The following is a 109,592-nucleotide window of genomic DNA, read 5'->3' as shown; positions in this document are numbered from 1 at the left end:
CTCGGCCTGGCCCCTCCCTGACCCATGGCCTCTCCTCACAGGTGCTGGCTGCGGGATTCAACCTCCCGGAGGAGGAGGAGGAGGAAAAGGAGGAGGAGGAGAGGAAGGGGCTGCTCCCAGGGGCACTGGGCAGCGCCTTACAGGGGCCGGCCCAGGTGTCCTGGCCCCAGCTCCTCTCCACCTACCGCCTGCTGCACTCCTTGGAGCTCGTCTTATCTCGGGCCGTGCGGGAGTTGCTGCTGCTGTCCAAGGCTGGGCACTCAGTCTGGCCCTTGGGGTTCCCAACATTGAGCCCCCAGCCCTGATCGGTGGCTTCTTAGCCCCCTGCCCCCCACCCTTTAGAACTTTAGGACTGGAGTCTTGGCATCAGAGCAGCCTTCGCATCATCAGCCTTGGACAAGGGAGGGCTCTTCCAGCCCCCTGCCCCAGGCCCTACCCAGTAACTGAAAGCCCCTCTGGTCCTCGCCAGCTATTTATTTCTTGGATATTTATTTATTGTTTAGGGAGATGATGGTTTATTTATTGTCTTGGGGCCTGATGGTCCTCCTCGGGCCAAGCCCCCATGCTGGGTGCCCAATAAAGCACTCTCATCCACCCCTGGCCTCCGCTTCTCTTCGGGTAAGGGCTGTCTGACACCCAGAGGGCAGGGCAGCCTGGAACGGGGTCAGCAACCTCTAGCCATCCTGAACCCCTCTCTGCTCCTACATTTTTGGGGTCTCTGGCCCACCTTCCCCTACTATGTCCTGCTCAGGCAGGCAGTTGCCATAGTAACCAGCAGCATCCTGAGGCCGAGCTACCGTTTTGGAAGCTCAAGGCAGCTCATCTTTGATTCTGAACAGTGCTCCTTAAGCCCTCCTAACCGCCTTCCTTTGGCCTGGATGCAACTCCAGAGGTTTGTGTTATCCCCGCCCAGTTCTGAGGGTCTTGGTGCAGGGAGTTGGGCTGGGAAGTGGGAGTTAGAGAGGAAGGCCTGTAAGGAAAATGGTCGCTGTTCCCTCAGTCTTCCTTGCAGTCTTTATTGTTTTATTTTGTTTTTAAAAGATGGGGGTCTTGCTATGCTGCCCAGGCTGGTCTCGAACTCCTGGTCTCAAGCGATCCTCCCACCTTGGCCTCCCAAAGCTCTGGGGTGACAGGCATGAGCCCCCGTGCCCAGCCTCCTTGCAGTCCAGACAGCTGACTCAGGCTGGGGAGGAACCAGGGCAGGCACCCTGAGAGGTGGTCTCAGTGGGGTAGGTGGTCCACCAGCCTGTGTTGGAGAATCAGACTCCTTAAGTTCACGGTCTTCCCAGACGTCTGGTTTTGCCTGCTCCATGAATGATACATCAAGACACTGAGGCCCAGAGGGTGGAGAGGATGTGTCCACAGTGGCAGAGGGAGCAGGGCTCAGTGGCATTGGAGCAAGCCTTCTGGCACCCACTCAGGGCCTGGCTCCCAGAGCACCGGGTCTCAGTCACTGGGGCTTAGGCCGGCCCAGATGGGCTTGCAGCTCCTGCATCATGCCAGGGTGCACGAGGCCAAACCTGGAGGCGGAAGTCAGGCCCGTGAGAACAGGTTCCCAGGTGCCCGCGGTCTCTTCCCCACCCCAGCTGAGTTGCCCTGTGCCTACCCGTGTCCCAGGGACCTTCTCCTGGCTGGCACCGGGGTCCCATCATGCCTCAGAGGGCTTGGCTCCAGGGGTTCCTCCAGCTGGAGGGGTCTCTGCTCAGGAGCTGACAGCTCCTCCTCAGGAGGGTTGGGGGCTGGGGGCTCCTCCTGCTGCTCCCAGGCCGGAGTCCGACGAAAAGAGGGCCGGGAGTGACGCTGTGAGGAGCTTCTCGAGAGGTGCACGCGACTCCTTGGGACAGAGACGTCTAGGAGGGACCCGGGGAGCGGGGCCTGCAGGAAAGGGGGCACAGAGGACCATGGGGCCAGCTTCGGGATTCCACTCGTTCCCCCCGAGACGCCACCAAGAGCCCTCACCTCGCTCCAGCTGTTGGCAGCACCTCCTCTGGCACTGCCCATGGCCTCAGCCGTCTCGGCTTCCCCGACTGACTCCGGTGCAGCTTCTGCAGGGGCCTGGTGTGTTGGCTGCTCCTCCTGGCCCCTGACGTGTTCCAGGCTTTCTGGCTCAGTCTCCTTGGCCTCTGCCCTCCGGCCCCCGGTCACCATGAGACCCTCTGCATCAAGGAGCCTTGGTGCCTCTCCCTCAGGGTGGTAGTCCCCACACTGCCCCTCACTGTCTTCCCTCTGTTCTCTCTCCTGCCATCCAACAGCCTCTTCTTCCAACAGCGTCCACTCTTCTAGAAGCCCCCCAGCCTCCACCATGGCTCCCATCCCCTCTGCCCTCGCTGTCTGGGAGCCCGCAGGATCCAGCCCACAGCTGTCCTCTGCGCCTGCAGATTCCTCGGCCTCTACCCGCCCTCCCCAAGGTCCTCCCTCCCTGGACTCAAAAGCCTCTACTTGGCTGCCTCTGCCAGTCACCTCTTCCTCTGCTGAGCCCTCCAGACCAAATTCTTGCCCACCTGCATGCTCTCCTGCTGCTGCCTCTTCCTTTTCTCTTGAGTCCCAGCCTTGCCCATGTGCCCCTTCCAAAGCTTCACCAGCGCCAGCAGCGCTGATGTCTGGGACCACCTCACCCCCCATAATCCCAGCAGCCACAGAGCCAGTCTGTGCATCCTCACGGTCCGGGAGGCCCACAGCCACCGCTTGCAGGCTCCAGCCTCTTCTGGATGTTCTGTCAGCCTCCGCCTCTTCATCCTCAGTTTCTCTGGCATAGGCCTCTCCCAGTGACGGGCAAGGCCCTGCGTCTGCCCCTGTGCTTCCGTCCAGCTCCTGGTTCTCTGAGACAGACGCCTCTCCCTCCTCAGTTCCACATCCCGCGTCCTGGGTTGTCAGCCCCTCCCCGCCTGCCTCTGGGACTTCTGATAGTTCAGACTCTCGGCCTCCTTCAGCCTCAGCCGCCAGGGTCTGGCCTCCCGCAGTCTCCTCCTCCTCCTGCTGCTCGCCATCGGCCGCATCCTCCTGAGTATTTCCTCTCTCCATGTCCTTTCTCGTGCGGTTTTCCCAGGCTCCTGGGAAGGCCTCAGAGGCCTCAGGCTTTACAGACCCCGCGTGCCTGGGACCTGCCTCCAGGCTCCTCTCCTGCTCCTCTTTGCTCAGGGCCAGAACTCCCATGAGCTCCACCTCCCCTGCCTCCCTTTCCTCGGGTTGCTTAGTTGGGGTCTGGGTGCCCCCCCCCATCAGCTCAGGTCCCTGGCCTTTGGTGACGCTGTGTGTGAGGCCACCCCATTCCACCCCCAGTGGGCCACAGCTAGTCTGGGCCACCTCACTCTCCTCCCCTGTGAGCTCCTCCTCAGGCCTGGCCTCTGGAGTTGCCTCCAAGTCGGCAGCGCCTTCAGCCTCTCCATCTGAGGGCAGCTCAGCCACTGGATCCCTGCTGCTCCCTCTGTCCTCCTGGGCCTCCTCTGCCCGTACCAGCTCTTCCATCCTGGCCCGGTCGGCCCTGATCTCCAAGTCCTGCCTCATCTCAGCCTCCTTACCACGCAGGTCTACCTGGCCCTCAAAGCTCTCCCCTGCCTCCTGGCCTCCCACAGCCTCCCTCCCTGCGGTCTGGCTCTCAGCAGCCTCTTCTGTTCTTTCAGTGCCCAGGACCTGGGCCTGTTTGGGGAAAGGCCTCACCTCAGCCTCTCTCTCCTCATCCCCCTCCTCCTCTAGGACCCAGACTTTTCCAGTAGCCTCTAGGAGCCTTTCTCCTGGGACTGCTCCATATTCTGTCTGTCTGACTCCCAGCAGGTCAGCCTCCTCTTTGCCTGAGGTCGTCCAGGCCTCGTCCCCTCCTGAGGCTGTCCCGGCCTCCTCCCCTCCTGAGGCTGTCCCAGCCTCCCCGCCTGAGGTCGTCCAGGCCTCATCCCCTCCTGAGGCTGTCCCGGCCTCCTCCCCTCCTGAGGCTGTCCCAGCCTCCCCACCTGAGGCTATCCCGGCCTCCTCCCCTCCTGAGGCTGTCCCGGCCTCCTCCCCTCCCGAGGCTGTCCCAGCCTCCTCCCCTCCGGAGGCTGTCCCGGCCTCCTCCCCGCCTGAGGCTGTTTCAGCCTCCTCCCCGCCTGAGGCTGTCTCAGCCTCCTCCCCACCTGAGATTGTCCTGGCTTCCTCCCTATCTAAAATTGCCCTGGCCTCTTCCCTACCTGGGGTTGTCCTGGCCTCCTCTCTGCCTAAGATTCCCCAGTCCTCAGGCTCTGCCCCTGGGCCCCACGTCCCCCATGCCCTAGTGCTTTCACAGGCCTTCTCCACCACTACCACCTCTTCTCCTTTCCCAGCCCCTTCGGCCCCAGGCTCCTCAGTTTCCCCTGGATCTGCCTCCCTGACCCCCTGCTCCATCTCCCGGTTGTCCCCTGCCGCCTTTGGCCCAACAGCACCAGCCTTCCCCTCCGTCTCCCCATGCCAGGTCCACTCTGACTCCGCCCCTCTGGCCATCCCTGGCTCTCTTGCCCTGACCTCTTCCTCCTCCTCCTGTTCCCAGCTTCTCAGCCTCTCCTCTCTGTTCACTTCCTGCTCATGGGACTCCTGCCTCTCCTGGGCTTGGCCGCTCCTGTCTTGGCAAGCCCCAGACCCTGCCTTGGATTTCTTTCTGGCCTCCAAGTGGGCGCTTGGCTCCTGGCACCTGGCAGCCTTGGCTATCTCCCCAGCCCCACTGTCCTGCCTCTCTGCTTGGGACCCATGGGAGCTGCCATCTCCCCAGCCCCAGGTCTGCTCTACAGCTGAGCTCCCCACTTCACGTCTTCTGTCATCTCCAGGCCCTCTCAGCCTTCCAGCCCCCTCATTTTGGCTGCCTCTAAGGCCCTCCAGGTCCTCCTGGGCTTCCTCCTCTACAATCTTCCCTGTCTTTCCCACCGCCACCGCCCCCAGTTCCTCAGCCGCCTGCGCCTCCCGCTCTACAGTGGGGACTGCATCTCCCAGGAGGTAGGAGACAAAGGTGCCGAGGGAATCCTAGGAAAAAAGAGAGAGGGGAGAGTCATTGAGGAGAGTCCCAGCCCTTTCCCTGGGGGCCCTGGCTGGAGGAGCCCAGGTTAAGGAAGAGGGTACTGGGATCTGAAAGGAGAAGAAGAGGATTTGCAGAAGGAGCCAGAAGGGGCATCGATTAGGGGTACGAGGATGCATGGTTGGAGGTGGGGACTGAAATTCAGAAAATATTAGGCCAGGAGTCTGCCTAAACCTGAGAAAGCAATCTCCAGTTTGAGGAGATCAGAAGGAGGAGGCGAAACGTGAGGCCCCAGGGGAGGTGCCCGGAAGTGAGGCCCCAGGGAATGGGGTGCAAGTATCTGGTAGCTGTCTGCCCTTCTCACCAGTGCCCCCCTCAAGGCCTGGTGCAGCCCAGGGAGGTATAGCCGGAGGAAGTCCATCCTGTCTGTCTCTGTCTGTGTGTCCAGAAAGCTGATAATGACCATCCCCACCCACCAAGACAAGCCAACCTTCCCCAGGACCAAAGGCGCTTCCTCTTCCCCTGTCTCCCTGATGCATCCCCACCCCAGGCCCTGCCCATGGCCCCTGATGCCCACAGTAGCCCCCACTGCAGCTCGGGAAATGGGTGTACATCACACAGGGGACTCAGGTGCACATTTGGAAATAAAGGACAAGCAAGAGGCCAGAAAGGACAAAGTGGGAGCAGGAGACCTTAGAACTGGGGAGGGGGAGAGGGAGGGGACATGTGGCAACAGCAGCTCAAGTGAGTCAGGTCTCATATCCGCACCTCAGCCATTTCCGCCTCCCCTAGAATCCACAGCCACTCTGCAAGAGGAAGCTGGGGTTTGTGGTTCCTGTTTTGCCTGGGAAGAAAGAGTAGCAGTGAAGAGGGGGCTGGTGGGAGCTCTGACACATTTCGGCATCATTAACGCTTCCCCCAGGGGCAGAAGGGGCCAGATTGGTGGCTCTGGGGTGCATCCCCTCACCTATGATTAGGCTTGCAAAAAAGAACTTGGCTAAACTTTATATTGTGGATATCTGTGTCTGCCTCCCACCTTCCTGTGACTTCCTTGATGGCAGATGCCATGTATGAAACGCTGCTGAATTTCTAGAGCCCTGCACGTTAGTAGGACTCCATTTTCCATCAGCTGAGTGACCTGGGAGGCACACTAGAGAGGGCACATTTCTTTTCTTTTCTTTTCTTTTTTTTTTTTTTTTGAGACAGTCTCACTCTGTCACCCAGGCTGGAGTGTAGTGGCGCAGTCTCAGCTCACTGCAACCTCTGCCTCCTGGGTTCAAGTGATTCTCCTGCCTCAGCCTCCCAAGTAGCTGGGATTACAGGTGCATGCCACCACACCTGGTTAATTTTTGTATCTTTAGTAGAGACAGGGTTTCACCATGTTAGCCAGGCTGGTTTCGAACTCCTGACCTCAGGTGATCTGCCCACCTTGGCCTCCCAAAGTGCTGGGATGACAGGCATGAGCCACCACGCCCAGATGAGAGGGCACATTTCCAACTGCATTCTGAAGGCCTGATGGTGAGAAAGAGCATATAGAGGTGGCACAGCCCATAGCAGAGATGAGGCCAAGGACAAGAAGAGAATGCAGGATGCCGCCTTCCACCTAGAAGAAGGTAAGGGTATGATTCCTTATTTGGAACTACATAAAGTGACCTTGCTCTACTTCTCTTCCCCATACCCTCCTTCTCCCCTCCCCAGCCCCACTTTCCTATTCCAATTAGGGCAATTCTATGAAATCACAGCATCAGAATCTTAGGCCTTAAAATCATTTAGTCTGGCCAGGTGCAGTGGCTCACGCCTGTAGTCCTAGCACTTTGGGAAGCCAAGGCAGGTGGATTGCTTGAGCTCAGGAGTTTGAGGCCACCCTGGGCAACGTGGCAAAATCCAGTCTCTACAAAAAATACAAAAATTAGCTGGGCACAGTGGTGCGCACCTGCTGTCCCAGCTACTCGGGAAGCTGAGGTGGGAGGATCACCTGAGCCTGGGAGGTCAAGGTTGCAGCAAACCAAGATCCTGCCACTGCACTCCAGCCTGGGGAACAGAGCAAAACCCTGTCAAAAAAAAAAAAAAAAAAAAAAAAAAATCTGGTCTAAGCACCACCTTTGATGGAGGCAGGAATCCTGCAGCAGCCTGGAGCCAACCCAATGGCTCCCTGCCTCTGGTGCTCTATTTCTTATCACCATACAGGTCTCTAAGTTCACCTTTAGGTCTAACATTGTATGAATGATTGTCAGCAACTTTCCAATTTTTTTCATATATATATATTTTTTTTATTTTATTTTTGACTTTTTCTTTTTTTGAGACAGGATCTCACTCTGTCACCCAGGCTGGAGTGCAGTGGCGTGATCATAGCTCACTGTAGCTTCAACCTCCTGGGCACAAGTGATCCTCCCACCTCAGCTTCCAAGGTACCTGTGACTACAGGAATGCGCCACCATGCCCGGCTAATTTTGTTTTATATATATATATTTGTACCTTGGTTTTCTCATCTGTAACACCAGGAGTTGAAGTGCTGTGATATTTTTTGGTTCTAGGATAATTTGGAAATAGGGATCTCTTAACATCTTGGATACTGCCAATAGATCATTCAGGAAATCCCTTTAGATGAGTGTTATGTTTACTTAGGTCTCTAAAACAATTTGTAAGGTCAACAGATGGGGATAAGAATGACCTGAAGCTGGTCGTCTTTGTTCGCAACCAGAAACAGTCCTGCCTCAAAAAAAAAAAAAAAAAAAAAAAAAAAAAAAGGGGAGTAGGCAGGTGGCCATATTTGTTTCTGGCAAGTGAGTGCTGAAGGAAAGGAGCTGAAGCCTCCCACAGCCATAACTGGTGCTGGCAGGCTACTGTCTCGGTCTTGGGCGCCACTGATCTAAGGTCACGGCTCTGCTTGCTGCTCCCACCTGCTCCAGTTTAAAACCTGCGGTTCCAGGGTTCTCCAGCCCCTCCCTTTCTCACGCTCCGAAGCCGAGAAGGCCCAAAGCGAAGACAGAGAGGACCCGGAAGTAGGGAAAACCTCTGAGCACGTGATGGGGGAACACGCGGGTGCTGTCACGTGATCCGACAAACGGCCTCTGCATAGTGCAGAACATTCTGCTGCTCTTAAAGGTACAGGCCTCAGGGTCCCTGCTGTAGACGGGGCGGGGGCAGAGTACGATGGGTGGGGCGTGGTGGGTCGTAGGGCGCTCGAGATGGAGCCCCCAGCTTTCTTGATGGATCGCGGGGCGCGAGTGCCCTAGACAAGGCGGAGCTGGGACCGGCAATCGGGCGTTGATCCTTGTCACCTGTCGCAGACCCTCATCCATCCCGTGGGAGCCCCCTTTGGACACTCTATGACCCTGGACCCTCGGGGGACCTGAACTTGATGCGATGGGAGGCTGTGCAGGCTCGCGGCGGCGCTTTTCGGATTCCGAGGGTGAGTATTCCCGCCCACCCTCATGGAACGACCACCTCTGGCTCGCAGCCCACCTGAGGGGAATGAGAGCTGACTCGGCCCCGGGAGGACACGCATGGAGCGGTCGTGCACCTGAGAGTAGGTGGGGGTCATGCCCTCTTCTCGCTCTCCCAGGGGAGGAGACCGTCCCGGAGCCCCGGCTCCCTCTGTTGGACCATCAGGGCGCGCATTGGAAGAACGCGGTGCGCTTCTGGTGAGTGGCCTGAGACTTCAGCAAGTGACAATGGCATGAGAAGAGGGAAGTGACCGGAGGAAAGGGGGAAGAAAGAGTTAAGCTGCGCAAAGGAGCTGAACCCAGAAATATTTACTGAATCCACCGGTTTGCCCCGGGGGCAGCATGTAAAATTTCCAAACTTCACTCCTTATCACCTTCCGGATTTAGCAAGATCCTCATACCTACCACCTGTAGGATTATTTACTTTTTTCTTCCAGCCAATTCAGCCTTAACGTTTTTTAATGCACATATTTTTAAAAAGAAAACTTTAAATCACGACTCCACTTGGAAAACCAGCGTTTTCCTAATGAACGTTTAAATAAATGCATCACTACTAAAACTTTTTATTTTTTTAATTTATTTTATTTTATCTTATTTTTTTTTCTTTTTGAGACAGGGTCTTGCTTTGTTGCCCAGGTTGGAATGCAGTAGTGCAATCACAGCTCCCTGCAGCCTGGAACTCCTGGGCTCAAGTGATTCTCCCACCTCAGCCTCCAAGTAGGTGTGGCTACAGGTGTGCACCACCGCATCTGCCTAATTTTTAAATTTTTTTATAGAGATGGGGGTCTCACTATGGGACCTGGGCTGGTCTCAAACTCGTAGCCTCAAGTGATCCTCCTACCTCAACCTTCCAAAGTGCTGAGATTACAAGCATGAGCCACCATGCCGGGCCTGAACCTTTTTTTTTTTTTTTTTTGAGACGGAGTCTCTCTCTGTCCTCCAGGCTGGAGTGCAGTGGCGCAATCTCGGCTCACTGCAAACTCCACCTCCCAGGTTCACACCACTCTTCTGCCTCAGCCTCCGGAGTAGCTGAGACTACAGGCGCCTGCCACCATGCCCGGCTATTTTTTTGTATTTTTAGTAGAGATGGGGGTTTCACCGCATTATCCAGGATGGTCTTGATCTCCTGACCTCGTGATCCGCCCGCCTCGGCCTCCCAAAGTGCTGGGATTACAGGTGTGAGCCACCGCGCCCAGCTTTTTTTTTTTTTTTTAATTTTATTTTATTTTTGAGACAGAGTCTCACTCTATCACCCAGGCTGGAGAGCAGTGGCACAATCTCGGCTCACCGAAACCTCCACCTCCAAGGTTCAAGCGATTCTCCTGTCTCAGCTCCCCGAGTAGCTGGGATTACAGGCGCGTGCCACCAGACACAGCTAATTTTTGTATTTTTAGTAAAGACAGGACTTCACCATGTTGGTCAGGCTGGTCTGGAACTCCTGACCTTAGGTGATCTGCTTGCCTCCACTTCCCAAAGTGCTGGGATTACAGGCGTGAGCCACCGTGCCCCGCCCTGACATAGGTGCTTTGGGATCACAGACTTGGATTCACTTCCAGCCTCCAAGGCCTCTCCCAGAAACTCTCTGTGACCACTCTCCTTTTTTTTTTTTTTTTTTTTTGAGATAGAGTCTCACTCTTGTAGCCCAGGCTGGAGTGCAATGGCACAATCTTGGCTTACTGCAACCTCCGCCTTTCGGGTTCAAGTGGTTCTCCTGCCTCAGCCTCCTGAGTAGCTAGGATTACAGGCATGTGCAACTTTGCCCAGCTAATTTTGTATTTTTTAGTAGAGACGGGGTTTCTCCATATTGGTCAGGCTGGTCTCGAACTCCTGACCTCAGGCGATCCGCCCACCTCGGCCCCTCAAAGTGCTGGAATTACAGGTGTGAGCCACTGCACTCGGCCTCTTCCTTTTTATTTTTTATTTTTGTGACAGGGTCTTGCTCTGTCACCCAGGCTAGAGTGCAGTGGCATGATCACAGTTCACTGCAGCCTCTGACTCCTGGACTCAAGCAATCCTCCCACCTCAGCCTCCCAAGTAGCTGGGACTATAGTGCAAGCCACCACACCTGGCTAATTTTTAAATTTTTTGTAGAGATGGGGGTCTCACTATCTTGCCCAAGCACCAAAGCCTGTATTTTTGACCCCAACATTGAATGAGGATGGGATCTGGTGATAGAGGGGAAAAAAAGAGGGGGCTGATTGAAGGGCACAGGTAAGGGAAGGTTTGGCACAAAGGCTACAGATGGCTGCAGGATGAGGAGGGAGTTGAGACCTGTCCTGCTCCTTCCAGGCTGCTGGGCCTTTGCAACAACTTCTCTTATGTGGTGATGCTGAGTGCTGCCCATGACATCCTTAGCCACAAGAGGACATCGGGAAACCAGAGCCATGTAAGTGACTCTCTACCACCACCACCATGGTTAGTCCCTGTGGGAAGATGAGGGGGTGGGACAAGGTGGGGTAAAGTTTCCAGTCTCTGGCTGGGCGCAGTGGCTCACACCTGTAATCCCAGCAGTTTGGGAGGCTGAGGCGGGCGGATCACTTGAAGTCAGGAGTTCGAGACCAGCCTGGCCAACATGGTGAAACTCCGACTCTACTAAAAATACAAAAACTAGCTGGGTGTGGTGGCACACACCTGTAGTCTGAGCTATTCAGGAGGCTGAGGCAGGAGAATTGCTTGAAGCCAGGAGGTGGAAGTTGCAATGAGCCAAGATCACACCACTGCACTCTAGCTTGGGCAACAGAGTGAGACTCCATCTCAAAAAAAAGAAAGCTCTTGAATGTGTTATCTAAACAAAGTCCATTTACAGGGCCATCTGTGGCCTGTGGTCTAGTAGTGTGAGACTCATATGGAAACCCCCTCTCTTCATTGTGCATGCAGAGACGCTGAGGTCCTGAGAAGTCAGTCACTGCTGACCCAAAGCCATCCTTCAAGTGAAGGCAGAGAGCCAGGCTCTGTGTGTCTATCCCTCTTCCTCCAGGGTGAAAGACATGCTTTTCTCCCATTAGGTGGACCCAGGCCCAAAGCCGATGCCCCACAACAGCTCATCACGATTTGACTGCAACTCTGTCTCTACGGCTGTGCGTACTCATCTCACCTGGTCCTTGCCTGACCCAGGGCCCCTGGGTCTATAGACCCCACTCCCAGCCCTTCACTACCCAGCTGGGACTGTCATGATTAAAACAGTTGAGACCTGGGCTGGGCGCACTGGCTCACACTTGTAATCCCAGCACTTTGGGAGACCAAGGTGGGAGGATCACTTGAGCCTAGGAGTTTGAGACCAGCCTGGGCAGTATAGTGAGACCCCCATCTTAAGGAAAAAAATTAAAAAATATATATATATATAATAATTGAGACCTTAATATAATTTCTGAGGCTGAGGCGGATGGATCACTTGAGACCAGGAGTTCAAGACCAGCCTGGCCAACATGGTGAAACCCCATCTGTACTAAAAATACAAAAATTAGCCAGGCATGGTGGTGCACGCCTGTAATCCCAGCTACTCGGGAGGCTGAGGCAGGAGAATCACTTGAACCCAGGAGGTGGAGGTTGTAGTGAGCCAAGATCGAGCCACTACACTCCAGCCTGGGTGGCAGAATGAGACTCACTCTCAAAATATATATATATATGTAGTTTCTGAGTCCTTTCTGTCTGTAGCATATATTAGCTCACTTAAGCCACACAGCAGTCCTGTGAGCTAGGCGCTATGATATTCCCATTTTCCAGATGAGGAAACTGAAGCTCAGAGAGTATAAACTCTTGACACACAACTAAGGAGTGGCAGAGCTGAGACTTGAACCCAGGCGTGCCTGACTCCAGAGCCTGTGTTTGTAGCAGGCCTGTTTGGCCAGCTCCTGCCTCTCCTTGGCCACGTGGTTGGGAGGGTTGTCCCCTGGAAGCTCTGCGGTCTCACTCTATTCTCCTGTCCCAGGCTGTGCTCCTGGCGGACATCCTCCCCACACTCGTCATCAAATTGTTGGCTCCTCTTGGCCTTCACCTGCTGCCCTACAGGTCTGGGTGAGGGTAGTGGGAGGCAGGGTGGGCAGGAGCTGAGAAAGGGGAGGCCGGGATGGCTGAGATGCTGAGAGTAGAGACCGACCTTCCCCCTCCCTTCCCTTCTCACCCCCTCAGCCCCCGGGTTCTCGTCAGTGGGATTTGTGCTGCTGGAAGCTTCGACCTGGTTGCCTTTTCTCATTCTGTGGGGACCAGCCTGTGTGGTGAGTGTGTGGTTCTGTGTCAGATGGGGAGCCCCGAGGAACCGCATCAGAGCATTTGTGGGAAGAGTCTCCCCAGCCTCCCAGAGGAAAGGGATTCATTCTGTCACCCTTAGAAGCCTGCTAGGGCTATCAGCAGTAGGAGATGGGAGACTGAGACAATTTGGAGGGGAAGGCAGTGGAGGAGATGGGAGAAAATGGATGAATTAGATGGAGATTGAGGTGAACAAAGTCAAGACTCTGTGATGGACCAGGCACAGTGACTCATGCCTATAATCCCAGCACTTTGGAAAGCCAAGGCAGGCAGATCACCTGAGGTCAGGAGTTCGAAACCAGCCTGGCCAACATGGAGAAACCCCGTCTCTACCAAAAATACAAAAATTAGCTGGGTGTGGTGGCAGGAGCCTGTAATCCCAGCTACTCGGGAGGCTGAGGCAGGAGAATCTCTTGAACCTGGGAGGCAGAGGTTGCAGTGAGCCGAGATCACGCCACTGTACTCCAGCCTGGGTGACAGGGCGAGACTCCGTCTCCAAAAAGAAAAGAAAAGAAAAAGACTGATGAAGGGGCAGAGACATCAAGGGTGCATGTCTGCCCCTGGTCTGATAACTGGGTGGATGGAGGTGCCACTCTCCATGAAGGGACACGCAAGGGAGTGGGGCTCTGCTTCAGACCTGGAACCTGGCCTATGCATGGGATCTATTGGAGCCTCTATGAGCTGATACTGAGGAGGCCATGGCCAGACACATTAGAGGCCTGGGCAGTGTGGCAAGGTGAGGTGTGACCATCCCAGTGCTTGTCCTCCCCCCAGGTGTGGTCTTCGCTAGCATCTCATCAGGCCTTGGGGAGGTCACCTTCCTCTCCCTCACTGCCTTCTACCCCAGGTAAGCAGGTGGAGCAGGGAGTGTGGGGAGAGGCTGTCCCATGGTCAGCCTAGGTCCTCCTGAATGTTCCTGTGTTCTCCTTCCCAGGGCCGTGATCTCCTGGTGGTCCTCAGGGACTGGGGGAGCTGGGCTGCTGGGGGCCCTGTCCTACCTGGGCCTCACCCAGGCCGGCCTCTCCCCTCAGCAGACCCTGCTGTCCATGCTGGGTATCCCTGCCCTGCTGCTGGCCAGGTGAGCTACCCTGAGCCGGGAGGGAGAGGGGTCCAAGGAGAGAAAACTTGGCCATGGCTGGGTGTGGTGGCTCACGCCTGTAATCCCAGCACTTTGGGAGGCCAAGGAGGGCGGATCGCCTAAGGTCAGGAAACCAGCCTGGCCAACATGGTGAAACCCCGTCTCTACTAAAAATACAACAATTAGCCAGGTGTGGTGGCGGGTGCCTGTAGTCCCAACTACTCAGGAGGCTGAGGCAGGAGAATCGCTTGAACCCCGGAGGCAGTGGTGGCAGTGAGCCGAGATCGTGCCATTGCACTCCAGCCCGGGTGACAGAGTGAGACTCTGTCTCAGGAAGAAAAAAAAAAAAAAAGAAAGAAAAGAAAACTTGATTATGATTGCAATCTTCAAGTCCCTACCTTGCTGTGAAGGGAGGTGGAATCTGGACTCTGATAGCCCCAGGTGTGAGTCCTGGAGCTGCCACTTTTTAGCTTTGTAGCGTTGAACAAGTTACTCCACCTCTCTGAACCCTCAGTTTCCCCATATCTCTAATGGCAGTTGTTCTTGCTTTCCTTGGAGGTGATGAGGGTAATGCATTCAGCACAGTGTGGTTCCCAAGGTGATTAGAAGTAGGATGAGAGTGGACTTTATTTGATTAGTTCCTTTTTTTTTTTTTTTTTTTTTTAATCAGTGTTGACCAGGTTGGCCTCGAATGTGTAGCCTTGCCTGCCTGCGTGCCAGGGCAACCGGCCTGAACCATGGTGACTCCCTTTTTTTTTTTTTTTTTTTTTTTGAGACGGAGTCTCATTGTGTCACTCAGGCTGGAGTGCAGTGACTGGTGTGATCTCAGCTCACTGCAGCCTCGGCCTCCCGGGCTCTAGTGATTCTCCTGCCTCAGCCTCCCGAGTAGCTGGGACTACAGGCCCATGCCACCATGCCTGGCTAATTTTTTATATTTTTAGTAGAGACGGGGTTTCACTGTGTTGGCCAGGCTGGTCTCAAACTCCTGACCTCAAGTGATCCACCTGCCTTGGCCTCCCATAATGCTAGGAATACAGGCGTGAGCCACCGTGCCCGGCCTGATTAGTTCTGTGTATTTTCATGCATATTACAAAACACTTTGGCCGGGCATGGTGGCTCACACCTGTAATCCCAGCACTTTGGGAGGCCGAGGCGGGCGCACCACGAGGTCAGGAGTTTGAGACCAGCCTGGCCAATATGGTGAAACCCCGTCTCTACTAAAAATACAAAAATTAGCCAGGCTTGGTGGCGATTGCCTGTAGTCCCAGCTACTTGGGAGGCTGAGGAGAAGAATCGCTTGAACCCAGGAGGCAGAGGTTGCAGTGAGCCGTGATTGTGCCACTGCACTCCGGGCTGGGCAACAGAGCGAGACTCCGTCTAAAAAAAAAAAAAACACACACTTTGAACTAGCCAGACACACCTGGCCCTTCACAAGATTAGTGCTTAGGACAAGTCTAAGTAGAAAAAGTGAGTCCATTTAAAGAAAAATATTAAGTAAAAATATATATATACAGGAGGAATATGGATATGGCAAATAACATGAAGCCAGAACCTAAGTGACTAAAATCGAGGAAGTTCTGGCCTAGCACAGAGTGAACGTATAATTAATGGGAGCTAGAGCAACCATTAGAATAATAATGGCCAGAAAACAGAACTGACTCGCTAGGTATGAGCCAGCAGTCCGAACAAGGGCCTGCTGAGCACAGTGGCTCACAGCTGTAACCCCAGTGCTTTAGGAGGCTGAGGCTGGAGGACCACTAGAGGCTAGAAATTTGAGACCAGCCTGGGCAACATAGCGAGAATCCATTTATACAAAAAAATGGAAAATATGAGGCGGGCTTGGTGGCACATGCCTGTAGTCCCCGCTACTTGGGAGGCTGAGGTGGGAGGATTGCTTGAGCCTGGGAGGTCGCGGCTGCAGTGAGCTATGATTGCACCACTGCATTCCAGCCTGGATGCTGGAGAAAGACCCTGTCTCTGAAAAAAATCAAAACAAAATGAAGGCCCATGAATAGGAACAAGGAGATAAATTCAGCTCCAAAGAAGGAAGCCTTTGTCCACAATTGGAGCTCTCCCGCACAGCGTAGAAGCCTTAGAGGCAGTGAGCTACCCATCTTTGGAAGTGTTCAAAGGTAGAGGTGTTCCCCGGGAAAAGTGGCCTAGATGGTCCCTGGGGACCTTCCCAGCCAGTAGGGTTTTCTGACCCTGCCTTCATCCTACTCCTAGCTATTTCTTGTTGCTCACATCTCCTGAGGCCCAGGACCCTGGAGGGGAAGAAGAGGCAGAGAGCGCAGCCCAGCAGCCCCTCATAAGAACTGAGGCCCCGGAGTCGAAGCCAGGTAGGAGACACAGACCCTCAGAGAGGTCACTTTCTTTCTCTCTGGGTTTGGCCTTTTCCTCTCTGCAATAGGCAAAGTTAAGAAGGGAAAGAGAGTGAGTGTACTGGTTATGGGGAAAGCCTTTGTCTATTTGAGAAATACTTGTTGAGGACGAGCACAGTGGCTCACGCCTGTAATATCCCAGCACTTTGGGAGGCTGAGGCAGGAGGACCGCTTGAGCTCAGAAGTCTGAGTCCAGCCTGGGCAACAGAGCAAGACCTTGTCGCAAAAAAAAAAAAAAGAAAAGAAAAGAAAAGAAAAGAAAGGAAGGAAGGGAGGGAGAGAAGGAGGGATATTAATTGAGTACTTACCATGTGCCAGGCATTCCAATCACAAGTGCTGAGGCCCTGCGGTGGGGATAAGCTGGGATGTTCTAGAACCAGAAAATGGCCAGTGAGACTGGGCAGGGTGGGCCAATGGCCATCTGTGGAGCTGTACAAGAGACATTGGCCGGGCGTGGTGGTTCACACCTGTAATCCCAGCACTTTGGGAGGCTGAGGCAGATGGATCATCTGAGATCAAGAGTTTGAGACCAGTCTGGCCAACATGGTAAAACCCCGTCTCTACTAAAAATAAAAAAATTAGCCAGGTGTGGTGGTGCATGCCTGTAGTCCCAGCCACTTGGGAAGCTGAGGCACGAGAATCACTTGAACCCAGGAGGCAGAGGCTGCAGTGAGCTGAGATTGTACCACTGCACTGCAGCCTGGGCAACTGAGTGAGACTCTGTCTCAAAAAATAAAAAAAAATTAAAAATCAAAGAGACGTGAAGAGGTCTCACCTGGTTAGCTTTTATTTTCATCATGATAAAGTATGTATATTACTTGAAGTTTACCATTTTATTATTTTTTATCTTACTTTATTTTTTTGAGGTGGAGTTTCGCTCTTGTTGCCTAGGCTGGAGTGCAATGGCGCAATCTCAGCTCACTACAACCTCTGCCTCCCGGGTTCAAGTGATTCTCCTGCCTCAGCCACCCGAGTAGCTGGGACTACAGGCACCTGCCACCACACATGGCTAATTTTTGTATTTTTAGTAGAGATGGGGTTTCTCCATGTTGGCCAGGGTGGTCTTGAACTCCTGACCTCAGGTGATCCGCCCACCTCAGTCTCCCAAGGTGCTGGGATTACAAGCATGAGCCACTGCGCCCAGCCATTTTAACCATTTTTAAGTGTCCAATCCAGTGGCATGTAAGTGAGTTCCCACTGTTGCGTGGTCTGGTTAATTCTGTCATACCGGTGCCTCTTTGCCGAGTCTTCAGTGTGAAAACTTCATCTGCCCTTCTCTCTCTGTTCCCCTGCAGGCTCCAGCTCCAGCCTCTCCCTTCGGGAAAGGTGGACAGTGTTCAAGGTTCGGATGATGGCTGGGGTATGTCCCTGTGGGGCTTGCTCACCTCCAGGCCCCCTGCTTATATCTTCTGCCTTTTCCAGGGTCTGCTGTGGTACATTGTTCCCTTGGTCGTAGTTTACTTTACCAAGTATTTCATTAACCAGGGACTTGTAAGTGAGGGGTGCTAGGAGGGGTGTGGAGGTGGCGATTGGGGCTGGGACCCACACGGCCCCGTCCATCTCCCCTGTCTGGTATTTGTTGCAGTTTGAACTCCTCTTTTTCCGGAACACTTCCCTGAGTCACGCTCAGCAATACCGCTGGTAAGAGGAGCGAGGGCAGTGGGCTGGGAGGGCGCCGTGGTGATGCAGCTGCCCTGCCCAGTAGGCACCGGGGGGAGTGGGATGGTCCCTGGAGGAGCCTCCTCTCCTACCCTCAACCCTAACCTCAGGTACCAGATGCTGTACCAGGCTGGCGTCTTTGCCTCCCGCTCTTCTCTCCGCTGCTGTCGCATCCATTTCACCTGGGCCCTGGCCCTGCTGCAGGTACCAAACCCCTGCCCCTCACTTCACTCCCACCTTGGCTCCCAGCTTGGCTCCCAGCTTGGCTCCCAGCTTCCCCAAACCCCCTGCTTCTCACTATCAGTGGGAAGTGTAAAATTTTTTTTTTTTTTTGAGACAGAGTCTCGCTCTGTCGTCCAGGCTGGAGTGCAGTAGCGCAATCTTGGCTTACTGCAACCTCTGCCTCCCGGGTTCAAGTGACTCTCCTGCCTCAGTCTCCTGAGTAGCTGGGATTACAGGTGCCCGCCACCATACCTGGCTAATTTTTGTATTTTTAGTAGAGATGGGATTTTGCCATATTGGCTGGTCTTGAACTCCTGACCTCAGGTGATCTGCCGGCCTCAGCCTCCCAAAGTGCTGGGATTACAGGGAAGTGTAAATTGTACACTATCATTTCTTAGCACAGGGAACCAAAGTCCAGCAGAGCTCCATGTAAAATGTATATCCTCAGGAGCCAAGCAAAACTGAGCTTCAGTAGTCAGCCACTGTGTGACTTAGGGCAGGTCTCAGAACTTCTCTGAGCCTCAATTTCCTCATGTATAAATTGGGTGTGGCCAATACCTATTTTTCAGGGTAGTTGTAAGAAATAGAGATGAGAGAAAGAATCGAAGAACAAGATTTTGTAGTGTGTGTGTGTGTGTGTGTGTGTGTGTGTGTGTGTGTGTGTGTGTTTTAAGCATTGGGATTGGGCCAGGCCAGGTGGCTCATGCCTGTAATCCCAGCACTATGGGAGGCTGAGGCAGGTGGATCATTTGAGCTTGGTAGTTCAAGTCCAGCCTGGGCAACATGGCACAATCACATCTCTACAAAAATTAGCCAGGTGCAGTGGCGCACACCTGTAGTCTTAGCTACTGGGAAGCTGAGGTGGGAGGATCACTTGAACCCATGAGGTCAAGGCTGCAGTAACCAAGGTCATGCCACTGCACTCCAGCCTAGGCAATAGAGCGAGACCCTGTCTCCCAGAAAAAGAAAAAAGAAAGGAAAAGTCGGAACCTTCCTCTGTCGCCTAGGCTGGAGTACAGTGGCATGATCATAGGTCATTTACCTCAGGCAAAGAGACAGGCTTTCAAATAATGTTTCTAACTATAAGAAAATGTACAGTTCTTTTATTCTAGATAGTTAATTATAATAGAATTGGTGACTTTGAAGTCAGTGGGTTATTTATCTTGAGGGTGGTGAGCAAATTCAACTGCCCTTGGCAAACAGTAGTTTACAGCTTTAAGGGCGCAAACACCCTTCCTTACAACAGTCTAATAAAAGGAGTTTCATATAACCAGCATTCATTGTTTCAAGGTTACAAATCCACAGCCCCTGCAGGTAACTGTTACAATAAACTGTCAACTGTGACAGGAAAGTCCTCTGCCTTTGAAATTTAGGAACTTGGCCAGTCCTGGTGGCTCACACCTGTAATCCCAGCACTTTGGGAGGCCAAGGCAGGTGAATCACCTGAGGTCAGGATCAGGAGTTTGAGACCAGTCTGGCCAATGCAGTGAAACCCCGTCTCTACTAAAAATACAAAAATTAGTTGGGCGTGGTGGCATCTGCCTGTCATCTCAGCTACTCGCTAGGCTGAGGCAGGAGAATTGCTTGAACCCCGGATATGGAGGTTGCAGTGAGCCGAGATTGCAGTACTGTACTCCAGCCTGGGCCACAGAGCGAGACTCCATCTCCAAAAAAAAAAAAGACTTAGGAACTCAATTCTGTGATAGCAAAATACAGAAATAGAGATTATACTTTAGGCTAGGTGTTGTGGCTCACACCTGTAATCCCAATGCTTTTGGAGGCTAGGGTGGGAGGATCACTTGAAGCCAGGAGCTTGAGAGCAGACTGGGCAACATCGTGAGGCCTCCCACCTCTACAAAAAATTAAAAAAAAAAAAAAAAAAGCCAGGTGGGAGAATTGCTTGAGCCCAGAAGTTTGAGAGAGCAGCCTGGGTAACATCACGAGACCTCATCTCTACAAAAAACAACAACAGGGTGTGGTGACATTCACCTGTAATCCCAGCTACTCGGGAGGCTGAGGCAGGAGGATCGCTTTAGCCCAGGAGTTCCAGGCTGCAGTGAGCCATAATCATGCCACTGTACCCCAGCCTGGGTGAGACCCTATCTCAAAAAAAAAAGATTACACTTTCATATTATGGCAAAGCATGTAAATATCCTCCAGCCTCCTTCCTTATTTATCTGAGCAGTGCTGCAAGCCCAGGGTTTGTACCCAGAAAACCCCAAATTTATAACTCAGGGTGCTTGTAGATACCACTGAAACATGTAGCTTATGGTTTTAAGCTACATGTTTTTAGCTATAATGTTTTTTGTTTTGTTTTGTTTTTTGAGATGGAGTCTCGCTCTGTTGCCCAGGCTGGAATGTAGCGGTGCAATCTTGGCTCACTGCAACCCCTGCCTCCCAGATTCAAGCGATTCTCAAGCCTCAGCCTTCCGAGTAGCTGGGATTACAGGTGCGCGCCACCACGCCCAGCAAATTTTTTGTTTTGTTTTGTTTTGTTTTTTAGAGACAGAGTTTCGCTCTTGTAGCTCAGGCTAGAGTACAATGGCGTGATCTTGGCTCACTGCAACCTCCGCCTCCCAGGTTCAGGCGATTCTTCTGCCTCAGCCTCCTGCGTAGCTGGGATTACAGGCACGTGCCACCACACCTGGCTAATTTTTGTATTTTTTAGTAGAGATGGGGTTTCGCCATGTTGGCCAGGCTGGTCTTGAACTCCTGACCTCAGGTGATCCACCCGCCTTGGCCTTCCAAAGTGCTGGGATTACAGGTGTGAGCCACCACACCTGGCTAGAGGTGTGTCCTTTTTAATGCTCAGCTTTAAGTCCACCTCAGATTTAATGAATTAGGACCTCTAGGGTAAGCCCTGCTTGGGGCATTTGTACCTAGATCCCCAGGCGATTCTTACATATACGAAAAGTATGAACCGCCAGGAGGAGGCCTACACACTGCACAAGAGGCAATGTGGTGTGGTCAGGGCTGGGAGGATGGCACCTCCTTGAGAGACTGGGGCACAGAGGTGGGACCTACACCCTGGGGTGGGGATCAAAGAGGCTTCCTGGCCAGGTGCGGTGGCTCCTGCCTATAATCCCAGCACTTTGGGAGGCTGAGGCAGGGGGGCAGCGACTGCTTGAGACCAGGAGTTCGAGCCCAGCTGAATAGGATGCCCGGCTACTCCCACCTTGTTTTACCATCGTGAACCAACAGTTTTTCAAACAGGGGCAATTTTGCTGCCCAGGGGATGTTTGGCAACGTCTGCAGGCATGCTTTGGTTGTCACAACTGAGGGATGCTATGGGCATCTAGCGGGCAGAGGCCAGGGATCCTGCTAAATGCGCTGCCATATACAGGACAGCCCTCACCATGCAGAACAACCAGCACCAAATGCCAAGAGTGCTGCAATTGAGAAATCCTGGTTTCGATGGTCCCACTTCCTTTAAGAAGCCTCCATTTTTTTTTTTTTTTTTTTATGAGACAGGATCTTGCTCTGTCACCCAGGCTGGAGTGCAGTGGCACAATCATAGCTTACTGCAGCCTCCACCTCCTGGGTTCAAGCAATCCTCCTGTCTCAGACTCCCGAGTAGCTGGGACTGCAGGTGCGTGCCACCATGCTCAACTAATTTTTAAATTTTTTGTAGAGACGGAGTTTTGTTATGTTGCCCAGGCTGGTCTCGAACTCCTGGCCTCAAGTGATCATCCCACCTTGGTCTCCCAATGTGCTGGTATTACCTGCATGAGCCACTGCACCAGGCTGAGGTTGAGAATTTTTTTTTTTTTTTTTTTGGGATGGAGTCTCTCTCTGTTGCCCAGGCTGGAGTGCAGTGCTACGATCTTGGCTCACTGCAGCCTCTGCCTCCCAGGTTCAAGTGATTTTCCTCCCTCAGCCTTCCAAGTAGCTGGGACTACAGGACCACTACACCCAGATAATTTTTGTATTTTTAGTTGAGATGGGGTTTTACCATGTTTAGTAGAGACCAGGCCAGGCTGGTCTTGAAATCCTGACCTCAGGTGATCCACCCACCTCAGCCTCCCAATGTGCTGGAATTACAGGCATGAGCCACCACACCCAGCCTATTATGAATACTTTTAAAAGGCAATCAGGCTGGGTGTGGTGGCTCGTGCCTTTAATCCCAGCACTTTGGGAAGCAAAGGCAGGCGGACCACTTGAGGTCAGGAGTTCAAGGCCAGCCTGGCCAACATGGTGAGATCTCATCTCTACTAAAAGTACAAAAATTAGATGTGGTGGCAGGCACCTGTGATCCCAGCTACTCAGGAGGCTGAGGCAGAAGTATCGCTTGAACCTAGGAGGTGGAGGTTGCAGTGAGCCAAGATTATGTCCAGCCTAGGCTACAGAGCAAGACTCTGTCTCAAAAACCAAACAAAAAAAGAGAATGAGACAGAGCCATATGCACTGATACAGAATGAGCTGCAAGATATATGAATAATGAAATAAGATGCAGGAAACAATGGTAGAGACAGATATGTTCCAGGTAGACGCACACACACACACACACATACCCTGATCTATATAATTCATATATATATATTGAATATATATATATACACACACATATATGTATACATACACACATACAATACATCTATCTATATCCTTTCTGTCTCTATCTAGTCATTTCTTGGTATCCTCAGGGGATTAGTTCTAGGATTCCTGGGAGATACCAAAACCTGTACATACTCAAGTCCCGCAGTTGCCCCTGTGGAACCTGTGGTTACAAAATGTGGGCCCTTGGTATACATGGGTTTCAAATCCAGTGAATACTGTTATTTTTGATTGACATTTCGTTCCAGATGTGGAACCCACCTGTATGGAGGATTGATTGTATTTATTGAATAAAATCCACATATATGTAGACCTACACATTGTTCAAGAGTCAACTCTGTGTGTGTGTGTGTGTGTGTGTGTGTGTGTGTGTGTGTGTGTACACAAAGAGAGATACGGAGAGAGAGGGCACAAAGGGACATCTGGAAGATAACGCTATAAACTGACAATTGTGTTTGCTTCTAGAGAGAAAAGCTGATGAACATGAGGTCAGGGCAGGAAGGAAACATTTTTTCCTGTCTATTTTTTCTTCCTGTGTATTCTGTTGTACCATTTTCATTTTGTAAAAATGTACACATATTATTTAAAAATAAAGAGAGCTGGGCGTGGTGGCTCACGCCTGTAATCCCAGCATTTTGGGAGGCCGAGGCGGGTGGATAACCTGAGGTCAGGAGTTCGAGACCAGCTTGGACAACATGATGAAACCCCTTCTCTATTACAAATACAAAAATTAGCTGGATGTGGTGGTGCACGTCTGTAAATCCCAGCTACTTGGGAGGCTGAGGCAGGAGAATTTCTTGAAACTGGGAGGCGGAGGTTGAAGTGAGCCAAGATCATACCATTGCACTCCAGCCTGGGCAACAAGAGCAAAACTCCATCTCAAAAAAAAAAAAAAAAGATATTTATGGATTTACAGATGTACAATGAACCTTGTTTTTTTTTTTTAACTTTTTTTTGGAGACAGAGTCTTGCTCTGTCGCTCAGGCTGGAGTGCAGTGGCACGATCTTGGCTCACTGCAACCTCCACCTTCAGGGTTCAAGCAATTCTCCTGCCTCAGCCTCCTGAGTAGCTGGAATTACAGGCATCTGCCACCATGCCAGGTGAATTTTTGTATTTTTAGTAGAGATGGGGTTTCACCATGTTGGCCAGGCTGGTCTCGAATTCCTGACCTCAAGTGATCTGCCCACCTCTGCCTCCCAAAGTGTTGGGATTACAGGCATGAACCACCATGCCCAGCCTCATATTAAGTTTTGACAGTGCTGGGTGGGTTGTGAGTACATAGATGTCCATTGGAATAGTCTTTATTCTTGTCTGTTGAAATATTTCACAATAAAAAATAAAACGGCCAGGTGTGGTAGCTCATGCCTATAATCCCAGCACTTTGGAAGAGCATGCTCTTCCCTTCCAGCACTTCCCTGTCCAGCTCCCATATCAAAACCACCTTGAAAAATGTAACAGTCCCTTGCACTAAAACCTCTGCCGATGGCGGCTCCAAACCACAGGCCTATAAAGACCTGCAAGATCTAGCATTGTATACTTTTTTTTTTTTTTTTTTTGATTCAGAGTCTTGCTCTGTCACCCAGGCTGGAATGCAGTCGTGTGATCTCTGCTCACTGCAATCTCTTCCTCCTGGGTTCAAGTGATTCTCCAGCCTCAGCCTCCCACGTAGCTGGGATTACAGGCAGGTGACACTGTGCCAGGCTAATTTTTGTATTTTTTAGTAGACATGGGGTTTTGCCATATTGGCCAGGCTGGTCTCGAACTCCTGACCTCAGGTGATCCACCCACCTCAGCCTCCCAGAGTGTTGGAATTACAGGAGTGAGCCACTGTGCCTGGCTAGCATTGTCTACTTTTTTTTTTTTTTTTTTTTTGAGATGGAGTTTCGCTTTTGTTGTCCAGGCTGGAGTCCAATGGCTCGATCTCGGCTCACCACAACCTCCGCCTCCCGGGTTCAAGCGATTCTCCTGCCTCAGCCTCCCGAGTAGCTTGGCTTACAGGCATGCACCACCACGCCTGGCTAATTTTGTATTTTTAGTAGAGATGGGGTTTCTCCATATTGGTCAGGCTGGTCTCGAACTCCCGACCTCGGGTAATCCGCCTGCCTCGGTCTCCCAAAGTGCTAGGATTACAGGCGTGAGTGAGCCACCGCACCCGGCAGGATTATCTACTTCTATACTATTAATGCCTATTAATGCTGTAATTACACGCGTGAGCCACTGCGCCCCGCCGATCTTCGTGTTTTAAATCCCGACACCAACGCGCGGTAGGATTCGCGACGCCTGCAGCCAAGGTCTCAGCGCCCGGTTCCCTCAGGCTTGTCCCCGCCCCCTTATGGCGCGAAGGCCACTGGGAGTTGTAGTCTCCCAGTGTAGTTAGTCGGCGCTTCCCGGAAGTGACGCGTGGACCCGCCTTCTCCCTCGGCGTTTCTGCTGTCAGGGCCCTGCGGTGTGACTCGCGGGCTCAGCTGGTTGGTATTTTTTGGGCCCCGTGCTTCGTGGTGGGAGACCCAGGTTGAGGTCCGGGTGGGGCCGGTGAGGGGTTGGGCGTCGGGAGGTGTTGGCTCGGGCCTCTTCGCGTGGCCGGTGACGCCTTGGCTCCCCCGCAGGTCCGGCCGTAGCACCTCCGCGCCGTCGCCATGTCGCGGTTTTTCACCACCGGTTCGGACAGCGAGTCCGAGTCGTCCCTGTCCGGGGAGGAGCTCGTCACCAAACCTGTCGGAGGCAACTATGGCAAACAGTGAGTTGCGGGGGCTGTGGCTGTGACCATTCTGGGAGTGCGGGGTTAGGCAGGCTGTGGAACGCAGTGCACATGGGAGGGATGGAGGTGAGGGCGGGGAGAGTGGGTTTGGACAATGACCAGAGTTTGCAGGATCGGAGCGGTGTTGGAGAGAGACAGCCTTAGAGGGCTGTGATAGCCGGTAGCCACCCACCAGGCACAAGGGATAGAATCACAGAGGTTTCCCAAGCCAGATCTGTTGCATCAGCTTCTTAACTGGCCTTAAGTCTACAGCCTCTACCTGTCTCCTCTCATTTTACCGCCGAGAAGTCCTTAGTGGCTTCTCACTGCTCACAGAAGGAAATGCAAAATGCTTGATTGGTATCTGGGAGCCCCCTGATGCGACTCTGAAGTCTGGTCACCTGCTGTGTACGCAGGTGCTTAAACATTTTATATGCCTGTTCACCTCTACGTAAATACCCGTCTGCCATTTCTGTACATTAATTTTTTTTTTTTTTACCCTTTGGAACAATAGAATGGTTTTTCTTTTTCCTTTTTTTTTTTCTTTTTTTGAGGGGTCATAGCTCACTGCTGTCTCGACCTTCAGATCTCAAGCGATCCTCCCACCTCAGCCTCTCAAGTAGATGGGACTACAGGTGCACGCCATCGCAGCAGGCTAATTGTTTTTAATTTTTTGTAGAGAAGGTGTCTCACTGTGTTGCTCAGACTGGTTCTGAACTCCTGGGCTCAAGTGAACCTCCCGCCCAGCATTCTAAAGTGTTGGGGTTACAGGAATGAGCCACTGTGCCCCACTGGAATGGTGTTTCTTAAACATCTGCCACGTTTGTGCTACTGTTTTAAAAGTATGTATTGCACATGTATATGCCAATATGCATATGGTTTCATATCACTTCCCCAGGTGGAAACCAGTGTCATTTGCCATAAAATACCAAATAATCCAGGCTGGGCAGGTGGCTCAAGCCTGTAATCCCAGCACTTTGGGAGGCTGATTATTTGAGGTCAAGAGTTTGAGACCAGCATGGCCAATAAGGTGAAACCCCGTCTCTACTAAAAATACAAAAATTAGCCGGTTGTGGTGGCACATGCCTGTAACCCCAGCGACTTAGGAGGCTGAGGCAGGAGAATCTCTTGAACCTTGGAGGCGGAGGTTGCAGTGAGCCGAGATTGCGCCATTGCACTCCAGCCTGGGCGATAAAAGCAAAACTCCACCTCAAAAAACACCGCTAAAATAATCCAAAAAATAATAAAAAGGGAAAAGAGGCAGGCAAGATGGTGCATGCCTGTAGTCCCAACTACTCTGGAGGCTGAGGTGGGAGGATCCCTTGAAACTCAGGAGTTGGAGGCTGCCTGGGCAACATAGTGAGACCTTATCTCTTAACAAACCAAAAGAGTAGAGATACTGTTGCTGACTGTGAGCCTGTGGTCTGGTCTTATTATCATAGAAAAATACTAGCAGTGGAGGTGTTAATACCATTGAGACTTTCTCCTTGCTGTTGGCCTCTCATACTTTGGGAAATGTTGCTAAGATCTAGTTTAGGTACCACCTCCCTAAAGCCTTTTCTGTTCATTATAGCTCAAGTATCATTTTTCTCTACCTCTTTTTTTATTCATTACTTCTGTGGTGACTTGCGTCTCTATGTCATTAGTTACACAGTAAATTAGCACTTTCATTTGTTTTTGAGAGGATAGTGAATGTCATCTTTGTGTTGCTACAACACTGAGCAAAAGGCCTTACTTAGTGTACACTTAAAAGATTGAGTTGTATATGAAGTGGCCCTGAGGAGGAGTCAAAAAGAGGATGGGTGTGGTGTGGATGGCCTGGATTACTTAGTTCTACCTGTCCTGAGTAGGGAAATACGGATCTCTTGGAAAGACTGGGAAAGGAGGTTAATGGCCTCTGTTCCTTCCAAACAGGCCATTGTTGCTGAGCGAGGATGAAGAAGATACCAAGAGAGTTGTCCGCAGTGCCAAGGACAAGAGGTAAAGCCATGGCGAGGCTGGGTGATGGGAGTCTCTGGGAGCAATGAAGCTGTGGGGAGGCTGGGTGATAGGAGTCTCTGGGAGCAGTGGTGAGTTTTCCCTCGGTGGGCACGTTCAATGTGGTATCGGGCTCCCAACCCAGGTTTGAGGAGCTGACCAACCTTATCCGGACCATCCGTAATGCCATGAAGATTCGTGATGTCACCAAGTGCCTGGAAGAGTTTGAGCTCCTGGGAAAAGCATATGGGAAGGCCAAAAGCATTGTGGACAAAGAAGGTGTCCCCCGGTTCTATATCCGCATCCTGGCTGACCTAGAGGACTATCTTAATGAGGTGTGATGCCTATATTTATTACCACCACTTATTCATGGTTTTGTACTTTTAGTGGTGGGATGTATGGGATCTTTTAAAAATAAGCTAACAGATGTAGTTAATAAGTAGTACCAGCGGTGTTCCAATAGCAAGACTCAAAAGTGGAGAAGAAGCCTGGAGTTTAGGAAATGTTACTTAGTTTCAAATCACTGTTCTCTGTTTCTTTCCTCTTCTTCCCTTTAGCTTTGGGAAGATAAGGAAGGGAAGAAGAAGATGAACAAGAACAATGCCAAGGCTCTGAGCACCTTGCGTCAGAAGATCCGAAAATACAACCGTGATTTCGAGTCCCATATCACAAGCTACAAGCAGGTGGGGAGGCTAGAGGCACACTTACTGAACTGGGAACAGTGACCCCGTGACTGAGGCCCAAAGATGGAATTGCTAGTGGGAGGTGTGACTGGAGCAGGAAGATGACAGAACTGTCTGGGGTGGCGGGGTGGGGTGGGCTGATGGCTGGAGAGCATCCATGATTGTTCTCTCACTTCCCTCTCTGTCCAGAACCCCGAGCAGTCTGCGGATGAAGATGCTGAGAAAAATGAGGAGGATTCAGAAGGTGAGCAAAAGAACCTTTGTTGCAAATAGGAAGTCCAGAGTTAGTGCTGCCCTTGGCCTGGTTTCTTGGCTGCCCTCCAGTCTGGCTTTTCAACATTCAGGATCTTTTTCTCCCTCCATTACCACTAGGCTCTTCAGATGAGGATGAGGATGAGGACGGAGTCAGTGCTGCAACTTTCTTGAAGAAGAAATCAGAAGCTCCTTCTGGGGAGAGTCGCAAGTTCCTCAAAAAGATGGATGTAAGAGCCAGGGTTAGATGGATGATTTCCTGCCAGAGGTAGTTCCTGAGTCCCTGGGGGAGAAAGACAAGACTCAAACCCCTAGGGTTGGGAGGGGTGGAATTTAGTGGAATTGAGAACAAGCTTCCTCTTACATCAGAGCAGTGGGCAAACAGGGATCTGGGCCCAGCTCTGCCGGGGGAAGCTGTGTGTGTTCCTGCGGCCAAATTGCAGCATCACTCTGGGACTTGATGGTGAGTCCCAGCCCTTGGTATCTTGATTCCATGAGTAGCTGCTCTTGTTCTACTCATGAAAATAAATCTCGAACATGCGTTAGTAAGGAGGAGACACCAGTCGATCTCCCTATCTTCTTGCTGATCCTCTTTTCTTCCCTCTAAGGATGAAGATGAGGACTCAGAAGATTCCGAAGATGATGAAGACTGGGACACAGGTTCCACATCTTCCGATTCCGACTCAGAGGAGGAAGAAGGGAAACAAACCGCGCTGGCCTCAAGATTTCTTAAAAAGTAAGGAAAGTAGTGGGACCTAGGGTTACACTGGAACTGGTGGAAAGCTCCTAATTGTCTGGAAGGTTATTGATTCTTCCATGGAGTCCTTTTAGGTTGGAGCAGCCAACTATTAGCATTTTACAGTAGGATCAGAGAGTCAAGTACATTAGTTGGCTAAAGTCACGAAGCTAATGTGTCCTAAAGATGAGAATTGAAGGCTCCAGAGTCCAAATATTTACCCACAGCCTTACTCACTGCGTGTGGATTGGGTGCAAATCTCACTTTGGCACCCGATACCTGTGTGACATTGGACAAACTACTTAGCCTGTCTAATCTTCAGTTTTCTCATCTGTAAAATAAGGCAGGGAACCCTCCCTTCCAGAATAGCTGCAGGAATACAGGGAGGTGTGATGTAAGAAAGTAGTTCATCTAGGACTGACGTGTGGTGAGCCCTCAGTGTGCGTTGCTACTGTGTTACCCTTCCTGATAACTTCTTAGTACACATACAGCATACAGACTGCCGCAAGTGTTGTTCATGACCTTTACTGGGACAGTCAGAATAGGGGAGGATCCCAGTGTGGATTCTGTCTCCCAGCCTTTATGAGCTGTACGACATTGTATAAGTTACTTGACCTTAAGTCTTAGTTTCTCCCTTTGAAATAAAAGTGATACCTGCTCTTTTGTATCCCATGGGAGTGAAATCTCAAGCTCACTAAAAATAGCGCTTTTATTTATTTTTTCTTAGCCAGTTTGCGCAAACTACAGATAAAAAGTGCTTTTTTTGAGACAGGGTCTCGCTCTTCCCAGGCTGGAGTGTAGTGATGCAATCTTGGCTCACTGCAACCACAACCTCTTGGGCTCAGGTGATCTTCCCACCTCAGGCTCCTGGGTAGCTGGGACTACAGGTACACTCCAGTACATCCGGCTAATTCTTGTGTTTTTAATACAGACAAGATTTCACCATGTTACCCATGCTGATCTTGAACTCCTGGGCTTAAGTGATCCTCCCGCCTCAGCCTCCCAAAGTGCTGGGGTTATAGGCGTGAGCCACTGCACCCAGACAAATAGTACCCCTTTAATGGGAAGATTATTGCTCTTGAGGTTGCTTTCCTGTGTTTAAAAGTTGTGGTCGTGCTGCTTTAGGGAGGTAGTGAGTTTCCAGCCCTCTAGAGGTCTAGAGAGGCTGAACAACTTACTTGGTGGGCATTTTGTTGAGAAGGCCTTTTTTGTCCAGTGCTTCAGGGAACACTGGTCAAGGTCTGGGCCACATTGTCTATCACACCCCTTCTTGGAGGGTTTACAACCACCTCTGGAAAGTTCCATGAGAATAAATATACCTAACTTTGTTTTATTAACCATCTCAAAAACTTGCTTGATCATGAAACTCGTTTTTTTAACCTGTTGACATCTTACAGAACTATCAGCGTTACTATTGGTTCAGGTCTTTTATATCTACTGTACTTTGTGTTTTTGTCTTTGAATAATTGTGTATTGAAGTCTCCCATTGTGTGGACTCTGGTGTGTGATGTGCACTGCACATGTGTGTTACACAAAGGCTCCTGTCTGAGGGAGCAAATGGGGCCTAAAATTAAACTTAAGACATCAAGGCTGGGCACGGTGGCTTACGCCTGTAATCCCAGCACTTTGGGAGGCCGAGGCGGGCGGATCACGAAGTCAGGAGATCGAGACCATCCTGGCTAACACAGTGAAACCCAGTCTCTACTGAAAATACAAAAAATTAGCCAGACATGGTGGCCGGCGCCTGTAGTCCCAGCTACTCGGAAAGCTGAGGCGGGAGAATCGCTTGAACTGGGAGGCAGAGGTTGCAGTGAGCCGAGATCGTGCCACTGCACTCCAGCCTGGGCGACAGAGCAAGACTCTGTCTCAGAAAATGAAACAAAACCAAAAAAACTGTAAGACTATAAAGCTATACTTTTATAAATACAGACTCAAAAGTTCTTAACAACATAGTAGAAAACCAAACACAGCAACATACAATAAGGATTATATGGGAGCACCCTCTCCTTGCCTGTAGGGGGATGGAGGATGGGTGGGCTCATCTCCCAAAAAAGTTTTTAAAAAAAATTTAATAACCAAGTAGGATTTATCCCAATAATAGAAGGATGTTTTAATATGAAAATCAACTAATATACTATATCAATAGAATAACAGACAAAAGCCGTAGAGTCATCTCAGCAGATGCAAAAAAAAGCATTTGAAAAAAATCCTAATATTCTTTCATGATAAAAGACTGAAGCTAGGAATAGAAGGGAGCTTCCCTCTACCTGATAAAGGATGTTTATGAAAAGGACGTTTCCTGTCCTTTTATTTTTAACTCTGCCATGCTGTATGATTAAGAGTGTTTTTTGGCTGGGCGTGGTGGCTCACGCCTGTAATCCCAGCACTTTGGGAGGCGGAGGCAGGCAAATCACAAGGTCAGGAGTTCGAGACCAGCCTGGCCAACATGGTGAAACCCCATCTCTACTGAAAATACAAAAAAATTAGCCCGGTGTGGTGGCCTGCGCCTGTAGTCCCAGCTACTCATGAGGCTAAGGCAGGAGAATTGCTTGAACCCGAGAGGCGGAGGTTGCAGTGTGCCGAGATCGCGCCATTGCACTTCAGCTCTGGGCAACAGAGCAAGACTCCGTCTCAGGAAAAAAAAAAAAAAAAAAAAAGAGTGTCTCTTAAGCACAGCTAGGTTTTTGGTTTGTTTTTTTTTAATCTCATAAAATCTCTGCTTTTTTTTTCTTTTATTGTGATACATAACATTTCCCATTTTAACCATTTTCAGGTATACAAATCAGTGGCATTTAGTACGTTCACATTGTGCAATGACCGCCAGAACTTGATCTCTGCTTCTCTGGCAATTTAGTTCATTTACGTTTATTATAGTTATTTACATATATATGATGGTTATTTATATATGTGTCTACATAATTAGTTTTTATCAAGATGGGGTCTTGCCCTGTTGCCCAGGATGGTCTCGAACTCCTGGGCTCGAGTAACCCTTCTGCCTGGGCCTCCTAAAGTGCTGGGATTACAGGCGTGAGCCACTGCGCCCAGCCTGTTGTGGTTATCAATGTATTTATTCTTACCATTTTATGATATCTTATACTTTCTGTTTATCCTCTTTATTTTAAATTTTGTAATAGCTTTATTGAGGTGTAAATGACATACAATAACTGCTCTTGTTTAAAGTTTTTTTTTTTTTTTTTTTTTTTTGAGACAGAGTCTTGCACTGTCGCCCAGGCTGGAGTGCAGTGGCGCAATCTTGGCTCACTGCAAGCTCCACCTCCCGGGTTCACACCATTCTCCTGCCTCAGCCTCCTGAGTAGCTGGGACTACAGCCACCCGCCACCACGCCTGGCTAATTTTTTGTACTTTTAGTAGAGACAGGGTTTCACCATGTTAGCCAGGATGGTCTCGATCTCCTGACCTCGTGATCCACCCGCCTTGGCCTTCCACTAAGTGCTGGGATTACAGGCATGAGCCACCGCACCCGGCCTTAAAGTTACATTTAATAAGTTGTGACGTATGTTTACACCCATAGAACTCACCACAATCAAAACATAATATCCTAAAAATTTCACACCTAAACATTTCCACCTTCCCCTTTGTAATACTTCTCCCTGCCTCAGTTTCCTCACCCTATCCCTGGGCAACCACTAATTTGCTTTCTGTCACTAGGTAAGTTAGCATTTTCTAGAATTTTATGTAAATGGAATCAACGGTATATAATTTGGAGGGGGTAGTTTCTTTCATCATAATTATTTTGAAATTCATTCTGTCTTCTAAAGATTGGGCATCTCTAATTCCAAAGTCTGAAACTTCTGGAGCACCATAAGTGGACAATTCCACATCTGACCTCATGCGACAGGTTGCAGTCAAAACTTTGTTTCATGCACAAAGTTATTTAAAATACTATGTAAAATTGCCATCAGGCTGTTTGTATAAGGTGTAGATGAAACACACAAATTTCATAGTTAGACTTGGAGCCCTTCCCAAGATACCTCATTATATATATGCAATTATTTGAAATTTGAAACACTTCTGGTTCTAAGCATTTCAGATAAGGGATATTCAGCCTGTATTTTATTTTTCTTTTATTTGTGTGTTTTTTGTTTTTGTTTTTGAGAAGGAGTCTCACTGTGTTGCCCCGGCTGGAATGCAGTGGTGCAATCCTGGCCCACTGCAACCTCTGCCTCCTGGTTTCAAGTGATTCTCAGGCCACAGCCTCCTGGGTAGCTGGGACTACACGTGAGCACCACTGTGCCCAGCTAATTTTTATATTTTTAGTAGAGATGAGGTTTCAGCATGTTGGCCAGGCTGGTCTTGAACTCCTGACCTGAGATGATTTGCTCGCCTCAGCCTCCCAGAGTACTGGGATTACAGGCATGAGCCCCCACACCTAGCCTACATGTATTTTCTCATCCTCTTTTTTTTTCCCCGTTTCTAGTTATATATATTTTCTTATTATTCATTTTGTTTTTCTCTGCTGGTTTGGGAGTTAGACATGCTATGCTTTTAGAGGTTATCCTTGAATTTTTTTTTTTTTTTTTTTTTTTTTTTGAGACAGTAGCCTGTTGCCGAGGCTAGAGTGCAGTGGCGCGATCTCGGCTCACTGCAAGCTCCGCCTCCCGGGTTCACGCCATTCTCCTGCCTCAGCCTCCTGAGTAGCTGGGACTACAGGCACCTGCCACCATGCCCAGCTAAATTTTTTTGTATTTTTAGTAGAGACGGGGTTTCACTGTGTTAGCCAGGATGGTCTCGATCTCCTGACCTCGTGATCTGCCCACCTCACCCTCCCAAAGTGCTGGAATTACAGGCGTGAACCACCGCACCCAGCCAAATTTTTTTTTGTTAACCTGTAAACTAACTTGTATACCTAATCAGAAAAATCTAAAATTAGTTGAATCAATGTTCTGAGGAAAACCCTTGAGAAAATAAAGTTAGAATTTCAAGTGTCAGAATCTTTTTGACATTGAGAGTTTGTGGCTTTGTAGTGTAGAAGAATAATTCACAGACACTATTTCACTCATATAACAAGGGAGACATTTTCAGATTAATTTCCAACCGAGCAAAGCAGGATTTATATAGGAGAAAGAGGAACAAGGAGAGAGGGCAAAACCACAGAACAGTGGATTCTGTTTGCCCGTTTTTCTGTGTAAACTCTGATATTAACTCTCCTTGAGTATGCCACCCAGGGTTGGTGGATGCTCTAGAAAACACGATAGGCCCTCTGCCAGTAAGGGTTTTCAGCAACTCCAGATTCAGCCAGTCTAAATATACCCTTTCCGTCATCAGCATTTCTCAGCCTTCATCTTTTGGTCAAAACAATCTTGTAAAGGAGTGGGTTTATTCTCATGAGCTTCAGCCTCTTTGATGTGGGATAAGGTCATCTGTTGTCTTATGGTGATCTGAAGGTATTAGGGGGAAGTTCATCTATACCTGATGTCATGATTGACCTGTGAACTCTTTTTCTTTTTTTCTTTTTTTTTTTTTTTTTTTAGATGGAGTCTTGCTCTGTTGCCCAGGCTGCAGTGCAGTGGTGCAATCTCAGCTCACTGCAACCTCCGCCTCCCTGGTTCAAGCAGTTCTCCTCAGCCTCCCAAGTAGCTGGGATTACAGGCACGTGCCACCACGCCTGGCTAATTTTTTGTATTTTTAGTAGAGACGGGGTTTCGCCATGTTAGCCAGGATGGTCTTGATCTCCTTATCTCGTGATTGCCTGCCTCGGCTTCCCAAAGTGCTGGGATTACAGGCATGAGCCACTGCGCCCAGCGACCTGTGAACTCTTACAGAGCTGCTGTCTACTTCTAAGAGTTACCTGATTCTGGAGGCGTTTTTTTGTTTTTGTTTTTGTTTTTTAAGTGAACCCCAGGATCTCTAGTGAGACTGAATGTCCGAGTTAGGATCCTAAGCAAGGGTATACATCTAGGGCTTTCCATCAGTAGTTGTGGTTGGGAAGGCATGGGAAAATGGTGTGGTCCTCTGCAGTGTAGTTAGGCCTGACTTCCGTTGGTGTCTCTCAATAATGAGTTTTTAGTCTCTTAACTATGTATTAAGTAGAGGTAATACTCGTTTAGAAATGTTGCTTTTATCTGTTGATTATATAGCTGAGGATATAAACATTTGTTATCTGATAATTTCTAACAAGATATGAATATACCAGAGTATAATCTGTCATAGGAGAGGTCAAGCCAAGTCTTAGGTCTTTCCGTTAGAATTTCATACAATAGTACATTTCCCTTTTGAGGTGTGTATCATACTATCTTTAGTGCTAGAAGTAATACTTTAGCCAAGGAAGTTTAAGTTCTTTTGAAGCATTCATTTTTAAAAATAGCTTTAGTTCTTCTGATCTCAGAGCTATACAGATGGTTTGGACCAAGAGGTTTTAGTTTAATGAACATGCTTTGCATATTTGCAAAGGATTTTACCTATAAAGTGAGTCATCATTAGAGTCTTGCAGTGGTACGGGGGAAAGATCCATAAGCTGTTGTTGTTGTTGTTGTTGTTGGGAAAGATCCATAAGCTGTTGTTGTTGTTGTTGTTGTTGTTGTTGTTTTTAATAGAGACGGGCTTTTTACCTTGTCACCCAGACTGGTCTCAAACTCCTGGGCTCAAGCAATACGCCCACCTCGGCCTCCCAAAGTGCTGGGATTACAGGCTTGAGCCACCGTGCTTGGCCAGTCCATACACTTCTGTTGAGAGTTATGGCATTGGTCTTCTGGCAAGGGAAGACTTAATTTAACTGGTAAACTTATAGACTATTCCAAAAACATATTCAAACCTTTTAAGCAGTGAAAATGAAATTTATTTATAAATGTTCAAATGGTAGATTATGGTAATTACATATGAGTTTTCAAAAATGTTGAGTCTTTCTGGAAAGATTTATTCTTCAGTATCTGTGCAAAGTTTGAAGTAATTTGTCTTTGCCATTTGGTTTGTATTTTGTTACATAAATACATACTCAAGTCTGGAGATGGTTTCAGGCAACATCCAGTAGCCTAAGACCGTTTCAAGGTAGCTGGTGATCTTTTTCTGTTTTGTGGGGACCTTTTTTGTAATGAACATTTTTTTTAAATTCAGAATTTAGATTAATCGGTTGTCAAGAGAGGAGAGAAAGGGATAAAACAGTTTAGGAATAGTAAAAAAGAAAAAATGTTTTTATATATTTGGGGGAACTGATTCATTGATTAGTTGGTCAGTCTGGAGAAAGCAGCTGGTATCAAAGAAAATAAGTTGTTTGTGGATTCTTTGGAAAACTGTAGATGTTAGCTTTGGAGCAAAATGACAGGTTGGTTTTTTTTTCTTTTGTTTTATTTTGTTTTGCTTTTTTGGAGACTGAGTCTTGCTCTGTCACCCCGGCTTAAGTGCAGTGGCATGATTGTGGCTCACTGCAGCCTTCTCTGCCTCCCAAGTTCAAGTGATTCTCGTGCCTCAGCCTCCTAAGTAGCTGGGACTACAGGCGTGCACCACCATGCCTGGCTAATTTTTGTACTTTTAGTAGAGACGGGGTTCCACCATGTGGCCCAGGCTGGTCTTGGATTCCTGACGTCAAGTGATCTACCACGCCTAGCTGACAGGTTGTTTCTATTAATATGTCTACAGTGGCCTGGTTAGTACTCTGTCTTATTAGGGATGGCTATGGTTATGGTTCACTGTGCCCTCTAGGTCATTGTTGTAGAGCATAACTTGGACCCAGGAGCTGCTGGAGGAAAAGAGGAAGTTGATGGGAGGAAGAAGCCTTAGAGGTGGGGAGGGGCTGATCTGTCATCTTCTCCCATGTCTGTCGGCAGGGCACCCACCACAGATGAGGACAAGAAGGCAGCCGAGAAGAAACGGGAGGACAAAGCTAAGAAGAAGCACGACAGGAAATCCAAGCGCCTGGATGAGGAGGAGGAGGACAATGAAGGCGGGGAGTGGGAAAGGGTCCGGGGCGGAGTGCCGTTGGTTAAGGTGAGGGTTTCAGAGGTAAAATGAATTGGGGAACAGTTTGGGAGGACATAAAGGTCCCCTTGTGGGGAAAAGGCAAGGACAGTTTCCCGCTGGCATGCACATGACAGGATATGTACTGATACAGGAGAAGCCAAAAATGTTTGCCAAGGGAACTGAGATCACCCATGCTGTTGTTATCAAGAAACTGAATGAGATCCTACAGGCACGAGGCAAGAAGGGAACTGATCGGTAAGATTCGTGGGCCTGGGCAGTGGGATTGCAGGGTGGCAGAGGGTGGAGGTTGGGGGAAGGGATTGTTGGGAGGGTCTGTGTGTGGCTGTAGTAGAGGGAATTGTATGCTTGGGGCATCCCCGTCCATTATCTGCTGTTTACTCTTCTTGTGACTTAAAACCAATCACTTAACGTTTTGGGTCTGTTTTCCCATCTATGCAATGCGATAATGTTCTCCTCTTTTTTTTTTTTTTTTGTTTGAGATGGAGTCTCGTTGTTGCCCAGGCTGGAGTGCACTGGCACGATCTCGGCTCACTGCAACCTTTTTGCCTTCTGGGTTTAACTGATTCTCCTGCCTCAGCCTCCTGAGTAGCTGGGATTACAGGAACCCGCCACCATCCCTGGCTGATTTTGTACTTTTAGTTGAGATGGGGTTTCACCATGTCTCGAACTCCTGACTTCAAGTGATCCGCCTGCCTCAGCCTCCCAAAGTGCTGGGATTACAGGCATGAGCTACCACACGTGGCTTTTTTTTTTTAAGATTAAAAAAGTAAGAGTGTTTACCTTCTTTAGTTATTAGGTAACAGAGGATGGTGGTAGGTGTGAAGCATTTCACAGCATTCCAGGATGGTTGGGATTATTGTTGCTTCTGTTTGGAATTTATAAAGGAGAAGCAGGGATATGAGTGATGAGGAGGGCGTGTTATCTGAAGAGGGCATGCTGGGAGAGACTTTGTGATTTGTCTCCAAAGCCTCACCCAGCTCTCTGGCCCTCTAGTGCTGCCCAGATTGAGCTGCTGCAACTGCTGGTTCAGATTGCAGCGGAAAACAACCTGGGAGAGGGCGTCATTGTCAAGATCAAGTTCAATATCATCGCCTCTCTCTATGACTACAACCCCAACCTGGCAACCTACATGAAGGTGAGAGCAGTGAAGAGGCTCATCTCAGGGCATCGCTGGTGGGTTGGGGGAAGAAGGTACCTAGCATCTTAAGACTCAGGGGCTATGGAGGCAGTCTTGGTGGTGGAAGGCCCCATGATTCCTGCTGAAGGGGGAGGCATCCGCTTACTCTACCTTCACACCTCTGACTCTGATGTGGCCTGAAATCTTGGCAGCCAGAGATGTGGGGGAAGTGCCTGGACTGCATCAATGAGCTGATGGATATCCTGTTTGCAAATCCCAACATTTTTGTTGGAGAGAATATTCTGGAAGAGAGTGAGAACCTGCACAACGCTGACCAGGTAAAGGGAGGAGTTGGCAGGATAACTGGAGGTGTGTATTTTATGCTTTGGGAAGGCTCAGTGGGACCCGAGGGTTGAGGTTTGAGACTGAGATCTGGGCTAATTTGTTGACTCCTCCTTCGCCTTCCTTTTCAGCCACTGCGTGTCCGTGGCTGCATCCTAACTCTGGTGGAACGAATGGATGAAGAATTTACCAAAATAATGCAAAATACTGACCCTCACTCCCAAGGTGAGCCTGAGCAAGCGTGGGCTTTGCTGAGAGGAAAATTGTGGGGAATATTACTAGGTTTAGAGCTTTGTGAGGATTATACTAAGTCAGAGTGCTTGAAAAGCCAGCCTTTCAACTTACCTAGCATTCACACGGAAGGGCCTGATGAGATGCTGGCTCCCAGTCCCATCGTTTCTGATTCCATAGGTCTGAGTGGGGCCTGAGAACCTGCACCTCTAGCCTGCTCCCAGGTTGCTGGTCTCAGGGCTATACTTTGAGAACCTTTGGGGTAAGGCATCTATTCACTTCTCTTGTTTAGCTTGGATGAGAGGCATTGGGGTGTGAAAGTGCAGCATAGTTTACTCAGTAAAAGTGTGAATGTGCCCATCAAGTCAAGGGTGTAGTGATTAACAAGGCAGCCAAAAGCTTACCTTTGGTGCTGGATGGAGAAAGGCAGTTTGAAAAATAATAGTAGTAAGATATGGCCGGGCGTGGTGGCTCACGTCTGTAATTCCAGCTCTTTGGGAGGCCGAAGCAGGCGGATCCCAAGGTCAGGAGATCGAGACCATCCTGGCTAACACGGTGAAACCCCATCTCTACTAAAAATACACACACACACACACACACAAAATTAGGCGTGGTGCTGGGCGCCTATAGTCCCAGCTACTCGGGAGGCTGAGGCAGGAGAATGGCATGAACCCAGGAGGCGGAACTTGCAGTGAGCCGAGATCACACCCCTGCACTCCAGCCTGGGCGACAGAGCAAGACTCCATCTCAAAAAAAAAAAAAAAAAATAGTATGATATTAAGATAATTCTGGGCCAGGTGCAGTGGCTCACGCCTGTAATCCTAGCACTTTGGGAGGCCGAGGTGGGTGAATCACGTGAGGTCAGGAGTTTGAGACCAGCCTGGCCAACGTGGCAAAACCCTGGCTCTACTCAAATACAAAAATTAGCCAGGCATGGTGGCAGGTGCCTGTAAATCCCAGCTATGTGGGAGGCTGAGGCAGGAGAATCCCTTGAGCCCAGCGGGCCAGAGGTTGCAATGAGCTGAGATCACACCACTGCACTCCAGCCTGGGCGAAAGAGTGAAACTCCATCTCAAAAAATAATAATAATAATCCTAGATGATATAAAGTTCAGAGTTAAACTAGGGCCCTGTGGTAAGAAGTGGCTGGAGGGGTGGCTGCTGTAGCTAACAGCTGGAGAAAGCACCCTTAAGTAGGGACCACCTGAGGTGAGATCCAATGAGGAGGAGTTAGGGGAAGAATCAGCTGAAGACAGCGCCTGACAGGAGGAGCAGAGAGCGAGCTTGATGTTCCAGGAGTAAAAAGGCCAGTGGGACTCCAGCACAGGAAGCCAGAGGGAGAATCGTGGGAGACCAGGCAAGGGCCAGGCCTGGCAGACCCTTATTGGCAGAGGTTGGCAGTTGGGATTTTTTTCCTAAGCTGTGGGACTGGAAGGTTCTGGGTCCTGGGAGTGGGAGATGGCCTTTCTGGGGCACACTGACTAGACTTTTCTGACGGGTGCAGAAGAGGGACGGGTTGATTGGAATGAGTGGGGACAGATGGGAAAGCCTGGCTGCCCAGCTGAGACAAGGGTGGGTGCTCTCCCTGCCAGAGTACGTGGAGCACTTGAAGGATGAGGCCCAGGTGTGTGCCATCATTGAGCGTGTGCAGCGCTACCTGGAGGAGAAGGGCACTACCGAGGAGGTCTGCCGCATCTACCTGCTGCGCATCCTGCACACCTACTACAAGTTTGATTACAAGGCCCATCAGCGGCAGCTGACCCCGCCTGAGGGCTCCTCAAAGGTGAGCACGTGGCAGTCATGGCAGAGGGGAATGGGTGTGTCCACCTGTCCTCCACTTCTGTCAGGACTTGACAGCAAATCTGTTACTCTCTAGACTTCCGCAGGTGGAGCAGGGAGGGAAACTGAGGTATTAGAATGAGACTGGATAGAGTCTCATCTTTAGTTGCTAGAGCCTGTGCCTTTTAAAGCTGGATCTCCTTTGCAAATAACCTCCCTTCCTCCCCAGTCTGAGCAAGACCAGGCAGAAAATGAGGGCGAGGACTCGGCTGTGTTGATGGAGAGACTGTGCAAGTACATCTACGCCAAGGACCGCACAGACCGGATCCGCACATGCGCCATCCTCTGCCACATCTACCACCATGCTCTGCACTCCCGCTGGTACCAGGCCCGCGACCTCATGCTCATGAGCCACTTGCAGGACAACATTCAGCATGCAGACCCGCCAGTGCAGGTAGGATGGGGAGGCCTTGGAGGTGAAGGAGTTGCCAGGCCCCTGGCCTCTTGGCAAACTGGCTTAACCAGAACAGCCACCTGTCTGGCCGGTGCAAATTTAAGTAGACACTTGGTCTTTCCCAGTTGCCAGCATCCTGCAGTCCTCCTGCATGTAAACACATAATTTCGTGTCAAAAAAAAAATTATCCAGGCTTGGTAGTGCTTGAGCCCAAGAGGCAGAGGTTCCAGTGAGCCGAGGTTGTGCCACTGCACTCCAGCCTGGGTAATGGAGCAAGACTGTTCAAAAAAAAAAAAAAAGCTGTGTCTGGAAGTGTAGATCACGTAAAAGTATATTTGAGGCAACTAGGAAATGTTTATGTGTAGAGCACCTGGTGAACCTGTCTGGGGGTAATGCTGGTTTTTAAACAGCCCTCCTGTTTGTGTTTTTATTCTATGGTATGAACATATCACTGTGTCTGTTTTCCTCTTGGCGGACACCCAGTTTATTTCCAGTTTTTGGCTCTAATGTATGAAGCTGCTGTGAACATTCTTGTAAGAAACTCAAAAGTGGTTATACCATTTTACACTCCTGCTAGTGTTTGGGAGTTCCTTGTCAACTTTTGGTGGTGTTGGTCTTTTTTTGAGAGGGAGTCTCGCTCTGTCGCCAAGGCTGGAGTGCAGTGGTGCAATCTTGGCTCACTGCAACTGCCACCTCCCAGGATCAAGCGATTCTACCTCAGCCTCCCGAGTAGCTGGGATTACAGGTGCCCGCCACCACTTCCGACTAATTTTTGTAATTTAGTAGAGACAGGGTTTAACCATGTTGGCCAGGCTGGTCTCAAACTCCTGACCTCAAGTGATCTGCCTGCCTCAGCCTCCCAAAGTGCTGAGATTACAGGAGTGAGCCATCATGCCGGCGGTGGTATTGGTCTTTTAAACTTTTTTTTGTTTTTGTTTTTTGAGGCAGGGTCTTGCACTGTCACCTAGACTGAGTGTAGTGGCATGATCATGGCCCGCAGTAGCCTCAAATTCCCAGGTTCAAGTGATTCTCCCACCTCAGCCTCCATAGTAGCTGGGACTACAGGCATGTGCCGCCACAGCTGGGACTACAGGCATGTGCCGCCACAGCTGGGACTACAGGCATGTGCCACCATGCCTGGCTAGTTTTTTATTTTTTGTAGAGACAGGGTCTCACTATGTTGCCCAGGCTGGTCTCAAACATCTTTTAGGGGTGTGTGTGTGTGTGTGTGTGTGTGTGTGTCTTTTAGGGGGTGTGTGTGTATCTTTTAGGGGGTGTGTGTGTGTGTATCTTTTAGGGGGTGTGTGTGTGTGTATCTTTTAGGGTGTGTGTGTGTGTGTGTATCTTTTAGGGTGTGTGTGTGTGTATCTTTTAGGGTGTGTGTGTGTGTGTGTGTGTGTGTGTGTGTTTTGAGACAGAGTCTCGCTCTGTTGCCCAGGCTGGAGTGCAGTGGTGCAATCTTGGCTCACTACAACCTCCATCTCCCAGGTTCAAGCCATTCTCCTCCCTCACCATCCCATGTAGCTGGGATTATAGGCACGTGCCACCACACCAGGCTAATTTTTGTATATTTAATAGAGACAAGATTTCACTATGTTGGCCAGGCTGGTCTTGAACCTCAGGTGACCCACCCACCTCAGTCTCCCAAAGTGCTGGGATTACAGGCGTGAGCCACCGCAACCGGCCACTCAAAGGTCTTTCAAATTTTAGTTGGCTGTCTAATGGTATCTCATTGTGGTGTTAGTTTGCATTTCCCTGGTGACTATTGATATTGGCTACTTTTTTACTTTTTTATGTTTATTGGCCATTTATCTTTCATGAAATAATAAATATCTAGTCAGTTCTTGCCCATTTAAAACAATTGGATTGTTCACTTTATTGAGTTGTAGGAGTGCCTTATCTATCCTGGATAGCTAGTCCTGTGTCAGAATTTTTTTTTTTTTTTTTTTTTTGGAGACGGAGTCTCGCTCTGTCGGCAGGCTGGAGTGCAGTGGCGCGATCTTGACGACTCACTACAACCTCTGCTTCCCAGGTTCAGGCAATTCTCCTGCCTCAGCCTCCCGAGTAGCTGGGACTACAGGCGCCCACCACCATGCCCAGCTAATTTTTTTTATTTTTTAGTATCCGTGTTGGCCAGGATGGTCTCGATCTCTTGACCTCATGATCCGCCCGCCTCACCCTCCCAAAGTGCAGGGATTACAGTCATGAGCCACTGCGCCCGGCCCAGTTTTTTCTTTTATAGTAATTATTTTCTGGATCCTGTCTGAAAAACCTTTGCCTAACTGAAATTCATGAAGACTTTTTAAATTTCTCTCTTTTTTTTTTTGTAAGTTGCTATGGGTGTTAGCTTTTACATTTAGTCTTATAGTTGGTCTTGGTTTGATTTTTGCATCTGGTGAGGTTGGGATCAGGGTTTCTTTTTCCTCCATATGGATACCTAGTTGTTCTAGCATCATTTGTAGAAAAGACTTCCTTTCCCCTATTGTATTGCTTTGGTGTCTTTGTGGAAAACAATATGAAAAACCACATTACCTATAAGAGTAGGTGTTTTTCAGGTCATTCCCTCTGTCCCATTCATTTACCTTTTTGTCTGTCCTTATGCAAGTCCCATACTATCTTCATTGCTGTGCAACATAGCAAAACCCTGTCTCTACAAAAAATACAGAAACTAGTCAGGTATAGTGGTGCACGCCTGTAGTCCCACCTATGCAGGAGGCTGAGGTAGGAGGATTGCTTGAGCTCAGGAGGTCGAGGCTGCAGGAGCCACGATCACGCCACTGCACTCTAGCCTGGGCAACAGAGCAAGACTGTCTCAAAAAGAAAAGAAATACCCGGTTACTTCTCTTTCATTCTATTCATATAATGAATAACTATGAGTTCATTATTGTGTGTTTTTTGTTTTTTGAAAAAGGGTGTCACTCTGTCACCCAAGCTGGAGTGCAGTGGCGCGATCTCGGCTCACTGCAATCTCTGCCTCCCAGGCTCAAGCAATTCTCCTGCCTCAGCCTCTCGAGTAGCTGGGATTACAGGTGCACATCACCACTACCCGGCTAACTTTTGTATTTTTAGTAGAGACGGGGTTTCACCATGTTGGGCAGGCTGCTCTTGAACTCCTGACCCCACGATCCACCCACCTCGGCCTCCCAAAGTGCTGGGATTACAGGCATGAGCCACCACGCCCAGCCGAGTTCATTACATTTTTATACCAACCTTTTATTCCTGAAGTATATCCAGTTTGGTCATGTATATTGTCTCTTTTATATTATATATTGCTGGATTCTGTCGCTAACATTTTTAAGGCTTTTTGCATGTAAGCTTATGACTGGTATTGATCTCCACATTTTTGTTGTTATGACTACACTTAGCCTTTTCCCCCAAGATTTGTACCACTTACCGTCTCCTCTGTCTTAATTAGTGCCAAGTCCCTCTTCCCAGTTGCTTAGACCAGAAACCTTGGAGTCATTCTTGATTCGAACTTTTCCCTCATATACTGTATCTGATTCCCCAGCCATTCCTGTTCAGTCCATTATGAGAACACTTCTGTCACTTCTGCTTGTACCCTCTGCTCTAAGCCACCATCATCTGCCTTTGTGTCCCTTCAGTCCCTTTGTTCTGTTCATAATACAGATTAACCCTGTTCAGTTATGTCAGATCATATTACCTGTTTGCTCAAAACCTTCCCATGGTTTCTTGTCTTAAAACTCATAACAAGGCCAGGCACGGTGGCTCACACTTGTAATCCCAGCACTTCGGGAGGCCGAGGCGGGTGGATCACGAGGTCAAGAGATCGAGACCATCCTGGCTAACACGGTGAAACCCTGTCTCTACTAAAAATACAAAAAATTAGCCGGGCGTGGTGGCGGGCGCCTGTAGTCCCAGCTACTCGGAGAGGCTGAGGCAGGAGAATGGCGTGATCCCGGGAGGCGGAGCTTGCAATGAGCCAAGATCACACCGCTGCACTCCAGCCTGGGTGACAGAGTGAGACTCCGTCTCCAAAAAAAACTCATAAATGGCTGGTGCTCGCCCATCCCCCAGCTTGTGGTGGCATCTTTTCCCAGCCCTAGCTGTGTCGCGCCCCTTGTTTCTTGAATATGCCTGGCCCGGTTCTTCCACAGGATCACTGCGTTTATTTTTCCTTTTTATAGGATATTCTTTCCCCAGATGCCTGCATGACTTGCTCTCTCTTTAGGTCTTTATTCAAACATTCTTTCCCAATGAGGCCTTCTGTAGTTATATGAACATTTGAGCCTCCACCACTGCGCAGACTGCCTTCCTGGCTCTGTCCTCTGCTTTATTTTTCTTCTCAGCATGAGTCACCATCCTCGTAGTGCAGCTCTCTTGCCCACCACACCCCACCCCTAGACATAAGCTCCATGCAGACTGGGGACTTGTCTATTTTGCTCTCCCTCCCCAGCCTAGTGCTCAGCACATAGTAGGCACTTGAAGTAGATTTGTTTAGTTTTGTTTTTGTTTTTTATCTTTAGCGATGGGGTATCTCCATGTTGCTCAGGCCCATCTTGAACCGCTGGGCTCAAGTGATCCTCCCACCTTAGCCTCCCAAAGTGCTGGGATTACAGGTGTGAGCCACTGCACCCGGCTTAGTTATGGAATAAATGAAGACTTGTCTTGAAGCTGTCATCTCTGAGTGCATTATGACCCTTTGCCCCCAGATCCTTTACAACCGCACCATGGTGCAGCTGGGCATCTGTGCCTTCCGCCAAGGCCTGACCAAGGATGCACACAACGCCCTGCTGGACATCCAGTCGAGTGGCCGAGCCAAGGAGCTTCTGGGCCAGGGCCTGCTGCTGCGCAGCCTGCAGGAGCGCAACCAGGAGCAGGAGAAGGTGGAGCGGCGCCGTCAGGTCCCCTTCCACCTGCACATCAACCTGGAGCTGCTGGAGTGTGTCTACCTGGTGTCTGCCATGCTCCTGGAGATCCCCTACATGGCCGCCCATGAGAGCGATGCCCGCCGACGCATGATCAGCAAGCAGTTCCACCACCAGCTGCGCGTGGGCGAGCGACAGCCCCTGCTGGGTGAGTGTGGAGCTCCAGGGTTCAGCAGGCTGCCTCGCTCCCTGATTACACATAAGGATTAAGAGAAGTGAAGGGAGTAACTCTCCCACCACTCGACTCCATCTGATTTAATGACACCTCCTCTGCCTGGCACTGTGCTAAGTGTTTTACAAATAATTATTTAATCTGCATTAGTAATAACCCTATGCCGGTAGGTACTAGTAATACCCTTTTTCCCAGTGGAGAAACTGAGGCACAGAGAAGTTAAGTGACTTGCCCGAGTTTAATGCAGCTCATGTGTACCTCTGATCTTTCTTTCCCTTTTCTTCCCTTCATGTACATTATATTCCAGCCAAACCAACTATCATAGAGCCTTATCGTTCAAGAGGCTAACGTTGATTCCTTTGGTCCCTTTTGAAAGACAGATCCTGCAGGGTTGCAGTGAGTGATGACTCACTGGAAAGGAATTGAGCTGCGCCCTTCCTGTGACATTGGCCCACAGGAGGGCTTGACGAGTGAGCTGAGCCCAGTGTCCACAGCCACATCCCCCTACAGATTTGTCCTCTCCTGGTCATGTATATGTTTGGGCTAAAGGGCAAGTTCCCTTAGGCACATTTTGTTTGGCTTATGTAGTGAGATTTACTTTGTGGGGAAATTTCCCATGAAAATCGGAATTTTCATGTCTTAGAATATTGGCAATCTGTCGCTCCTGGCCCTGCCTTCCTGCAGAGCTAGCCTTGGCTGGAGCTGAAGTAGCAGAGATGGGAAAGGGCTGTCTGCTTCTCCACAGTCCCTGCCTCTCAATTTCTCCCTACAGTGGTTCCAAAAGCCAGTTTCCATCAGCCCTGCACTGTTGTTCGGCCTATAGAGAAATATTCTTTGAGCCCCTAAACTTGCCTTTTTCTTTCTTTTTTTTTCCTTTTTTTTTTTTTTTTTTTTGAGACGGAGCCTCACTGTTGCCCAGACTGGAGTGCAGTGGCGCAGTCTCAGCTCACTGCAACCTCCACCTCCTGGGTCCAAGTGATTCTGCTGCCTCAGCCTCTCGAGTAGCTGAGACTACAGGCCCCCGCCACCATGTCCAGCTAATTTTTTGTATTTTTAGTAGAGATGGGGTTTCTTCATGTTGGCCAGGCTGGTCTCGAATTCCTGACCTCAGGTGGCCCACCCACCTCGGCTTCCCAAAGTGCTGGGATTACAGGTGTGAGCCACCGCACCCAGACCAACCTTGCCTTTTGCAAGTGTTAATATGGTTAAAATGGAGGTTCATTCAGGAGGGCTGTGTGCCTCTCCTTACACTCTTACACTTAGCCCTGCTCCTATGGTTCCATTTGGACCTGATCCCCGTTCGCATTGAGCTTGCCGTTCTTGCTGTGGAGTCTGCGTGTTTGTGTTTCACTGTCTGCCACCCATTTCTAGCCATAGAACGTTTGCACTTTGTCTACCCTGAATTCCAGTTACTATGGCGTAGCATGTCTTACCTTCCTGGCTTGTCTTAGGATTGTATTTGGGGGCCTGAGTTCATAATTAATATATAAACTTGTGATTTTAGAGATAATTTTGACCGGGGCTAAGTTTTTTAAGGAAAAGAAGTGAGCTGCTTGGAAGAATAAGCTGGCAACAGTGTAATTGATGCATGGGAATGGCACCATTCATGAAGGTGATGTGAGTGAGGAAGGGTTGGTAAATTCCACTCCAGTTGAGCTGGAAGAGGTGGTTTTGTTTTGTTTTTTGAGACAGAGTCTCGTTCTATAGCCCAGGCTGGAGTGCAGTGGCAAGATCTCAGCTCACTGCAAATTCTGCCTCCCGGGTTCAAGCAATTTTCCTGCCTCAGCCTCCCGAGTAGTTGGGATTACAGGCATGTGCCACTATGCCTGGCTAATTTTTGTATTTTTAGTAGAGACGAGGTTTTGCCATGCTGGCCAGGCTGGTCTCCAACTCCTGACCTCAGATGATCCGCCTCCCAAAGTGCTGGGATTATTACAGGTGTGAGCCACCACGCCTGGCTGGAAGAGGTGTTTTTAGGTCAAGGAAGCTGACGAGAATCTGATGAAAGCCATGGGCCTTTTTCCTAGGAAGAATGTACATGAGGACATGTGCACAATTTGTCAACATTTTTGAGGGTTTCGGCAGTCCCCTGAAGTGCATCTATGGACTGATTGAGTTCAAACATTTGTGCAGATGGAGTGGCTTGGGCGACTACGTGGCTGTTTGGTGGAGAGGCGGGGAGAGTCTCTAGTATGGTTTGCTCCTCCAGCCTCTGTTCCTCCTTAAAGAGTGCTAATGGAACTTGTCCCAAGTTCCCTAGGCCCTGCCTCATTCCCACCCTTTCAGGTCCCCCTGAGTCCATGCGGGAACATGTGGTCGCTGCCTCCAAGGCCATGAAGATGGGTGACTGGAAGACCTGTCACAGTTTTATCATCAATGAGAAGATGAATGGGAAAGTGTGGGACCTTTTCCCCGAGGCTGACAAAGTCCGCACCATGCTGGTTAGGTGAGCAGACAGAGAGGCCATGATGGGTCGGGGAAGAAGAGACTGGTTGGTCCCCTTCCCTGAGGCCCTGTTGTGTCTTCTGTCCCCTCTTCCCACAGGAAGATCCAGGAAGAGTCACTGAGGACCTACCTCTTCACCTACAGCAGTGTCTATGACTCCATCAGGTAGGCGGGGCCCTGGGGACACAGAAGGGCCCCAGCCTTGTGGGCAAGTGTCCTGACTGCCCCTGCCCTCTGCCTTCTTTCTTCCCAGCATGGAGACACTGTCAGACATGTTTGAGCTGGATCTGCCCACTGTGCACTCCATCATCAGCAAAATGATCATTAATGAGGAGCTGATGGTAGGGGCCGGGGTGGGAAGCGGGCAGGTGGAGCCATGGAGGGATTGGAGCAGCCGGGCATGATCTGTGTCGTGTCCCCTCCTCTGCTTTGGCGCCTGTCAGGCCTCCTTGGACCAGCCAACACAGACAGTGGTGATGCACCGCACTGAGCCCACTGCCCAGCAGAACCTGGCTCTGCAGCTGGCCGAGAAGCTGGGCAGCCTGGTGGAGAACAACGAACGGGTGTTTGACCACAAGCAGGGCACCTATGGGGGCTACTTCCGAGGTGAGTACTTCGGCTCCTCTCCTTGCCCAGCTCCTGGTGCCCTCACCGCCTCTCACCTGGCATTCCCTGCCCTTCCTTCCCATCTCTCTCCTACAGACCAGAAGGACGGCTACCGCAAAAATGAGGGCTACATGCGCCGCAGTGGCTACCGCCAGCAGCAGTCTCAGACAGCCTACTGAGCTCTCCACTCTGTTTCCCGCCTAGGCCATCCAACCTTGAAGTCCTAAACCACATCTCAGTCACTAAAGGTCTGTTTAAAGTTGTTCTGGTTGATTGCTTGTTGCCACAAAGGTGTGTTGAGCCCATTCATTTGCTGATTATATTTCTGAGCTGCTACCACATGACAGACACAAGGCTCAGATGAAGAGGTGAATTGAACACGTTCCTGACCTCAAAGAGCCTGCTGCTTTTTGACATTTAACAGAAAATTATAGTAACATAAGTTATAATGGGTGTTTTAAAAGGCCAGTCGCAGTGGCTCACGCCTGTAATCCCAGCACTTTAGGAGGCCCAGGTGGGCAGATCACAAGGTTGGGAGTTTCAGACCAGCCTGGCCAACATAGTGAAACCCCCTCTCTACTAAAAATACAAAAATTAGCCGGGCATGGAGGCACATGCCTGTAGTCCCAGCCGCTTGGGAGGCTGAGGCAGGAGAATCGCTTGAACCCATGAGGTGGAGGTTGCAGTGAGCCAAGATCACACCACTGCTCTCCAGCCTGGGCAACAAAGCGAGACGCCGTCTCAAAAAGAAAGTCACAGATGTATTGAGGATGTGACGGGGGGTGGAACGTCAGGAAGACATAGTGGACACAGTAGTGACTGTTGGACCCTGAGGGTTCACCAGGCAGGGAGAAGGGAGAGCTGGTCTAGACCAGCGTGGATGCACTGTTACCTGTTCATAACAAGACAGGTGCCATCAGTAAGAGGGTGCATTGAGAGACTGGGCCTTTGCTCTGATATCTAAGCATGTGGTTGTTTTCTGATCATTTAAGTTTATTGTGTTTTTTGTTTGCTTGTTTTTTGTTTGTTTGTTTTTGAGACAGAGTCTCACTCTGTCGCCCAGGCTGGAGTGCAGTGGCGCGATCTCAGCTCACTGCAAGCTCCGCCTCCCGGGTTCACACCGTTCTCCTGCCTCAGCCTCCCAAGTAGCTGGGACTACAGGCGCCCAACACCACGCCTGGCTAAATTTTTGTATTTTTTTTTTTTTTTTAGTAGAGACGGGGTTTTGCCATGTTAGCCAGGATGGTCTCCATCTCCTGACCTCGTGATCTACCCACCTCCACCTCCCAAAGTGCTGGGATTACAGGCGTGAGCCACCGCGCCCGGCCTTATTGTGTTTTACATAAGTATGGGTCCACAGCAGATTGGATTTTTTTTTTTAAGACATGGGATCTTGCTGTGTTGCCCAGGCTGGTCTTGAACTCCTGGACTCAAGCAATCCTCCCACCTCAGCCTTCTAAGTAACTGGGACTACAGGTATGCATCACCATGCCTGGTCTAGATTGGAAATTTTTTAAAAATGATCCTTTACCACATTTGAGAAGCACTGATGTAGGCAGAGGGAAAAAGTGCAAGCTCAAAGGGTTGGAGAAGTGAGATAGTGGCATGATTAGTGTAACGCACGTGTGGAGCATGTGCAGGAGATGCACTGGAGACTTATCCGGGCCGTCTCTTAAAACTTTCAATGCTCTGGGTTTTTATAAACAAATTCACAGCTGGGGCTGGGCGCAGTGGCTCACACCTGAAATCCGAGCACTGTGGGAGGCCGAGGCGGGACGATCACTTGAGGCCAGTAGCAGGGCACAAAAAAAAATTTTTTTTTTTTTAAGTATTTATTGATCATTCTTGGGTGTTTATCGGAGAGGGGGATTTGGCAGGGTCATAGGACAATAGTGGAGGGAAGGTCAGCAGATAAACGTGAACAAGGGTCTCTGGTTTTCCTAGGTAGAGGGCCCTGCGGCCTTCCGCAGTGTTTGTATCCCTGGGTACTTGAGATTAGGGAGTGGTGATGACTGTTAACGAGCACGCTGCCTTCAAGCATCTGTTTAACAAAGCACATCTTGCACCGCCCTTAATCCATTTAACCCTGAGTGGACACAGCATATGTTTCAGAGAGCACGGGGTTGGGGGTAAGGTTATAGATTAACAGCATCCCAAGGCAGAAGAATTTTTCTTAGTACAGAACAAAATGGAGTCTCCTATGTCTACTTCTTTCTACACACGCACAGTAACAATCTGATCTCTCTCTCTTTTCCCCACATTTCCCCCTTTTCTATTTGACAAAACCGCCATCGTCATCATGGCCCATTCCCAATGAGCTGTTGGGTACACCTCCCTGACGGGGTGGCGGCCGGGCAGAGGGGCTCCTCACCTCCCAGATGGGGCGGCCGGGCAGAGGTGCCCACCTCCCGGACAGGGTGGCGGCTGGGTGGGGGGCTGCCCCCCACCTCCCTCCCAGACGGGGCGGCTGGCCAGGCGGAGGCTGCCCCCACCTCTCTCCCGGACGGGGCGGCTGACCCCCCCACCTCCCTCTCGGACGGGGCGGCTGGCCTGGAGGGGGCTGACCCCCACCTCCCTCCCGGACGGGGTGGCTGCCGGGCGGAGGGGCTCCTCACTTCTCAGACGGGGCGGTCGCCAGGCAGATGGTCTCCTCACTTCTCAGACGGGGCGGCCGGGCAGAGACGCTCCTCACCTCCGAGACGGGGTCGCGGCCGGGCAGAGGCACTCCCCACATCTCAGACGATGGGTGGCCTGGCAGAGACGCTCCTCACCTCCCAGATGGGATGGCGGCCGGGCAGAGACGCTCCTCACTTTCCAGACTGGGCAGCCGGGCAGAGGGGCTCCTCACATTCCAGACGATGGGCGGCCAGGCAGAGACGCTCCTCACTTCCCATACGGGGTGGCGGCCGGGCAGAGGCTGCAATCTCGGCACTTTGGGAGGCCAAGGCAGGCGGTTGGGAGGTGGAGGTTGTAGCGAGCCAAGATCACGGCACTACACTCCAGCCTGGGCACCATTGAGCACTGAGTGAACGAGACTCCGTCTGCAATCCCAGCACCTCGGGAGGCCGAGGCTGGCGGATCACTAGCGGTTAGGAGGTGGAGACCGGCCCGGCCAACACAGCGAAACCCCGTCTCCACCAAAAAAATACGAAAACCAGTCAGGCGTGGCGGCGCGTGCCTGCAATCGCAGGCACTCAGCAGGCTGAGGCAGGAGAATGAGGCAGGGAGGTTGCAGTGAGCCGAGATGGCAGCAGTACAGTCCAGCTTCGGCTCAGCATCAGAGGGAGACTGTGGAAAGAGAGGGAGAGGGAGACTGTGGGGAGGGGGAGGGAGAGGGAGAGCCTGTTTCTAATAAATATACAAAATCAGCAAGGCATGGTGGCGCATGCCTGTAATCCCAGCTACTTGGGAGGGTGAAGCAGGAGAATCGCTTGAACCCAGGAGGCAGAGGTTGCAGTGAGCTGAGATCGTGCTATTGCACTCCAGCCTGGGCAACAAGAGTGAAACTCCATCTCAAAAAAAAAAAAAAAAAAGAGACACGAAAATAAAACGGCATTTAGAGTTGAAAGCTTCGCCTTCCTCTCTGGATGGTGAGTCCTCACTCTCCCAGCAGCCCACGCCTCTGCCTCAAACCTCCATGGCTCCCAAGAGTCTGGATAAAGCTAAGGAGTCTCAACGCACCCCAAGTCCTGGGGGTAGTCAGCCCCTCTCACCCCTCCCTCATCCTCTCACACAAGAGTTGTTTACTGTCCCTCCAGTTATGCCTGGTCACGCAGACACTCTGCTGCTCAAATGCCCTCACCCCATCCTCAGCCTGCTCCCAGGCCACCTCCCTCCAGAATCCACCCTGCCTGCCAGGTGGCCATAGGGACCCTCGCCATACTGTCTGCTTGTGGCAGTGCCCTCCGGCCTGGGGGGTCTTCCAGAGCAGATCTCTGGCCTAGCGCAGTGGCTCATACCTGTAATCTCAGCACTTTCAGAGGCCAAGGCAGGTGGATCACCTGAGGTCAGGAGTTCGAGACCAGCCTTGCTAACATGGTGAAACCCCGTCTCTACTAAAAATACAAAAATTAGCCAGGTGTGGTGGTGCACGCCTGTAGTCCCAGCTACTCAGGAGGCTGAGGCAGGAGAATCTCTTGGACCTGGGAGGTGGAGGTTGCAGTGAGCTGCAATGGTGCCACTGCACTCCAGCCTGGGCAACAGTGAGACTCTGTCTTTAAAAAAAAAAAAAAAATCTCTGATATAAGCTCCCCTGGCACACAGTGAGCTTCCAGAAATGGTCCCTCGACCTCTAAATCCACCAAGACCCAGGGAACACGCCCACTCTGAGCACCCTGACAATGTCCCAGTCCCAACACAGTACCCTGAAGCTGTCCCCAAAGTTTCCCCTGCCACACTCCCTGACCACTCTCTGGTATCTCAGAGCCCTAGCAACAGCCCTATAGAGGGAGGGTTCTAGGCATGGGGCAGGCATGAGCACTGTGCTTATAACCAAGCAAAACACTCCCTCTGTGCCAACATAGGTGGGGCAGGTCACGCTGGGGTCTGTTTGCCCTGTCTGCCCACTGCAGCCTCCTCGGGGAGGGCCAGGGTTGTCTGTGCATCCTGTGAGCCCCAGGGTCTATGTGCACATATGTGTGTCTGTGCTGCTCTGTGTGTGTGTGTGTGTGTGTGTGTGTGTGTGTACACGGCGCATCTGAATTGTCCTGAGTGCTGTCTCCGGTATCCTTGAGCTGTGTGTGCATGTGTCCCCCTAGCGGTATCTCAGTATTTTTGCCTGTGGGAGCTGCACACCGTGAGCTGCACACCTGAGGGCCAGGTGAGTCTGGGGCTGGTCCTGTGCCTGCGCATCTGTGTGCTGGCGGTGTCTGCATAGTATTCTGTGGCTACATGTATCTGTGCACTCCAGAAATGGGCAGTCACCCAGGAGACCTCTCTACAGTGACCCCAAATGATGGATAGTGAGATAGGGACAGTATGATCGATATTTTTTTTTTGGTCACAGGGGTTTGTTGTACAGGGGCACAATATATTCTTCTCCCACCCCCAAGCCGGGCCCTTTCTGCCCCTGCTCCTCCCACCCTCTGGTGTCTCACATCTCAGGGACAGGTGGAATGAAGGATAAGTTCGCGGACCCCAGATCAGGACAAGCGGGAAGCTTCCGGGCTGCTGGAGAGGGTCACAGCCGGTTAGGGGAGGGAGCCAGGAGAGGACTCTGTGGCCCCGGGGAAGGGCTGGGCTAGTTCTGGGTCCCTGGGAGGAGTGAGTGGGGGGCCCTGCAGAGGGCTGGGACCCAGAGTGTGGGTGAGCATTAGAAGAGCGAGCTGGGGGCTCTAGGGCAACTAGGAACTTGAAGAGGGATGGGAGGCAGGGCTGCTGGGTCCCTAGGAAGGGCTGGAGGAATCCCGGAACGCCTGAGTTCCGGGAAAGCCCCTTCCTCACTTACCCTCGCCAGACCCGAGGCCAGGTCCAAGCAGCAGCAGCAGCAGCAGCAGCTATGGGAGCCGCAGGAGCAGCATGATTGGCAGGCGCACAGGTAGCGGCCTCATCGGAGGGTGGCAGAGGTGGGACGGTGCTGCTGGGCCGTCGGAGGCAGCAAGCCCAGTGGACACACACCCTGGCTGCCACGCCTCGGCCCGGCCCTCAACCTCACCTTCCCTGGGGGCCCAGGCGGAACCAGCTAGGGGTGGGCACCTGGGGCGGCGCAAAGGCATCCTGATCTCTGCATCTTGGTCACTGAAGGGGCTCGAGAGGCCACGGGGCGCTGGGGACAGGACTGGGAGTCAGGCCCAGGAAAGTCTCCTCGGAATAAGGGAGGAAAAGGCGGTCTTTTGATGTTATTATTCCCCCAGCCCCTCCCCTGCTCACCTGGGCGCCCAAAGGGGACAGAAGAGTTGGAGGAGGGGTAGTCCTGAATTTACTTTAGCATTTTATTTCATTTGGCTGGGCGCGAGGTGGCTCACGCCTGTAATCCCAGCACTTTGGAAGGCCGAGGCTGGCGGATCACCTGATGTCAGGAGTTCAAAACCAGCCTGGCCAACATGGCGAAGCCGTCTCTACTAAAAACACAAAAATTAGCAGGGCGTGGTGGTGCGGACCTACAATCCCAGCTACTTGGGAGGCTGAGGCACAGGAATCGCTTGAACACGGAAGGTGGAGGTTGCAGTGAACCAAGATCACTCCACTGCACTCCAGCCTGGGTGAGAGCCAGACTCCGTCTCTTTCTCTCCCTCCCTCTCTCTGTCAGTCTAGAGAGAGTTGATTGTCCCCAGTCAGTCTTGAGAGAGAGAGAGAGAGAGAGAGAGAGAGAGAAGGTGGGGGGGGGACGGAGGCTGGGTACAGGGCTCACGCCTGTAATCCCAGCACTTTGGGACACTGAGGCGGGTGGATCACCTGAGGTCAGGAGTTTGAGACCAGCCTGGCCAACATGATGAAACCCTGTCTCTACTAAAAATACAAAAAATTCCCTGGGTATGGTGTTGGGCGCCTATAAACCCAACTACTCAGGAGGCTGAGGCAGGAGAATCACTTGAACCTAGGAGGCAGAAATTGCAGTGAGCCAAGATCGCACCACTGCACTCCAGCCTGGGCAACAAGAGTAAAACCCTGTCACACACACACAGACACACATACACACACACACACACACACACACACACACACACAAAATTAACCAGGCATGGTGGCATGTGCCTGTAGTCTCAGCGGCTCAGGAGGCTGAGGTACAAGAATCGCTTGAATTTGGGAGGTGAAGGTTGCAGTGATCCAAGATTGCACTATTCCACTCCAGCTGGAGCGAGAAGACCAAGACTCCATATCAAAAAAAAAAAAAAAAGTCTCTGTCTCAAAAAAAAAAAACAAAAAACAATGAAACAATAAAAACCAGAAGTCTTGATCTGTGATCTTGGGAAAAGCTGTTCACATCAAGGATGCCATCTTCTTCCAGCGAAAAACTTCCCTCTTGTGAGATTATGAACCCAAAGTTCAAGGTCCTGAAGTTTTGCTGTAGTGTGGATGGCAAGGACATTCTTTCTCTGATGTTCTCAGAAGATCCAATCTTCAGGTTCTAGATTGTGAAGGAATTGATTGTCCCCAGTCAGTGAGCCATAAAAAGCTTTCAGTATCTGGTGAAAATACACCGTACCATAGATCTACTGTTATAATGTCAGCCCTCTTGCATGGGAAAGCAACCAGAAAACATGCATTGAAATGACAATTGACAATTGAAATGTTCAAATTGCCCATGAGGTAGCCAAATGCACCTGAAGCTTTGATTGTCTTCCCAGGAACATGGATTTGACAAACGAAACATTGGTTATGAACTATTTTAGCAATTTATAAGTCAGCATAGAAATACATATTTAATTTGGATCATTTTATCTTTTCCATGATGAGTCATGGGATGCAGAGCCTTTTATTTTTTCTTTTTAGACAGAGTTTCATTCTTGTTGCCCAGGTTGGAGTGCAATGGTGCTATCTCGGCTTACCGCAACCTCTGCCTCCTGGGTTCAAGCGACTCTTCTGCCTCAGCCTCCCGAGTAGCTGGGATTACAGGCATGAGCCACCACGCCTGGCTAATTTTTTGTATTTTTAGTACAGATGGGGTTTCACCATGGTCTCGATCTCCTGACCTCGTGATCCACCCACCTTGGCCTCCCAAACTGCTGGGGTTACAGGCTTGAGCCACTGTGCCCGGCTTAATTTTTGTACTTTTAGTAGAGACACGGTTTCACCATGTTGGCCAGGATGCTCTCCATCTCTTGACCTCATGATCTGCCTGCATTGGCCTCCCAAAGTGTTGGGATTACAGGCATGAGCCACCACACCCGGCCCCCCTTTTTTTTGAAATGCAGTTTCGCTCTTGTTGCCCAGGCTGGAGTGCAATGGCGTGATCTCAGCTCACTGCAACCTCCGCCTCCTGGCTTCAAGCAATTCTCCTGCCTCAGCCTCCCAAGTAGCTAGGATTACAGGCATGCCCCACCACACCTGGCTAATTTTGTATTTTTTTTTTTTTTAACTAGAGATAGGGTTCCACCATGTTGGTCAGACTGGTCTTGACCTCTTGACCTCAAGTGATCCACTCACCTCGGCCTCCCAAAATGTTAGGATTACAGGCGTGAGCCACTGCACCCGGCCAGCATTTTCTTAAAGTAAAGAAAGTGAAACCATGGGTTGTTGAAAGAAGGAAGAAAGGTAGAGCGTGAATCTTGGTAGGAAAAAGAAGGAAAGCAAAAGGAAACAAAAACTTCCAGCTGTCTGGCTTGTATTGGCATTTACAATGTTTGCTGGTGTCCCACTTTGATCAGTGAAATGTGGCTGGGAGGAACCTGTGTCACTTTTTGTTTTTTCTTTTTGAGACTCACTCTGTAGCCCAGGCTGGAGTGCAGTGGCGCAATCTTGGCTCACTGCAAGCTCCGCCTCCTGGATTCTCACCATTCTCCTGCCTCAGCCTCCTGAGTAGCTGGGACTACAGGCGCCTGCCACAACGCCTGGCTAATTTTTGTGTTTTTAGTAGAGACGGGGTTTCACTGTGTTAGCCAGGATGATCTTGATCTCCTGACCTTGTGATCCGCCCGCCTCGGCCTCCCAAAGTGCTGGGATTACAGGCGTGAGCCACGACGCCCAGCCTGAACCCCTGTCATTTTTTAGCAGAAACTTTCAGAGTCAGTAAGTGGCCAGGCATGTCTCTTTTTTTTGTGCCGCAGGACTCTGGATGTTTCCAATGCAGACTAATCCAAGGCTGCTGTGGATGTGTCCTGTGGGAGAGAAATCGACTTTGTCGATTTCTCTATGGAGAATGGGGGGTGCACCAGGCAGGATGACTCATGCCTGTAATTCCAGCACTTTGGGAGCCCAAGGCTGGTGGATCAGTTCAGGCCAGGAGTTCAAGACCAGCCTGGCTAACACAGTGAAACCCCGTCTCTACTAAAAATACAAAAATTAGCCAGGTGTGGTGGGGCATGCCTGTAATCCCAGCTACTCAGGAGGCTGAGGCAGGAAAATTGCTTGAACCAGGAGGTGGAGGTTGTAGTGAGCCAAGGTCATGCCACTGCCCTCCTGCCTGGGCAACAGAGCGAGATTCTTATCTCCATAAAACGAAACAAAGCAAAACAAAGGGAGAGAGAATGGAGGTTGCCTGTGACTGCATCATAATCTTGTTTATGCTGACTGATGCATTAGAGGTACTAATGGCATGAGAGGAACAATTTCCTGAGACACAGTTTACTGACCATGAATTTCCTCAAAACCCCCGAGAGCAGGCTTCTCAGGAGGAGACTCAGTGTGGAATCCCTTGCCAAGGTAGACCCTGGTTCTGTAGCAGGACGAGCCGCAGACAAATCTCCTCAGACACCAGATTAAAGAAGGAAAAGGTTTATTTGGCCAGGAGCGTCAGCAGATTTGTGTCTTAAGACCTGAGCTCCCTGAAAAAGAAATTTTTGGCCTTTTTAAAGGCTTACAACTTTAAAGGGTCCACGTGAAAGTGTCGTGATAAATCGAGCAAGCATGGGGAAGGTGAGTGGGGGCTACATGCATCAGCTAACAGAACAGAAAGTTTTGCAATGCTTTTTCATACAATGTCTGGAATTTACAGATAACACAAGTAGTTTAGGTCAGGGGTTGATGTCATTATTATTATTATTTTTAACTCCTGTGGCAGGTGGTGGTGCCAAGGTGTCTGGCTACTTATCTTACTTTTGTTTCTAAATTTTTGCTTTCTCTCTTTCCTCCTGTCTTGTGAACTAGGCAAGATGGTGGGAGGAGGGCAGCCGGAGTAGTAGTGGTCTCCTTCCTTAGTTCAGGTTCCAGCTACAAACACTTACCACCTGTGAGACCTTGGGCAGTTCACATCCCCTCTCTGTGGCTCAGTCTGCTCAACTGTAAAATAGGTTAAATCCTGAAAGATCAAAATCCCTCACATCTAAAATCTCAAAAATCACAGTCCCAAAGTGATCGTTCTTGTTGCCCAGGCTGAAGTGCAATGGTGCGATCTCAGCTCACTGCAACCTCCACCTCCCAGGTTCAAGTGCTTCTCCTGCCTCAGCCTCACGAGTAGCTGGGATTACAGGTGTGCACCACCATGCCTGCCTTATTTTTTGTCTTTTTAGTAGAGACAGGCTTTCACCCTGTTGCTCAGGCTGGTCTCGAACTCCTGACCTCAGAAGATCCACCTACTTCAGCTTCCCAAATTGCTGGGATTATAGGCATGAGCCATGGTGCCCAGCCCCTTATTTTATTTATTTTTTTTGAGTTTTGCTCTGTCACCCAGGCTGGATTGTAGTGGCACGATCTCAGCTCACTGAAACCTTCGCCTCCTGGGTTCAAGCAGTTCTCTGTCTCGGCCTCCCGAATAGCTGGAATTACAGGCGTCCGCCACTACGCTGGCTAATTTTTGCATTTTTAGTAGAGACGGGGTTTCATCATCTTGGCCAGGCTGGTCTTGAACTCCTGACCTCGTAATCCACCCGCCTAGGCCTCTCAAAGTGCTGTGATTACAGGCATGAGCCATTGTGTCTGACCCCTTACGTTTTTTAAAAACAACTTTATTGAAATAGAATTCACGTAGCATACAACTTCCCCATTTAAGGCATACAATTCAATGGCTTTTAGTATATTCACAAATCCTTTCTTTTTGTGTATATGTACCACATTTTCTTTGTCCATTCATCTGTTGATGGATACTTAGGTTGATTTTGTATTTTGGCTGTTTTGAATAGTGCTGCAATAAACATAGGAGTGCAGATGTGTCTTTGAGATACTGAGTTTCTTTCTTGTGGACTTATACCCAGCAGTGTGATTGCCGAATTATACGGTAGTTCTATTTTTAGCTTATTGAGGACCCTCCATGCAGTTTTCCATAGTGGATAAGCTATTTTACATTCCCACCGGCCAGGCGTGGTGGCTCACGCTGGTAATCCCAGCTCTTTGGGAGGCTGAGGCGGGAGAATAACGAGGTCAAGATATCAAAAACATCCTGGCCAAAATGGTGAAACCCCATCTCTACTAAAAACACAAAAAACAGCTGGGCGTGGTGGCAAACGCCTGTAGTCCCAGCTACTCGGGAGGCTGAGGCAGGAGAATGCTGGAACCCGGGAGGCGGAGGTTGCAGTGAGCCGAGATCCGCGCCGTTGCACTACTCCAGCCTGGGCGACAGAGAGAGAGACTCTGTCTCAAAACAAACAAACAAACAAAAAACATTCCCACCAAGAGTGTTTGAGTGCTCCTGTTTCTCTGCGTCCTTGTCAGCATTTGTTGTTTTCTGACTTTTTGATAGTCGCCATTTTAGTTGAGGTTAGATGAAATTTTACTGGGTTTTGATGTGCACTTCTGTGATGATTAGTGATGTTAAGTTTGCATATACCCGTTGGCCACTTGTATGTCTTCTGTTGGAAAATAGCCATTGAGATCTTTTGCCTTTTTTTTTTTTTTTGCCAATGCTGTCGTTTATTGCGCGGAGTGGGGGCGTGGGGGTTAGTGGGGCGTGGGGGTCGTGATGGGGGCGCTGTTGCCTCGGTTCGTCAGTACATTAATCACGGCGGCGGGACTCCAGCCTTTGCAGCCTCGCCCACGCGCCCTGCGCAGCCAGGACGGCCCGCCCCTCAGCGCAGGTGCTGGAGGGAGCCGGGGCACTGCTCCGGGAGGTCACCGCGGGACGCGCATGGACGGCGGCTGGGCAGGTTATTGCGTGAGCGCGGTGGGAGCAGCGGGAAGCCGGAGGGCCAAGTATTGCACTTAGAATAACAATCCTCATCAGACGGCGGGCTACCTAGAGGGCAGGGGGCGGGCAGGGCTCCACAGCCGGCTCCTCTCCACCACTGGGTCGCCCTGTCCCTATCTTACAGCTGGGGAAACTGAGGCACCGAGGTGAAGGGAGCCCCCTCGCACGCGAGGCCGCCGCCGGGGGCAGGGGCGATGGGGGTGGGCACAGGGCGATGAGGGGGGATGGCTGGGGGCTCGGAGGGGACTGCTCCCCGGCCAGTGTAGTCAGTCCGACTACGGCTACCTACGTCTCGTCTATAGCTTCTTGAGGGGCTGGCAGCCGGGGCAGCGCAATGACAGGGCTTTGGTCTGGATGACGCCCCGCCCCGGGCCAGCCTGGGCCCCGCAGGGCGGTTGGTGAGGGTCACAAGTTGGACCAGAAGCGCGAGCGCGGAGAGTCCTGTGGGTCCAAGCCGCGGGCAGCACCAGGCGAGGCCGCGGGCGGCACCGGGCGAGGCCGAGTCCATGCGGTCCGGGCTGGGCGTCGCGCTCGGGGCAGCGGGCCTGGGCCCCAGGCGAGGCATGGACCTGCTGGCCCGGCCCGCCGTGGCTGTTGTCCATTTTTTAATGGGATTATTTGGGATTTTTGTTTTTGAGTTCTTATATGTTCTGGGTATTAATCTTTTGATGGATGAATAGTTTGCAAAAATTTTCTCCCATTCTGTGGGTTGTCTCTTCACTTTGTTTTTTTATTTATTTTAGACGGAGTCTCACTCTGTGGCCCAGGTTGGAGTGCAGTGGCACAATCTCGGCTCACTGCAACCTTCGCTTCCCGGGTTCAAGCAGTTCTCCTGCCTCAGCCTCCCTAGTAGCTGGGGATTACAGGCACCCACCACCATCCCCAGCTAATTATTTGTATTTTAGTAGAGACAGGGTTTCACTATGTTGGCCAGGCTGGTCTAGAACTCCTGACTTCAAGTGATCTGCCCGCCTTGGCCTCCCAAAGTGCTGGGATTACAGGCATGAGCTACCGTGCCTGGTCTACTTTGTTTATTTTTAATTTTCATTAAACAAATTTTTTTTCTGTGCAGAAGCTTTTTAGCTTGATGTAATTCTATTTATCAATTTTTGCTTTGGTTGTCTGTGTTTTTGAAGTCTTACTCAAGAAATCTTTGCCTAGACAAGTGTTATAAAGCATTTCCCCAATGTTTTCTACTAATATTTTCGTGGTTTCTTTTCTTTTCTTTTCTTTTCTTTTTTTCTTTTGAGATGGAGTCTCACTCTGTCACCCAGGCTGGAGTGCAGTGGCGCAATCCCAGCTCACTGCAACCTCCACCCCTTGGGTTCAAGCAATTCTTCCGCCTCCCTCCCTAGTAGCTGGGATTACAAGTGTGCGCTACCACGCCTGGCTAATTTTTGTATTTTTAGTAGAGACGGGGTTTCGCCATGTTGGCCAGGCTGGTCTTGAACGCCTGAGCTCGGGCAATCCTCCCGCCTCGGCCTGGGCTGGGATTACAGGTGTGAGCCACAGTGCCCAGCCTGTAGTTTCTTACATATAAGTTTTTAATTAATTTTGATTTGATTTTTATATGTGGTGAAGCACAGGGGTCTAGTTTTATTCTTCACACATAGATATATCTCATTTTCCCAGCACCACTTATTGAAGACACCATCTGTTTCCCCATGGTATGTTTTTGGTGCCTCGGTGCAGAATGAGCTGGCTGTAAATGCCTGGATTTATTTCTGGGTTCTCTGTTGTGTTCCACTGGGCCATGAAATCCTTCCTTTCCAATATTATAAAGTCACCATTTTCCCGTTTCCCTCCTGTCACCCTTGCTGTGTTTGGGCCAAGCAGGGCAGGCAGGACCCAGAACTTGATGTGGCCAGGTGAGGCCAGAGCCTCTCTATGCTGCTCAAGAAATCTGCGCTGAGGTCCTTGGTCTGCAGGGAGAACCAAATCCCCATCGATGACCCCACAAAACACTGTTAGGTAAACCACAGTGTGAAACAGCTTGAGAAATAGAATCTGTGTCATATCCAACATTTACTCACACTCATGATTGCGAGACTGGGATACCTAAGCAGGAGGAACCAGAAGAGCACCCTCTTCCCCTGCATGTCCAGGTCCCCTTTAGGTCACCTAGGGCATGTGGCTGGAAGCAGGGGCTTCTGGGATAGGGGCAGGCTATGGTCGGGGGCAGTGGGGGTGGTGGGCCCTGGGCAGTAGGGGTGGTGGTGTTAGTGAAAGGTCTGAGGCAGGGCAGACATCAGGAGGAATGGCATTCCAGCAGGATTCAGAGACAGGCCAGTAGGTCGGCAGACACAGGAGCAGGTGGCCTGGGACTCAGAGGAGCAGCTGGAGTTGGAGGAGAAGGGCCCTGCTTTCCTCCAGTCTTCTTCTGTTTGGGTGCTGCATTAGCACCCCACTGCACCCCCAACCCCTGTCCCTCCCCTTCCCTCACTCCCTGAGTCTTAGAACCCATTCCTTCATCCCCAGCATGCACCTTCTTCTTCTTTTTTTTTTTTTTTTTTTGAAACAGAATCTCATTCTTGTTGCCCAGGCTGCAATGGAGTGGCATGATCTCAGCTCACTGCAACTCCCACCTCCCAGGTTCAAGCAATTCTCCCTGCCTCAGCCTCCCAAGTAGCTGGGATTACGGGTGCACACCACCACTCCTGGCTAATTTTTGTATTTTTAGTAGAGATGGGGTTTCGCCATGTTGGCCAGGCTGGTCTCGAACTCCTGACCTCAGGTGATCTGCCCGCCTCGGCCTCCCAAGGTGCTGGGATTACAGGCGTGAGCCACAGTACCCAGCCGCAGCATGCACCTTCTTAAGGACAGTTCCTTTCTGGATCCTTCCTAAGGTTCTGATTTCTAATCCTTCCTAACCCAGCTCACTGCCCCCCACCACCACCCTCCATCCCCCCATTCTGCCTCAGTTTCTCCTTTCCTGATTCCCACAATTTCCAGCAATCAGTCTTGGCCTCAGATTCCTGTCCTTCAGGTTCCAGTGTTCCTCGGGTCCTCTCTCTCCCGTGATCCTCTCTGATTAGGGGTGGGAGGGTGTGAGTTGGAATTAAACGCAGCCTTTATTGGAGTCCTAGGGCTGGATTCTGCATTGTGCTCCGTTGTGTCATTGCACCTTCTCATTTCCGCTCTTTCTGCCTTGCTTCATCCTCTTCATACTCTAAGCTCAGCCAGCGCATGTTGACCCCACCGGTGGAGCGCCGCTCCTTCCCACCTGCTGCTTCTCCATCTCCATCTCCACCTCTCCATCTTCTGCTCCTGGCCATTCCTGGCACGGGGACCCGAGCTCTGAGCTCTTGCCTTTTTCTGGGGCACCGTCTTCTCCTTCTCGTCACCCCGGGCAGTGCCCCTGGGCTCCTCGGCTGCTGCGGGCCTGGGCCGCCCGGGTCAGCGCGGCCCTGCTGACAGCGCAGTTCACGGCCCGGGGCGGCCGCGGCAGGTGCAGTGCGAGGGGTGCCACCTGTAGGCTGGTGTGGGCACTGCCTAGAGGTTGCTGTGGCGCCGTCTGGAGGTTGCCGTGGCGCTCGTTGGCGCCCAGCGCCCCGCCCGGGGCTTCATGGCTGTGTCGCTGCTGCCCCCTCCCAGGGCCGCAGGGCCCGGGTTCCACTTGGCGGCGTCTTCTCGCGAGTCGCTTTCGCTGCTCCGAGAAGTCGGCGGTGCAGCAACTGACGCCGCTGCTGCTCCGGTCGCCGCAGGTCGCCATATTCCTCGCGGGGGCCGGCCGGGCTCTCGACTCAGGCCGCCCACCCTGCTCCGGCCGCCGCCGCCTCTCCTTTCCCGCAGCCAGAGGAGGCGAGGGAGCGACCTCCAGGCACTGGGCGCCCGCCGCTTCCCCAGCAGCCGGCGGGGCGGGGAAGAAAGACGCCAGGAAGCGGAAGGCCCCCGCCGGCCCGAGGGTCGCCCGGGGCTGTGCCCCATGGTTCCTGCCCGCGAGCAGCTGCTGGGACCCCCCCTTGCCAAGTTGCTCCCCGAAAAGCTCTAAGGTTCTCAGGCCTGCGGGGAGTGACAGTTTCCCCCTGACTGTAACGTAAGGCTGCAAACTCAAAGCCAGGAATTTTCTGCATGTTCTTAAATAGGATGTTTCAGTCGAAGCCTTGATAATATAACCAATCTTTCTGATTGTAGCCTGCTTATAAAGAGAACATATGTACATGAAAATAAGAGTATTTATGAATAGTTTCCAAACTTTAGAAGGATCAAATAGGGAGGAAAAACAAACGCTTCCACCCACCTTTGTTCACAAAAGCGTGCTTTACCAAATCGGTGTAAATTCTAGATAACTTCTGAGAAAAACCTTTCTTCAATCTAGAAAACAAAACAAGGGCCGGGCGCGGCGGCTCAAGCCTGTAATCCCAGCACTTTGGGAGGCCCAGGCAGGGGGTGATCACCTGAAATCGAGAGTTGGAGACCAGCCTGGCCAACATGGTGAAACCCCGGTCTCTGCTACAAATACAAAAACTAGCTGGGCGTGGTGGCGGGCGCCTGTAATCCCAGCTACTCGGGAGGGTGAGGCAGGAGAATCGCTTGAACTGAGCGGAGATCCTGCCACTGCACTCCAGCCTGGGTGACAGAGTGAGACTCCGTCTCGAAATAAAAATAAAAATAAAGAATGAATCAACAATGTTTTAAATACGAGTTATAAAAACATTATCTTAATAGATTTTTTTGTTTTGCTTGATCTCGCTTAGCAGTTTCTTGAACCATTTTTTCCTGATTAGAAACCACTAGAAATTGGTTTTTAGTTCATTGATTTTTGTTTATTTTTATTTTTATTTCTGAGACACAGTCTCAGTCTGTCGCCCAGGCTGGAGTGCAGTGGCACAATTTTGGCTCACTGCAACCTCTGCCTCCCAGGTTCAAGCGATTCTCATGCCTCAGCCTCCCGAGTAGCTGGGATTGTGTGCCAAATCATTCACCCCTCACCACAACTGAATGAGCTAAGGATTCTCATTATATATAGTTTATGGAGAGGGAAGTGCAGACATAAAGAGGTGAATTATCTTACCCAGATCACACAGCTGATAAGTGGTGGAGGCAGAATAGAATCTAAACAGTGTGGCTGCAGAGCCCACATGCATTGATTCGACAAGTGTTTATTGAGCACCTGCCACGGACAAGGCCTTGTGTGATTAAATAGGGTTATAATTAATAATAAAAAAATGAGAAATCACTAATGCTTTTTAGACTTAACATTTTCTTTTTTTGTAGGTTTCAGGCACAGAACTGTATATCCAATAATGGTGAAATGGATCCCACTAATTATGACAGAAATGATGATACATTTAAATGACTTGGATGTTTTATAGGTATGATCTCGTGAAACCTTGAGAGAAAGTGAATGACGAATGAAACTATTGTTCCTGTTTCACACAGAAGAAAACTGAGGTTAAAAGGGGTAAAGTAATTTTGCATGGCATGAAGTAGAAATTCAAAGTACAGGAATTTGAACTTGGTTCTGTCCTTTTCTGAAGCCCTTGACCACTATAGACTCAAACATCACCTTGTTTTTCCACTCATTCAACAATTTTTTTTAAATTATCTAATAGGTTGGCACTGATCATGAGCCCCTGTTCTCATTCTGCAAATGGTGAAGCTCTCTATTGTCCTGACCCCACAGTTCCTGTCCCATGAGCAGGGCCAGCTCACCAAGGAGCTGCAGCAGCACGTAAAGTCAGTGACATGCCCATGCGAGTACCTGAGGAAGGTGAGTGAGTGCAGACAGATGGGGCCTGGTGCCCTTGAGCAGTTCCCGGGTCTCAGCTGCCACACATCTCATAGCGGGTGATGCTGGGGGAAGCTTACACAGTCACAGTACTGGCTTCTTCCTCTTTTTCTTTCCATACAAGTGGCTTAGGGATGGGGTAGAGTAGTTGACTTATTTGGATGAAAACCACTATCTTCTGTCAGAAACTCAAAAGGAATCATTGCTGGCATGGTAACCTAAAGAAAAACAACCAGACAAGTGCCCAACGACACTTAAAAAGGTTATTTATTATCTTGCCAAGTTTAGGCTGGGCGTGGTGACTCATGCCTGTAATCCCAGCATTTTGGGAGGCTGAGGCTGGTGGATCACCTGAGGCCAGGACTTCAAGACCAGCCTGACCAATATGGCAAAACCTCGTCCCTACTAAAAATACAAAAATTAGCCGGGCATGGTGGTGTGAGCCTGTAGTCCCAGCTACTCAGGAGGCTGAGACAGGAGAATTGCTTAGATTCAGGAGGTGGAGGTTTTAGTGGGCCGAGATCACGCCATTGCACTCCAGACTGTGCGAAAGAGCGAGACTCTGTCAAAAAAAAAAAAAAAAATTATCCTGCAAAATTTGAAAAGGAAATTCAAATCAACAGCTTCTAAACTACTTTTTAACATGACTCATAATAAGAAATACATTCTATAGTACATATATATGTTCTATAATTTTGAATAAGAGAATTAACCACATCACATTTATTTTACAACATGTAATACATATTTTTTATTCTCCTTCATTTGTTTTGAATGCTCTGTGCAGTCTACAAAAAGTCCAATAGTAATAATTAAATTAGTCATTAAGTTGAACATTATCTTGTCTTTTAAAATGATAATCTCAAAAATGATCTTTTATTTTTGAGATTTATATAGATACACACACACACACACACACACACACACATATATATAGAGAGAGAGAGAGAGACAGAGTTTCACTCTGTCACCCAGGCTGGAGTGCAGTGGCACAATCTTGGCTCACTGCAACCTCCATCTTCCGGGTTCAAGCAATTCCTCTGCCTCAGCCTCTGAGTAGCTGGGACTACAGGTGTGCACCATCATGCCCAGCTAATTTTTGTATTCTTAGTAGAGATGGGGTTTCACCATATTGGCCAGGCTCGTGTCAACTCCTGACCTCGTAATCTGCCCACCGTGGCCTCCCAAAGTGCTGGGACTATAGGTGTGAGCCACTGCACCCGGTCCAAGATAAAATTATTTTAACAATATACTATGAAGAGAAAAACACTGGCTATGAAAGAATATGCATAGTTTTACCCTGTTTAAAAATAAAGATTGAAAGAATACATATGCAAATAAGTTTACTTTTATTTTTGGTAATACTTTACTGGATTGTCTGAATATTGACAATCAGTATGCATCATGAAGCTACATGGCTAACATTGAGTACTCACTGTGTGTGCCAGGCCCTGGGTTCAATGCTCTACATGCACTTATATTTCATTTAATTCTCTCTGCAACCTGAGATGGTATAGCCACCTCATTTTACAGAGTTGAAACTGAGGCTCAGAGACTGAAAGTTAAGCCTGAGGTTACAGTCAATAAGAGGCAGAGCTGGAACTGAAACCTACGTGTGTCTGACCACCAGTTCATGTTCTGACGGCAGGCTAGTCTGCATCACAGAGCGTGGGGTAGATGGTGCATGCCTGCTAGGATGGGCTAGGTATCACTGTAGGTAAGAAACAGCCCCAAACGATGGAAATGTACACCACTGAAGGCTCTTTTCCTGCCCATGCTGCACATCCTCCATGGCTCTCCTGTGCCCTGTGCCCCACATGCCCTCATCCTGCCACGAGAATAAAGGAGCAGCCTCCATATGGGAGCTGTCAGCTGCTCTAAGAGATGAAGGAGAGGGTGGCCAGTCTCAATGGCTCCCAACTCTTTTGCCTCGAGGTGACACGCTTCACTTCCACTCACATCTCTTGGGTCAAAGCAAATCCCATGGGTACATCCACTTTCAAGTGGCCCAGGAGAGAACCTGAAATACTCGGTGGACTCCATTAAGGCCGTCATATGGTGTCAGCCTGCATGGGAGACTGTGGAGGGGCAGAGGAGGAGAGTGGGGAACTGATGGGAAATGACAGGAGGACTAAGTCACCGCAGATTTGCTTTATCCTCAGCCAGGTGGAGTTTGTCCCAGAGCTGCACAAAATCATCACCAGCATGATGAAACGGAGTAGACTTCAGAAAAAGCAGTTTGGTCAGATGTAATCAGCAGTGAACTCAGAATCAACTGAGTGACATTGAGTCAGTAAATCTCTGACTGCCTCAGTTACCCCATATGATAGTTCTGAGGATGGGAACATTGAGAGAGTTGATTTGGAAGGATATCAAGAGTAAAAATTCCAACATTTTAGTTCCTTTAAGTTAAATCCAGGCACTCTTTTTCCTGCAAGTCTCCTGTTCCTTTCAGATTGCACAGGTGAGAGTGCTCAGATTAGGGCTGGAGGTTGCAAACTATTGCTCCCACACTGACAGTGCCCCCATGTCGTGCATGTATTCTGTGCATTTTCCTGTGCTAAACACTCTCCCAAAACATCGTGGGGCCTGATTCTTCCTCTTTGTTCCAATGGCCCTGGGTGACTCAAGTGCCCATTCAATGACCAGGACACAGAGGTCTTAGAGAGATGCTCCATGAGGCCCCAGGTGCGAGCCTGTACCCTGCCGGAGCATGAGGCAAGGGACAGGGCATCGTCTGTGGGGATAGTGGGGGTAGTGGTCAGCCAGGCTTGGTGACTCCACTTGCTCACCAGATGATCCTACACCTGCCACCTCCGATGGATCCACTGCGTCTGTGCCTGCCTGTACTGCTGATGCTCCAGTGGATAACTCAGCATCCCAGCCTAGGCCCAATGCCACTGAAGATGGACCTGCCCCCTGGGGACCCAGGAGTCCTACCACTCAGCTGTCCCCAGGAGTGCCCAGACCCTCATTCTTATCCAGGACCTAGGAGCCCTACCCCTGGCCTTCCCTCATCAGCCGTAAATGATGATTTACTGCTGTTACCATCATCACTGCCTTCAGTGACCAAGGGCCTTCCAAGGTGCCAGCTCTGGAACGAAGGATGCCCTTGGGAGGTGATGACACTCAGGTACACGGGTGCTCAACATATTGCTTCCTCCTATCCTCAGACGGTCTTTGCATACTTGCAGCCATTGGCACTCCCATTGTATGGAAGGAAACCAGCCCAGGGTCACACAGCTGGTCAGCAGCAACATAGCTGGTCTCAAATCTAAGGTGCCTGGCCATGCCTCCATGAGGGACCGCCTGCAAGGGAGGTTGATCCTGGCTTTGGGGAGCCTTTCCTGGGCTGCACGAATAACCTCCATTGTTCAAGACCCCAAACTCTGCTCACATCTTCCTTTCCCTGTCTCTGCTTGGGCTATGATCACGGTGACTCTAGCAGCCCTTCATGGACATTATACTACTCTCTGCCATTCACTTTTGCTCTAATCTGACTTCAACCCCCACTTACTTGGTCTCTCCTTTTACAACCAACACAACTGAAATCTAGGGCTTCTTTTTTTTTTTTTTTTTTTTTTTTTTTTGAGACAGTATCTCATTCCATTCTGTCACCCAGGCTGGAGTGCAATGGTACGATCTCGGCTCACTGCAACCTCCGCCTCCCGGGTCCAAGGGATTGTCCTGCCTCAGCCTCCTGAGTAGCTGGGATTACAGGCGTGTGCCACCATGCCTGGTTAATTTTTGTATTTTTAGTAGAGACGGGGTTTCACCATGTTGGTCAGGCTGGTCTCGAACTCCTAACCTTGTGATCCGCCTGCCTCAGCCTCCCAAAGTGCTGGGATTACAGGCGTGAGCCACCATGCCCAGCCAAATCTAGGGCCGGAACATGGCTGCAGCATATAAAAAGAATTGAATTCCATACTTTCGTTAACCCTGTTTTTTGTTTGTTTGTAGTTGTTGCTGTTTTTGAGACAGAGTCTCGCTCTGTCGCCTAGGCTGGAGTGCAGTGGTGCAATCTCGGCTCACTGCAGACTCTGCCTCCCGGGTTCAAACTATTCTCCTGCCTCAGCCTCCCAAGTAGGTGGGACTACAGGTGCCCACCACCACACCCGGCTAATTTTTGTATTTTATTAGAGACAGGGTTTCACCATATTGGCCAGGCTGGTCTGGAACTCCTGACCTTGTGATCCGCCCACCTCGGCCTCCCAAAGTGCTGGGATTACAGGCGTGAGCCACCACACCCAGCCCCTGTTTTGTTTTTGTTTTGCTTACTTCTTAGGGTTGTTTTTCTATTTATGGTAAAGGCATTGGCTTTCCATTTGTAGCATCAATAGAATATTTCCTGTTTACAATAACCTTATGTCATAGTAAATGGTAAAGGGATTTAAAGCAGTGGTTTTCAGCTGCCAGAGGCCTGAGAGAGTTTGGGCACACTCTGTGTGATCGGGCAGAAGGCCTTTGGGAAGTTTAGCAGAGGACAGGGCCAGGAAAGGTGATGGACAGTGGGGGTCTGTCCTGGTCACCAGGCCCCTGGGTCCTGCCCACCTGCTTGGAGCTCCCCACCCATCACACATGATGCTGCCAAGCCCTCTGGGTATTGTGGGCAAATACCTTAGGAGAGAAGCTGATGAACTTTGTTTCTTGAAATGCACAGATTCCTTGGACATCCCTGAGAGGTCAATCATGAAAGTCAACTTGGTTTTCTCCCCCTCATTTCGGTTCAGAATTTAAAGTCCACACACACAGGCAGTAAGATGATATAGATAAGGACATCATCACTCGGTTTCGGATGTTAAAATGTCTAGGTGGGTTAGGGGTGATTTGCGATCACACAACCTTGTGGCACAAAGAGGAATTCCCAGGCCAGAGGGAGACATTTTATTGCCATGTTACGATCTTATCATTGAGTTGAAAGGCAATCTTGTTTCATTTTGGATTCTTTCTTATGTTTATGTCTTCTAAGGGCACTTTGAATTTCCAAGCAAATAATAATTTTGAATTAGCTTTTAATCATTGACTTCTAGCACAGTTATATGATCAGAAACATGCTGTGTGATTTGATTGCTCTCAAATATATTGAGATTTGCTGGAACAAAATAAGTCAGGTTAATTTTTGTAAATGTACCATGCATGCTTAAAATGAATGTATCTACATTTGTTCCTGAGATACAGGTTGATGGACGGATGGCTACATGGATGTGATGGAGATGGTTTACTATCGGGACCTTCCGCATCCTGCTGATGTTTTGTTGCTTAGGATATGAATGGCTGAGCGGAGGCTGTAAAACCTGGCACCCTGCTTGGGTATGAGGTTCTTCCTGCCATCCTGCCATCATTTGTTTTTTATGTTTTGTCGCCAAAAGTGACCTTGAGGAACCCTGGGAGCTCAGGAAGGAAGGAGCGCCCAGAAGCAGGGACAGGGAGCTGGTTGGGGAGGACCAGAAATCAGGTTTGTGAAGGTTCCAGAGAGGACCTGTCCTTGCGAGGAGTGTGGGAGACTGAGATGGGGGAGGGGTCATTGGAATGATGCGGGCGCTACTTGGCGTTGTCCATTGTGAGGCACCACCGGGGTCATCAGGGATTGGTGGAGAGGGAGTATAAAGCCCCAGGGTTGCCAAGGGAGGGCCCAGACCGAAGAAGGTTTGGTGGATAGCAGAACCTTTTTGTCTCCCTCTAATTGCTCCTAAGCCTCACGCTCCCTTGCCCCGCGTGTCCTGTTGCTTCCCTGATCTTCTCCGTGACCTGTAGCTAAACCTTCCACCAGCGCTTGAGAACTTAATTTGAACCGGATCCTTTCCCAGACCCCTTTCTTCTTCTCCTCGTCCTCCTCCTCCACCTCCTCCAGGTGCCCAACAGCCCCCTTCTCCTCCTTTCCCTTCCCTTACTTCCCCCCTTCCCCTCCCCTTCCCCTCCCCCTCCCCTCCCCCTCCCCAACTCAGATCCGCCCCGGTCCCTGTCCCCTTCCCTCCCCCCTGCCCTAAGCCACCTCCACCTCTGTCCTGGCCGCCTCAGGGCGCCCTGAAAGGACCAGGACATGCGGCTGCGGCTGCGGTGGTGGCTCCTCTTTTGGCTCCTGCTGGGATTTATCAGCCATCATCCCACCCCTGTGAGTAGACGCTGGACCCGCGGGGTTTCTTCCTTTTTACTGGGCTGTGTCACGCGGCATGAAATTACACAGCTCAGGCCTGTAATCCCAGCACTTTAGGGGGCCGAGGTGGGCAGATCACTCGAGTCCAGGAGTTGAAGAGTAGCCAGGGCATCATAGCGAAACCCCATCTCTACAAAAAATTCCAAAAAAGATTAGTTGGGCCTGGTGGTGCGTACCTGTTATCCCTGTTACTGGAGAGGCTGAGGTGGGAGGATCGCTTGGGCCCAGGAGCTGGACGTTGCAGTGAGCCGAGATGGCCCCGCTGCACTCTTGTCTCTAACAAACAAAATGGACCGAAACAAAGTGAAATGTCATTTGATTTGTGTCATCTGGTTTGATGACTTTTTTTTTTTTTTTTTAGACAGAGTCTCACTCTGTCACCCAGGCTGGAGTGCAGTGGCAAGATCTCGGCTCACTGCAACCTCCGCTTCCGGGGTTCAAGCAATTGTCCTGCCTCAGCCTCCTGAGTAGCTCAGATTACAATGCCTGGCTAATGTTTGTATTTTTAGTAGAGATGGGGTTTCACCATGTTCGCCAGGATGGTCTCCATCTCTTGACCTCGTGATCTGCCTGCCTCGGCCTCCCAGTGCTGGGATTACAGGCGTGAGCCACCGCGCCTGGCCAAAATATATAACCTTAAGTGTAAGTTTACTAACTTTGGAAGGTACATACACCAGCATAAACCAACCCCCTTTCAAGATCTACATTATTTTATTTATTCATTTATTTTTTTGAGACAGTTCCTCCCTTGTTGCCCAGGCTGGAGTGCAATGGGGCAATATCAGCTCACCGCAACCTCTGCTTCCCAGGTTCGAGCGATTCTCCTGCCTCAGCCTCCCGAGTGGCTGGGATTACAGACATGTGCCACCACTCCCAGCTAATTTTGTATTTTTAGTAGAGATAGGGTTTCTCCATGTTGGTCAGGCTGGTTTTGAACTCCCGACCTCAGGTGATCCGCCCGCCTCGGCCTCCCAAAGCGTTGGGATTACAGGCGTGAACCACCGTGCCCAGCCAAGATCTACACTATTATGTCACCCCAGAAAGTGAACTCTCACTCTTCCCAGCCAGTGTCTTTCTTATCATAGGTTAGCTTGCTTATTCTGGAATTTCGCGTATACAGATGCATGCCATGCCATAGGTACTCTTTTGTGTCTGCTTTGTTCTGCTCAACACCATGTTTCTGAAATCATTACCATTGTTGTATGGTTCTCTAACTCCATCATTTCCATTTCAGACTCAGCATATGCTGAGTTCAACCTGATGAAGGGCTATCTCTGTTTAATTCACCATCTTGAAAGAAACATTTAAAATTGAGATGTTTTCAAGAATATATAGTTAAATCCTGAGGAATCGATGTAGAAATGTTATCACAAGCTGTCTGAACTTACTCAGGGGAAGTCTTCATCTTCACTCACATAAGAGTCTAATGGAATTAATATCAACAATCTTAGAGAAATCCCACACTATTCATGCCATTTTCATGATCTCCGCCTTGGTAATTTTTTTTTGAGACAGAGTCTCGCTCTGTCACCCAGGCTGAAGTGCAGTGGTGCGATCTCGGCTCACTGCAACCTCTGCCTCCCGGGTTCAAGTGATTCTTCTGCCTCAGCCTCCCAAGTAGCTGGAACTATAGGCGCGTGCCACCATGCCCTGCTAATTTTTTGTGATTTTAGTAGAGATGGGTTTCACCGTGTTAGCTAGGATGGTCTCAATCTCCTGATCTCATGGTCCACCCACCTCGGCTTCCCAAAGTGCTGGGATTGCAGGCGTGAGCCACCACGCCCGGCCCACCTTGTTAATTTTTAAGCAGTAAAATTTGATACTTATTTGTGAATGAAGTAATCTCTTTGTGTGTGTGTGTGGTTTTTTTTTACTTATGCTGAGCTTTAAATGACAAAGATTCATATAATCCAAGAGAGAAGTATTATTTAGAGGGATTCTTTTACCATGTGATATATAATAAATGCATCCAATGTTATACATCAATTTAAAAAACAAGTAAATAACTTTAAAGAAAAGATAACTACTGGCCAGGTGCAGTGGCTCACACCTGTATTCCCAGCACTTTGGGAGGCCGAGGCAGGTGGATCATGAGGTCAGGAGTTGGAGACCAGCCTGGCCAAGTTGGTGAAACCCTGTTTCTACTAAAAATACAAAAATTAGCCGAGTGCGGTGGCAGGCGCCTGTAATCCCAGTTACTCAGTAGCTGAGGCAGGAGAATCGCTTGAACCCGGGAGGCGGAGGTTGCAGTGAGCTGAGATCATGCCACTGCAATCTAGCCTGGGTGACAGAGCAAGACTTTGTCTCCAAACAAAAAGAAAAGATAATTACTTTATACTTAGCTTGTCTTAGCCATGAGTGACGGGCTGCATGTGGCCCAGGACAGTTTTGAATGCAATTCAACACAAATTTGTAAACTTTCTTAAAACTTTAGGAGATTTTGGCCAGGTACAGTGGCTCATGCCTGTAATCCCAGCACTTTGGGAGGCTGAGGCGGGCAGATTACCTGAGGTCAGGAGTTCGAGACCACCCTGGCCAACATGGCAAAACCCCATCTCCACAAAAAATACAAAAATTTGCTGAGTGCATTGTCAGGCACCTGTACTCCCAGCTACTCAGGAGGCTGAGGCAGGAGAATCACTTGAACCTGAGAGGCAGAGGTTGCAGTGAGCCGAGAGCACGCCACTGCACTCCAGCCTGGGTGACAGAGTGGGACCCCATCTCAAAAACAAAACACCAAACAAAAGCAAAAACAAAAAAAAAAATGGCTGGGCACGGTGGCTCACACCTGTAATCCTAGCACTTTGGGAGGCCGAGGCAGGCAGATCGCCTATCAGGAGTTCAAGGCCAGACTAGCCAACATGGTGAAACCTCATCTCTACTAAAAATACAAAAATTAGTCGGGCATGGTGGCAGAGACCTGTAATCTCAGCTACTCGGGAGGCTGAGGGAGGAGAATGGCTTGAGCCCAGGAGCTGGAGGTTGCAGTGAGCCGAGATTGCACCACTGCACTACAGCCTGGGCGACTGAGTGGAGCGGAACTCTGTCTCCAAAAAAAAAAAAAAAAAAAAGAGTTTTTTTTTAGATCATCAGCTATTGTTAGTGGTAGTGTATGTTATGTGTGGCTCAAGACAACTTTGCTTCTTTTAATATAGGCTGGGAAGTCAAAAGATTGGATATCCCTGTTTTATACCAAGAAAGACAGCACCCCACATTTGCAATGCCTAAAAACACTACCAGCCATCTGAAAAACATGAGACTTCTAACTTCTGTTCTTTTTTGTAGCAGTGGAATCCCACAGTGATATCTGAGGGATGTGGTTACCTTTTGGAGGAGGTTGACGGTTTCTAAGGATGATTCTTTCTGAGTGAAATATTGTCGGTGTCATTGACCTTTTCATTATTTCAACTATTATTATTCCAGGTTATCAATACTCTGGCTGTCTATCGTCATCGTGAGACTGACTTTTGTGGAGGAGTTCGAGACCACCCTGGCCAACATGGCAAAACCCCATCTCCACAAAAATTGGATAATTTGATAATTATCATTATTGAGTTTCTGAGACCTTACACATTTACCATTCTCTTCTGCACAAATTACCTTTGTGTGAGTATACTAACTTTCTGTAGAGGTATACTTGTAATCACAAATAAGAATAAATTATATAAAACAATTCACATTTCTGGACTTCATTATGAATATGTGGTTTTACCCAAACAATCAGGGAAATGATTTATTAGCATAAGAATTATGAAAATGTCTGCCATTTACATTATGAAAATTAAATAGGTCGGTGTTTGTTTAATAGAATGTCAACAGAGCTTTTGGTCAAAAATAAGTTTTTTTAACCTTTGTGCTATTTATCACAAATGGAGTATGAGGTGTCGTCACTTAAATAGGAAATTCTTTCTAAACTCTTCTGCTTTATAGTTCTATCGTATGGGTGGAAGGAAAGCTTCCAATCTCCTCTCTGAAGATTCACTGCAGAAATGAGCTGACGACAGACAGCTTAACAGGAAAAGAAAAACATAGAACAGGCATAAACATGGGAACCAGCTGAAAAATGAGACTGCTAGAAGGGCCGGATGGTTGATGCTTAAAGAGCACCCTCTTCTGAGGGGAGAGGGAGATAGATGGAGATGTAGGCCATTTAGAGGGGCAGCAAATGATTTTTAGGGGAAATGAAAGAGGCCAAGGAACAAACAATTGGCCTGAGACAAAGTTCCTCTGAGGTCATAGGGACGAGGTGACAAACTGCCGGAAGGTGAAGGGCAGAACTGCACTGCGTCTCATGATGCAGAGGAAGCCCCAGAGAATCTCTTAGAACTGCCCTCCAAGAGAATCAATGAAAAGTGTGTCTGGGCAGGGTAATTTTGAATGACATCATTCAAAGTGCATGTTCCCACTTGCAACTGGAGAGAGATCAGTATGTCAAAAGTCTGTACTTGGTAAGAATTTGGCTGCTAAGTTGTGCCATAATTTGTCTTTTGAGCCTTTTTTCCTTTGGGTAAGTTGAGCTCTACATTTTGTCTTGCCATTCATGACAGTAAAAATGTGGTCGTCTGGGGGCTGAACCTCCTTCTGAACAATGATCCAAGATGAAAGTACTAATACCACAATGCTTTTTTATATTCAAGGGAAGAGGAAGTATGTTTCAGTTTAACCACCTAGATAATTACACGTCATTTGGCACTGCCTTTCAAGATATGTAGAAAGCAGAAAATATATGAGTTATGAAGATATCTAGGCACATTTAACATTCTCTATGCCACTTAGTCCTGAACAGAGAATTTTCGGTATAAATTGGAGGAAGCTTTTTTTTTTTTTTCTTCTCACCCCCGAGACGAGTCTCCCTCTGTTGCCCAGGCTGGAGTATAATGGTGTGATCTCGGCTCACTGCAACCTCCACCTCCTGGCTTCAAGCGATTCCCCTGCCTCAGCCTCTCAAGTAGCTGGGATTACAGGTGCCCACCACCATGCCCAGCTAATTTTTGTATTTTTAGTAGAGTCGGGGTTTTACCATGTTGGCCAGGCTAGTCTCAAAACCCGACCTCAAATGATCCACCCGCCTCAGCCTCCCAAAGTGCTGGGATTACAAGCGTGAGCCACCACGTGAGCCAGGGGAAGTTGTTAAATTTACCACTTTTTAACAATTCCATTTAGGAAAGTTCAGTTGAGCTGTTGGACTTGGACAACTTCTCACCTCTCATCTTTGTCCTTGTCATCTAGTCATCTATACCATTACCTCCTAAGCAGGGACATCATGGGTGCCATGAAGCATTCATGCGTGATGGCATTTCTTTGCTTGTCATTTCTTCATGTGTTTGACATTTCTCCTAGCTCCAAACTGGGCCAGCTACCTTTCCTATGAAATGTAGCAGTAGTTGTGGGATTGACGTGGTTGCTCTTTTCATCTTTTTAGATTACCCATTGCTTCTCTCGAAATCCTAGTACATGATTTTTTTTTTTGATCCTATGTGCAGAAATCAGGAAAAAACAAATTCTACAAAGAATTTGAAAGATATTATTTCAGGCCAGGTGTGGTGGCTCATGCCTGTAATCCCAGCACTTTGGGAGGCTGAGGCAGGTGGATCACTTGAGGTCAGGAGTTCAAGACCAGATGGGCCAACATGGTGAAACCCCATCTCTACTGAAAAGACAAAAATTAGCCAGGCATGGTAGCAGGCACCTGTAATCCCAGCTACTTGGGAGGCCGAGGCACAAGAATCGCTTGAATCTGGGAGGTGGAGGTTGCCGTGAGCCAAGGTAGCGCCACTGCACTTCAGCATGGTTGAGAGTGACACTCCATCTCAAGAAAAAAGTCATTTCAATGACTACCTCAGGAGATTCATAGGTATCTGACCCACATCTGAGATGGGATTTGCATTGCATTTTCGCTATGATGAGAACAAATATTTAATATCTTAGAAGATTAAAAGCATACTGTGATAATATGGAAATCTTGGTGGGAATTCAGTCATTAGTGAGAATGTTTTGCGTTAAGTTCAAACCAGCCTCAATGAAGCTGATGTGAGGGAAGGGAAAGTGAACTCTGAGTAGAGCAGGGACAGAAGGAAGATGCTCCAGTGCAGATCAGGAAGGAGCAGGGGGTGAAATGTTACAAATTCTAGAACTCAGAGAGCTGAAGGTAATTACTTCCTTTTCAAGTTGTGAAACATGATAACCTGTGGTAAAATACTTATAAGATGATAATTACCATCTAACCGTGTTGAAGTGTACAGTTCCGTTGTGTGAAGTATATTCATGTCTTTTTTTTTTTTTTTTTTTTTTTGAGATGGAGTCTCACTCTGTCACCAGGCTGGAGTGCAGTGGTGGGATCTTGGCTCACTGCAACCTCTGCCTCCTGGGTTCAAGCAGTTCTCTTTCCTCAGCCTCCCGAGTAGCTGGGACTACAGGCGTGCATCACCATGCTCAGCTAATTTTTGTATTTTTAGTAGAGACGGGGTTTCACCATGTTGCCCAGGATGGTCTCCATCTCTTGACCTTGTGATTCACCCGCCTCAGCCTCCCAAAGTGCTGGGATTACAGGCGTGAGCTTCCGCACCTGGACTTTTTTTTTTTTTTTTTTTTTTTTGAGACAGCGTTTCAATTTTGTTGCCCAGGTTGGAGTGCAATGGCACAATCTCAGCTCACCACAACCTTTTCCTGCTGGGTTCAAGTGATTCTCCTGCCTCAGCCTCCCGACTAGCTGGGATTACAGGCATGCACCACCATGCCTGGCTAATTTTGTATTTTTAGCAGAGACAGCATTTCTCCATGTTGGTGAGGCTGGTCTCAAACTCCCGACCTCAGGTGATCCGCCTGCCTCGGCCTCCCAAAGTGCTGGGATTACAGGAGTGAGCCACCGTGCCAGCCTCATGTCATTCTTTTGTGTTTGTGTGTGTGTGTGTGTGTGTGTGTGTGACAGAGTCTCATTCTGTCGCTCAGGCTGGAGTGCAGTGGTGTGATCTCGGCTCACTGCAACCTCCGCCTCCCAGCTTCAAACGGTTCTCTGCCTCAGCCTCCCGAGTAGCTCGGATTACAGGCGCCCGCTGCCATGCCCGGCTAATTTTTGTATTTTTAGTAAAGACGGGGTTTCACCATCTTGGCCAGGCTGGTCTTGAACTCCTGACCCCGTGATCCACCTGCCTCGGCCTCCCAAAGTACTAGGATTATACGCATGAGCCGCCGTGCCCAGCCGTCATTCTTATATTATTATTTCCTAGTTGTCTTTCCTGAAGACTATCTTCCAGTCTGAAAATGGATATGATGGATCCACAGATGTACAGCAGAGAGCCTGGAGGTCCAACCGACATAGACAGGAAGGTATGGCTCTGTTGGAGTCCCCATAGTGTGGAAATGAGTTTGCCCTGGAAAGGGAAAGAACAGCTTCTTGCCCTCAGGTTTCTCACCTTCTCCTGTCCTCACTCTCACCAAGGGCTGAGGTCCATTTGTATGCACACAAAGAAAAGAGTTTCTTCCTTTCCAGGAAATAAAATTGGCCGGAAAGACGTCATTACTCTACGGAGACATGTGAAAAGAAAAGTTAGAGCTAAAATCCATAAGATGAAGGTGACAACGAAAATCAACCATCATGACAAAATCAGTGGAAAGGGGAAGACCGCCAAAAAACAGTAAGATGTGCCTTGACACAAATACTGTTGTATGAACCATGTGCCAATCAAAGTAGACAACTGTAAAGTCCTTGAGAATATTTTCTACAATATTTGTGGCAAATTCAGTGGGTTCAAAATTGAGTTTGTCCTTTCTGCTTCATTAGTTTAAGCTGTATAATTCCTTTCCCTTCCGACATTCTTGTTTGTCATTTTTTCGGGGGAAGAGGAGTTGCTAGTACTGGCATTGGTTTTCCTTTCTCTCTTTTTTTTTTTTTTTCCTGAGATGGAGCTTTGCTGTTGTTGCTCAGGCTGTAGTGCAATGGCACAATCTCAGCTCACTGCCTTTTGGGTTCAAGCAATTCTCCTGCCTCAGCCTCCCAAGTAGCTGGGATTACAGGTGCCCACCACCATGCCCAGCTAATTTTTGTATTTTTCCTAGAGATGGTGTTTCACCATGTTGTCCAGGCTGGTCTCGAACTTCTGACCTCAGGTTATCCACCTGCCTCAGCCTCCCAAAGTGCTGGGATTAGAGGCGTGAACCACCACAGCCAGCCTTTTTTTTTTTTAATTTTGAGATAGAGTCTCGCTCTGTCGCCCAGGCTGGAGTGCTATGGTACAATCTTGGCTCACTGCAACCTCTGCCTCCCAGTTTGAAGCAATTCTGCCTCAGCTTCCTGAGTAGCTTGGATTACAGGTGTGTGCCACCACATTTGGCCAAATTTTTTTTTTTTTTTTTTTTGAGACAGAGTCTCACTCTGTCACCCAGGCTAGAGTGCAGTGGCATGATCTTGGCTCGCTGCAACCTCCACCTCCCAGGTTCAAGCGATTCTTATCCCTCAGCCTCTTGAGTAGCTGGGACTACAGGCATATGCCACCATGCCCGGATAATTTTTGTATTTTTAGTAGAGGCGGGGTTTCACCATATTGGCCAAGCTGGTCTAGAACTCCTGATATCATGATCTGCACACCTCGGCCTCCCAATGTGCTGGGATTACAGGCATGAGCCACCATGCCCAGCCCAATTTTTGTAATTTTAGTAGAGACAGGGATTCACCATGTTGGCCAGGCTAGTCTTGAACTCCTGACCTCAGGTGATCTGCCTACCTCAGCCTCCCAGTGTGAGCCACCACACCCAGCCTGGATTGTTGAATTCAATGCTTGGGTCACCTCCAGATTCATTTTCACAGTCTTTCATGTTTTGGTCATATTACATTGTATTTTGCTGCCATATGACTGATCTTTTTTTGTTAAATGTGAGATAGTTGTTAAAAAATATTTAGCAATGAATTGAGGCCTAGTAGCATGTTATCTTGCTGCAGAAGAGATGGGAGTCTACTTCTGCGGGACGGTCAGGGGTCCTCCATACAGGCTGCAATTGAGGTCGTCGGTGCAGGCTCAGTCCCTACAAAGGCCAGGGTATTTCCTGTCCACCTCTATTCTGATGCATGACTCTTCTGGGTCTCAACCAGAGCCAGTGGACTTCAGTATGGGTCGCTTTCATTGGCAGACCCTCAATCCACTTGTTTTCCATCTAATCCCACGCATGTGTGCAAAAGCTGCTGTGCTTCTTTGCATCTCAGTAGTTCCTTCTGGAATTCAGCAATGAAACTCAGGGAAATGGGTTCCAAATGCGAGGCTGACTTTCGTCCTGGGTTTCCTTCTTCTCCATCTTCACCTCATGTCTGTTTACTGCCATGTTAGCAATTTGATGTATTCAATCATGGGTTTTATATTCTGTTTGGTGTCCCCTATTGTTCTCATCGGAGATCAGAAGCTTCAGATGCACTTATGTCAACTCAAGAGTAGAATGCTTCCTTAGCTTCCCTCCAGAGTCAGGTTTTGTGTTTCTAGTTCCCAAGTGCACAGCAGGCGTAGTGATGTCCTCACTGGCTTCTCATTTGCATTAAACTGTGAGCTTCTGTAGCGTGGGGACAGGACCCTGCTCCCATTGCATTCTCAGCACCTCACCACACACTCCTTGTTTGAGGCCACTCCAGACAGCATGTGCTGAAGGATGCCCTGTGGTCAGAAACAAGTTCATTAACTTTCTCTTTGAAGTGTTTTCGTCCCTGTTTCCTAGCGTTCTGGGAATTTTACACATCCTTCCTATAAAACCAAGTATCAGGTGAGATCCTTAGGATCAGGACCATGAATCAAGTGGTGTGAGGGCAACACAGCAAACTTACCCTTTTTAGGCCATTTCCTTTTTCTGCCCTCAATCTCTGTGAACTGAACCTTGTTAAAGTCAGTCAACACCAGGGTGGATGGTTTGCCGTTGTCACGTATTTTCAGGACATAACACCCTGACTTAGGAGCCATTCCGATCATTTGTAATTCAATAGATGCGCCCAGCATTCAGATTGCCTTTTCTGTCAACCAGGATCTTTAAAGTCGATGACAAGAGTTCCAGTCCTGAATCATGGCAAAGTGCAGTAGTGAACTGCGGGGTTAATGACACCATATTCTGGAAGGATCTCTCTATGGCTGATGGTCTCAGTTCCGGCATCAGCCTCTGACTGAGAATCAGGTCTCACACAGGAGGAGTCAGATGAGGAGCAATCCTCTGCTTCCAATGGAGTTAGTTGTGATGAGTTGGTGAGGTCTGGTTTTTCACACTGAACTAAAATGATCTTTCGCTGTGTCAAGCACAAGACTGACCCCAGAGACACACATAGTGCACCTCATAGAAGCTTTTAATAGTCTTTATATTTACTAAAGAATAGGACTAACTATGGAACTATGAAGATGAGCTGGAAATGACAGGTGACTTGCCAGCAGGCCAGAGTGTGATTTTTTTTTGTCCCTCAATGGGAGGTGTCCATTCTCCCTTCGGTTGTGAGAATCAGTTGGTTCATTTGTGGAAAGGTTGCAGGGGGGATCTTTGAATCACAGCCTTCAGATGCCAGAAGAGCAGAGGGAATCCCACACGGGCTGGTGGATCATGTGTGTGCATTTCTTTCCCTTCTAATCTGAGGAAACTAAGCATGAAAGAATGTGAGCATGCAGAAAAGGAGAGGTAGGTATCAGAGGCAGAGGAAAATGGGAAATTGGATATGAAAGAAATACACACCTACAACTGAGTTCAGAAACTGAACCCCACCCTCCTGGGAAACGCCCATTGGAGTGTTGTTTTTAACCTTTGTACAATGTTTAGACCCAGTAAATGCATAAATAGAAACAAATGGTCAGAAGACATATCGTGAGAGAGAGAGAGAGTTCAAAAAACAGAAAACAAAGTACCTTAATATTTACCAGTGACCAAAAGATGTGAAGTAGCAAAACGTCTCCTGACCCCATTGCCAGCTAGACTGTGTGGAAACTCGGTTCATGCCAGCCATTCTAGGGGTGGGGTGAGTTGTCATCCTTAGGAAAGTGTGTTGTTGTAGGATCAACCACATCCTTCAAAAGGACTATGCCTGTTTATAAGCCCAGCTGTTTCTGCCCTGTGAAACACGGTAAGGATATTAATACAAAGAGAATACAGCTTTATGATAAAAGATGCTCAATGAAGGATGAATTAGGGATATACTGAGAATGGGGAAGGAAACTATCATCTCAGAAGTCAGCAGGCAGTAAGCAAGAGGAGGAATCAATATAGCAACAGTTTGGATCAGACCGTACAGTTTTTTTGTTTTTGTTTTTCTGAGATGGAGTCTGGCTGTGTCACCCAGGCTGGAGTGCAATGACGTGATCTTGGCTCACTGCAACCTCCGCCTCCCAGGTTCAAGTGATTCCCCTGCCTCAGCCTCCCGAGTAGCTGGGATTACAGGTGCCTGCCACCACGCCCGGCTAATCTTTGGTATTTTTAGTAGAGATGGGGTTTCACCGTATTAGCCAGGATGGTCTCAATCTCCTGACCTCGTGATCCATCCGCCTCGCCCTCCCAGAGTGCTGGGACTACAGGCGTCAGCCACCGCGACCGGCTCAGACTGTACTCTTATAGCCATCTGAAATACGTTTTCTAGGTAGAGATAGATTGTGTAAGGGTACAGTTGTGAGGATAACAGAAACATGGCAGATTATTTAAAATCATCCTGAAAGTGGTGCTTTATCTGATGAAAGTGATTGTAATCCATAGGAAAATGTTTCAACGTGCGCAAGAGTTGCGGCGGCGGGCAGAGGACTACCACAAATGCAAAGTAAGGAGCTTCCTCCCCGCAGTTGCAGGATAGTTCAGTGCTGATGCAGATGATGCCACGGCTCTTAGACTCTCTCAACATTCAATTTCTCATGTGTTGGCTTTTTCAGATCCCCCCTTCTGCAAGAAAGCCTCTTTGCAACTGGGTAAGTTTGTTTGTTTTCCTTGCTTTTGAACATAGTCTGCCAGGTCAGGACATGGATACATTTTTCTCCCTACAGCTCTGTGCTCAAGCCCTGCAGAGGGAGATGGCAGAGAGAAAGGCTGCCCACAAGCATCACAGTCCCATCCCTGTTGGTAACCGTGTTGTGCAAAAACACCTTCATCCCCACCCAGTGGGGCCCCTGATCTAATATTCAAAGTGTCAGAGGTTCCATATTTGTAATAGCAAATGGGCCCTGACTGTAAATTAGTGAAGAGTGAATGTAACTTATTACCCACAGGGACAATTCCAAATGAAGGCCTTAAATGATGCTCAGCTAAGCTGGTTCTTGTGTGGCCTCTGTACCTTCAAAAGCTGCCGAGTCCTATGATTACACGTGATGGGACTTGTACACTTGAAGTGAAACACAGTTTTAAAACTTGCTTTGTTTAGAATTCCCACCTCATTTTTGCATGGACAAAAGTATTCTTTATGTCCTAGTGCACTTACAATTTGGTATTACCTGGGAGTGAAAAGAAATATTACAGCCATGCCTAACTGACTTCTTGAGGTAAGATTGTTCTGTCAGAAAACCCTCTCCCAGTTCCCCTGCAGCTCTTCAGGAATCCACATCTCTCCAGAGCTCTTTGTTCTCATGGGTGGCACCTCCAGAGTGAAGAAGATCCTTTGTCAAGAAGGGAAACAGAGGGGAAATGAGAGGGGCCTGCAGGCAGAGCTGGAATCAACTTCCACTCTGCCTCTTGCAAGCTGTGTGACCCTGGGCACAATTTCTCGTTCCTCTGGAAACCTCTGTTTTCTTAGATTTGGAGCAGGGTGGTCACACTGACCTTGCAGAGTTCTGAGAATCAGAGACAGAACATAAAAGGCCTGGAAAACATTCTCCAAAAAGAAGCTGCAACATGTGTGGACAATGGGCTTTTCATGCCTCTCTTACTGTCTGTTGACCTGGTGCAAGAAACATGCTCTGGTGATGGCTGTGAGGGAGGAATGAGGATAGACATAGACACTCCTGTGTCTCAAACATGCTTCTTTATTACTCTGTTATGACTCTGTCTTCCCTGTGGCAGGACCCCAGCCTGCCTACATTTGCAGACAGACACAGTGGCATGTGGAGACAACAGTGTGTCCCAATGACTTTTCTTTACTCCCCAGCTGTCGGCAGTACTCAGTGGAAGGGTGATATTATGACACTGATACTGCTATTTTGAAACCTGGAGGATGGAAAGGTGCAAAAATCTATCACCAGCAACAGAAGGTGCAGACCGTGTTGGTGGCGGTAATTTTGTCCATCAAATGAATATGAGCGAAAACATTCCCTTCTTCGGCCCTACAGGTCAGAATGGCGGCAGCGGAGAATCGTCATTCTTCAGGATTGCCCTACTGGCCCTACCTCACAGCTGAAACTTTAAAAAACAGGATGGGCCACCAGCCACCTCCTCCAACTCAACAGCATTCTATAACTGATAACCCCCTGAGCCTCAAGACACCTCCCGAATGTCTCCTTTGTCCCCTTCCACCCTCAGTGGATGATAATATCAAGGAGTGTCCTCTTGCTCCTCTTCCACCCTCTCCTCTTCCACCCTCAGTGGATGATAATCTGAAGGAGTGTCTCCTTGCTCCTCTTCCACCCTCTCCTCTTCCACCCTCAGTGGATGATAATCTGAAGGAGTGTCTCCTTGCTCCTCTTCCACCCTCTCCTCTTCCACCCTCAGTGGATGATAATCTGAAGGAGTGTCTCCTTGCTCCTCTTCCACCCTCTCCTCTTCCACCCTCAGTGGATGATAATCTGAAGGAGTGTCTCCTTGCTCCTCTTCCACCGTCTCCTCTTCCACCCTCAGTGGGTGATAATCTCAAGACTCCTCCCTTAGCTACTCAGGAGGCTGAGGCGGAAAAACCACCCAAACCCAAGAGGTGGAGGGTGGATGAGGTGGAACAATCACCGAAGCCCAAGAGGCGGAGGGCGGATGAGGTGGAACAATCGCCCAAGCCCAAGAGGCAGAGGGAGGCCGAGGCACAATTACCCAAACCCAAGAGTTGGAGGGTGGATGAGGTGGAACAATCACCGAAGCCCAAGAGGCGGAGGGCGGATGAGGTGGAACAATCGCCCAAGCCCAAGAGGCAGAGGGAGGCCGAGGCACAATTACCCAAACCCAAGAGGCGGAGGTTGAGTAAGCTGAGAACACGCCATCGCACTCAAGCCTGGGCAATAAGAATAAATCCGTGGGTCGAAAAAAAGAAAAAAATCAAAAAATAAAACAAAACCCACACTCCAACACTCCAAAAACAAACTAACAAAGAATAAATAAATAATATAAAAATAAAATAAATACTGCAGTCCTTATGTTATTGCTTTGTTTCAGTATCTGGTATGATTGCCTGAGGGACCTGAGGTTTTTAATTAATTGTGGGGTTTTTTTTTAATCTTTAGAAGTGGTTGGTTATGTAAAATATTATTATTATGATGATTTTTTTTTTGAGACTGGGTTTTGCTCTGTCACCCAGGCAGGAGTGCAGTGGCTCGATCACAGCTCACTGCAGCCTCAACCTCCTGGGCTTCAAGCAATCCTCCTGCCTCAGCCTCCCAAGTAGCTGGGATCACAGATGTGTGCCACCACACCTGGCCAATGTTAAAAAATCCTTTAACTTTTTTGTAGAGATGCACTCCTGGACTCAAGCGATCCTCCTACTGGTCCCGACCACCAGCCTCTTTCTGATAAACATTTACACTGTTTATTATCTGATGCCATTTCTGTCATCCAGACATCAAAGAATTAGGTTTCTTCAGGGTTTTCTTTTTCAAGTCCTCATTGTTAAAGATCACTCACATTAGGGCCAGACACCACGACTCATGCCTGTAATCCCAGCACTTTGGGAGGCCAAGGCGGGCAGAGCACTTGAGGTGGGGAGTTTGAGACCAGCCCGGCCAACTTGGTGAAACCCCACCCCTACTGAAAAACATACAAAAATTAGCTGGGCGTGATGGTGCATGCCTGTAGTCCCAGCCACTTGGGCGGCTGAGGCATGAGAATCGCTTGAACCCAGGAGGCAGAGGTTGTAGTGAGCCAAGATCACATCAGCACACTCTAGCCTGGGTGACAGAGCGAGACTCTGACTCAAAAAATAAATAAAATAAATATCACTTACATTAGATATACCCAAGGGGTGTTCTATAGAGAGTTGGAAGCAGTGGTTATTGCAACAGGGGCACGGAAGTCATCTGGCTATGCCAGGATGCCCAGGGGATACTCGGGGTGGGTGGCATAGTGGTGCTGGGGACTCACCGCACAGGACGCTCTGATTGACGCACTGCCAGGAGTAGCGCTCTGTCTTGGGGCTGCAGCCGGCCTCCTCAGCTCGAGTGTAACAACGGTCATGGCCATGGCAGCACCTGCGGATGTCACATGGGCAGGACAGCAGGTGGGTGAAGCTCTCTCCTGGCCCTCCTCTCTTGCCAGGACCATGGGTGACTGAAGACCCCCAGGGAGGCACAGCATCCTCTTATCTAAGTTTTTTTTGTTTTTTTTTTTAAGAGACAGGGTCTTTCTCTGTCACCCAGGCTGGACTGCAGAGGCACAATCATAGCTCACGGCAGCCTTGAACTCCTGGGCTCAAGCGATCCTCCTACTTCAGTGTCCCGAGTAGCTGAGACTACAGGCACACGCCAGCATGCCCGGCTGGTTTTTTAATTTGTATTTCCTTTGAGACAGCGTATCTCTCTGTTGCTCAGGCTGGAGTGCAATGGCTCAATCAGCTCACTTTAGCCTTGAACTCCCGGGCTCAAGTGATACTGCCACCTCAACCTCCCAAGTATGCTACTACAGGAACACAAACTCCTTTTTTAAATTTTTTGTGGATATGGGGGTCTCACTATGTTGCCTAGGCTGGTCTCGAACTCCCAGGCTCAAGCAGTCCTCCTACCTCAGCCTCCCCAAATGCTGGGATTACAGGTGGGAGCTACTGTATGCCTGGCCTTATCTAAGCTGTTTCCCTGAAAATCCCCGACTTGGGTGATGATTTCATTGGCCCCACCATGCCCTGTCCTGCCTTCCTGGCTGTGCCCAAGCTTGGTCCCTGCCTGCCTGCCTGCCTCACTCTCTGGGTCTCGAGCTTCTGTGACACATGACTCCTCTCTCTTCCTGGAGTGATCCAAGCCCTGCCACTTCCTGACTTTGCCCACACTGTACCCTCTGCCTGGGGCAACTTCATGTCTGCCCATTGACCCTTAGGCCTCAGCCCAGGCACAAGCCCCTGCCTCCGGAGGTCATCCAGGCCTCACCAGGCTACACCCTCTCGTAAAATTGGATTCCCTCCCTTCAGGGCAGGTTTATAATGAAATCCTCCTCAGAGGCCAGGTGCGGTGACACCCATCTGTAATCCCAGCACTTTGGGAGGCTGAGGTGGGAGGATCACTTGAGGCCAGGGGGTCGAGACCAGCCTGGGCAACATAAGAGAGACTCTTGTCTCTATAACAAATTTAAAAATTAGCTCACCAGGCCAGGCTCAGTGGCTCATGCCTGTAATCCCAACACTTTGAGAGGCCGAGGCAGGTGGATCACGAGGTCAGGAGTTCGAGAGCAGCCTGACCAACATGGCAAAACCCTGTCTCTACTAAAAATACAAAATTAGCCAGGCATGGTGGCACGCACCTGTAATCCCAGCTACTCGGGAGGCTGAGGTAGGAGAATTGCTTGAACCCAGGAGGTGGAGGTTGCGGTGAGCCAAGATCATGCCATTGCAGTCCAGCCTGAGCAACAGAGCAAGACTGTCTCGAGACAATAAAAACACAAAAAAAAATTAACTCGCCAGGATGGCACATGCCTATAGTCCTAGCTACTTGGGAGGCTGAGGTGGGAGGATTCCCTTCAGCCCAGGAGTTTGAGGCTGCAGTGAGCCACTATGATTGTGCCACTGCACTCTAACCTGGGCAAAAGCGAGACCCCAGGCTAGAGTGCATGATTTTGGGTCACTGCAACCTCCACCTCCCAGGTTCAAGTGATTCTCCTGCCTCAGCCTCTTGAGTAGCTGGGACTACAGGCATGTGCCACCACGCCTGGGTAATTTTTGTATGTTTAGTAGAGACAGGTTTTAGTAGAGACCATGGTGAAACCCCGTCTCTGTAAAACAAATCTCTACTAACCCCATCTCTACAAAAAACAGCTGGGCGTGGTAGTGCACACCTGTAATTCCAGCTACTTGGGAGGCTGAGGCACGAGAATCATTTGCATCTTGGAGGCAGAGTTTGCAGTGAGCTGACATCGCACCACTGCACTCCAGCCGGGATGACAGAGCAAGACCCTGTCTCAGAAAAAAAGAAAAAGGAACAAACAACAGCAACAACAACAAAAAACCTCTGTGTCAATCACAGCCTTCGAGCTAGGGGAGAGGCAGCCGAATTCTGCCCTCTGCTAACGAGCTATAGCTTTGTGGAAATGGGCGAGTGGCGTGCCCTTGTGAGCCTCAGGGCCCCATCTGTAAAATGGGCATAACTGTCATGCCCGTCTTTAAAAACAGCCTTGGGGGTAAATGAGTGGAACTCATGGAAAGATCTCAGCCCACAACCTTCCACAGAACAGGCGCTTCTCACACAGTAAGTAGCAGGAGTGCAGAGGCTGCAGGCATGAATCCAGCCAGACTGCCTGGGTTCAAGTCCCAGCTCCCACGTCTTGGTAACTAAGTGGCCTCAGACAAGTTACTTAGTATTTCCTCTTCTTTTTTTTTTTTTTTTTTTTTTTCAGACGGAGTTTTGCTCTGTCACCCAGGTTGGAGTGCAGTGATGTGATCTCGGCTCACTGCAACCTCCGCCTCCTGGGTTCAAGCAATTCTCCTGCCTCAGCTTCCTGAGTAGCTGGAATTACAGGCACCTGCCACCACACCCAGCTAATTTTTGTATTTTTAGTAGAGACAGGGTTTCACCATGTTGGCCAGGATGGTCTCGAACTCCTGACCTCGTGATCTGCCTGCCTCAGCCTCCCAAAGTACTGGGATTATAGGCGTGAGCCACCACACCTGGACACATTACTTAATATTTCTGTGCCTTGGTTTCTTCATCTGTGAAATGGGATTGTTGTGAGAACGCAAAGGGATTCCCAGGGTAGTTCCTAGTGCATAGTCTGGCTGCCTTTGTGTGTGTGTGTGTTTAATATAGAGACAGGGTCTCACTATGTTGCCTAGGCTGGTTTCAAACTCCTGGGCTCCAGTGATCCTCCTGCTTCCACCCAAAGTGGTGGGATAACAGGTGTGAGTCACCACACCTGGTCACTTTATATTATTTTTTTCTTTTGAGACAGGGTCTCGCACTGTTGCCCAGGTTGGAATGCAGTGGTGCAATCTCAACTCACTGCAAACTCTGCCTCCCGGGTTCAAGTGATTCTCCTGCATCAGCCTCTTGAGTAGCTGGTACTATAGTCACCCAGCTCCTTGCCCGGCTAATTTTTGTGTTTTTAGTAGAGATGCGGTTTAGTGATTCTCCTGCATCAGCCTCTTGAGTAGCTGGTACTATAATCACCTAGCTCCTTGCCCAGCTAATTTTTGTATTGTTAGTAGAGATGCGGTTTCCTTTTTTTTTTTTTTTTTTTTTTTTTTTTTGAGATGGAGTTTCGCTCTTGTTGCCTAGGCTGGAGTGCAGTGGTGCGATCTCGGTTCACCACAGCCTCCGCCTCCTGGGTTCAAGCGATTCTCCTCCTCAGCCTCCCGAGTAGCTGGGATTACAGGCATGTGCCACCGCACCTGGCTAATTTTGTATTTTTAGTAGAGACGGGGTTTCCCCATGTTGGTCAGGCTAGTCTCGAACTCCTGACATCAGGTGATCTGCATCCCTCGGCCTCCCAAAGTGCTGGGATTACAGGCATGAGCCAGCATGCCAGGCTGGCCCTTTTTTTTTTTTTTTAATCACTTAACATATATCTTGGAGAACTTTCCATTTTGGGAGTTAAAGAGATTTGTTTGTTTGTTTGTTTTGAGACAGGGTCTCCCTGTGTGGCCCAGGCTGGAGCTGGACCTTGGCTCAGTCCAACTTCCACCCCCCCGGGCTCAAGCAATCCTCCCACTTCAGCCTTCCAAGTAGCTGGGTCTATGGGCACATGCCACCACATCCCGCTACTTTTTATAGTTTTTGTAGAGATAGGATTTTACCATGTTGCCCAGGCTGGTCTTGAACTCCTGAGCTCAAGTGATCCACCTGCTTCAGCCTCCCAAAGTACTGGGATTACAGGCATGAGCCATCTTGCCCAGCCTCTTGTTTATTTAATATCTACTAAGTGCCAACTACCATAGAGGACATAAAGATGATTCAGTCTCTGCAGAAGTCATTTTCTTTCTCTCTCTTTCCTGTTGTACAGCACAAAATTAATGGACTAAATAGTCTGTCACTAGATAAACAAGCCCTAAGTAATCAGGCACTTGCTGCAGTTTTTACAAAGTTTAAAAAGCCATATGAAACACAGTATACTCCAAGTAAGAAGAGGCAAAATATGCGAAGTGTTACTGCTGGGGAATTTACGGACTATTCTTTTCTACAATATATCTGCTGTGGTCTGAATGTGTTCCCCAAGATTCATATGTTAAAACTTAACCACCAGTCTGGTAGTATTAAGAGGTGGAGCATCATTAAGTCATGAGGGCATGGGATTAGTAACCTCATAAAAAGGTTGGCGGGAATGAGCTAGGCTCTTTCATTGCCCTTACATCCCTCTGTCACTTGAAGACACAGCACTGGTCCCCCCAGGAGGACATAGCAGCAAGGTGCCATATTGGAAATGGCCACCATGCCCTCTCCAGATACCAACCTGCTGGTAACTTAATCTTGGCCTTCCTAGCCTCCAGAACTGTGAGAAAGAAATTTCTGGGTTTTGTTTGTTTGTTTGTATGAGACAGGGTCTCTGTCACCTAGGCTGGAGTGCAGTGGCACGATCTCGGCTCACTGCAACCTCTGCCTCCTGGGTTCAAGTGATTCTCCCACCTCAGCCTCCTGAGTAGCTGGGATTACAGGTATGCATCACCACACCCAGCTTTTTTTTTTTTTTTCCATAGCGTTGTACAGATAGGGTTTCGTCATGTTGCCCAGGCTGATCTCGAACTCCTAAGGTCACACGATCCACCTGCCCTGGCCTCCCAGCATGCTGGGATTAAAGGCGTGAGCCACTGTGCCTGGCCAAAATTTCCGTTTTTTATAAATAACCCAGTCTCTGGTACTTTCTTATAGCCGCACGAACAGATAAAGACTGTACCTATCTGTTGGCTGGGCGCAGTGGCTCACGTCTGTAATCCCAGCACTTTGGGAGGCTTAGACAGGCGGATCACGAGGTCAGGAGATCGAGACCATCCTGGCTAACATGGTGAAACCCCGTCTCTACTAAAAATACAAAAAATTTAGCTGGGCGCGGTGGCGGGCGCCTGTAGTCCCAGCTACTCAGGAGGCTGAGGCACGAGAATGGCATGAACCCGGGAGGCGGAGCTTGCAGTGAGCCGAGATCGTGCCACTGCAGTCCGTCCTGGGCGAAAGAGCGAAACTCCATCTCAAAAAACAAACAAACAAACAAACAAACAAAAAAGACCGTGCCTATCTGTCTGTCTCCCTCATAGGTCAGTTTCCACCTGATTGTAGCCTAGGATACCACATCAAGTATCCTAGTATATTTCATATTTACAGAAAAATACATGGGCAAATACTGTCATTTACAGAGAACCTGCCCTGTCGTGTACACTGTGACATATTTTGTGGTTTGTGATTATGTGCTCTGATCCTTACGATAGCTCTAAAATAGCTCAAAAAGTTATTCCCATTTTGTACATAAGAAAATTGAAGTTCTGGAAACATAAGGCAATTGCCCAAAGTAATAGAGTAAATGACAAAGCTAGGATTTCTTTCTTTCTTCCATTAATTAATTAATTAATTAATTGAGATAGGGTCCCTGTTGCGGGATGCAGTGGGGAGATCATAGCTCACTGCAGTCTCGACCTCCTGGGCTCAACTGATCCTCACGTCTCAGCCTCCTGAGTAGCCGGGACTACAGGTGCACACCAACACTATGGCTAATTTTTGTATTTTTCTGTAGAGATCTGCCTAGGCTAGGCAGAGATTCTGGCTAGGCTGGTCTCAAACTCCTGGGCTCAAGCAATTCTCCTGCCTCACTCTCCCATAGAGCTGGGACCGCAGGTGTGTGCCACCACTCCCAGCTGACTTGTTTATACCAGTGGTTCTTAATTGGAAGAGTTTTGTACCCCAGGGACATTTGGCAACATCTGGAGATATTTTTGAATGTTACTGTGGGAAGGAGGGGAGTGCTACTGTCATCTACTGGGTAGAGGCCAGGGATGCTGCTGAACATCCCACAATGCACAGAACAGCCTCCTCCCCACCCAACAGAGAAGTATCTGGTTGGCCCAAAATCTCAATGATGCCAAGTCTAAGAAACTGCTTTGTATTTCTCTGAGATACTGGGATGAGGAACGCTCTAAATTAGTTGTCTTTGAGGATAATGTACGTATACATACACATATATGTGTATACATGTATATAACTAAAGATACATAGTTGAGATCTTGCATTTGTGTTAATGAATGTAGTTTTTATAAAGATAATTGACTCATACAGTAATTGTTGACTCTTTGGAAAGGAAAAAGGACAAATGAGAAAATGCTATTGGTTTTGTTATTTAGAAATTGTTCGTGTGGATCCTCCCTACCATTCAGCCATTTGCAAACCATTAGTTGAGCATAACTTAATCCCTTCTAGTTCACAGCAAAGATTCATCAAAAGCCATTTGGTATACTGTCACCTCATCTCTCTACCAGTGTTGATTAGATTACAGGAGGGTTACAGGAGGGCACCTTATCCAAATTGGCCAATGATAAATTCTTTTTGGTACCTTACTATATATTTGTATCCTCAGAACAAATTCTCCTTTTCTGCTTAAGCTGGCTTGACTTCATTTCTTTCACTAGCAAGCTAAGAGGCTTTGGCCAACAGAACTACTCTAGGGGTAGCTGTAAAATTTATCTCTAAGGAAAGGCTGCTCTTTTGAAAACACAGTTTAATAGGTCTTCTGGGTATATGATGATAGTAAAGCAAAATTTTGTTCTGGAATGAAGAAGCTGATTACATTGTTGTATTACAAACAATATATTACTCAGTGAAGTGAAAGGCCACACTGTGGGCAGGGTGGTGACTTTGCAGATAGCATGTTAATCCTTGCATGCTTTTTGTTGTTTCTCTTTTTGGAGGGGGAGGGTCTTAATTTTCTTTGTCCCTCCTCCACCCCCTTTATTTTCTCTGGGGAAGGCAAGACTGGATAAGGAGGCTTTTATCCTGCCAAGATGAGTTGGCCCACAGGACAATTTGACTGAATAGAGGCTCCACAAAGAACGGACATGGCCAAAGAATTACAACAGGAAATTATGCATTTAGTTTCGAGGTTTTCTTTTTCTCTCTCTTTTTTTTTTTTTTTTTTTTTTTTGAGACCGAGTCTTGCTCTGTTGCCCAGGCTGGAGTGCAGTGGCATGATCTCGGCTCACTGCAACCTCTGTCTCCCGGGTTCAAGTGATTTTCCTGCCTCAGCCTCCTGAGTAGCTGGGATTACAGGTGCACATACCACCATGCCCTGCTAAGTTTTTTCAATTTTTTGTAGAGATGGAATCTCACTATGTTGCCCAGGCTGTTCTCAAACTCCTGGCCTCAAGCGGTCCTCCCACCTCAGCCTCCCAAAGTGTTGGGATTACAGGAATGAGCCATGGTGTCTGGCCCCATCAGATGAGACCAGCTGGGACGGGAGGCTGAGGTGGGAGGATTGTTTGAGCTTGGGAGGTCAAGGCTGCAGTGTGCAGTGATCATGCCACTGCACTCCAGTAGGGGTGACAGAGCAAGACTCTGTCCCAAAACAAAAACAAACAAAAGAAAACAAATAAACAAAAAAGAATAAGATTCACAGAATGGACACTTTGTGGCAATAAGATACCAAATTATAACATGCTGAGTAAAGGTTAAGTCATGCAGTTCCACACTTAAAGAATAAACTTGCTGGGTGCGGTGGCTCACGCCTGTAATCCCAGCACTTTGGGAGTCTGAGGTGGGTGGATCACGAGGTCAGGAGTTTGAGACCAGCCTGACCAACATGGTGAAACCCCATCTCTACTAAAAATACAAAAATTAGCCGAGCGTGGTGGCACATGCCTGTAGTCCCAGCTGCTCGGGAGGCTGAGGCAGGAGAATCGCTTGAACCCAGGAGGTGGAGGTTGCAGTGAGCTGAGATCGTGCCACTGCACTCCAGCCTGGGTGACAGAGCGAAACTCCGTCTCAAAAAAAAAAAAAGAAAAAGAAAAAGAACAAACTATGCTCTAACTGCCACAAGGGTTTTCTTTTTGTCTAGTAGCTAAACAAGCAGTGGCCTTGTTGCAACTGGACCACCAGATGGTGACTAACAGACACCTTTCCCCATTCCATAAGCCATAGCCACAGCATTGCCTGGACAAGAGACTGATTTCAGTAACTTTTTTTTTTCTTTTTTTGAGACAGAGTCTCACTCTGTCACCCAGGCTGGAGTGCAGCGGCACGTTCTTGGCTCACTGCAACCTCCATCTCCCAGGTTCAAGAGATTCTCCTGCCTCAGTCTCTCGAATAGCTGGGATTACAGGCACCAGCCACCATGCCCAGTTAGTTTTTGTAGTTTTAGTAGAGATGGGGTTTCACCATATTGGCCAGGCTGGTCTCGAACTCCTGACCTCAGCCTTCCAAAGTGCTGGGATTACAGGCGTGAGCCACCGCACCCAGCCTGATTTCAGTAACTTTCTCCTGACAAGAGGCCACTAACATGGACTGGTCCTGGCGGGTTTACAGAGGCTGCACGCTGAATGCTTTCATGCCCTCTGCTTTACCTACCATCTGACATCCAGGGCCTCACTGTAATGTCCTTACATGTTAAGTCTCCAGCCCAAAGTGAACATGGGATGCATGTTTGTTTACTGAGTATGTGCGCGCCCTCTCCTTCATGAATATTCATAGCTCCTCCTGTAACCTCTTAAATATCTGATACAGTTTGGATATTTGTCCCTGCCCTAATCTCCTATGGAAATGTAATCCCCAGTGTTGGAGGTGGGGCCTGGTGGGAGGTGTTTGGGACATGGGGGTGAATCTTTCATGATGGCTTAGTGCTGTCCTCGGGGTAGTGGGTGAGTTCACACGAGATCTGGTTGTTGGAAGGTGTGTGGCGCCTTCCCCGCCCTCTTGCTCCTGCTTTGACGATGTGATGTGTCTGCTCCCACTCTGCCTCCCACCATGAGTAAAAGCTCCCTGAAGCCTCCCCAGAAGCTGAGCAGACGCCCGCACTGTGCTTGTACAGCCTGCTGAACCGCGAGCCAATTAAACCTCTTTTTTATTTTTATTTTTTATTTTTTTGAGACGGAGTCTCATTCTGTTGCCCAGACTGGAGTACAGTGGTGCGATCTCTGCTCACTGCAACCGCTGCCTCCCGGTTTCAAGTGATTTTCCTGCCTCAGCCTCTAGAGTAGCTGGGATTACAGACACCTACCACCATGCTTGGTTAATTTTTTTTTTTTGTATTTTTTTTTGTAGAGCCTGGGTATTACCATGTTGGGCCAGGCTGGTCTTGAACTCCTGAGCTCAGGCAATCTGCCCACGTTGGCCTCCCAAAGTGCTGGGATTACAGGCATGAGCCACCGCACCCAGCCAGACCTCTTTTTTTTTAAATAAATTACCCAGTCACAGATATTTCTTTACAGCAATGCAAGAACAGACCAATACAATATGTATATTTAGCCAATCTGTTTGGCATACATTTCTCCTCCACTCTTCCCTCCCTTGAAGTGCCTGCTTTTGGTCGCTACTGGAGGCTATGCTTCCCAGCCTACAGGCTGCAACCTTTTATAAGAAGGAAAACCTCTTAAATGGAGGAAGACAGTATTATTTTTCAGTTGACACTGGGGAAGGATGCAATGGGGGAGAGGGAGGGTGGGAAGTAAGTCAAGAGAAGGAAGAAGGCTGCCCGTGATGAACGATGCTCATGTGTATGGCCCGCTTACATACATATCCATGTGTGTTCGTGGGTGTTTGTTTTCATAAGGAAATGCTTGAAGGGCGGTCACTGAATGAAACGGGCTATTTCAGGGTAGTGGGATTCTAGCTGACTTTTACTTACCTTCTTGTTTTTTTGTTTTCTTTTTTGAGACGGAGTCTCACTCTGTCACCCAGGCTAAAGTTCAGTGGCAGGATCTCAGCTCACTGCAACCTCTGCGTCCTGGGTTCAAGTGATTCTCCTGCCTCAGCCTCCCGAGTAGCTGGGATAACAGGCGTGTGCCATCATGCTCAGCTAATTTTTGTATTTTTAGTAGAGACTGGGTTTCACCATGTTGCCAGGCTGGTCTCAAACTCCTGACCTCAGGTGATCCACCCACTTTCGCCTCCCAAAGTGCTGGGATTACAGGCGTGAGCCACCACACCTGGCCTATTTACTTTCTTTCCTGTACTTTTTTAAAAATACTTTTTTTTGGAGACAGGGTCTCACTCTGTCACTCAGTTTGGAATGCAGTGGCCTGATCACGGCTCACTGCAGCCTCAAACTCCTGGGCTGAAGTGATTCTCCCACCCCAGCCTCCTGAGTAGCTGGCACTAAAGGTGCATGCCACCATGCCTCCTGTTTGGTTTTGTTTTTTTTTTTTTTTTTTTTTTTGAGATAGAGTGTTGCTCTGTGGCCCAGGCTGGAGTGCAGTGACGTGATGTCTGTTCACTGCAATCTCTGCCTCCCAGCCTCAAGCGATCCTCCCACCTCTGCCTCCCAAGTAGCTGGGACTACAGGCATGAGCCACCATGCCAAGCCTAATTTTTTATTTTAGTAGAGACAGGGTCTTGCTATGTTGCCCAGGCTGGTCTTGAACTTCCTGACCTCAAGCAGTCCTCCTGCATCAGCCTCCCAGAGTGTTGGGATTACAGGCATGAGCCACTGTACCAGGCTACTTTTTTGTTTTGTTTTGTTTTGTTTTGTTTTGTTTTGTTTTGTTTTTGAGACGGAGTTTCACTCTTGTCGCCCAGGCTGGAGTGCAATGGCGTGATCTCAGCTCACTGTAGCCTCCGCCTCCCAGATTCAAGTGATTCTCCTGCCTCAGCCTCCTGAGTAGCTGGGATTACAGGCATGTACCACCATGCCTGGCTGATTTTGTATTTTTAGTAGAGACAAGGTTTCTCCATGTTGGTGAGGCTGGTCTCAAACTCCCGACCTCAGGTGATCCACCTGCCTCAACCTTCCAAAGTGCTGGGATTACAGGCGTGAGCCACCGTACCCGGCCAACCAGGCCACTTTTATTTTAATTCTTTCCTATGCATATGGATCATTGATATCATCAGAGAAGTCAATTTGTCAAAAGAAAAGGAATAAGAGATCCCCAAACCTCACGAGGGCGGGTTTCTTTGACCTGGCTCCTCCAGAGCCAGGGTCTGTCTGTACTCATAAGAGGTCCAGAGTGTGACAACATGGCCTTGCAACCTTGTGCTCAGGGACCCTGGAGCCAGTCCTTCATAGGCCTGCTGGAACTCGCCACCCTGGGACTGCAGGCTCTGCCTGGCTGCAATCAAGAATCCCCTGGGGCCAGGTGTGGTGGCTCACGCCTGTGATCCCAGCACTTTGGGAGGCTTAGGTGGGCAGATCACCTGAGACCAGGAGTTCGAGACTAGCCTAGCCAACGTGGTAAAACTCCGTCTCTACTAGAAATACAGAATTAGCCGGGCGCGGTGGCGGGTGTCTGTAATCCCAGCTACTCAGGAGGCTGAGGCAGGAGAACTGCTTGAACCCGGAAGTGGAGGTTGCAGTGAGCTGAGATTGCGTCACTGCACTCCAGCCTGGGTGACAGAGCAGAATCCGTCTCAAAATAAATAAATAAAGAATCCCCTGGGGATCTTGGATTTGATCCTGGTGCCAAGGGAATTGGGTTTCTTTGGTCTGGGTAGTACCTTGGCATCTGTATTATGATTATCATTTGCCAATGATTATGAATTTTTAAATTTCACACAGCTTTGGGGAAGCAAAGAATCTGGACTTGTTCAGAACAATCAGCTATTGACACCAGAGGCTGCCTCTGGGTTATAATTGGATAATTATCCCTTCCTGGTGCAGACATTAGTGGCTCTCTTGTGCTTGGCCATGAACCATTTGCTGTGTCCTCCATGTGGCCAAGCATCAAAAGGATAATGTTTTCATTTTTTAATTTTTGTGGGTAGATAGTAGGCATATATATGTATGGGGTGCATGAGATGTTTTAATACAGGCATGCAATGCATAATAATCACATCAGGGTAAATGGGGATCCATTACATCAAGCATTTATCCTTTGTGTTACAAACAATTCAATTACACTCTTTGAGTTATTTAAAAATGTACAATTGGCTGGGCACAGTGGCTCTCACCTGTCATCCCAGCACTTTGGGAAGCTGAGGCGAGCAAATCACTTGAGGTCAGGAGTTTGAGACCAGTCTGGCCAACATGGTGAAACCCCGTCTCGACTAAAAATACAAAAATTAGCTGGGCGTGGTGGCACTTTTATCTGTAATCTCAGCTACTTGGGAGGCTGGGGCAGGAGAATCACTTTAGCCCAGGAGTTCGAGACTAGCCTGGGCAACTTAGCAAGACCCCATCTCAAAAACAAAGCTGCAGCTTAAAAGAAAATCAGACCATGTCACTCTCTGCTTAAGACCTTCAAGGGTTTCCTCATGCATTCAGGATAGAATCCGAAGTCCTTAGAATGACCCAGAGGGACTGACACAGTTGGGCCTGGCCTCATCCCATGGTAGTCTCCTGCTCGTTCAATTAGGCTGTGATGCACTAGTCCTTCCCCGACGTGCTCCCCAGATTTATTTCATTTTATTTTATATTTTTTTGAGACAGGGTCTTGCTCTGCTGCCCAGCCCGGAGTGCAGTGGTGTGATCATAGCTCACTGCAGCCTCAAACTGCTGGGCTCAAGCTATGCTCCCACCTCAGCCCCTCAAAATATGACGATTACAAGCATGAGCTACTGCACCCAGCCCCTAGCTTTAAATATTTAAAGCATCTAAACATAGAAGAGTTGAAAAAGTGGTATAATTGTCACTCATACACCTATCCTGAAATTCAATAATTACCATTTTGTCATATTTTCTTTGTCTGTGTGCATGTGTGTATTTTGCTGAAACGTTAATTAATTTATTTATTTGAGATGGAGTCTCGCTCTAATGCTCAGGCTGGAGTGCAGTGGCATGATCTTGGCCCACTGCAACCTCCGCCTCCTGGGTTCAAGCGATCCTCCTGCCTCAGCCTCTTGAGTAGCTGGAATTATAGGCACCTGCCACCATGCCCAGCTAATTTTTTGTATTTTTTGTAGAGACGGGGTTTCATCATGGTGGCGAGGCTGGGCTTGAACTCCTGACCTCAAGTGATCCGCCTGCCTCGGCCTCCCAAAGTGCTTGGATTTCAGGCGTGAGCCACTGCGCCTGGCCAACATTTAAAAGTTAGTTGTAAGCCAGGCATGGTGGTGTGGGCCTGTAGTCCCAGCTATTGGAGAGGCTGAGGCAGGAGGATCGCTTGATCTCAGGAGTTTGAGGCTGCAGTGAGCTACGATCATGCCACTGCACTCCAGCCTGGGTGACAGAGCAAGACCCTGTCTCTAAAATAATAATAATAATAAATAAATGAAATAAAAGCTGTAGATATCATGTCACTTGACCCCTATAATGACTTCAATGTGAATCTCCTAAAAATAAAGACATCTTCCCTTATAGCCAGCCACATGTCACCACCCTACCCAAGAAAATCAATAGAAATTTTCTAATATTGAGTCCACGTTCAAATGAACCCAATTATTCCCTGAATGCATTTTAAAGATGTTTAATTTCCAAATCAGGACCCAATCAGGTTTGCACATTGTGGTTGGCTCCAGTGTCTCTTTGGAGTCTCCTAGTCTGGAACTGGCACTTCACAGTGTGGTTTGGGACCAGCGGCATGAGCATCACCTGGGAATTTGCTAGAAATGCAACCTCACAGACCTCACTCCCAACCTGAATCAAATTCTGGGGTGGGGTCCAGGAATCTGTTTTAACAAGCCAGGTGATTTTCTTTTTTTTTTTTTGAGACAGGGTCTCGCTCTGTCACCCAGGCTGGAGTGCAGTGGCATGATCTCAGTTCACTGCATCCTCCGCCTCCCAGGTTCAAGTGATTCTCCTGCCTCAGCCTCCCGAGTAGCTGGGACTACAGGTGCCTGCCACCACGCCCAGCTAATTTTTGTATTTTTAGTAGAGATGGGGTTTTGCTATGTTGGTCAGTCTGGTCTGGAACTTCTGACCTCAAGCAATCTGTCCACCTCAACCTCCTAAAGTGTTGGGATTATAGGCATGAGCCACTGTACCTGGCCTCAGCTAGTTATCTTCATGGCTGTCTCTTCCTTTTATTTCATTTAATAATAATAATATTATTATTTTTGTGGAGATAGGGTCCCACTATGTTGCCTAGGCTGCCCTTGAACTCATGGCCTCAAGTGATTCTCCTGTCTTGCCTCCCAAGGCCCTAGAATTACTGATGTGAGCCACTGTGCCTGGGCTTTCTTAGTTCTGTGCTCATTAGTTCTTCTCTCTTTCTCTCCCTCCCTCTCTCTATTTTCCCCCTTTCCCTCTCTTCTGTTCCCTCTCTCCTCTGCAAAGAAACTGATTCCTCCCTTCCTGGGCACGTATTTCCCTGCCTTCATTGCTGTTAGATGTGCTCATGTGACTGGTTCTTGCTGATGGAAGGTGGGTGGAAACGACGCGGTCCCCTGTCTGGGGCTGAGATGGTTAAGATCATGGATCTGTCTTCTCCTGTCTGCATTGTTTGCTATCTACCAGCCGAGGACCCGAGAGACAGCAGAACCACAAGGTAGCGGTCCCTGAATCGCCATGTGGCACATCTGCCTTAGACTGTTATCTGAGCAGGTAATAAACTTCTGTGATGTTAAGCCACAGAGATTTCGGGGCTTATCTGTTCCAGCAGCCAGCATTACCGTAACAAACACATGGACTCTCTCTGCTTCTCTAGGCTTTCAACTAAACACAGCTGCCCCACAACTCCTAAGTTCTCATATTTTTAATTATAGAGGATATTGATTGGCTTCTCATCTCAATTGTAACCCTCCAGGAGAGGCTGTAATGGGCCCAGCTTGGGACTCCTTGGAACCACTCCTAAAATGATCAGCTATGGCTGGTGGGGACAGTCCTATGATTTGGAGATGACAGGAGGGCCCTTCACCCTTCCCTGCCAGTGAAAGGTAAGGCCATTCTTTTTTTTTTTTAATTATTATTATTTTTAATAGAGCTGAAATCTCATTATGTTGCCCAGGCTGGTCTTGAACTCCCCAGCTCAAGAGGCAGGGCCGGGCGTGGTGGCTCATGCCTGTAATCCCACCACTTTGGGAGGCAAGGCAGGCGAGGAGGATCACCTGAGGTCAGGAGTTCAAGACCAGCCTGGCCAACATGTTGAAACCCTTTCTCTACTAAAAATGCAAAAATTAGCTGGGTGTGGTGGCAGGCACCTGTAATCCCAGCTACTTGGGAGGCTGAGGCAGGAGAATCTCTTGAACCCAGGAAGTGGAGGTTGCAGAGAGCTGAGATTGCACCATTGCACTCCAGCCTGGGTGACAGAGTGAGACTCCATCTCAAAAAAGAAAAAAGAGGCATCAGGTCATCCTGCCTGTGACAGGAGGGCACTGCAAAATTACATGGCCAAGGGCATGGGTAGGGGGAAGGGTGAAGAGTTAGGGCCAAATAATGTACACCTTACCTAATTTCCCACTGGAGAACACCCCCTTTCAGTCAATTACTTTGGGTGGGGCTCCAGCTCAGGGGTGGAGCAGGTGACAAAGACCTCAGCCAATCAGAGAACAACTTTGCCCATTTGGGACTACAGGCGTGCACCATCATGCCTGCTAATTTAAAATATTTTTTGTAGAGGCCAGGCACCAGTGGCTCACGCCTGTAATCCTGGCACTTTGGGAAGCCGAGGCAGGTGGATCACGAGGTCAAGAAATCGAGACCATCCTGGCCAACATTGTGAAACCCTGTCTCTACTAAAAATACAAAAATTGGCTGGCCCTGGTGGTGCACGCCTGTAGTCCAGCTACTCGGGAGGCTGAGGCAGGAGAATCGCTCGAGCCCGGGAGGCGGAGATTGCAGTGAGCCAAGATTGCACCACTGCACTCCAGCCTGGGCGACAGTGCGAGACTCTGTCTCAAAAAAAAAAGAATTTTTTTTTTTTTTTTTTTTTTTTTTTTTTGGAGAGGCAGGGTTTTGCTATGTTGCCCAGGTTGGTCTTGAACTCCTGGGCTCAAGCGATCTGTCTACCTCAGCCTCCCAAAGTGCTGGAACTACAGGCATGAGCCACTGTGCCTGGTTGACTTTTCCTTTCCAAATGAACAAGTTTGGGTTGAGTTTTTCAGTCACTGAGACCAAACTGGCCCGAATGATTACACCAGTAATCTTAGCCTCAGAGGTGTGCATCTAGTCACAGAAGGGCTCGGTGGCTTCCAGTGTTCAAGGCTACTGGATTGCACAGGAGCTGTTATAGGACAAGCCCCGTGGATACTGGTGGCTCAGAGGTCTTACAGATGAGGTTTCACTGGGAACCAATCAGAACTCCCTTATTTGCAAGTAACAGACACCAAACTCGAATGGACTTGTGAGAATATGTTGGCTCATGTAATTGAAAAAGCCACTTGGGGCTGGGCGCAGTGGTTCACACCTCTAATCCCAGCACTTTGGGAGGCTAAGGTGGGGCAGATCACGTGAGGTCAGGAGTGCAAGACCAGCCTGGCCAACATGGTGAAACCCTGTCTTTACTAAAAATACAAAAATTAGTCGGGTGTGTTGGTGCGCGCCTGTAATCCCAGCTACACGGGAGGCTGAGGCAGTAGAATCACTTGAACCCGGGAGGCAGAGGTTGTAGTGAGCTGAGATCGTGCCATTGCACTCCAGCCTGGGTGACAGAGTGTGCTCCGTTTCGAAAAAGAAAGAAAAGAAAAGAAAAGAAAAGAAAAAGCCATTTGGATTTCAGACACAGATCCTAGTACTCATATAACGCAATCAGAATCCATCTCTCCTCATCTCCTGGCCCTGCTTCATTTACTCTGTGCCGGCTTCATGCCTGGCCAGAATCTCCCTAAGCGGTGGCAAAGGCAGCCACCAGCAAGTCCAGGCTTACATCCCACATGCTTAGCAACTCCAGTGAAAAGAGAACACATTTTCCCCTAATAGGTACACAAGGCCAGGAGCAGCCTAGCTTGGGCTAGGGGCACACAGCTGCTGCTCCGGGATGGAATGTGCTGATTGGCTAGACCTGGGTGATGTGGCCACCCCACAGAGCGAAGGGGTGGGGTCGGCCTCCGCTGAAGGAAGGACTGGTTCAAAGGAAGCTTGGGGTGCTATCACACAAAGCAGAACGAGTGGATGCTGAACAGGCAAAAATAGCAGACGTCCGCTACATCTCATTACTCTTAGCATCTTGTGGTCCTTATTACAATTGTAATGAACTATCACTCCAAATCCTCTACCTTCTACAATCACCTCCCATTTTCCTTTTTTAAAAAAAAGTATCATTATTATTTTTTGTCTCTGTCAAAAAAAATAATTATTATTATTATATTGTCGCCCAGGCTGGAGTGCAGTGGTGCGATCTTGGCTCACTACAACCTCCGCCTCCCGGGTTCAAGCGATTTTCCTGTCTCAGCCTCCTGAGTAGCTGGGATAACAGGCAGCCACCACTGTGCCCGGCTAATGTTTGTAGTTTTAGTACATGTTAGCCAGGCTGGTCTCAAACCCCTGACCTCAAGTGATCCACCCAGCTCGGCCTCCCAAAGTGCTGGGATGACAGGCATGAGCCAACGTGTTCAGCTAATTTTTGTATTTTTAGCAGAGATGGGGTTTTGACATGTTGGCCAGGCTGGTCTTGAATTCCTGACTTCAGGTGATCCGCCCCCCTGGGCCTCCCAAAGTGCTAGGATTATAGGTGTGAGCCACGGTGCCCGGCCCCATTTTCCTTTAACATCAACATTGAATGACTCGAGCCCACATACTAAGAAAAATCAAGGCCTGGCGTGGTGGCTCATGCCTGTAATCCCAGCACTCTACAAGGCTGTAGTGGGAGGATGGCTTGAGGCTAGGAGTTTGAGACTAGTCTGGGCAACATAGCAAGACCCTGTCCCTACAAAATAGAAATTAAGACATTAGCCAGGCCTGGTGGTGTGTGCCTATAGTCCCAGCTGTCTGAAAGGCTGAGGCAGGAGTGTCAGAGGCATTTGAACCTGAGCGACTCTATCTTGAATAGGGGCTGGGTAAAACAAGGCTAAGACCTGCTTGGCTGCATTCCCAGGAGGTTAAGGCATTCTAAGTCACAGGATGAGACAGGAGGTTGGCACAAGATACAGGTCATAAAGACCTTGCTGATAGAACAGTTTGTAGGCCAGGCACGGTGGCTCACCCCTGTAATCCAAGCACTTTGGGAGGCTGAGGCGGGCAGATCACCTGAGGTCAGGAGTTCAAGACCAGCCTGACAAACATGGAGAAACCCGTCTCTACTACAAAAATACAAAATTAGCCGGGCATGGTGGCACATGCCTGTAATTCCAGCTACTCAAGAGGCTGAGGCAGGAGAATCGCTTGAACCCAAGAGGTGGAGGTTGCGGTGAGCTGAGATTGCGCCATTGCACTCCAACCTGGGCAACAAGAGTGCAACTCTGTCTCAAAGAAAAAAAACAAAGGGCCAGGTGCGGTGGTTCATGCCTGTAATCCCAGCACTTTGAGAGGCCGAGGCAGGTGGATCACGAGGTCAGGAGTTCAAGACCGGCCTGGCCAATATGGTGAAACCCCGTCTCTACTAAAAATACAAAAATTAGCTGGGTGTGGTGACGTGCACCTGTAGTCCCAGCTACTCAGGAGGCTGAGGCAGAAGAATTGCTTGAATGTGGGAGTCGGAGGTTGCAGTGAGCCAAGATCATGCCACTGCACTCCAGCCTGGACGACAGAGTGAGACTCCATCTCAAAAAATAATAATAAAAATAAAAAATAAATAAATTAATAAATTAAGAATAACAATAAAAAATGTTCAAAAAGGAAAACCAAGCCCCCTCCACAATGTCTCTGAGGCATCCCAAGATGGGGCTCCCCATCTCCTGAGTCCACCATGCTCAGCCCACTTCCTGGCTATCCTTCTCTGCTCTTGGCCTCTGGAGCCATTGTCCCCTTTCTTCGCCTCCAAATCAAAACCTCTGTTTTTGTCCATTGCACCAAAGCTCCACTAACCCAAGGCTGGGTGAGGAACAGTCTCCTCCCCTCAGCTGCCAGTAATTACCTCTAAATTACTTTTCTTACACCCACATTTCCACCCTAAACCAGACACTAGATGGGTGTATAGATGTTGACATTTCAGAGAGAGAGATGCTGTTTGGTGACTCTCCCATGGTGATGTGACCGTAAGTTGAGTAGTCATCTATGGCTCTGTGTGAAGGGTGTCATGGGGTCTGCGATCACTCCTTCCACTAGCCCTTGCTTTGGCCCGCTTAGCTGTGACTGCTGAGGAGTTGGGAAAATTTGCATAGGCCTCAAGGAGTGTCTTGGGAAAGAAGGAATCAAGGCTACAACTCTCTTTCCTTCTGAAGTTTAATTTATTTTATTATTTTATTTTATTTATTTTAATTTTTTGAGATGGAGCTTTGCTCTATCACCCAGGCTGGAATGCAATGGTGTGATCTCGGCTCACTGCAACCTCCACCTCCTGGGTTCAAGTGATTCTCCTGCTTCAGCCTCCCCAGTAGCTGGGATTACAGGTGCCTGCCACTATGCCCTGCTAATTTTGTAGTTTTAGTAGAGATGGGGTTTCACCATGTTGGCCAGGCTGGTCTCAAACTCCTGACCTCAAGTGATCTACCCCCCTCAGCTTCCTGAAGTGCTGGGATTATGGGTGTGAGCCACTGCACCCGGACTTGAAGTTTAATGGTTTTTTTATTTCTTATTTTTTATTTTTGAGATGGAGTTTCACTCTTGTTGCCCAGGCTGGAGTGCAATGGTGCAATCTCAGCTCACCACGATCTCTGCCTCCCAGGTTCAAGGGATTCTCTTGTCCCAGCCTCCCGAGTAGCTGGGATTACAGGCATGCACCACCATGCTGGGCTAATTTTGTATTTTTATTAGAGACGAGATTTCACCATGTTGGCCAGGCTGCTCTTGAACTCCTGACCTCAAGTGATCTGCCCGCCTCGGCCTCCTGAAGTGCTGGGATGACAGGCATGAGCCACCGCACCTGGCCGGAAGTTTAATGTTATTGGAACCTTTTTTGATAGACTGATTAGTCTGGATGGAAGACTATGGACAGGGTACCAGCACCCTCAAGAAGGAATGTGCCATGATCAGGGGAGGCAACCAAGGCTAAATTAAAGGATAGAAGGGGCTACAGGGACAGGGCTAGTTCTCTTGCAGCATGTGGGTGAGATTAGAAGCCCTTCCAGCCAAGCCATGGGCACGGCAGGGCAAAAGCTTTGTAACCTGGAGGATGCCTGATATTGCCCAAGTGAATTCAGCAGTGACATGAGTGAATGGCGGAGACAGAAGCCATGGCTGCCGAAAGCCTGGGCCCCCTAGTGGCAAGTCCCGCCACTCTGTGGCTCAGTGGGGGATCTGAAGAGGTGATGTTTGTCCACCAAGCTGGGGAACCAGTGATGCTCTTTTGCCTTTGTAGATTTCTCCTCTATCCCCTAACAATCCATTAAAGTGGATGACACCCTTATCATGGCAGAGAAGCGGCAGACATTTTGAAATGACAGAGCTTTTCTTTAACATATACCAAATCAAATACTTGGGTAGCAGTCCTTTCTGCCCCGGTAGGGCTTTTTGCTGTTCTTTTTGCCCTCCCTCTCCTTTTCTTTCTGCCCCCACCCCATCATTTCATATATAATTATGCAACTTATAGAATGTCTGTTTTGCTCTTTAGAACAGCAGTCACCACGCTTTTTGGCACCAGGGACTGGTTTTGTGGAAGACCATTTTTTCACGGACCAGGGGTGGGGTGGGGTGGGGTGAAGCGAAGATGGGGATGGAGGGATGGTTTCGGGATGATTCAAGCACGTTACATTTATTGCACACTGTATTTCTTTCTTTTTCTTTCTTTTTTTCTGAGATGGAGTTTCGCTCTTGTAGCCTAGGCCGGAGTGCAATGGCATGATCTTGGCTCACCGCAACCTCCGCCTCCTTGGGTTCAAGCAATTCTTCTGTCTCAGCCTCCTGAGTATCTGGGACTACAGGCTCATGCCACCATGCCTGGCTAATTTTTGTATTTTTAGTAGAGATAGGGTTTAGTAGAGGTGCCTGTAATCCCAGCTACTCGGGAGGCTGAGGCAGGAGAATGGTTTGAACCCGGAGGCGGAGGTTGCAGTGAGCCGAGATCGCACCACTGCACTCCAGCCTGGGTGACAGTGAAACTCCATCTCAAAAAAAAAAAAAAAGACTGGGCACAGTGGTTCAAGCCTGCAATCCCAGCACTTTGGGAGGCTGAGGCGGGTGGATCACTTGAGGTCAGGAGTTCAAGACCAGCCTGGCCAACATGGTGAAACCTCATCTTTACTAAAAATACAAAAAAATTAGCCGGGCATTGTGGCATGTGCCTGTAATCCCAGCTACTCAGGAGGTTGAGGCAGGAGAATTGCTTGAACCTGGGAGGTGGGGGTTGGAGGTTGCAGTAAGCCAAGATTGTGCCACTGTACTCTATCCTGGGCAACAGAGCAAGACTCCATCTCAAAAAAAAAAAAAAAAGAAAAGAAAGAAAAAGAAAAAAGGAAAAAAAGAGTATGTCTCAGGGGATGTGATAGGGATTGTGTGTCTTGTTTATTGCTGTTTCCTTGGCCCCGAAAATAGTAGCGGGCATGCATTCATTCATTTGACAAGTTGTTACGGAGTTCCCGTCACCGTACCAGGCCCTGTCCCAGGCGTGGGGGCTGGAGGGAAGTAGCAGTTTGCCAAACACTGCCTCTGCTCTTATGGAACTTCCATTCTAGGGGGGAGAGATGGGTAACAAACAAATACATGGTCCTGCAGGTGGTGACGAGTGCTCAGTGTGCAGTGAAGCAGGCTAAGGAGGGCTTCTCTCCACCTAGGCGGCTCAGGAAGTTTGCTCTGACCCTGAAGGAAGGGCGGGAGGGATC

General features: G+C 49.2%; 4 protein-coding genes across 25 annotated transcripts; 3 read left to right on the top strand and 1 right to left on the bottom strand.

Moving 5' to 3' along the window:
- Positions 1-991: 991 nt before the first annotated feature.
- Positions 992-5,461, bottom strand: LOC129137417 (apolipoprotein B receptor-like). The gene is made up of 4 exons (XM_054669116.2): positions 5,319-5,461; positions 1,960-4,962; positions 1,607-1,875; positions 992-1,520 (listed from the first exon to the last, which is right to left on the bottom strand). The coding sequence occupies exons 1-4, from the start codon at positions 5,418-5,420 to the stop codon at positions 1,451-1,453; spliced, it is 3,444 nt and encodes a 1,147-aa protein (XP_054525091.1). The 5' UTR covers positions 5,421-5,461; the 3' UTR covers positions 992-1,450.
- A 284-nt stretch (positions 5,462-5,745) lies between these two features.
- LOC129135382 (battenin-like) lies at positions 5,746-24,944 on the top strand. Of its 15 annotated transcripts, XM_063796912.1 has the most exons (15): positions 5,746-6,567; positions 7,864-8,059; positions 8,245-8,366; positions 8,520-8,598; positions 10,690-10,786; positions 11,406-11,477; positions 12,329-12,408; positions 12,529-12,614; positions 13,420-13,492; positions 13,580-13,723; positions 15,950-16,062; positions 17,400-17,446; positions 17,527-17,595; positions 17,690-17,745; positions 17,874-22,855. In XM_063796912.1, exons 3-15 carry the CDS (start codon positions 8,321-8,323, stop codon positions 18,136-18,138), a joined length of 1,227 nt encoding a protein of 408 aa, XP_063652982.1. In that variant the 5' UTR covers positions 5,746-6,567; positions 7,864-8,059; positions 8,245-8,320; the 3' UTR covers positions 18,139-22,855. The 15 variants fall into 15 exon arrangements, with proteins under 15 accessions (XP_063652982.1, XP_063652978.1, XP_063652985.1 ...); XM_063796908.1 differs by having other exon boundaries at positions 5,777-6,567; positions 8,245-8,598; XM_063796911.1 differs by lacking the exon at positions 5,746-6,567 and having other exon boundaries at positions 7,744-8,059.
- Positions 24,911-76,165, top strand: LOC454016 (eukaryotic translation initiation factor 3 subunit C). 3 transcript variants are annotated; one of them, XR_008539695.2, is made up of 23 exons: positions 24,911-25,008; positions 25,147-25,277; positions 27,192-27,257; positions 27,400-27,589; positions 27,812-27,937; positions 28,127-28,181; positions 28,310-28,419; positions 28,798-28,925; positions 36,707-36,866; positions 36,991-37,094; positions 37,854-37,995; positions 38,190-38,315; positions 38,451-38,544; positions 40,142-40,332; positions 40,558-40,782; positions 45,453-45,816; positions 48,127-48,286; positions 48,385-48,450; positions 48,539-48,626; positions 48,729-48,891; positions 48,988-49,139; positions 65,923-66,001; positions 66,163-68,403. XR_008539695.2 is itself a non-coding variant. In NM_001302417.1 (21 exon segments), coding segments are annotated over 20 exon segments (2,742 nt in total). In that variant the 5' UTR covers positions 24,955-25,008; positions 25,147-25,176; the 3' UTR covers positions 49,071-49,154.
- LOC749096 (nuclear pore complex-interacting protein family member B8-like) lies at positions 66,181-86,821 on the top strand. Of its 6 annotated transcripts, XM_054669074.2 has the most exons (9): positions 66,181-66,320; positions 69,134-69,471; positions 71,517-71,648; positions 75,916-76,098; positions 79,719-79,818; positions 79,982-80,126; positions 84,187-84,247; positions 84,357-84,392; positions 85,743-86,819. In XM_054669074.2, exons 3-9 carry the CDS (start codon positions 71,586-71,588, stop codon positions 86,661-86,663), a joined length of 1,509 nt encoding a protein of 502 aa, XP_054525049.1. In that variant the 5' UTR covers positions 66,181-66,320; positions 69,134-69,471; positions 71,517-71,585; the 3' UTR covers positions 86,664-86,819. The 6 variants fall into 6 exon arrangements, with proteins under 6 accessions (XP_054525049.1, XP_054525051.1, XP_054525050.1 ...); XM_054669076.2 differs by lacking the exon at positions 71,517-71,648 and having other exon boundaries at positions 85,743-86,820; XM_054669075.2 differs by lacking the exon at positions 69,134-69,471.
- Positions 86,822-109,592: the final 22,771 nt, after the last annotated feature.

The sequence above is a fragment of the Pan troglodytes genome, chromosome 18, assembly GCF_028858775.2.
Source record: "Pan troglodytes isolate AG18354 chromosome 18, NHGRI_mPanTro3-v2.0_pri, whole genome shotgun sequence".
NCBI lineage: Eukaryota > Metazoa > Chordata > Mammalia > Primates > Hominidae > Pan > Pan troglodytes.
This window is presented reverse-complemented; position numbering and strand designations above follow the sequence as displayed.

Excerpts from the sequence above, each read along its gene's own strand:
- LOC129135382 (XM_063796908.1), top strand. The coding sequence starts at position 8,321 with ATGGGAGGCTGTGCAGGCTCGCGGCGGCGCTTTTCGGATTCCGAGGGT. Across the intron at positions 17,447-17,526 it reads AAAGGTGGACAGTGTTCAAG|GGTCTGCTGTGGTACATTGT; the intron begins GTTCGGATGATG and ends TGCCTTTTCCAG. Across the intron at positions 17,596-17,689 it reads ATTTCATTAACCAGGGACTT|TTTGAACTCCTCTTTTTCCG; the intron begins GTAAGTGAGGGG and ends TATTTGTTGCAG.
- LOC749096 (XM_054669069.2), top strand. The coding sequence starts at position 66,201 with ATGGTGAAGCTCTCTATTGTCCTGACCCCACAGTTCCTGTCCCATGAG. Across the intron at positions 66,321-75,915 it reads CATGCGAGTACCTGAGGAAG|GTTATCAATACTCTGGCTGT; the intron begins GTGAGTGAGTGC and ends TTATTATTCCAG. Across the intron at positions 84,248-84,356 it reads AGGACTACCACAAATGCAAA|ATCCCCCCTTCTGCAAGAAA; the intron begins GTAAGGAGCTTC and ends TGGCTTTTTCAG.
- LOC129137417 (XM_054669116.2), bottom strand. The coding sequence starts at position 5,420 with ATGGTCATTATCAGCTTTCTGGACACACAGACAGAGACAGACAGGATG. Across the intron at positions 1,876-1,959 it reads CTGCCAACAGCTGGAGCGAG|GCCCCGCTCCCCGGGTCCCT; the intron begins GTGAGGGCTCTT and ends CCTTTCCTGCAG. Across the intron at positions 1,521-1,606 it reads AGAAGGTCCCTGGGACACGG|GTTTGGCCTCGTGCACCCTG; the intron begins GTAGGCACAGGG and ends TTCCGCCTCCAG.